Source organism: Rissa tridactyla, chromosome 7 (assembly GCF_028500815.1).
Source record: "Rissa tridactyla isolate bRisTri1 chromosome 7, bRisTri1.patW.cur.20221130, whole genome shotgun sequence".
In the NCBI taxonomy this organism is placed as follows: Eukaryota; Metazoa; Chordata; class Aves; order Charadriiformes; family Laridae; genus Rissa; species Rissa tridactyla.
The window spans coordinates 31,793,850-31,898,200 of record NC_071472.1 but is presented as its reverse complement, the minus strand read 5'-3'; the positions used below and the strand labels follow the sequence as shown (position 1 = coordinate 31,898,200).

At 44.0% G+C, this 104,351-nt stretch overlaps 1 protein-coding gene across 1 annotated transcript; it reads left to right on the top strand.

Annotated features, from left to right (window-relative positions):
- The first annotated feature begins 12,116 nt into the window (after positions 1-12,116).
- On the top strand, positions 12,117-103,965 carry PLEKHM3 (pleckstrin homology domain containing M3). The gene is made up of 8 exons (XM_054209312.1): positions 12,117-12,235; positions 22,112-22,973; positions 34,208-35,143; positions 49,790-49,935; positions 55,113-55,306; positions 67,111-67,174; positions 84,228-84,385; positions 97,414-103,965. The coding sequence occupies exons 2-8, from the start codon at positions 22,370-22,372 to the stop codon at positions 97,589-97,591; spliced, it is 2,280 nt and encodes a 759-aa protein (XP_054065287.1). The 5' UTR covers positions 12,117-12,235; positions 22,112-22,369; the 3' UTR covers positions 97,592-103,965.
- Positions 103,966-104,351: the final 386 nt, after the last annotated feature.

The following is a 104,351-nucleotide window of genomic DNA, read 5'->3' as shown; positions in this document are numbered from 1 at the left end:
TTTTGTCCTAATTAAATATTTAAATTTAAGAAAAGTTAATAAAATCAGTAACAGCTGTGGTCAATGACAGTCTTTCTTTTACTTCAGTGAATGTAAAGTCAGACTTCAGGAAAGGGTCTGAATGGTCTGTGAATCATTAGTGATACTGCTGCTTTCTCCAGCCAACATCAAAAAGACTTTTTCAGCTTGTATCAGCTGGTATCCAGGCATTGTATGTTTGCCTCGTAATTTTTAAGGTGCTGGCACTTAGCGGTGTGCACGCAACTAACTTAAAGGAGATTTTTTTTTTTTTGTCAAAAATGAAGAAAAGGGGCAGAATTTCCTCATCTGACTGATATTTCCTTACAACGTTTGCACTCTGTTCCTTTAGGATGGCAAAGGTACCAACTGCATTAATCCTTTTTGATACTAGAGGGAGCTCATGGCTTGGACAGTCAGAGTGAGACGTGGTATCTTGGACAATTCTTGAGGAAACACAGATGGGAAGTAAAGTGGCATTGATGACTATAATGTACCTTTTTCCAGCACTGGCAAAACTAGAAGGGCTGAATTTATCTGCTTAGGAAATTACACATGGCTTTCAGAGACACTCAGATAATGAAATGCTGCAGCTGCAATTTATTCTATGTCTGAGCACCTCTCTGTCATGGCTGGATTTATCTTCACAGCTTCCTCTGAGGAAATAAGCCCTCTCATATCCCTGTGAATACATGGGGGACTGTAACACAGGGTGCGCTCACGGTAGTGCAGCTTTCAGACTGTACCTGCCATAGCGACTTCGGTCAGGCATCAGTCTTGCACCTAGGCAGGAAAGCGGCATGTAAATGTTCTTGAGAAGTCCTGATGCGCTACATTTCTTTGCTCAGCCAGTTCCTTGAGGCACAAATGCAGACCTGTCACGATACCTTCTCGCCCACCATAGCAAGACTTCAGTTGGGAGAGACTGCTGGGATGGACAAAGCTAAGAGACATGCTTCTTAAGCCTCTCTGTCTTGCACCCTTTCCCCAGCTCTGGCTCAGCCAGCAGTCGTGGAGCTGGAGGGTGGCCCCTGTCTCAGGGTAGGGAGCAGCTGACAGCAGGCATCTCACGTGCATTCCCATGAGATACCATTCAGCAGACAACTGTTCAGTGGATTTGAGGCAGTGAAAGGCAAATACATCTTGGACTCATTAAGGTCTTCTGAGACAATGAAGGCTGTGCCAGCCTGGTGGACCTAAGGCATCCAAGAATTTCATCAAGAAGATGAACAGCCAGCAGTAGGCTGTAGAGAAGGCTGTTTCTCACTGGCCAGAGGTGAGGAACTGCACACCCAGGTGTGCACAGAGAGCATTAGCCAGAACAGAAGATTGGGAAAGGAAGCTGGCAGGATTTGTACCCTGGAAGAGCCCTGATATGGGAAGGAAGTGTAGAGAGAGAGCATAAGCAGCATGACAGTATTGCTGTGTGCAGGATTGGATGATCAGAGAAGAGAATGCGTGCACATGTGAACAGGTGTATGAATGCACTGTACATATACATATGCACAAAGAAGTATTCCAAGGGGAATTTTCCAAAGCACCCAGGAACAGATTTGAAAGCACAAGGTAACATCCTGAAGCGTGTTTGACTGACTCTTTTGCTGCCTCCCTGTGTTTCTGCACTGTAACAGGGCAGTTGCAAGCAGATTGGTCACCAGGTCTTTGGAGGCTGAAACGCAGCCGCACTTGAAATGGGCTAGCTTAAATATCTAAGTTAAGTTTGCATAATTAAAGCAAATTTAATTTACGTTACAGCCATTTAATCACTCAGAGTTCTTGACATGTGGACTTCTAATCCTAGTGACCACTGCCTCTATCCTGTTTAATTATATTTCAACAAATCCTTATTCCTTTAGAAGTAGCTCAGCTGTCAGTGTGATGCTCAGTGAGGTTGCTGAGAGTGTCAGGGCAACAGTAAGCGGACAATCATGTTCCTTCAATGCCTGAGGAAAAGCAAAATTAACTGCTCTGCTGAGTTTTGGCAGATCTGCCCGGGAGAGGGCAGTGATGCACAGACACACACTCTGGCAAGGGGTGCTGGTGGCTCGCATAAACACAGACTTTTAATAGCCATCTCCTGCACGTACAGCTGAACTGTTCTTCTTCTAACTTAGTTTATTCTAAATGTGAAGTGTTTAATGCAAGATAAACAAGTGCAATACCACTGGATGGAAGCGTGAGGCTTTTTTGACCCTTTCCAGTTCAGGGGTGCGAAGTGTTCAGTGTCATGATTTTTCTCTTCCGCATCAGCAAGGAGGGAGCAGTGTCCTCTGAGGGGCTTTCAGGTGCTGTCAGGCCAGCATAGACGTAACGGGGAGCCTTTAGCCTGCTCTTCACCATAATAGCCATGGTGGGGAAAGTACAATATATCAGATAGGAAGGACCATACAGACAGGTGGATATTAGATATTACAGCCAGAAACAATTGGATATTACAGCCAGAAACATGCTCTCCTGCTGGAATAGATGCTGTTCAAGAGGCTAAAGGGCTGAAGATGGGAAGGCATTACAGCAGGTTGACTTCAAAGATACCTGTGCTTAAGTACTACAGTTTTCCTAACATTAAGTGCTGATGATTGCTATGATTAATAGCTCAGTCTAGTTTGTGGAATAGAATACTAGGATATACCTGGGTGCAGAGGGCTGAAGTTTTTCTTCTCAGTATCTTGTAACACAATTGTATAAAGCTAGATTGCTTGGGCTTTACTCTTAAGGGATGCTGTAAGTACCAAAAGATGCTGTTACTTGCTGTCTTATAGGTGACACTGTAGAGAATCCTCTATCCTAGGCAGTCATGTTCCTTTATCACCTAAGCGGTTCATCTCCATGAACACCAATGACATCATTTTTATTTAGCTGGATTCCCTGTAAATTCTGTCAGCCTTTTTTTTTCTTCTTTCTATTTATACCCTAACAATAGACGTTGAAATGAAAAAGGCTCAGACTATTGTAGCACATATTATTTAGGTTTTACAAAGTGGTTGATCATATTCTTGGATGTACTCTGAACATGAGTACATTGATGGATACATGGAGTAAAGAGGATTTTAGCTCTCAGGACAGTATTTGTATAGGACCTGCAAGCTATGGGGAAAGTATATCTGTGGGTCACGTTTATGCCCTTCGTCCTCATAGTGTAGAGAAAAAGAGCCTTGAAGCTGCTCTAATTTGTGTCTAACTGCAGCTGCACCTGAATGGCTACAATATCAGCCAGAGATCTCAGGAATGCAGCAGCAATGCAATCTTGCTTCTTTCCTCCCTACGCTAATTGCTAATTAAATTAGCATTAAGATGAACAGTCACTGTAGAGGAGTGCAGAGGAAGACTCTGAAGGTCTGCCTGTAACTTCTGATCTGAGAAGAAAACGAGCAAATTTCTAGCAGCAACAACTAGCAATAGCCAGTTGTTAGAGACATTTTTTAAAATAGAGTTAGCAGATTGCATTTGTGAAAGCTCTGGTATCTCAGATGACTTCTAGATGGGATCAGTTTCAGATCTCTCTATCCAAACTTTTACAGGGGAGTTCAGGCTGGAAGTCATTGCTGTGTAACATCTGTTCACTGATCTCACTCCAGCCCTAGGATTTTCTTCCTACAGCATTTGCTGCCCAGCAAGGAGCTCGCATAGGCTGCATGTACGTTGCATGCAAGCAGTGCCTCGTGAGAGATCCCTGAATTGGCTAGGAAGCTGTAGGCTAGAGAGGGATTGGCCTAGGCTGTGGGTGCAGGATGGCTGTTAGCACAATGCCACAGGCAGGTGACTTAAGTGCTGCACTCAGGTGTCAGTATTAGTCCCAGTCCCAAAGCTGGCAGGATTGGCACTCGCTACGGGATCTCTGCACTGAGCTTCCTGTCATAGTATTGATATTCGTCTTGTCTGCTCTGTTAAAGGCTCCACAGGGAGAGTGAGCAGTGTCCTGGGACATGAATCAAGTCAATGCCTGCGACTGAGAAGCTGGAGAAACCATGGACTGTACCAAAACAGGCCACAAAAAGCTAAGAAATCGGGGTGGGACCAGGACAAGGAGAAAGATGGGCCTGGAGCAAAGGTAGGCAGGGAGAGCAGAGCAAAGACATCTCCGGAAATGACAGTACTGAACATTCAGCTGCATCCCTTAAGGCTGCCTATACCCTTATAACATGGGGAGGCTGAACACAGTGCCCTGATGATCCCAGTCCTTGGATTTTTTGGATACAGAAGCCACATCAGATGATTGGTCAGGAGATGAGTTCATGAACAACTTAATTTTTCAGTCCCTATCAGTGTAGAGTTTAAGTGTTCTCAAATGTATCCTCACAGCAGCATTCCCCTTTCTGAACAGGGAGATGGAGCTGTGGAGGCAAGCAGCTTGCCTGAACTCGCACAGGAAGCCCATGGCATGCCCAAGGAGTAAAGGCAGAAAGTCACCACACTAATCTGGCTTTCCTGCCTTTAAATCTTTCCAAGTAGGGCTGCATGGACAGGCAAAAATGTCACAGAATTGCTGCTGTCCTCCCAGTTCTTTTGGGGCCTTGGTCTACTTGGCTGTTAGTGAGTACTTCTCCCCTGCACCACTTTTGTTGGCCAGGAGAATGGCCAGCAGGAATGAAGAGCGGAGTGCAGCAAGTGCCAGTTGAGGGCATTAGAGGGAAAGGTTTTTGCTAAACTGGCAAAGCAAGACCTGTTTTGTAGAGAAAGAGCTGAAAGCATACCAAGACAAAGCAGGGAAGTTACATTGAACTAAACCGGGATGTGCCTGCAGAGATGAGTATCAGCTTCCTGTCCCACAGTTCAATGTGTCTTCTGCTTGCAGTAGTTTGCAAACATACACAAATGATTTTCTGGAAAGGCATCTTTTACTCCTTGTTACTCCTGTTCATTTTCCCCTGGGTTTGAAGGCACAGTTGCAATTGAAAAAGTGGCTCAAATCTACCTTAATGAGCTCAAACACGATTCAGGGCATAATCCAAACCTGCATAGGCCATGCAGACCTATTCATTGTTTAAGTGGGATTCCGATCAGATCTCGGTTAGATAGTTTAATTAAAGTGTGTCAGGATAACAGCAGTAGAGTGAAGTAGAGCAACCTGGTAGGAATCCACTTACACTCATTGTCTGTTAGCCTCAAATGGTAGAATTAATATGGGAAAAAAAAGGGAAAACTGAGGAGAAAATATCCCTGTACTAAACTATAGGTGTTAAAGAGCAAATCTAGATAGAACTGGCTTGACAAGGTCCAAAGTAGTCATTCCCTGCTCCCTGCAGGAACTATACCTGAAGAAGAATAAATTGGACAAAGACTAGACCACGAGATGATGACTCTCAGACTGAAGCTTTTGTTCCAAAACCTTACTCACTGTGTTCCCATCTCTTTCATACTAGTTGCCTCACCTTCAACTGTACTATTTTGGCTGAAGTTCCAGGAAATAAACCCACCAGCCTCTCATTGCCCATCCTCTCTCTGTCACTGCTGTGAGCTCTCCTCCCTTCTACCACAGGACCATCTCGCTTCAGCCTGCTATGCACAAGCTGCTCGCTGAGTTTTCCTTCACACAAGGTCTCAAACCTCCCCTTTCTCATGACAAATCTCTCTGTCTGTCTTGGCGTTCCCTCCTTTCCCAAGCTGCAGTTGCTTTTTCTGTGGTAAGAAAAGTCATCAACCAACTTCTTCGGGTTGTTTTGGTTTGTTTAGTTTTGGGTTTTTTTCACCTCTCCATTCACTTCCCCTTGTGGTGGATATCAAAAAGATCTCAGTTATTTCTTCTGAGTTGCTATTTTGTTTTTGTTCAAATATTGTCTTCATTTGCAACAAAGCTGACTGTATTATCTGCTAGTCTCAAAGAAGGATGACACTTGGACACTTATAAAGCAAAACCCACACCAATCAGAGGCCAGGTCGCATGCTCCTAGTAACCCATTGGTTTATGTATCAGTGTATTGGCTGCGTCATTTATATTGCAAAATCCATATGCAAAGGCCTGTATATGTTTAATGATTTTTCTTCTAAAAAGAAAAAGAGACTATGAACAGAAACTGTGATTAACATGAAGAATGAAATGCTGAAAATAGGACTGATTTTCTGTTTCAGAAGCATGATCCTCCAGACATTTCAAAAGAGGGAGAAGGAATACCACTGATCTCAGAACACTGCAGTAAGACTCTGGAGAAAGAACTGTATCCACTTCCTAGCTCTGCCATGGCAAGAATGACCTCAGGTATTGTTATTTAATTTCCCTGTGACTTAGCTCTCTATGTGTAAAGGGTGATGGCTCTCTTGACTTGCAAGATTGTTCTGAGATGATTTGATCCTACAGAGATGAGTCAGAGGAGCACCTATGAAAAATTTCTTTTGTTACAAGAGATGCAGTTACTGGTGAAATGTTGAAAGGAAAAGGCCAAAATAATGAAAACTTCAAAACTACGAAGCCCTCAAGAAATAAGGGTGAAATCCTCTGTGGTGTCTGTTTCTTCAAACCAGAGTCTTGTGGTTTAAGCAGTGAGGAGTTCCCACATAGCTTTCTTCCTCTGCTTGTGATAAACCTTTAGCACCAGGACATTTGCCCAAGTGGAGAGGGCTGGGTGGGTGTCTGTACAGATAAGTTTGTAATTCTACGCCTCAGCTGAATAAAACCATTTCTCATAACAAGAGAGGCAGCACTGACATCGTGTGGGTCCCAAGTGCAGTTCCTGAGACTGTTGACGTGCACACATACAGGTACGCAGGCACTGCTTTGTCTGCCTTGTCTCTGCAGTCCCCGGGACAGTTCTACAGTGCAACCATCCATTAGGAGTGCATCATTTGAAGGTGAGGTAGAATAGCATGATGTCCAGGGCTTCGCTTCAGTAAAAGACTGGCACAAAGTTGGGGGAATCATTTCCTTTTATTGTTCTTTAGTTTCCTCATTGGCTAAAAATTAATCTAGCAGTTCCCAACCTCGTAGGCAGAACACCTGGTTGAAACAGGCTATATTGTTCTTTATTCATATGTGTGTGTTTCATTACAGTTCACTGTTTGAATGCTGTCTTTTGCAGGGACCTCCTGAGACCTTTCATCCACATTTCAAATTTCAACTTGCATCTGGCCTTGTAATATTGCAAACTGCCTCAAAAGTTGGCTGCTTACAACTGGTGTTTGAAGATGAGGACAGTCTAGGAGCCTTCAGAAGCATTTTAGCTGCATGGTCCTGAGAGTGGCTCTGAAGGGTCTCGGGCTTTTGCCTCAGTCCATCTCTCCATCACCAGAAAAGTGCCCACAGACAGAAGGTAGGAGCCATTGGCCGTTGCTAGATCCCAGCCTGCCTTCTCCAGCAGCGTGGGGAGGGGAAGCTGCTCTGGTCCTGCCTTCCCAGCAGCATCTCCCAGTCACAGCTGCTGGATAATGGACAGCAGCCCCAGGTTTTGCTGCGAGAACTTAATCTGCACTGTCGTCCCTCATTACTGCCTCTCAGTGCCGTCGTGTCCAGCCATGAAGGGTCACAAGATGACATGAGAGAGGTCGGGCGGGGCGGGGGGGTGGTGGTGTATAAAAAGCCCTGGCAAGCACCGGGAAATATGGAAAGGCTAAAAAGAGAACAGCTACCCAAACGATGCTCCTAGCGGCTCGGTGGGGATGGGGCTGAAAGCGGCTGGGTTCACACTAAGTTTTCCCGAAGGTCACTCTGCAATATGCTCGGCTGTCAGCGCCCATAAAGGCAGCTCTCCTCACAGCGCGGGGGTGGGGAAGGGAAGGAGGTTTGTTTAGAAGCATTAGCGTGCCCCTCCCCCGGCCCCATTAGCGGCCCTTATTAAACCAACACAGACAAAGAGCAAAGATGCCCTCGTTAATGGAGAGTCTCCGATAATTACTCTGCTCTGCCGCTTCTTTTGGGGCCTGAATAGCCTTTGAATAATGTTTCTCTTGCTGTGGTTGCAGACAATACCCTCGCAGACTGCTTTAAGCGGTGCCAATCCCATTAGCAGAAGAATAGCGGAGCTTTCGGGCTGGGTGGGTGCGTGCGCGCGCGGGGAGGGCAGCGGGCTCCCAGTGGGAACCGGGCCGCGCTGCCCGCCGCTTCCCTCGCCTCTCCTGCCCTCCGCGGCCTGGGAAAGCAAAGCAAAGCAGGGAAGCGCCGGGCGAAACCGCGTGCCAGAAGCAATCTCCCTGTTCCAGCAGCGCCCGGGCCAGGCCACTTGCCAGAGTCGTGTTGCTCCTCGCTGCAGGAGCGAACGGACAGGCACGTCTGCTCACCAAAAGGGAAGGGAAGAGCTGGGGGGCAGAAGCCGGCAGGACCTACGAATAGGAGTGCCTCCAGCCTTTGCTCGTGTGCCCCAAGCACAGCTCTCCTCTCGCACAAGATACCAACGGGGACGGAGATCCAAAGAATCTCCGAAATCAGAATCACACTGTGCTGCTGCTTTACAGATGGAGAAAATGAGGTGACAGTCATCCCTCTGCATCCAGTTGATTGCAGAGCATGAAAATGGCTAGACCGCCCAATTTCGGGAGGGTTAATTTTGTGCTGCACACCCCAAGCAGGGAGCTAATTAGTGTGTTCAATAGGTAGCTATCAACCAAACTTGGAGGAGCTGGAACAACTCTACCTGAGCCTTTCTCTTTGATCTCCCCTTCTGCAAGATAAGTGAAAATAGTGTATAGCTGGGCTGGCTGCGGTGTTTAATTTAATCATCTGTTGATATTTATTTTCACAAATATGAACTCAAGGAACAATCATCAGAAAGGTTTCATCTTGTGCTGAACGTGCCAGTTAACGGCCTTTCTGTGAGGTAATAGCTTCTATGTAGGGAGTCAGTAATTAAAATGTGTGAAAAAAGGCCCCTTCTTCAGAGGCAGCGGGGAAAGACAGTGGGTTTCACGCTCAGCCGGTGTGAAGTGACAAGTCTGTCAGTGGCCACAATAAATGAGCACTGCTCCTTCCACATTATGCCAGCGAAGGATGTGGCCAAAGGGTTCTTGAGAGTTTCCCAGTTTGAGAAAGATGTTTGGATTCTTATCAACAGGAGTCAAGCTCAGGAATACATGGTACAATGATCTGGTCTTTAGAAGATGATTCTGCAGAACTCGTGGGATATGTTCAGATCTAAAGAAGAGCATTGGTCCTGCAAACTCTCCCACAAGGAAAGCAGCTAAGTTTCTAGTGTTAACAGATAGAGCCATGTTCTCCCTCTTTCGGTATGAACTCTCTAGACTTCTAGAACCTCAATCAAAAAGCTAAGGAAAAGCTGACATTCTGCTCCGAAGCAGAAGGGAGGTGAGTTCATTTACGTCTTCATTGCGTGGACATACAGGGCACAACTTGTTTCCTCGTACTGTTAGCCACCAGGTGGCTCTGTGCACTCTGTTCAGTTTGGGGCTGTCGTCGATGGTTGACGAGTAAGGGGGACACAGCTGGAAACCAAGCTGTGTGGAAGCTTTTGTTGGATAGGCACCACTATGTATATCCTGCTCATGGCTTCATGTTGGAGGATGGTGATGTGCTTAAATAATGAAAATTGCAGATTCTGGGACTTACATTCTTAACTAGATATAGCCATAACAAGAATTTTTTTTCCAAGGTTCATATTTCTTCAGAATTAGAATGTGTTTTCCTGCAGCTTTGAAGGAGAAGGTTGGTCATTTATTCTTTTCCATGGGTACACAGACTGTAGGAAGAGAAATTTCTACCAGACTGGAGGAAGAAAACATAGAGCCACCTGATCTCAGAAGGGTTCAATTGTTTTAAGCTGTGGTAGAGGCATATGTGATGGATCATAGATATAAAAATGTCATTTAGAAAGGGGATGGAATCTCTTCCTCCTGCCAATAAAATGGTGACAGTTGTTTATAAAGTGCTTCTTAGACAGAATGGAAAATTAAAAACTTCAACCCAAACGGTTCCTTAACATGTAAAGGTGCATGTTAATTGTATTTTGCCTAGAAAATGGAAAGTGTTACCCATCCAGTCCTTGCAAAGGGTTTACAGCAGATAAGAACTGAGTTAGGAATATCTGCGTCTGAAAAAAGTGCTCTTTAGAGGGCTAAGAAGAATGAAATTAAGGGACCGGTATCAGCCTTTTTTTATTATGTGTTCCCCTCCTTTCTTGGGGGAACATAGTGTTTCCTGCAGACCCCTGCAGAGCTGCAAGGATTTTGCAGGGGCCTGGGAAGTGTCTGGCAGAGCATGGAGCCCTGGCAGGAGGGGTCTTTCCCCATCTCCTGCACAGCTGGGGATTGCACAATGCCAACCAGTGCAATGCCTGGATGTATTTGGCAAATATCAAGTCCCAGGGAGCCCCGTGGGAGATGCTTGGGCTGTAGGAAAGAGAGGGAGGCAGCAATAGCGCCTGACTGCATGGAACACCTTGACTTGACTTGGCTGCTAAGAGGACTGGTGTTGGTTTGGGTTCATGGCACATGGTTACTGTCCTTCTGCATTTCTGTCTGACAAATCTATGCTCTTTTTTTGAATAGAAGGGTGATTCTTCTTGAACAAGGCCTCTACTGTCCTGCCCTAGAAATAAATTATGTCTATGCCCTTCTGCAGCCTGAAATCGCTTTTCTGCTACAGGTAGAAAATGGTATATGGGCCACTTCACAGCAAACCATCTGAGCACGAGTGTAATGTTGAACACAGGCAATTTCTTTTCGACGCAGCAGTGAAATCAGAAACAGAGGAGGGATGGTTTTATACACTTCTCCTTGAACTGCCTATCTGCTCTCCTCCACTGACATTCGTGTCCCCACAGGCGATGGACCAGTGTGCCCTGTGCCTCCCATGCAAGTATGCTGGCCCTGGAAGGGGAGCTCATAGTTCATAGTCAGCAGAGAAGCAAAGTCCTGAAGCAACGTCAGACCCAGGAGTCCTAGAGAGCCCAAGAGATAAATGACATGGCACCATTTGAGAAAAGGCTGGATGGCAATAAATAACATGGCAAGTGAGGATACTGCCTTGTCCTTTGGGGGATCACAGTGCATACAATTGAATTAGAATAAAAAGATCAATCTTTGACTGTTATGCAGTGAAGAAGCCATTCATCTTTAGGAGCAGGACTTGAAATGTATAGTGCTCTAGTAATATATTATTTGTAAAGGCCAAGATTAATTAATTTTCAGTCAGATAAACTGGTATTTTTTTTGTACCAAAGGTGCTCATTCATCCTTGCTGTCACTGAAATGAGATAACCAATACGAACGCAACTTTGTTAATTGCACCAGTCACATTTTGCAGTATATACTAAATGGTTGGGGTGTGAGGACAGCTACTGATGGAAGCTAACCTAACACCTGCCTTTTGTCGTGGATTGTGAATCCTCTTTATGGACTCAGTTCAGCACTGCATTTTCGTGCAGTGGCGCTTCAGCGCTGACCTCGTCTCTGCTGCTCATCGCGGCATCCCTGGGACCCAGCCAGCGGAGCAGCACAGCGCCCGTGATTTTAAATGTGTACATGCCGTGCTGCTCTGAATCGGTCTGCATCCACTGCACATCAAAATTCAGGTACACCCCTGATCCGTGCATGGCTATTTCTTGCCATGAAATGATTTTTACAGGGTGATTTTCACTTTGCTGGGGGGGGTGCCACGCCACATGCCAATGAAATAAGCCATTTGTGATTGTCCAGTAACTTTTTGTTTTCTTTGGGTAACAGGTTGTGCCAGAGGGCTTTTTGCTGCCCCGTGGCGGTATGAATTCAGGCAGGGTGCTGCTCCCTGCAGCCTTCGCGCCTCGGGAAGCGTGCTGGCACCTGGGGTTGTTGAAAACCCGTTTAGCATTTTGTGTTTCCCTTCTCTCCTGAAGTCAAGCAGCAGCTCCCTGAGAACCTCAGCAGCTTTACGCATGGAAAGGTGGTGCAACTTTCATGGAAAAACCTGAAGGTTTTCCTGTTGCTATTTTTTTTTCCTTAAGGGGAAAATGAGAAGCTGGCGGGTTCCTGGGACGCGGTGAGGGCCGAGCCGCTCTCCCGCCGTTACTCTCACCGGCGGCCGCCGCGCCGCCCGGGCGCCTCTGCCCGCGCCTCCCCGAGCCCCGGGGCTGCCGGCCGAGCGGGCGGGCGGCGGCGGCAGGAACCTTGGTGCCGCGGAGCCGTTTCCCGCGGCGGCCGGGAGGGCTTTGCGGCAGGACGCGGCCCCGCCGCCCGGCAGCGGCGAGGAGGGGCCGGGCCGGGCCGTGCCTGCGCGCCGGCGGCTCCGCTCCGCGCCGGGCCGGGCCGGGCCCTGGGGAGCCCCTCCTCGGAGCAGAGGCAGAGCGCGGGCTCCGGGCGGCAGGTAAATACTCCCTTTGGTCGGTGCGGGGGCTGCGAGGGTCCCTCAGGCGGGGCGGGTTTCCCGCAGCCTCGGCCGTGCCGCCCGCCCCGCGGGCGCGTACTGGGGCTGTGTGCGAGGGGCCGGGCGCGGCTGTGTGTGCTTTATAGCGCAGACACGTCTGGAGTCATGTGCCCATCTGGAAAGGCACGTTCCCGTGTGCCTGGAAAAGCCCTGTCCTTTAGTTTTCCCCACCCATCGCCGCTCACGGTCTCAGCAGGAATTCGGGCTGCTCCCCCTGGGTAGGGTGAAATTCCAGCGTGTGTAGGCACAGTGTGCCGGCATCGCCCTCTGTTTTAACAGCCCCGGGCACGACATAATGCCATGGTCGTCTTACATTGCAGTAAAATTGCTTCTTTGACGGAGCAAGCACCCAAACACAGCCGGTGGAGTTATACCTTCTGGGATCAAACAGGCCCAACAGGAGAGTATCTGTTCTGTGGGAATGTGTGCTAGCTGGGGTTATCAGCGTAAATGCCAGGATCACTGGCATGGCAACGTAAGAGAAGGGAAAAAGGTCGAGATTAGGCTTGTGTAAGGAATCATGACTTGCTCCTGAACTGTTTTCCGTTCTGCAAATATGCACTTATGGCCCTGATCCTGCAAAAATTTGCAGACAAATCTCATTTTAGGCACTGCATAATCCCACTAAGTGGCCACAAAAAGTTGCAGTAGATAAGAATAAAAAAGCATTGGAATCTTAGTAGGACCAGTGCCCATACACTTTAAGCAACAGTAGTTTTAATCTTGCCACTTCCAAGGCTTTTTTTTATCCAAAATTAGTGAATTAAATTTGGGATTAAAAAAAAAACCAACAGAAATCTAAAATGTGAAACAGGGCACTATATAGTCGAATGAGCAATCTCATCAGTCTACAGTGACTAGATAGATGATTCCTGTAGAACCTTATCAGACTGAAGTCACGTTATGCGTTAATATTTCAGGTTCATCAGATGTTTTGAGGTTTCTGTTGGGCTTCTGCTAAGATCCTCAGTAGTAAAGTTGTAGTTCCGTTTAGAAAATGGCAAGCGCTTGTGCTGAGTAGTCACACAAGTCTGTAGTGTTACATGTGGTTCCGACCAGCCTGCGGGGTTAGCTGTTGTGGCAGGACTGCCAGGACCTGAGGGTGTGGGTTGCTGTGGTGGTTCGCCGAACTTCAGCGTTATTTGGATCATTGCTTCCTTTCCTTCTCCTGCCCCTCTTCCCCGATAATTAATGTGCCAAGCCACTGTCGTCCTGGCTGTTTGAAAGGCAAGAGAGGAGGGCTTAGAGTCTGGTTTGAAATGAGTTTGTTGTTAAACACTGTATTTCCATCAGTGTCTGTGTTCAACCACTAATAATTATGGGAAATCCAGGTCTCACTGTACAAAGGCTTGTACTGTCCCAGCTGAACTCCCTGGGTACCACCGTTAGAGAGAGGAGTTGGCTACAGTTGCGGATCAGGGCTGCTCAGAAATCTGTATGCTGTACAGATTTGGATGTCAAGTATATTTTCTTACAGCGGTGGCGTGATTTCAGAGAAGAAATGTCTCCCATGTTCTTGTGGGACATGCTGTGTTTCTTATTCTCTTTCTGGCCTCTGTGGCGATGGCAGATGTTATTCCCAGCTGTGGGGTTATACTGGTCTGTGCTGGAGCTTGATCATTGCTTCCTAATTGGCGTGCCTCAAAGCAACTACCCTGCAGAGCAAAGTAAAAATTAGTTGTGTAGTCCGGCATAGATGGTAAAGGATTCAGTTATTATATCACTATTTATACTAGCTAGTGCTTCATCTAGAAAGGTCCCAAAGCATCTTACTGTCCCTGAGTCCTACTTATAAGGAGATAAATGTCTTCATCTGGCAACCCCCCTTCTGTATGTCCTTCCTTGCTCAAATGCAGCCTCCTCTGGGTGCAGCAGGAGATTGGTGCACACAACAGCTGAAAGCTCAGCAGCCTGATTTCCAGCAGTCTCTGTAAATGAGTCCTGGAGCAATATCCCCAAGAATGAAATGTGCCTCTTATTTCTGTTCAGAGCTCACAGATACAAACTGAAAATGTCATAATTTCTGATCTCTTAAAAAAACCCAAAAGTCAAGATTTTAAGGGACATCTTTTCCGTTCAGCATAATTCTAGAAACTGTGAAGTGGGGAGGTGCTTGTAAAATTTCAGTTTGCATCAACCGGAAATGTTTATTTAAAACAAAAAAAAAGTTTTATCTCACCTGGCATATACAAAGTTCTGGTACATCATGGCAGATACAGTTAGAAATATTAGACTGAGTCATGTTCTTTGTTGTTTCTTGAATGTCCAGTTCAATCATGCTTCCCCTTGTACTGGAGGAGGTTTGTATTGTCCTTCTTGGATACCCTGTTCTCTGACTGTCTCTCTTCGTGCTGAGCTCAGGAGCTCAGGCTGTTTTGTGGTGTCTGCCTGGCAGAACAGGCAGGAGTTCTAGTAGCCAACAGCAGCATGTAAAATTAGACAAACCTGTACATGCAAAGCAAATGAACCCAAGCATAGAAATCATCCACCCTCCCTTGGGTTGTTATTTGGGACTATGGGTGTGTTAAAGACCACACATCCGTGCCTCAGGCCAAATGACAGCACTGCTTCATTCTGTTTGTCCACATGGATTTTGTGCCTGTAGTGTGAGTTTTGAAGTGTTTGCATCCAGACAATCTACAGGGGCAGTGCCAGGACTCGGGAGAGCCTCTCTTCCCCTATGCCTGACGTCCTTCCCTGTGAGCTCAGCCAGCCAACAGGCAGCATGCACAGGAGGGTAGTCTGGATTTTAGTCTGATGTAAGCTGTGAAGTTGCTCACATGCTCATGAGATTTGGCTGGGCTGCAGCCTGGGCTGTGGGTCACCATCCCCTAACTCCCCTCCGGTCAGCCTGCTTTGGTTTCTGTTCCGTTCCTTCCCTTGACAAGGGTCCTTCACCCTTTCTGGAGTCCTAGTCCAGCTACTGAGATTTCAAGTGGTTACTCATCCACGGGAAGTGATACAGTCCCTCATTACTTGGTGGTGCTCCCCAGCTAGGAGGGATGTGTGTCAGATGGCTGGAAGGCAAAGGAGTCAGTGATAAAGATCTCGGGACAGCTGTACAGCAGTCAGTCTCCGGAAAAGAAGAGCTTACTGTGGTCCGTCTTCCTCCACTGCTGAGTCCTCCTCAGCCTCTGGACCCAATTTGTTATGGTGCAGCAGGCTGCTGTGTGCTTTTCAGCTTGGATTTTCTTATGTTTTAATTACTGTTTCCAAAGTGCAATTAAAATTAAAGATAATGTATACTATAAGCACTGTTTATTATTCATTACTGTGTGCTCATCCCTGGATGAGCTGTTCTGTAGCCGTGATGTGTTAGTTCCCCATGCAGGGAGGCTGCCTGGGGAGCTTCCTTCTTAAAGGCACTGGGTCAGATCAGCAGCTGGGGGATATCTGTGCTTTCACAGGGCAAGACTCACGTCTCCTTGCTAAGGGTCTGCTTCCCCTCACAGATGGTGGCCTTCTGCTTCCTCCCTGGTTTCACCACTTTCTTCATTTCATCTTTTCTCAGTTGTTTTTTGTTTTGTTACATTTTCTGTAGCGTGGAAGAGATCACTTCTGTCTTTTAGCTTGACTGAGATTAGGCACCAAGTTAATTCCAGCTGTTCTTGCTCTTTGCCTGTCCCTGGGTCTAGCAGGCAGGATGTGGGAGCTCTTCTTCACTGATAAATGTTGGCAGTCGATTTCATCCTTAAGGGCAATGAAACTATAGCAGACAGGTGGGTTTGCAACCTGGAAACGGTTAGCCTTACCTTCACAGTTATGCACTCTGGTGCCTTGCCCTACAGCCAAGCATTCCTGACCAGAAAGCCTCTTTCTCCAGTTTTTGTGAGTTTTTCCTGGTTATTGTCAGTGTTTTTTTGCAGGAATATCAGTCAGAAGGTGTTTATGTGAAACACTTCAAAATTGGGATTGACTGAAAATTTTAAGCAACTAATTTCTCAGTTATGTGTTGGGGAAAGAGGCTTTTGAAGAGGGGCTTTAAAAATGGGATCTAAAGACAATTATCCAGGCCACATTGAACCAACCATTGACTATCATATGGCAACCTCTTTGAAACTGTGATCCCCTGTTCCATATGAAAAGTTTCTTGTAGTTTTATCTTTTTTGTGAGGCACTGTAAATTTCATCCAGACTTTAACTCCACATAAATGATGACTTTAACAAGCTTCTGTGCTGTGTTGCTCACTTGGCATCCACAGCAGTAGGTCACCTGGGGTTTTGGAATCACTCAGGGAGAAGGCTTACCTTGTGCCGAGGGCCCAAAATACAGCCAGGATATAAGAAAATGTGACAGTTTGCACAGGGACAGTGTCCCAGCTAACAGTCATTCCCTGCAATCATCCCTTATGAAATTCCTAGTTATCAGTTGCCTCTCCAAATTGTGTATGAGAGGCAAACAGGAGTGCAGCTTTCAATTGCTGCTCGGAGAACTGGCCACTGTGTGCATGGGATTCGCAACTGCTAGGAGTGTAAGTGTTTTGAACCAGGACTGCTCTTTGGTTACATAGGGGTAGCACATAGTACAGTGGGTCTGACTGGGGTTGTTGTACGCCGAGGCTTCAAGCACAGCAGCTATAATGCTATGCTTCCTGTACAGCTAAAGGAGAGAGGGCTTCTGTCTGGGAGAGGGACCTAGATGCCATCATGCTTTGAAAGAAATTCTGGTCAGAACAAGTTGGTGAATGTTTACTGAGTGGGCCTTGCTATACTGTAAATAAATAAAGCATCATCTGCTGTCTAGTTACAGCAGGGGTGTGCTGGAAAGCACTCCACAATACCTTGTATTGTGCTGCCACTGTCAGTTCTTCAACTTTTTCTGCAAGCATTCTGTGCCAGTGATGTATAGAAGTGCATAGGCAATGGTAAAGACTTTGTGTGTGACAGTCAGCCATCTGTGCATCCTCGTTCTCTTGTGTACCCATTCGAGTGTGCCCACCTGACAAATACAGCTCAACTTCTTAACTAAGAGGTAGCATGTAAGTCTTTATAGCTTTTTTCAGGGATTCTGCACAGCAATGCCTAATTTTCAGGGACTGTCATTGACCTAAGTGCGTCCCATTTAGATTCTGGACGATACTTGGCTGATGGGACTAGTCATAAAGTCAGACTAGTCAGCTAGTCAGAAATCCTTGTAGCAGCAAAACACGTAGGCTGTGATTGCTTAAGGTGCCACTGAAAACAATCAGGTCACAGGCTGAGGTTGCTCAGACTTAGAGGCAGAAAAGTTGCTTCAGCCCCGGTGGATTGTATTAAAAGAGGCTGTACATCCATCTTTTCTTCAGATGAGCTGTTATTCAGACCAGGCTTGTCACAGCTCATAGACTGGACTGTAGTGGTCCAGGCCTGCAACATACCAGAAATAAAGGAACCTGAGGCCGCTTGAATTAGAATCTGCTACCAAATTGTTACCCAGTTGAAAGAACGTCTCTTTCTATTTTCCGTGTTGGCATTGGAGTTTCAGCCCACAGTTGCAATGCAGTGTGAGATAAGCAGAGCTGGTTCCCACAGCAGGTTCCAAGGTGCTGAGAAGGGGGTAGGGCAAGCTCTCCAGTGACTGAGGCACCCTTGCTCTCTGTTTGCATACAGGTAACTTGTAAAAATCCGCTTGTAATCCTGAGATAAAATTCTCAGAAACACCCAAGTCTTTGCCAGGAATTTGAGCCTAAGAGTCATTAGCAATCATTGAGACTTGGGGGACTTTTAGCATTATTACCTGCTTTTTGCTATCTTTTGCTGGCTTAGAGCTCCTCTCATTTATGCATTTCCTCCTGAACACATTGCTTGTGAACATCCATTGTTCCTTTATAATTCTCTCTCCAAATACAAAAGGAAAGGGGAAGTTCCTATTTATCCATTGTGTATCACTTGTTTTATACGTCTCTGCTACCTGTTCAGTGAAGAAGAGGTCCTGTGAGCACCAAAATCAACAAGACTGCTTATTGAGTTGTATGATGGCTCCTACTCCTCTTTCCTGCTTTCCCCTTCTGCTTCCTGGTGTTTTCAGATCCATGTGACACTAACCACTTGTGCTGTGGCTAATTTGGAGAGACCCAAGTGGTGACACTGGCTTTCTCGAAAGGATAAGGGATGGAGTTTTGCCTGCGCTCCCTTAGCAGGAGGGTGAGTTTGGGCCTGTTTCCTGTCCAGTGTTGAACAACAGTTCAAGAACTGCATCTTTAAGGACACTACTGCTCTGTCACACCTAGTAGAAGTTACCTGTGCAGTTCAAAAGAAAGGGAGAGAAGGAAAATAACTGGCAGCTAGGCAGGATGGTGGCACAAACCCTGTTTCCTTTGGAAAGCTGAATGGATTTCTTCAGTTACTGGTTCCTAAACGCATGCTGGCTCCAGCTTTCTCTCCTGCCTGAGCTAGAATGAACAGTCCTGAACATAATGTGTAAGCTGGGGGTACACAGCGAGTGCCTGTTGCAGTGGCCTGTACCCCCTGGAAGATTGCTTTCCACTCTTGCCTCTTCCATGCTTTTTAATTTTTGCCATGCGATGCCTGGGTATTTTCCCTGGCCTGTGGGGATCCAGAAAAGCAGATCAGGAAGTTAAATAATCTCTTCCAGCGTGTGGTCCTTGGCATTTACCGGCCATGATTTTTCTCTGCTGCCAGACTGTGCTGTCACCTAGGTTAAGTCCTTATGGCTTGTCTAAGGGAAGTAGTCTTGACTGAAGTGGACTTCTGTGTCTCACATGGCATGACCAGCAATCCTTCCTGTTTACCTCAGCCATATGAGTAATGTGGCCACTGTAAACTCATGACAGTAAAGACTTTACTCATGTTGTGAATGCACGTTAAACATCTGACTGCTGCATCTTCACGGATGAAAGCTGTATCTGTGCTAGACAGACATACAGAAAAGCATGTTTTTCAGCTGCTGTAATCCCTGTGTCCAGCAGTTTTTGCTAAGTATAATGCACTGTGTTCCTTCACCTTTTCTTTTTTTTTTTTTTTTTCAGTAAGACTAGTTCCCAGGGGCCTGTATGAGCTGTTAAGTTTCTGTTTCCCATAACAAATCCCTGCTTACAGTTGGCTGTAACTTTGGCAGTCTTTAATGGTTCGCAGTGATGCTTCTCACTTCCTGTGCTTTTCACTGCTTTGGTCTGAATGTCTTTGGAAAATTTCAGGTGTTTCCAAGGAACAGTACATAAGGCAATACATTTTACAGTCATTTAAAAAGAGTTCAGCCTATCCTATTGTTTGCCTTTTTATCCCCTTCATGTGAAGGAAGTGATTTCCACTGCTTTCCCTCCTGGAGGAAATTCTGATGGAGCTGTTTACTGCCATATCAAATTTTGCTTTCATTTGGCACCAAATCCATGCAGAAGTCTGAACTAAAATTTTGTTGAGTGCCACTGTCAGAAAATACCAGATTGTGTTTATGGAGGATATGTGATTGCAGAATCCCAGCACTAGTGGGAATTGCTGGTACAACTCTTTCTTTGATCTAAGGAGGTTCTTGGTGGTGTAGGGAAGGGATGAGCCTGCCACCATTGAGGTCGCCTTTCACATCTTTATTGAGCAGGGCAAACAGACTAGTTTGGAAGGTATGAGTGCTGCAATTTGTGAACCGTGTGATGCAGGGGCCTGTAATCTTCTCATGACCTTGTGATTCAGCATCTTGCTGGATATGAGGTCAGTTTGTAGTTCAGCGTCACCACGCTTGGCTGCATGACACTGGCTCCATTCTGAGAGGATCCAGAGAAACGTGCAGCCACATGAAGCCTCCAGCATTTAATAATGAACCTGTTAAACGTAAGTGCCAGTTTTTTCCCCTTGCTTTTCACCTTTCCTAATGATTTAAAACAAAGGAGAGAGCAACATTAGATCTGATAGCAGTGAAATGCTTTAGTGGCCTGTGCAAGCCTTTCTGGATTCACCCCTGTGAAATGGCATCTCTGCATGGGCCAGCCTGTAGCTTTCACAGTTGGGGTATGATTACGTTAGGGCTGGTTTTGCAACTTCAAAATATCATTCTTGCTTTAAAGACATGCCATAGGAGGATGTAGAATAAGTGGACAGGTCGCACCACATCATGTCCCTCAGCCTGTTCCTGGAGCTCCCAAGCTGTAAGGTGCCAAGGAGCAAACTCCGTTGTGGGGTTGCTGGCAGGAATGAGCTTCAAGAGTGAACTCCATGGTGCGATTGTCTATTGCTTTTGAAACTCATTTACTTGGAGCGTGTCTGCAGATATCATGGTCTGAACTGCTGATCTGTTAGGAGGGAGGGTGAGCTGCTGCTTTTGAACCCAACTGTGTGATGGCTGGCTGCAACTGAAGCAGGGATGGGAGGAAGCCAGCGGGTGATTGTGGAGGGAGTTGGTTTGTGCTACAGGATTCTGTGCCCCGTTCTTGGGGGGCTGCTGGGCTTCCTGTCTTACTATAGGAAAGGGTGCCTATTTAAACGATTCTACTGGTAGAAGTTAGACGAATAGACTGTTCTGGATTAAAAAAAGAACCTTAAATAGAAGTATTATCTGTGTTTGATGCTTTTTAATAGGTGTTTTTTCCTGGTAGGTGTAAATCTTCATGGGTCCTGGTAGCTCAGCAGCATTCAAAAGCTAATGAGCTGCTAATTATCAGCCCTGCCCAGGCTAATTAGTTCTGTTAAGAGTGTATTAATCTAGGCAGAGCTCTGAGCTAATGCAGCTTTGCTGCTCTAGGACTTTAGCTGATGTGGTCAAAACTGGGAGGTAGATCTCTGAGTTTGGTCTGCTCTGCATGTAGAGGCTCTAGGTACTGTGATTTCTCCTAGCAGCCATGAGAGCTTTCCTCCCGCTAGCACAAATGCCCAGTCTCCAGGTCCCAAGAACTTGCACGCATTTGACTGATCTCCCCAATTTAAACATACCTACTGTGCACTTCCCTCGAGCATGGCAGCACTGTGGAGGGAACTTCAAGAGGGGGAGGTCAGAAGGCAGTAGGCTTGGTGGAACAGAAATCGGCAATGAGACACCCCATGATTGCACTAGAGGTGATAGAAACTCCCCTTCCTTCCTCCTCACAGGCGTGAGCTCAGGTGCGTCAATACAGCTTTTCAATAGTTCTAGCCCTAAAGCCCTTTTCTATTCTTATGTTTTGTCCAGTGAGTCGGTTGCTTGGAAATAAAGATCTGCAGATTTGTGATGGTGCAGGATATGGTGTATTTTGTTTTGCTGGTAGGTTGCTTTGTCTTTCTGGGGCTTAGGTTGCCACGTGGTTTCACTTTGGTTCCCGGTTATATTCTAGAAAGAAACTCTATGTGCAGTACTCTCCAGCAGCCTAATAGCATTGATTTATTAGGCAAATATCATTGTTCTGTTTATGCAGACAAGTAGGCAAAGCAGCTGCTGTAAAACTCATGGTGATCTCCTAAAATTGGGAGTGCAAGCCATCTGGGAGAAAAAGGCAAACTATTTGAGGCTGGTTGGCCTATTCTAATAACCCTTCATTTCTCAACTTTTTCTTCCAGCCCCATGGGAACCTGTACTCAGCATTCCCTAGGTGGCTGTATTTGTGATGTTGGTCAGTACCGCCTCTCAGTGCAGCTTTCTAAAGCTTGGTTAATAAATGGGATCCCTTTGGTTCCCCTTTATCTGGTGCCCCATCCTGCTCTCTGCAGGTTCCAGTTCCAGAAGTGATAATACACAGAGTTCACAGACAGTGAACAACAGAAACCCCAAAGGGGTTCTTCATCACAATAATGTTGGTGCCAAATAAAGGAGAAGGTAAAATCAAGGGGACTGTGACTGTGAAAGGAGTGATGCGATGAAACACACTTGTCTGGGAAAAGGCCCTTACTGACATGATGTTTTGCTTTGCTTTACAGGTACTCTCCGTCACTATGAGCTTATTTTATAGAGGGACTGTAGCCCGCTTGATCAGTGAATGTTAAGTCTCCCATCTGAAGGCGGGTTGATTTGGTTCCTTTCTGCCACTAAGGATTGTGGTTGATGAATGTATTTGCCCCACCATCTCTAAGTTAATGGTGAGCCAAGGACAGACGTGAAGCAGCTCCTTCCCTGGATGTTCATGTGGTATCTTTTTAAAGCATTGCAACATCTCGGGCCCCCTGGTAGCACAGGATATGGAGGCTCTTGAAGTTGATGACATCAGCCCTGCCTTGGAAGTGACTGAAGACTTTTTCAATAGTTTTGATACTAAGCTTGAAAAGATTGTGCAGCCCTCTGAGGTGTACGGTGTACAGGAGGTCCCCGAACTGGTTGGGCACGAAGTATTTGATCAGATCACAGAGAGCAGGAATCTGAGGAACGTCGCCTCCTTAGCCAAAAGTAACCTCATCTGGGATCACTGCAAAAATGGCCTCTTGGAAACCAAAGCTCAGACAGCATTCCCTGCCAAAGACCAGCGCGTGGTGCAGAGGGGAACAGCTGCTGACAACCTTGCTTGGGCAGGGGAAGGGGAGACCGCAGCTTTTAACATCTTCAATATCTGCCAGCGGAGGAGAGACAGGCCTCGCTCAGTGAATGACATCCTGGTGCAGAATGAGGAAGCCTCTACGTTCAAGCCAGGACACAACAGGTCACGCTCCGATATCAGCCATGTAAACTGGGGAGTGGTCTTCACGGGCACCTCCCTGCAGCAGCCACCTGCACCTGGTCAGGACAATAACTGTGCTCTGCTCTCTTACCTGGCATTAACCAAGGGAGAGGACATCCAAGGAAACACAGGTTTGTGCTGATGCTTTATTGTTTCTGGTGATATGGGGACTTTCCTATTTGTTCTTAATATTTATCTTGAAAGAGGAGCTGCATGTTTAAAAAAAACAAACAAACCCCCCCAAAAAACAACTGTGAGGTAGCTCTTAAGATGATAGAAATCAGCATGGCTCTGTTATCTTTGATATAGCTCTGTCTGTTCGCCTGCCTAAGGATCAGTTTTTAAATGAATCTTGACTTCTGTTCCTTTCACTGTTTGATAAACTAAGCTTGGTTTACTTTTTGCTTCTATTTTGTTCAGTTTGACTCAGGAAAAAATAATTTATTAGTTGCGTATTTCTGATCATTTCCTTACCTGATTTTCCCAAACTAAAAAAACTTTGAATGCTAAAGCTATTGGGAGAATGGCAAATCCAAACAAAGGCAGTTTTCATAAAAGGTAAAGAGTGGCCATTAAAAAGAGGGCATACAAAGCTTTACTGTAAGGCCTGAGATCTCTGCTCTGTTTCCTTAAGAAATGCTGGCTATTCAGTCCATAAACAATTAACAAACTCAAGCATGCAGTTTGTGCTTGTCAATATTAAGGCATCTCTGCCAGCTTTGTATGGGGTACAGGAAGCCTTGTTATCAGATTGAGGCAGGCGTCTCCAGTGAGCCATATGAAGGGATATTTCGGCAAGTGATACTTTTTCCTTTTCCTTTCTCGAGCACTGCACTGGAAGAGGTTGTGCTCAGGGCTTCGGAAACATTGAACCAGTGTCTCCATCTCCATGATTTATTTTGTAGATGCCAGAAGTGGACTGGGCGCTTAGGGGGAAGAAAAGCAGTTAGTACCACAAAGGTTTTATAATCTAAATAAAGGCAGGACCTAACAAAGGAATTTAAAAATCAAAGGGTTGTGAAAGCATGCGTGTGTGTGTATGGTGGAATGGCTCCAGTTATGAATAGATAGCCTGTTTAGGGTTAAAACAAGCATTTTGGCTTAGGTTTTCCAGGTAAGTCAGCTGTTTTGGAGCATGAAAAGCAGGTGCCTAAATGGTTGTGTTTGTGGATGTGTGCGTATATAAATATATATAATATGTAGGTATTTATGTATGTATGTATATATACATACACAACCTGTAGGTTATTGTATTATATTGTGACATAGTTGCTGTATCCCAAAGAAGGGTGCTCCAGGTTTACAAAGGCAAGTATTCGTGCTGTTATTTCTGTTTAGGGAGATACACTGTTTTCTGCATAGTGGGGTCTCTCGTCTGTGTCCTTCCCGTGGAAGGGATGCAGAACAGGAGACAGAGCTCTCAGTTTCTGTTAGCTGTATTCTGGGCATCTCATGGGTTTAACTTAGCATGCAAAACTTTTAAAATCTAGCCATTAAATGTCAATACATGTCCCCGATAGTGTTTTAAGCTTAATCTTTTTGGCACAATTTCCCCATGGAGCCCTGAGAAAAAGAAAGGGGTTCTGTTACTTAGACTGTTTATAATAAGAAATACCTAAGCCATCCTGCATTTAAAGACTTGTTCATGTACTTATTCAGTGAGAGTGATTTCAAGCTGCCACTGGATCCCCAAGCCGCAAGAAGCGAGCTGCCAGTCCAGCTGGTGCTGAGCAGCATAGTCCGAGGCCAAACAGGTCCTCCCTTCTGTCAGTCCAGGGCTTAGGCAACTGCGGGAGCACATTGGGGCACACCCTGATGCATTGCACCTCTGTCTGGGGTGAAGCAAAATACATTTGCTCCTCCCTTACACACAAATGGAAGATGGTGTGATGCAGCTGTTCATAAATGGAAGCAAACTAGAAACAATGATGTAGGTTTTTCTTCACCTTCTGTCAAACAAAGAAATTTTATTGGGAAGTGCAGTGCTGGGACACTATTGCTTCCAAAGTCAGGGACCGCGTATTGCAGTGTCTCACCCCTCCTGGGTGAGAGTCGCCGCACTTTCAGAAGCTTCAGCCGTTCCAGTCCACTTTGCTTAGAGACAACGGACCCTGGGAGATGTGCCAACCCTCTGGAAACCCTAAAAGGACCTTGCTGTATCCAGAGTCGAGTCTATGCCGGGACTTCAAGACAGCGTCTAGAAGAGCTTGATAGAAAACCTTCTGTGTTATCACCATGAGAGGAAAAGACAAGAAACGCACTCTGTGTACAGCTGGATCTCACTGTGGGATTCCTGAAGCTAGGTTGTGTCCAGGATTCAGTCACCCTACCCAGGATTCAGCGTGTACCCAAGGCATGCAGCTTTAGTAGTAGCAGCGGAATTCAGCGGTACTCTTCCCAGCCCCTCAAAAGGCACATGTGCTGTTTAAATGCAGTTAATGCAGTGAAGTTTTTCTCCATACAGGAAAAGCGAACAAACTGTGTTAGTGTGATATACTCCTTATCGTTATGATTTCGTGTGAAACAGTTTGTAGTTGTGAGTTATAACTGTGAAGACCTCCCATCTACAAAGTAGTTTTGTGAAGTATAGCAATATTAGCACTCTTAAGAAAAACAGAAATTGACAGATTTCCATGAAGAAAACCCTTGTTTTTACATTGTCTGCAACGGTGTCAGGTATCTTATAGCCCATCCATTCCTCAATTTCTCTGTGGTACCATGAACAAGTCCCACTGCTGTGCTCAGTGCTGCCAGAAGTGTAGATCTCTTCAAAATGGCTTTTTACAGAAGAGACTCAGTATGGTCAAGTTCTGGGATTTCAAAGGTGAACCAAGCAAGGGAGGGAAATGGATTAGAATGAGTGGCTGAAGAACTTCTCCCAGTACTCACCTGAATCCCAGCAGCAGACAGTACGTCTAAGGTCCTCGGCCCATGCTTTTTCTGTTGCTTTTTGCAAAGGTGCAAGGTATTTGTCAGTGCTTGCTGTGTGCCCTCCAAGAGCCTTTCTGCATGGGATGTTTGAAGGCAGCGGTACCTTCTTTGAGGAAGGAGAACTTCCGTGCTCTGAAAATGCACTCTTTTCACCTGTTTCCTTAACCTGTTCTGTTCAGCTGCTGTGCAGGTTTTAGAAGGTAGCCGTGGTATTTCTTCCCTCTGTGTTCACAAGAGAGCCTGCCATAGAGTTTGCTGCCACTGTGAGCTGAAAAGAGAAAAGCAAAAGCAAGAAAGTAGATGTTGCAGGTACATGTTATCTGTGACTGGTAATTATTCTCCACAAGAGACTGAAAAATGTAATTTAAGGTTGGATAAAAGCTGCTGCAGTGGTTGAAGGAGTCATGGTGGCCACAGCCTGTGGAGACATCCCTTTCCAGGGCTTGAATACATGTTAAATGAATGCATATGAGATACTGGGAGCAACTTCAGCCACTCTTTTCAGTCCTCATTGCAGTAAAGGACTTCCCTCTGGAGCCTGCAGAGGTCTCCCAGTCCTCTGAGGCTGACCGAGTTGCTGCATAGATTAACTCTTCACAATTTTTTTTCCCCTTATCTTCATAGTATATTTATTACTATGAGCTTATCTGTTCCTGCTGCTTGCTTTTTTAGAATACAAATAAAATGAAACTGGATCCTTTCCATGTGCTGGGAAAGAAAAGGATCTGAAAAGAAGCTGTGCCTTTTGGGGCAGTATCTCCTTAGGCTTGCTGGCAAAACAGCTAGTGTACTAGAAGTGAGCACTGTCAGAGCAGTGTCAAGCCGTAAGCGGAGCTAGCAAAGACGGAAGTTGTAAGCAAATTCAGCACAGGCTTTTGTATTTCTGGGCATGTGGCCTGGCAAACAAAGGGAGAATGCTGCTTCTGTGGTATCCAGCAAGAGCTTGCTTAGATCAGTAAAACACAATGTGTGAGCAGTTATCTTTCTTTAATGGTCATGTGGATGTTTTCATTCAAACACAGGCACTCCCGAGAGTGTGGGTGCTACAGTACTTTTCCCGGGTAGCTGTTTTGTTTGCCTGCCATGCCTGTGAGCTTGGGGAACTCCAGAGCTGTCATTGCGCTGAGCACCTGCACGCTGATAAACTGTCCTGACTGCAGAAGGCTGATGCCTTGTGCCCCTCTCCAAAAAGCAGCGACGCAGGTACTCAGCCAGCCCCATTCGTTTTGGCAGTATGCTCTGTCAGTAAGCTGAGCCTACGGGGTGTTTGCAGCACTGTGGCATGGCAAAATACCAGAGAAAGGCAACTGCCTTAAAACTGGCCAATGGGCCCAAATTCTACTCTGTCTGATCAAGGCCAGGATTTCACCTCCTTCTTTCGGCAGACTGGTTTTAAAAAACACCTTTTCCCCCCCTCCCCACCCTCTTCACAACTTTTTATCTGGCTGGGAGCCTAGTAGTGATCATTTGGGCCGCTTTGAAGGTATGATTTTGTACTCAGTTGTGCAGGGGATATTTCAAGAGAGCTTTGAGCCCCTCTTCATATAGTTCTTGTACATATTACATACTTTTCTAGTGTGTTTTTGTGGAGGTGAGACATCTAAATACGTATTCATGAGCAACACACCACTGATTCACAGGCTGGGCATTGGAGGTGATCCTTGAGTTCTGAGGAGTCACTTTACAGTGCTGCTTTCTCTTATTCTGGTGACCACACAGACTTTATGTTAGGTTGTTTTTTTTGTTTGCCAGATGTCCTCACCTTCGGCATGAATAGTGGTGGCTGGTATTAGCTCTGTGCCTGTGACATTGGCTCATGCAGCATTTAGTGGTATATATCAGTGTGTTGAGCAGGTTTGTGGTGGTGGGTCACAGGAGCAGATGGCAGTGCCATCAATTGCTGCCGTTGTTCTGCTCGGGGAGGAGCTGCAAAGACAGCTGGCTGGAAAAGCTAGCAGGTAAGGGAGCTACTGCGGAGGTGGAGGTGGCCAGAGATCCTGAGAGGTGTGAAACACTGGAGGTGTGACATTGCAGCCTTCATGCTTCCCCTCCAGTGATGGCCAGGTAAAGCCTGGCTCCTGACCCATCTTCCAGAGAGGTTTCTGAAGCCCAATTGCCATTTGTGATTTTGCAAAAAGCACCCCTGTAGCACTGTCTTTTGTCTGTGGTGTGGAGAAGCTGCACAGCCAGGGCAGACCAATAGCCTGTTAATTGCCACTGGGATGGCAGGACATTATAGATCCGTGGTGTTGTGCAGAAGATAATGGTGCTGTCATCCAAGAGGCAGATGTGCGGAAACAACACTTCTGCACCTTCCTCTCTGGAGAGCAGGAAGCCTCAAACCACTTGGAAATAATCCCGGAGGTATCAAGCCAGTTGGAGAACTGATGCCCCCGCTGTGGCCCATTTATTTTCAACATTAAAAGGTAGTCAAGAAAAAAGTAGCCGTACTGCAGAGATTTGAGGCCTTTCAAGACTTAAGGAGGCAAAAATGTTATTTAAAATCCAACGTGACTTGGATGCCCTCCACTGCGGGGGTCCATAAGCGCCAGGGACTGTCTGTGCATCTGGCAAGAGATAGCCCCTTCTCCCGGGAGATCGTGGCTTAACTACACCACACAGTAAGGATAGGGAGGGTGAGCAGGGACAAACAGAGGTGAGGCGCTTTGCCCAAGATCAAATGGGAGTATAATTTGGATCACCTCACTTCAACTCATCTGCTGGATGATACTTCCCCTCTATCCCCCCTGTCTCATTTGGGGAGCGCTGCACTTGTTCCCTGCAGGCTCACTCCTGATTGCTCCTCAGGCTTGGGCACCCTCCAAGCTGGAAGGGCCATGGGGTCTGGCAGAGAGCAGCAGCAGCAGAAGGGGCTAGGTTAGGCAGCTGCCTCGGGTGGAGGGAAACGTGTCCTACTCCACTGCCTTGGCTGGGAGGCTGTGGGAGGGTGCAGAGTGATGGAGAGGGGAGTGCGGTGGGAGGCAATGGGAGGGGCTCATATACAGGGGATGAATTCACAGTGCAGCAGGATTACAGTTAGCAGCACTGATGAGTTTGGTTGTGAAGCTGTTCTGGTTGGGAGGGTTATTCTATATGGAGATTCTTGTTCTGGAGTTACAACACTCCATAAAGCTAATGAACAGAGTTTTCATCTCCTGGGGCAGTGCTGATTGCTTCCAGTGATGTTGTGGTGACTTTCATAACTGAATTTTCAGGTTAGTTGCTATTATTCCCTTAGTGGCGTCAGCTAACTCTGCTAATGTGAACTGACCCTGTTTTTGTAGCTTTGACAGTCACTTTATACCCTTTCTTCCTCCTTTTTAAAGCTGAATTGAGTGAATTTATTAAAGAAATCAGCAAATCCGTCTTCATTTGATAGTCTCACTTATTTTGCAAGTGCTGCTGTTTTATGCATCTCCTAGCATCTCTTTCAACTCATTATACTTCTGTCTCTTCCGGAGTTGAGTCCTGTTTTGGGTTGGTCTTGCCCTTTGACTGAATCCAGCCTTCTTCTCCACTGCCCCCTTGGCACAGGCACTGTGTCAGCACGCACAGGGTGCCCGTGGTCTGCTCAGCAAACACTATGCAAGTGTTCGACTTGCTGCAGAGGAGCAAAAACAATTGGATGGAGTGACTGGGCAGCCAGGATCCTGCAGAGTTTCTCGTATGTTTCTTGTGCATTGCCATACCTGAAAGGAAACACATAAAGAGTAATTTGTTCAGGTTCTTTATCCATTGGTTTCGGCAGTTCATTCAGTGAGGAGCTTATTTTTGGTAAACAGCTAAGCCAGCCTCACTAGCGATGCATAAGTCTAAAATTAAGAGTTTGCAAGTTCAACATTTTCAAAGCAGGTTTTGCTTTCCCTAAGCCTAAGGAAGGTGAAAAAGAGCGAATGCCCTTCTGGTGGGGAGAGATGCTGTTTCTTTATATAAATTAATGCAAACTGCTACCTAGTTAAAAGTAGTGGTCTCTTGAAAAGAGTTGGCATTGAGAGAAGAGGCCAGATTTGGCTCCAGGACAGCCATCTGCTTGGAATTTGTGGCTAAATATCAATGCTATTATTTCAGCTCCAAGTGGAATCAGATATACTCGCCTGAAAGAGATACACCTGCAGAGTCAGATGGGAAAACAGGTGGGAAGAAAAGGTTGTATGTTTAAGTAGGAAGGAAGTGGACATTGTGGGTCTGACTCACACTGGCTGAGGCACTGTTTGTCCCTGATCCAGCAAGCCCCACCAAGCAGGTGACTAGCCCAACCCAATTTCAGAGCATTTTAGGGCCTAAAGGTGTCTGCTGAGTTCTATGGAAATCAGAGAGGAGGACTATTGACAAAAACTCTGTAACCTAATGCTCATCTCTTACTAAGCATTAGGGAACCCAGAGAGGAGTGCCACCCCTAGGAAACTAGGCGTTTCTGCTTCTGCCCTTTTCCAGATTACTTGGTATTACTGTCATCCAAAACGTTTCAGTGGTGGAAAACAGCAGGTTTTTCTGCCATACCAACAGGGACGCAAGTACAGTCGGTTGTTCAGGAGCATATATCTTCTGGACATGCTGAGGTGACGTTTGGGCTCCCTCTCCTATGGTGCTGATTGCACCAGTTGCCCCCAAGTGTGGAGAGGGGTAGGTGTCTGCTTGGTGCAGGGTTCCTGTCTGGGACAAGTAGGCAATTCCCAGAGGAGAGGAGAGACGCTGAGGAAGATATTGCCCTGCCCCAGCTGCTGAGTCTCTCTTTGTTTCTCTCTACCTCCTTCTCCCTCTTCCCTTGAAATTATAACTCCAAATGGCTCAGGCGTGGGCCATTTACTGTGATTATTTCCTTTTTTTTTTTACTCTTCCTCAATTTACTCTCCCTGTCTCTGTAGGGAGAAAAAGAGATGCAGTTTCTGTTTGGAAGGTGGATGGATAGATGGTAGCATTTGCTCTCTGAGTGGAAGGTATTATCTGGCACACCGCACGTCGAGGAGATAAAGGAGCAGAGGGTTGTAAAGTGTGTGTGTATGTGTAGCATATGGATTCAACCTGTCTCTGCCAGCATCTATTGCCTGGACCTAAACAATACAAGGCATTTGAATTTTAATCAACTTGGCTACTGGTTCTGTCCCAGTTAGAGTGAGAGTCAGTGGAGCCGATTCACGGGAGCTTGAAGGGAGGGAGTGGGGTGAAGGAGGGAGGGGGGGTGCCTCTGAAAGGCAGGGAGAGATAGCCTTTCTCTAACTTAACAAAAGACAAGCAAACCTGTGTGCAGATGAAGGGGGAGGTGGCTGGGGGAAGGTTATGAGTTGTCTTATTATGGAGAAGCTTGAACTGTCATCTGTACTTGATGGAAGCGAGAGAGATTGCCGTTGGAGCTGCAGAAGCGCTGCCTCCCTGATTGGATTAATAGAAAGGGAAGATGACTCTAGAATGGCTGCCCATTATCTGCACTACAAAGGGATTAGTGTGGGTTTCAGAGAAATTAATGGCTTTTGAGTTAGCGCAGAAATACTAATGAATGTCAGGGCCAGAGATGTACGGTGGACAAAATTGGTTCTCTTTTAGTGTGTGTGTGTGTGTATGTGTGCATGCATGTATCTATCCATTTGGGATATGAAAGTGTGCTTTTTCTCTACCATTTTGAGTTTTAGATTAGGCTTTCAGTTTTCATATTTAGCTGAACTACTCTCGAGTAGCTTATTTGTTGGCAAAGTATAGTTATATTGATTTCTTTTCCACCTTTTCAGACCTAGTGCCAAAGGAGCAATTTTTAATTGTTGTTTTGGTTTTAGTCATATATGCAGGAAATCTTCGTAGGTAAAGTATAGATTACTTTGAAGATGGTGTTAAATGCAGGCTCCATTCTGAGTAAGTGGTCTATGTGGGGAAGCTGAGGCTGAGCTGGCAAGGCAAAACTGAAGTGCGTCCTTTTTGTTAGTGCAGATGGGAGGTAGCATCCTTCCCCCATTTTTTAACCCCCATGAGGTTTGCATACTCACATTAAGTATATCAAACAGTTAATTCTCATGTATGTTCAATGTGAAAGTTTAATTGAAACTTGTCTACTTAATCCTTATAAATCCTTAAAGTTGGTCTTCACTGAAGAGCTAGCCAAAGCTTTTACACTGTTGCTGAATTCTTCACCTGCCCACACATGAAACTCTCACAACCAACTACAGCAATGTTTTCAGCCAAGGACGGGAGCATCTCCTCAGACTGTAGGTTACAGCCCAAGTTCTCCTTTCTCACCAGCTGGTATCAGAAGCCCCTTCGACAGTAACTAAATCCCTCAAATACTCATAGTCCCTGACCCTCCTTGGGCCCCTGGGAGGACAGACAGACTCACCCATTAGCCAGCAGTGGAGAGAGCAGCTTGGTCAGCAATCCTGGCCATATTAGCTGGGAAGCCTGGTACAGATGGGCATGCAGTAACTTCCATACAGGCTCATCTTTGGCTCTTTGTTTCCGAGCTTCATCAAGCCCAGATGCTTCTGTTCTCTTAGCTCTGCTTTGAAGACATCTTAGGTGCACTCAGAGCTGATCATGTCTAAAACTTGTTAGACCGTGGCCTGTTAATGTGAGTGGTAACTGATTAAGCTGAGATGCTGAAAGTATTTTGTGCCTCCAGCTGTTTACCGTATCCTTCTTTCAAAGGTTGTCAGCCTGAGGGCAGAAACCACGAGTGAAACAACTCCCCACAACTCCCGTATTTCTGCTGTTTGTAACAATACGTGTTAAAGATCAATTGATGCTGATTTTGTTTTGACCTAATTGTGCCAGGCAGTGGATGAGGAGCTGTTCCCAGGTGGCTGCCTTCTTCCTGAGTTGGGAATAGCAGTCTCCAAGGGAGATGGACAACTGCAGGCAGAAACCTTTTCACTTGTGTCTGTTAATTTTGCCACCATTTGTAAATCAAGACCTATCGCAGGTACCCTTACTGGAAAGGTGAAGTAGAAGTCAAAGGGGAGCAAGAGTTTGTTCCTCAGGGCTGGGTTGTTTTGGGGTGCCAACTATAAAAGTCAGTGTTAGAGCATAACAGTGAATGCCACTGAATTTATACAGGTACCAACAAAAATCCCAAGGAGCCACATGTCCAGCCCAAGGTGAAGATACAACATTTGCATGTATCTGGCTGAAGTGGTGCAAATCAGACTGGAACAAATTTTGAACAGAAACCTTACTTAAAACTCAGAAGTGCTTTAGATAATTCCTTTTAAATTTGTATCACTTTTGTGCCTGGAGTGACTCATGTATGGCTGGTTTTGTAGGGATGAAGAAATGCCCCTCGGCTTTGCTTTGGGCCAAGGTTTATGAAGGGGTCTGCTTTGCAGCACTTGAAGTGCTAAGGTGCTTAGATAGACGTGTTCAAGTCTGGGCAGCCTCTTTCTTTTCATTTTTGGTCATGTCTGCTGGTCCTCAGTCCCATTCTTATAAATCAGCAAAGCTCCTCTCTAGTAAATGGAGCTGTGCAAGGTATTTTGGTCCCAGGTCGTACTGAAATGTGGTAAGAAACTGCTGTTGCTGGGCACAATTCTCCATTCCCCATGTCCTGGGTAAGTCCAGGTGCCAGATGCGGTGCCCGGCTGCTGGCAGCGGGGCTGTTCGGGCCAGATCCCATGCTGTGCCCCTCAGCCACAGGTGGGACCTCTCCAGCAGAGTGCGTTTCAGAAGGGGCAAAGCACGCTATGACGGTGTGAGGAGTGAGGAAGAGGGTGTGAGGAGCAGCCCAGGGTCAGCGGAGGAGAAGGCACTGGAGACCCTGGGGAGATCATGATTGAGCAGGTATCTCCCATGTGGAACCTCATGCTGGAGAAAGTGGAGATTTCCTGAAGGAACTGTGGCCATGGAGAGCTCACGCACGAGCAGGTTTATCCTGAAGGACTACAGCCCCTGGAGAGGACCCACACTGGAGCAGGAGAAAAGTGTGAGGAGGAAGGAGCATCAGAGAGGAACAGACCACGACCCCCTGTTCCTCATCCCCCTGTGCTGCTTGGGACTGGGGCGAGGTAGAGGGGTTGGCTGTGAAAGCATGAAGTTGAGCCTGGGGAAGAGGAGGGCAGGAGGGAAAGGTGGAGTTCTGATTTGTATTTGTTTCTCTCTGTCAAAATCTATTTTAACTGGCAGTAGATTACTTGATAATATTGTACCCTTCTCGACTAGGCTCTAGGAGACTTGTGGTATTCTGTTGCTGTGTCACTATTCTCCTGAATAATCTCAGGAAAATTGCTTTGTTTCTCTGTCCCGCTGTTTCCCCGTCCCCTTTTTGTAAAGTGTTTTGGTACCTCTGGGTGAAAAAGTGCAGTAATTATACCCTTTGGTGTGAAGGCTATTTCTGTGATCCCATCCTCCAGATACATCATGTGTGGGCAGGAGAGATATATAAGCCAGAATGACATAGCAATTTGAGATGATTATTTAAAAATAATTAATGGTAACTTTCTCATTTTGTTTCCTCCAGAACACAAGCCAATGTTCCCAAATATTCTGAAGAAGGGATACGTAGAAATTAGAAGAGACAATGACAGCTACTGGCAAACCTGTTACGCTGAGCTCTCCCCATACAAACTGTACCTGTATTGCTTGGACAGCAGTGGCAACCAGACTCTTCCCACCGTGTATCCCCTCATGCATTTTCAAAGGGTCACTGTTAGTGGTTGCATTGAAACCAAGGTGGTGGACGCTGTCTTGTCAGACAACTCGCAGCTACAGCTGAAGGCGGAGTCCTCATGGGAGGCTTTGGACTGGGGACACAAACTCTGGGAGGCAGTGCGTGCTTCTGTGCCTGCTTTCACAAGACAGCAGGAGAAACTGGAGAATGTGCCAAAGCCTGAAAATAACAGTGACCTTTCTCAAACCAATGGATTGTTAGAAAAGCCCGTGGAGCTCTTGCTATCCATGAATTTGACTGAAAACACTAAAGAGTACCAAAATATTCTCAAATCAGGGACTCTTTATAGGTTAACTGTCCAGAATAACTGGAAGGCATTTACTTTTGTCTTGAACAGGTCTTATCTCATGGCATTCCAACCGGGTAGGCTTGATGAAGATCCTCTGCTGAGCTACAATGTCGATGTGTGCTTGTCGGTGCAGACAGATACTCAGGATGGCTGTGACTCTTGCTTTCAGGTCATTTTTCCTCAAGATGTCCTCCGCCTGCGTGCAGAAACCCGTCAGAGGGCCCAGGAGTGGATGGAGGCACTGAGAGCAGCAGCCAATGCTACTAGAAGTTTAACTCAGAACCCACAGGTCACACTTAGGAACAAGCCTGGAGATCGGCTCTTTGGAAATGATCTTAGAAAGAGCAAGCGCCAGTCTGTGACCACCAGCTTCCTGAGCATCCTGACCACGCTGTCTCTAGAGAGAGGGCTCACGGTTCAGAGTTTCAAGTGTGCAGGTAAGCAACCAGGCTGCGGCATCTTTACCCACTCCCCTTCCACAGGAAAAAAAAAAAATCACTTGGAAGAGCATGTATGTGTTTTGGCAGCACACAGCCGTTCCCTGCTTCACACTATGGCCATAGACACTTCCGTGTGTTAGCCTTTTTTTGCTCTCTGTAAAATGTGGAGAAAAGCCTTTGTGATATTTAGGGATTCACCTGCATTTCATAAGCAATGCTGAAACATTAGATCCTGCGCATGTAACATATGGCACTACATGGGCCAGGGCTGCCTTAACAAGGTGGCTGAGCTGTTTTCTTGCTTCAGGACACTGGAAAGGTGGTCCAGAATCAAAGGGATTTGAGTTCTGAATATGATGCAACTTTCTGACTTCTATCGATTTTGTTTCCTTTTATTACCATGTCTCCTCCAAGTTCTTTTTGGAGCTCAGTTTCACCTCTGGGTCATCTGGGGAGACTCCTCAAAAACATATATGCTTCCCTGAAACACTGTTGTTTAGCGACATGTGTTCCATGACTGAAGTTCAGGCATGAGCTTATCTGCTTGGTTCTTAAGGCGGGGGTGAAAACATGACCTTAAGCCTCTGCATCTAATTGTAAATCTTGCTTCATTTGAATGCTGACTCTATTCTGAGGCAAAAGCATGATTTTATCCAGCTTGGGAATGAAGTGAAAATAGAGAGGACCCGTATGAATGCAGTTCTTTGTCCTTTTACTTCAGCGGGGGCCGTCTTTGTGGAGCAAATTTGGGAGCTTTGTGCCTAAATTGTACTCTGTGGCTGGCTTTAGTTGTATCCGCTTAGAAATAGTCAGCTGTATCAGAAGCGGCGTTTCTGGAGGGTTTTCTTGTTATGGGAGCTATGAGGGTCCTGCCTCCTCCCCACTCTGCTCTGGGGTAGAGGAGCTGTCTGATGTGGGTGTCTCCTCTTGCTCTGGAACCACACATGGCTCTGGGGGGGGCTCTGTGTGGGCCCAGGACCTGCTGGCTGGCCTGAATCCCTTCCAAGGGAGACCTGAGCCCCAGAAGTACTGGGTTGCTGTCCGAACTGGCTGTGGGTGCAGCTGGGTTCGTCCTGCTCTGGTGGTCACCTGCAGGTGGTGTTCCTGCTCACCTCTCCACCATGCGTTGCACCCACCTGGCAGCTGGAGCATCTTGAAGGTTGGCCTCACTGCAGTTAATGATTTGGTCACACTGGGGCTTCTGCGTGAATTCAGTTCTGTTCTTGGCCACAAACTTTGTGTGACTTCACGTCCATTTTTTCTGGGAGTAATTATGTGCCAAGCTACTGCTGAAACTGAAGGTGCCTGGGTCCTGTGATAACTGATTAGCTGAACACTATTGGGCAATGGTCATGTCTTACCTCTAAGGGTAGTTGTGAGAGTGAAAGCTGCAGGGAGACTCTGGGAACGGCTCAAATAAGTACCCCAAGATGGATCCAGCCCAGTGTGTTACCCAGCAGACAGACTTGTGAAACTCAAGAAGACAGCAGAACTGACAGCCTCATTCTAAGATAGTGTCCCAGATGAGGTTAAAACTTTATTCCTTTCTTCTCGTTTCTTTTAATTCAAAGCTCAGTAGAGGAAAATTTTGTAATCTTGCCTCATTCTCTGACTGAGGTCCCAGAGAGTTTCAAGTGAGCGTTTCCAATTACCTCCTCAAAAATAGGATCAGGCCCTAGGATGGCAACAAAATGAATGTCTCTACTGTGACACAGGTTTTAGTCTTGCATTATATAGTATGGGAGCAGACTTTTCTGTGTGAAAGGGTGGATTTCCTCTTCCAAACGTGGGATGATTTGTCTGTACTCACTTATGTGTTCCCAACAGAAATAAGGTGCTCTGACCGTGTCAGCGTTACGTGGAGTCTTTTCCTAATATACAGGCGTTCCCAGTGCTCCTGTGATCTCTTTTTAGTCTGCAAAACTGAGCAAACACTCTTGTGCAGAGAAATGTGAGTTGCGGAGAGTCTGTGAGAAGCCGGCCACTGGGATTCCCCGTCCCTGAGGATGGGGATGCACGGGCGCTTATGGTAGGAGCAGACCCTTTGCCATCCTTGAGAGTCAGCTGGAACTTGTAGCTGTTACCATGGTGCATAGACGTGAATAACTGTAATTATAACTGGGAGAAACTGGGGAAACTTGTGTGGCTCAGAAAAGTTTGTGCTGAGGAGGCTTTGGAGGCACACCAGCCAGCTGAGGTTCACTCCGTGTACCTTGCTCCCCGCGGTCAGTTTGCGCCGTTCCCGGCGTGGGCTGCTGTTTAACCCAAGGGGCCTGCTGTTGGTAATTACAGCTTGCAGGCATTGAGAGCGGGTTTTCCCCAGGGCTGCTGGGAGGGGTAAGCTTGGAAAAGGATGAGGAGGGGGGAGGAAGAAAAGTTTTGCTGTGAATTCTTCAGCCATTTAGTGCAAATTCCTGTAATTACCGTCTTTGTGTCCTGTCCCAATGGCACATAATACAGCAGAAGCCTTTCCTAATTGAGACCTTACAGGAGGTACAAATCCCTCCTTTGTTCGGCCTGACAAATTAGTGCCAGAAAGTGGCAAGGTCCGAGTGGGAATCAAAGGCAAGCAACACAAAGATGGAACTTAAGGCTACAGTAATAACCCTCTCTAGTCCTGCAGGGGTGGGAGGGAAGGAAAAGTAATGACCAATGAAAAATGAAGGGGTTTTTTGTTATAAATTCCCTTGACATGACAGCACCTCAGGGCTGCTTTATTTATTTAGGAAAAGTGATTAAATAGTAATACAACAGGACAGACCATTGTCTCTCAAGCTACCCCCCTTCCTACAGACCCCTGCTGTCTTGGCTAATTGATTGACAATGAATCTCTGATAAAGAAGGTTGTTGGGAGGACCTTATGTGGGGACACGTTTTGGTTTTTTTTTTTTATTTTCTCTTTGCAGTCTTTGTGGGGTTTCCCTCCTCGGTTTTTTTTCTGTTTGAAATGCCCTCTGCATCCCCCTTTCCTCTTCTGCCTCAGCAAAAGCTTTTCAAGGGACTGCTTCCAGACAAACAGCTGACACTCACAAGCAGGTAGGGAAGAATATGAATGTCGGTGCCTCGCTATTGACAGGTTTATCTTGGAGTCTGACTAGCACTTTTCAACGCCTGATAGAAGCCAGGGCGGTAGTGTCAGATGTAGTCATGGGGCAGGGGGGACAAACTGTTGATACACTGGAGTCAGAAGGGCAGTCTGAAAAAAAGTTTTCTTTTGCTTGGTGAGCAGATACAAAAGCTTTTCCCCACATTTCTAACCCTTTGTCTTACTGCGGAGGGCAGGGCATTATTTCTCATAATTTCCAAAAATTAATGAATAGGCCACTGATTAACAGTGGAGAGGCATGTTTTTTATAAACACTTTTACCTTTGCTGCCAATATTATATTTTTGGCTTGGAACAGCAATACATTTTGGAACGTGGGGTTAACTAGAAACTGCTGGCACTGGAATGGCAGCCTTCTCTGTCCTTTGCACATTCATATAATACAGGCTTGGTCTTGCCCTGTTGCTGGGGTACAGCAAGGTTCCCGTGGGAAGTGTTTGGGGCTCTGAGCAAGAGTGGCATTTGTGAGCATCGATCTGCTCAGGTGAGATTTTGGAGGGACTTATCCCTTGTCTTTAAATTGGTATGAAGTGAAAGTTGGTTGCAGGTCCAAGCAGGTAAATACCAGGTTTTATGATTTGTTTTTTAATAAGTGGGAAATGAGAGACATGCATCATGTTAGGATGATATCTTGGGGGGGGGGGGAGAGATGTTATTATCTTTTATGTCTTTATTTCACCTGGATTCAAGAGAAATCCCCAAACTGTTCATGTTACAAAGTTGGGATGAGGTGGCTTTCATCAAAACATGTGTTTGGCAAGTGCAGCATCTTGCAGACAGCGGTAGATGGATGTAAGTACTCCAGTGGCTGTCCTGTCTCCCTCTTGGGCCATCTGTGGACTCCTGGGGAAGGGCAGGCGTTTCTCCTGGAGGAACTCTACTGGAGGTCTGTAAGGAGCAAACGTCCTTGGCTGCCCTTTACTATTGCAGTTCCCTTGGCGTGTGCCTTCACGTTTCCATAGATGGGGAAGACAAACAGCTTCTGCCCTTGCCTCCAGTTTTTGCGTTGCTTCTGTTCTTTTGATGTCTCTCTTCCTTTTCACCTTTTATTTTTTCCCTCCCTGTCCTTTATTAAAGCAAGCATTTTTCCAGAGAAGTCAGTTGTGTCTGCCAGGAGCTCTCGTTGCTTAGACAGCAAGTCCTAATGGATGTGGGAATTTCTGCCTTCTGCAAAATGTGCTCTACACCCTTTTATTTGACTGTGTGGCTTTTCCGTGCTCCTCTTCTGGGGTGCCTTCTGTCTTTCCCTCCCTGCTTTCTCCATGTCCTGCCAAAGGGATAAATACTGCTATTAGGGCTCCGCTGGTTTGGCTGGCTGAGCTGAACACTGGGTGCAGAGAAGCCAAGATTAGTAAATGGGCTATTTCCTGAGCTTGCAGCCCTGTCAAATTGAGCAGCAGGTGGAAAGCTGGTTGGCTTTCAAATAGTCATCCTGCTTCTAGTGCCGTGATCAACATGGGGGACAGTCCGCTGCAACATGACCAGCTCATGCAGCCTATGCTCTAGCTCACCACACTGGTCTGAAACTAGCCCCTACTGAGGTAAAAGTAAAGTTCCTTCCCCTCCCCCCCACCTCCAATGAAAAGAAAGTATTTTCCTAGTAGCTTGCAAGCCAGTAAGTGTGATTTTAAAAAAAAAAAAAAAAAAAAAGGAAAAAAGCATTAGCCAGGTTCGATGTTGACTTTGTTCAACTTCTCAAAAAGCCATATAGTTGAAACTTCTCAAATCCAGATAGTTGAAAAGTGTGGGTGCCTCTTCCTTGAATTTAGCAAATACTTTGTGAACAGTCGTCACACCCAGCACCTATTTGTAGCATGTCACTGAAATAAAAATACTAGGGGACAAATCTTGGCAAACATAGCACAATAATAAAATACCAGAAGGTCCTTTGGAAGCTTGTCAGAGCTCTTGTCACATTTTTAGTCTGAAATAACAATTGTTCTCACCTGTCCAGGGCTTTTAGGATTGTGCTTTCTAAGTGCTGTGTCTATTTTGTGCTTGGTTTCATTTCAATTGATCTCTTTGTTCCAAGACTTCAGCAGCTTTTTGCCTTCCCTGTATATGAGAATCTGTAAAATCCCTTGAGAATGTGTTTTGCACTGTAAAGGTTTTATTGTTTAAGTATCTTCACTTTAGACCAGAGTCTTCCAGTCTTGTATGTGACTTTCAGGCTCTGCTTCTATTCATTCAAAAGTAAAACTTCCACTGCTACCAGTGGTATTTCTAAACTCTTACTCTTTGCTATCCAAAACCAGATGAGCAGAAAAAACATCATCCGTGTCTAAAATAGTATTTGGAAAATACACCATGTCTAAACAAGGCCACTGACTTGTTGGGAGGAGGAGGGGAAGGTTTCCAGACAAGGGTGACTTGAATTTGTGTAGGAGGGAGTACTTAATTTGCAGTGGACCTGCATGTTTCAAAACACAAGGTTGTTGGTCCACAGTGCCTTGCCATGTGATAGCTTTTGTTCGGGGAAGGATCAGAAGATACTGTATGGTATCTCATTTACTTGCTTGTGTTGATTAAACCTGTTATCAGTGATCAGTTATGATCTCAGAAGTCCTTTAATCTTCAGCGGTAGGGTGAGTGAGCTCTTCAATCCAATTCTAAAATGGCTTGACTAGGAGGAATGGCAGCTTTGTCTAAGCTGGTAGAAGGTTAGGTCCTTCATCTTCCTAGATTTGGCTGGCACCTTTGCAGAGTGGGATTTTCACCTTCATAGGATTTGGTTTGGGCTTGGCCTGCTGCTGACCAGAAGAGCAGTTTAGATGAGTACTTGGCCAGTTTGGTGCCTGTCCTGTGCTCTGATGTGCACTTTGCAGTCTTCAGATGGTGTTTTACTGATTTCTTTGCCTCAGCCCTGCAGGCAGAACAGCTGATACGAATATCTTAGCTGATGAATCTACGTATTCCTCCTGGCAGGCTTATTCCACCTGTGCTGCCCGTATGGGGATAGGTGACCCCATCGCTCTAATCTGGCTCTGTGAACAACTCTGCAGGTTTTCACCATGTTGGGGGTTTTCTTTTTTTTTTTTCCTTCCCCCATTACACACAAAATATTTGTGCTTATTTATTTTACTGTTGTGAGCTCGGTTCTGCTGTGTATGAGCATGTTCCCTACTTTCAGTGTAGGCTCTGTGTTTGTCCTTGGCTGTGCCTTGCTTCTTCCTGGCTTGTGGGTGCTAGGTATTAGTTCCACTATGTACCATAATACCTAGGTATTATGTTCCACCATAATACCTAGGTGTTAGTTCCACTGCCCCCAAAGAACTCTTGGTTGCTTGGGGATTTTTTGGTTCCATTTATTGTGTGAAGCCAGTCTTGATGAATCTTTTGGCATAAAGTTACAAACACACACACACACTCTCTCTCTCTCACTCTCACACACTCTTATTCTGTAGAGAAACCAGAGGTTCCTCATGAATTGTGTTACAAGAGACAGCTTTATCTGTTGGGCTAGCATCTTTTAAATCAGTCAAGCCAGCTTTTGCTAATAAAGGCCTTGCCTTCACAGAAAGGCATAGGCAGGGTATACCGGCACAACACTTTTTCTGCAGTTGCAGTTTATATGAGGTCCCTGAGCTGGTTTGTGACATGATGGTTAATTTAGTTTCCTAAGAAGACAAAGCTTGTGCTATAATGCTGACCCCTGCCCCATAAGATTTGAATCTGCCTGACTGTTTTAACCAAATTTGACAGAGGAGAAGAGGTGGCAAAGATGTGGGAATCTTAGAGGTTTTGCAGAAGCTGGCATCATAGGGAACCCCTCTTAATGCTGCTCTGGAAAAAAAGCTGCAATGTGCACTGTGCATTTGCTCATCATCAGAGCATCCTCACAGCTGTGCACCTTGAGGGACAAATACAGAAGGCAAATGGCTGCTTTAGGTCCACCACCGTAAAACTAGCGTGTTCGCATGTGTGTGTGTGTTAGCAGGGCTCCCCTCAGGTTCTGTCACATGCCAAAGCAGTGTATTATCAGCAAAACTATTACATGTGAATCAGATCAGGGGGAATGTACAACAAGTTACAGAACAAACCACAGGCCAACTGGTGAGAAGTTTCAGGTTCTGAGTCTGGCCTTCTGCAGCCTCAATAGACTCTGGTACATACCCGTGCTCCGTAAATCTGAACAGTGCATATGCCCAAAATAGTGCTGTGGTAGTGATGTGCGACAAGGAAAAAATTCAGCCAAATAGCATTGGCAAAAATATATAACCACACTTACTGCATAGTAGTTCCTCATGTTAACAGGAGGTACAAAACCAGCTGTGTGTTCAAACAGAAACAGAGATGATTATTTCTAGGTATGTTAATAGCTGCTGTATCAAATAAATGAAACTTAGCAAACCAGGTAGCCTTCAGTGTCAGTAAATGAGTGAGCCGGCCAGGGGTAAGTGATGTTCAAACTGACTGCGGAGCAGAAATGGAAACTGAGTTAAGTAGAGACCCTTTTTGCTAAATGACCTGGCCACAGATGAGGACACTGGCACCAGCATTTGCTCTGATCACACAAACAGCTGGCCTGCTCTTTGCGCTGTTCTCTTGTCACCTTCTCAGTATATAAAACTAAGCATGAGTGTAATCAACTGTAGGAATGGGAATATCATTGTTAACTATGCTCAAATTATCAACTTACTCCTAGCTGGCAGGCTTCAAGAGCTGGCCCAGAACATGTGTTCAGTTCCCATCCCTGACTAAAGAGCTGGTGAATTACTGAATCCTGCCAATAAGTCGTTCCACAGGAGCTCCCATTCCCTTCTGTCAGACAGCACTTCAGAGTCTCAGCAAAGTGCCAGATACTGCATGGAATAATCCTATAATAGCAAATCAACTTGAAATATTTGGTATTCTTCCTCAGCACTGTTGTCCTGGGAATGGGGAGAAAGCAGTTGCAAGGATGCACTAGGTGAATGCAAACTGGCCGTGCATTTAAGGATTCACAACCTATAACAGTGTGTGAAGCGTGTCTCCGTAGCTGTTTGTAATTCCCATGGAGCAAGTTCTCTGGGAAGAATGGTGTCTCGGCCCCTCCCAGCATTTGACGCTAAAGGTAAAAGAACCTATATTCAGGTGAAATTCAAGCGGGGAAATCCAAGCAAATAAAAAGCAAGTGTAGATCCACATCCAAAAGTGTAGATCCACACCTACACACATCCAAAAGTGTAGATTTGTTGCAGCCATTTGACACACGGTTAGTATTTTTTGGTCCTGATTTTTGACGAAATGTTGTTCTTGACATATATGCAAAATGCAAGCTTACGCTTTGACATTTATGTTTTTCCAGTGTTACATTTGCAGGCTTAATTACTATTAGTTTATTGGGAAGGCAGAATTTAGCTGTGTAACCTGCATCAGGTTTGTATGCTCTCTTCCACAAAAGATAAATATAATGCAAATATGCAGAATGTTGCGTATGCACGTATATGTGCTATCGCCTGGCTTGTTTCCACCAGTGATTTTTTTTTCTTGATTGTTCATCTTCTTGCAGAAGGTCACAGCTCTGTATGATCAGCACGACTGACACTAAAGGGTGTTGTTTAGTTTGCCTACCCCTCACAGTCTAAATATTGGGTGTCTACGCTAATCCAGTCTTCCCTGATTGGGAGAAAGCCTGTGTGCCTAGGGGGTGATTCATCTCATCTGCCTTGGAGAGATGCTCTGCGGCAGTGTGCCTGTGAGACGTCACTGGTACCATGGGGTGGGTCACCCTCTGGAGTGGCCTGTCTCCCCAGCCCAGGTAGAGCCTGTAGCCAGCAAGCCTAGACTGGGCAGGCTAAATCAGCTGAGCGGGATTGTGCAAGACAGGAAAGACAGGGCTATGCATTGTACCTTCAAATGGAACTAACGAAGATGGGGAGGGTGTTAATTTAGGGCTTAGTCCTGAGCTCCAGCTATTAGTCAAGGTTTCCATTGATTCAGAATGGTTGCTCCATCCTTTGGAGTCTATTTAAAAAGAAAAATGAGTCTGGGAGTCAGGGACTAGTGAACCCTTCCTTATTTCTGGAGAAGCTGATCTAGATTATAATTAAAGTAGGATTTGTATGTTGCTGACATAAATAATGTGAGATTTATATGTTGCTTAGATAATTATAGCTGGATAGGGGTAAGCCCACATGGCTTCAACAGGGAAAATTTTCTGCCATTAATCTGTTAAGGTTTTGCTGTGGGTTTTTTTTGAAGTCCATAAGAAGCTCACAAAAAAGTAGGCAAGGTAAGTAACCTGTCAGACTTTGCTTGGAGGTTTATGAGTTTTTTATTATTTCTTTAGAAAGAGAATTGCTTTGGAAAAAAAGTAACGCTGGGAAAAGGACAAAGTGTAATGCAAATTCGAACCTGGGTAGACGTGAGGGAGAACTGAGCTGGACTGTTAGCGTGTCTTCCTTGTGAGTTTGAGTTTTCCCATGGTGGAGTGAATTGGAATAGATGCATAGAAACACAAGGCGAGTAACTGAAGTAATTCTCACCTTCTCTTTCTGTTTGTGCTGAGCAGCTACAGCAATGTTGTATGTCTGATCTAACACTGAAAATTTGTTGCTGTGCTCCTTCTGCTTAGTCTGCTTTATGGCTTTATCAAGCTGAAAGCTTTTTGAAGTCTGTGGGTCATTTTCTTTTCTTGATATTGTATGTTGTTTCTAAATGAATTAGCTTCTAAGCTAATCTGTCACAGATTTAATTATGGTACATAATCACAAGGGAGTTGCTTTTTCCTGATACTGAGCAAGGAACTTTATTGAATAATGAAAACAGTTGTGTACTTAATTCTAGTTCCACTTTCTTTGTCTCACTGTTGAGCTACTCCAGTCTTTTCTTGCTACAAGATTAGAGAAAAAGGTATCTGGATAAAAATAATAGTTGTGTGCATCTTCCTTGACCGTAAGAGCATGCAACATCCTGAAAGCGGCAGAAACTGTGTTTTCCACACTTTGCAGAAGAGGGATTGTATTCGAGTGTCTTGGATTCCTCCTCCATACTATCCTTACCACTGCCTTAAGTTGAGAGACTTGTTATAACTTTTTAACCTCATCTTCCTGTAGTTTTTTCTTCCCGAAGTCTTAGCACTTGGACATGAGCCTTCTTGGTATTGATACTCCTGTTCTGCTCACCAACATGTTGTTGAGAAAGGTTCATCTGTGCCCAGCAGCACTTTCTTGCTGCTATTTTTTCTAACCCCTATTTTCTTTGCTTGATTCCAAGGCTGTTTCGTTATATTTTCTGTGATGAAAGGTTTGGGATTACTCCTTCCCTCACTTTGCTAACAGTATAGCTACAGCTACACTTCTTCCCTCTGTAGCTTGCTCTGTAACATCCTTTAGGTAGGGATGATTCGGGGTAACAGTAAATACCGCGCTATTCTCCTTGCTCTAGGCTCAGGGTTTGCCAGACCTTTGTACAGATGCTGTGTGGATAATATTCTGTATGAGCATTAGGAATAGGTGAGAGGGGCTTGGTGAAAGTTGTGCTGCTTTTTCCCCCCATCCTGTGGAAGGTGCTTTCTCTAGCTATGGGCAAGTAAATGTTTTCTCTGCAAACATGAAATGATTCCTTCCCCCACCCCAAACTATTTGTTGAGTTGTGTTGCCGATCTCTGAGGTGGTCAGCTACATCTGACTATCTTGCTGGGAGGGATGTTCAAGAGTTTAAAGCCAGGAATCAGTACTAGCTTTGCTTCTGGTAAACGTGATGGCAAGTTTATATACATGAACGTCCAGGTGTGGGCCAAAGGCATTAAGCCACAAGCTATTTCTTCCTCCTCTTCTTTCTTTCTCATTCTCGCTCTATTTTTTCCATCTTAAAAAACCAAAGTAGCATAAGTGGTCTATACCACAGAAATATGTTTGTCACACTACATCATTTTGAACTGCATAACATCAAAGAAAATCAGGGCTTTGATAACGTGATTTGAAAGGATTGTAGAAATAGCCATCATTATGATTCACAACAGATAGGAATGGAAAAGATGGTGATTTTCAAACAGCAAAGCTTGTAAGGTAAGGGAAAATGTAAGGTAGGTGCCAGTGCCAGATTCTCATCTAAAATACCCCAACCTTACAACTGTTATGTAGCTTTGCAGAATGCGATTTACTTGATATGAAGAGGAGTGGGAAATACACTGTGTAAAAATGTGTTTCTGAGGAACAAGGAAACAAACGTGGCCTCAGAGAAGGGCCGGAATAAGGGAGAGAGCAATGCATGCTGCTTGGATAGGAACTTCTTCCACTTTCTCTACTTTATAAAACCACCCTTTCTGAAGGGAAGGGCATCCAAGGTTGCTTGCTGAGACCCTCTTCACCCCGGAGACCTTCAGTGCTTACGGGCTGGACACAGGGAGGAGAAGTGAAGCCCTCCCGGCACTTCTGTGCTTTGTCATTCCTCTCCTGAGGAAACTCTCTCAGTGGACTGGAGTGAGTTTCTGGCTCTAGGAGGTTGCAAGAAATTAGGCCCTAAAATGTTGACTTCTCAGCTGCAAACATTTTAGCTTAGGATGATGGCAATTCAAATTGGAGTTCAGCTTATTCTTGCCTTCAGTCTAACAGATAGGAGTTAGGGCACTAAGACAAACTAGCAGCCTGTGGAGTAGCAGGGAGCACACAGTGGCCGGTTCAGTGAAATCAGTGTGTCCAGTCCCATCCCCATCCTCATCCCCCACATGAGTAAGTGTTGGCTAGTGGGAAATATTTATACAGGTTTCAGTGGCATTGAGTTTGGAGACTTCAGTCTCATTCGGACACAGCTTTACCACTAGTACTTCATCAGGTGGTCCAAACACATTGAGCTAGAAGATGCTACGTGTCATTTAGCAGTCTCTGTTTCATTGAGCGTGAAGTGGTGGCTGTGTAATGAATGCTAAAGTTGGAGCCAGTTGGGGTGTAAAGACAGATGCTTCAGTGCTTTTCAGTGATGGGAAATTCGGAGGCAACTACTGAGGAGAAAGATTCAGACCCTTCACTTCTTCTAGCAAGGCTGGAACAGAAGAACGTGCTGTACTGAGGTATTACTAACACAAACATCCTCTCTGAGGGCTTGTTCCCATTTAGCTTGGGAAAGAGGAATGCTCTCTTTCCTAGATTCCTTCAGCTTGCTCCATGAGGAGAGCAGTGGGCATACTTTCTGTTTTCTTTACAGAGGGACAAGATTTACCTATGTTGTGCTTTTAAAAACATGGGCTCCATAGCAACAGTGTGAGTACCTCTGCAAGCATCTTCCAGGGCTACTAGTCAGACGAATGTCATGTCACGTGAATAGGACTGGTATTTCATGCCTTGTCAGCTGTTCAAAACCTTCACCTTTATGTATGAATGCATTTTAAAAAATGGAAAGAATAGTTTGGTGTGTATTACAGAGCACTGATACTGAGCTTGCTACCAGGCATGCCTGCTGACTTCATCTGTAACAGCATAGTGGAGCAGGACTGCATGGAAACTCTTTTAACTGACTAGTCAGGAAACTGCTTTTTTAAAAAAAGAAAAGAACAGGAAAGGAAAGATGGGAAAATGTGTGCTTTGCACTGAGAGAAATATGAAGTTTTTGGCTTCTAAGTTCTGATTCTAAGCCACAGTCATAGGTCATCTTTTTTTGTAACACACTGCTGAATTACTTGAATTGACTTTACCCTTATAAAAGGCATACCTGCATTCTTTCTGCCCTAAAAATACTGCTTTGCAAAAAGTCCTGCCAGTATTTACCATATGAAAATTATTTCTACAAAGATAATAGTTTACAGTCATAATGTTTGGGTTTTCTGTGTGATTGTTAACATGAGATCATATTTTTGCATTATGTATGTGGAGTTATACCATTGGAGATACATGTTTATACTTGTGCTCTGATCTTATGAATGGTAAAGGAGGAGATATTAACATAAGTATCTCTTTCATTAACTGACCTGTTTATATATTTGCTTTTTTCAAGAAACTGCATATCCTCACTTCAATTAAAAAAAGGGGGAAGGAGGAGAAAGAGATGGAGACAGGACATGTCCCACACGGATTCGCTTGATAGCGTGTGTTGCAGAGAATCAATGGCCAAATGGCTCTGGTGTGTGGAACAGGAGGAAGTGAACTAATTGTGTTGGTCAGGTTATTCTTATTATTTTGATTAGAGCAGAGGGGACATGGCACCATCAGCTAATGGGGAGAAGGACTTCGATTTATGCCTAGAGTAGTTGAGCTGCAGTCTCTCCTCAAATCAGAGTAACTTCTACTAGGGAAAAAAAGATGCCTTCAGTGGGAGAGTTTACATAATTACATTAAACAAAATCAGTTATACTGACAAAAGCAGTCAGTTATTTGACTTCTGCCTGAAAAATTCTGTTTTACCAATATTTTTCCCATAAAAGTGATGTACAAGGATTCTGCCAATCAGCATGACTAACCAGCTCCAGCAGGGACTGTCTGAGCGTACAGCACATGCTGGAGTGGGGCTCTGGTGCTAATTGTGTCTGTAGCTGTAAATGTCATACAGGGACACTAGCATTTGAAGGAAAAGCAGAAATGCCGTCATGTGTACTGTGTCAAAGAGGTGATAATAACAACCACAGACATCTCATTGTATGTTATCCAAACATTTTTAGCCTCGCTTCCTGAACAGGTTGTTTAATGACACTGTCAACCCTCCACTCTAATATTGTTTGACCCTGTTGGCTTGCTTTAGCTACAGTTGAGGGAAAGGCAGAGGTATTAAATACATTGAGTTTCTATGTGTTTTCTGAAAGCAAGTGCTCAGGTGAAGGAGAGTTCTGCATTAGTTCTTTCTGACTAAAGCAGCAGCTTCTCAATACATTATTTTACCCCAGGGACTCCACGCAAGAGGGCATGGGAAGAGGCAAGGGATCCAGCTGTGAAAGACGTATCAGGCAGACCTCAGACCTTGTAAGACACAGGGTAATCCAATCATAAGGGAAAAAAGCACCTGCAGGAAACTGAGCTATGTCACTACTGCTAATCAAAGACTACTCCTTCTCAGTATGACTGCTGCTCACAGTTATTATTCATGGGCTGACTGTGGTTTGCCTTGGCTGTGCTAATTCTGTGACCAAATCCTACCTGCCAAGTCAGCATCCCTTCTGGCTGTCAGCAGGAGCTGGCTTGCGCTCCTCCAGGCAGCCAGTGCTGGCCTGCTCTGTTGTGGGGAAAATGGGAGCTCTGTGGAGCAAGTGCGCAGTACTTCTGTGGTCTGGTGTTTTCTGTCTAAGCTTCAGGTCATGGGTTTCAGATGGCCATGGCTTTTAAATGCCCCGTGTCTCAAAGTTGGTCTTCTGACTTTGTTTCGTGAGAAGTACTGAGTATCCTTTGACAGCTCTCTAAACTCTTTGTCATAGATGCCCAAGTTAGTGTATGCTTGTTCAGCACTAATCCAAGAATACTGATATTTCTCTCTTTATTTTTAGGGAATAAGAAATGGCTTATCGGTAAAATAAATAAATACAATTTAAAAAGGGTTTCGGATCGGGGAATAATTACTTTTCTTACTGCATCCTGAGTTTGTACCTCTGGCATGATGTACAGACCCAGACTTTTTCCTCTCTCTCTTCTCCAGGCTGTCAGCGCTCCATAGGCTTGTCCAATGGGAAAGCCAAGGTTTGCAGCTACAGCGGATGGTATTACTGCAGCACCTGCCACGTGGATGACAGCTTCCTCATCCCTGCACGGCTGGTTCATAACTGGGACACTTCCAAATACAAGGTAATGTTTCCTGCAGGTTGGCTTGCTAGCAAGTGACCTGAGTTGCTCTTTAGATAGAAACACAGACATTGCAACAGGTTGAAGGTTACAGGCATTGACTGCTAATACTGTTGTCTTTGTCCCTCTTGCCAGAATGAGCCATGCTCTCTCAAGAAGGCAGACGTTTTCATCACAATTTCCTTAGCCAGGCCTAAGGCATTCCTCCACAGGAGCAGCCATGCTCCTCTTTCTTGGTGGCATCTTTTCTGTGATTGTTTATCTTCAAGAGCTCAGGGAGCATGTGCTGAAACAATAACAACCTCATAAGGAATCTGGACCATGCTAGAGCTTCAGACCTAGCAGCCCCTCTCAGGGAGAGAGGCTGTTTGATGTTTTGTGTCAGCGAATATTATTATTATGCGCTATTTGAAAAGGAAAAAAATAACCAGTAAATGCCCTATTAGAGGAAAAGCAGCTCTCTTGAAGAAGAAAATTTGTCAGACGGTGATATTATTAAAAGGTAGCCAGAGCCTGCCATCAGGAAAATGATAGTCTTGCGCCATGAAATGCAGGTTTCTTCGGAGTTACAAAGCTCCTATATGTGGAGACAAACACCCCTCCCTTTCCTAGAAGCCAGGAATAAATATTTAAGAGTTCTTTCGATGTTTTTACCGAGGACTACACTTGCTAGCCTGCGGTAGTATAGGTAGTCCTGATATGGGGCAAGCGGATGGTAAGGCAAAGACCTCATATCAAGCCACCGGTAATACTGCCAAGAAAAGAAACTGTTTTGTTTTCTAAACCTGCAGGGTAAAAACTATGCTCTGTTTCCTGTGGTTTTGGTATAGGCAACTGAGGCACAAAAGGAAATGGGACTTTCAAGCATAAGTGTTCATTGAAAACTTAATCTACTGTGATGACACTGTAATAGTGAGAAGTTACCAATTAGCGCTTTTTGTAGACAGGCAGAAAAGCTATGAGGTGGCTTGGGAGCACAAGCAAATTCTGTGCAGATACTTTACTCGACTCTGTGCCAAAGGCTCAGAGAGGTGTATTTAAGAAAGGAACAGCATCCCTTAGGTAGGAAAACACTACAGCATCCCCAACAATTAGAGCGGAAACTAAGGCAGGGAGGGAAGGTGAAGGGGATATCATGTGCCACAGTGGCAGTGTGACAGCTGAGCTGAGAACACTGGTTGGATCTCCTCAACTCTGTCCCATCCACGTACAGCATAAAAATAACAAGTAGTTCTTGTTACTTTTGCGAAATCGTTGGGGTTTTCCCCTTTCTGTTCAGTTCTGCATACAAGTGCTTTTATTTCTGCCCCTGCCATGCCTCCATGGGAACTAAGCAGTATTTTCCTGAGGTAGAGCACATATTGCCTACACTTTTATATCCACGTTTCCTTTCTCCATTCAGAGATAAAGTCTGATGTTTATTTCCTCTGTATGATCTGAAGGGCAATTTAGCACTGGCTGCTGCACTTAATAGTTACAATGAAACTGCATGATTCCTCAGTAGTGTCTTGATTAAATGCGCTGATTTGGCAAAGACAGATACCATGTCCCACTTCCTTGAGGTGATCTTGGTAGTAATAGTTTTCTTTGAGCTCATTTTTAAAGGAAGATCACTTAATTTGTCAGCGTTTCACCTCCCGTCGTTGGCCAGCGTGCCCGCACAAAGCTGTGCAGCAACACCCCAAAATGAAGCTAAGCAACAGAGCTTCTCCTAAATGCACAGCCCTGCCCCACACAGGTCGCACAGCAGTGCCTTAAAGCGGAGCTTCTGAGGTGGGTGGCTCGCTCCTGGCTGGAGTGACCACATAACCCAGAGAGGTCCTGGAGAAAAATGAGCACATACCACGTTTGATGGTCAGAACTGACACAGGGCTTCAGTCTTCAAAAGCTTCCGTGTTTCACGGAGTCTGAAATGTGCCCGTCAGTCCACCAAATGGAAGCAAAGTGAATGAAGAGTTTGAAAACCTGCACTCCTTCCCACTGCCGCTTTTTCCCCACCTCTGCGGCTGTCTCTGGGGGTCTGTCCCATCTGTGTCCGGCAAAGCGAGCACCCGTAGGTATTCTAGGACCTGAGCTTTTATGATGGTACAGTGTAATTGGGCATGGTTCTCTTTTAGGTTTCATGGACTCCCAACACATCTAAGCAGCAGCTGTGAACTGTTGCATCAGTTAAGTAGCTTTTGCAAATGGAGAGGTTCTTGTCTGCTTTTGGCAAGACGGGTCATGAAAAAATGGAAGTGGTAGAAATCTGTAGACTTGTGTCTTGCCATACCCAGGATCTTGAAAAACAACAATGTGCTAAACACCTGAAAGTACATGGATAGGAAAAGAAAAATCCCCTTGACTGCAATAAAAGCTCTTTGAAAGGACTTGGCAGTGAGGCGTGTTTCTCCTGTCATAACCAAAGCAGCACATCGGTCCCCGGGCTCACTTTTTTCCCCTCTCTCCCTACTGTTTTCATATTTGTGTTTTTCACGTGTTTTGCGTGAAGGGAAAAGAAAAGAGGCGATCTTGTGCATGTCCTTTCTTCCTTCTACTTAGGCCAACTGTTTTCCCCATTTGCACGCAAAAACCAGTAAGTATTGCAGTTTCGTTCAGGTGGCTTCCAGCCTGCGCAAAGTGCCAGACAAACACAGCAGGAAATGAGCTCCCAGTGCCAGAAGGCTTCAAGGGAGGCTGACTTCTGGTAAATTGAATTCTGAACTGTAAGTTTGCAGCCTCTAGAAAAGGAAGGTCTGTAAATGTTAGCATCCATCCTTGTTTGACATGTAAAGCTAAAACCCTGTTGCACTTTGCATCTTCTCGCTCCGTCTGGCTTATTTAACGGGATTGTCTAGTCTGCCCAGTAAAATTGGGGGACTGTGAGTATGTTATTACACGTACTAGAATATTGGCTGGTAGCAAGCTGAATTACTATGACTGCCTGCCCCTTCTCACTATAAGACTGCATTTCAGCTTCTTGTAACTTTGCTATGGTTGGCAACGTGAGTTAATGTTTTACATGACCTGTGTGCCTGTGTCAGGCATGCAGAGTGAACCAACACCTGCACATCAGCCAGAGATGCTGGGCAAAGCTACTTTTCCTGCAATCAACACTCTGCCGGTACATTGAATTGGCAAGGAGAGAGAAAGGTTTGCATTGCTCCTCTCCCCTCAAAGGCTGCATTCAGACCATGCAGCACCAGAGCCGCACAGTAACACTTTGTCATCGAAGTGCACGTGTATTGTAGAGTCACTCAGGTGGCCTCAGTTCTGGCATTTTTTTTGTTTCTGTACACTTAACATTGCAGGTTGCCCCATACAGAGCACAAGTGTGCGCAGGTGTGGATGTAGTAGAGTAATCGCCCTCTGGCTCCCCAGATATCAGGGCAGGTGGATGAGGAGCCCATCGCTTCAGCAGGGTCTTTAAAGCAAGGAAGTAAGACTACAAAGATGTCACTGAGCATCAGGTCCTGCTGCTGGGAGGTGCTAGTCACTGTACCAAGCCTTCATGTGCCTTCTAGGGAATCACTAAATATGTGGCTTAATTTGCCCATTGGTGGGAGACGAATAATATTTCCTGTAGATACAGCAGTTGTCAGGGGATTGCTGAGATATTACAGCCAAATAGTTTAATGATTGTAAAAGCAGGTTGTTTAACTGCGGTCTTTTTTGTGCACTGCAGTTAGCATGTTTAATAAAACATCAACGCTGATAGTGTTAGAAAACTTGACATATTTGGGGTTTGTAGAGTTTTGTTCTGCAAAATGCAAGTTGCCTGTCTTGCTTCTTACACGGCATGTTACCTGTGCTTCCATTCAGACAGCACAATTCCTTGTACGTGCATTATTTAAAAAAAAAAAAAAGGAAAGAAAAAAAAAAGGGTGGGATGTTTAATACAAGTAAGTGAGATATTTAATACAGCTTCAGGGCCTGGGAAACCTGTAGAGTTATGGTCTGCTGTGTTTACAATTACGCATTGTATTATCTGTGTAGTTATTGGCGGGAAGGCCGGCTTTGGTATTATTTCTTATATTTTTATTATTCATTGTGAAATGGTTACATTTGGGGCTAGCTTTCCCTGTAAGTAGCTATTGACTCCTGTAGCTAGTAACTTATGCTGGTTTTGGAAGTGGTGCTATTTATAAGAATGTATATTGCTTTTCCCTACTTCCTACCTTACAGCCTTACGGCACCAGAAGGGACATAACATCCTAAATCTCAAGAGTGTTGTGCCCTTTCTCCGTTTGTTAGCCTAATTCATCCCTCCTGAGACTCGATGTAAACATTGATTTAAAGGTCTAGGAGGACTAATTGAATTGTAGAGCGGATAGTATTTCTGTAGCACAGTTTCAAGTGATTTGCAGCTCATTTCAGATAATTCCATCTTTTCCAGCTGTGATAAAATGCAGAAATAAGGAATGAGAGGGAATTTGGCCTTCTCACCTGAGAAACAGCTGTATCTTTTCTAGTGGGAACAAACGTCTCATTAATTTGTCAAGATTACAGTAGCTTTTTGCAGATGGAGATAGAACAGAGTACTATCATGAAAAAGGCATAAGAAAAAAATCCTTGCAGATGAAACATGGGGAGTGAGTAATACCAGTAAAATTCAACTTCATTTATCTGTAATTTAAAAAGCACAACAACTTGATAGATGTGCTTCTGGTTATTTTCTTTTTACATAATTTTAACCATACTGTCTGAGCATGAAACAAATGGGAGTACTACTTTACACTGGAATCTGGGGTAATACAATGTGATTGGATTTGCAGCGTGTATGTTTCCTTTTCTAATGTTGTGCTTTGGTGCTTACCAAAGCACTTGCTTCTTGCCAAAAAGAAAACAGCGAACAAACAGAAAAATATTAACAGGGAAGAAACTTGGTAATCGGTTTTTAGACTTGAAAAACATCTAGTAAGCTATGTTACCCTACAGTGAAAACACGTGTGGCTGCAGATATCACTGTACATTGGGTAAGTAAGCAGTTATCTGATACACTCAACTCTGATGGGCTTGATGAAGTTTGACTTGGCTGTAAGCAGATACAGTTGGATCTCTCTCAGCTCTGTCTTCATCTGTAATTGGTAACAGAACAGAGTAAGTTTTCAGATGCAGAGAATAGCAGACAGATCACAGAGGGGAAATGCTGTGTAAAAAGAGTTGGGAGGAAAGCCTAGCTGAACTGCTTTATTTTTCAGGTATCAAAGCAAGCCAAAGAGTTCCTGGAATATGTTTATGAGGAGCCATTGATTGATATCCAGCAGGAAAATCCCATGTTGTACAAGCATGTTGAACCTCTGGCAACTGTCGTCCGCCTGAGACAGCAGCTAAAATCTCTCCGAGCCTATTTGTTCAGCTGCAGAGCAGCAGTGGCTGAAGATCTGCGTAGAAGGTAAGAACTACAACACACAGCACAAGGATGTAGTTTCCTTGTCATGTTGCTTTTGTCCTTTTCCTCCTCCCCCACCCCTCACAATCTAGTTCTGAATATGTCACCTGTTTAGAAGGCCATGCTTGTATCTGACTTCCCTGGGCAGCTGAGTTATCTGCTGGCAAAGAAAATGGTTTTATAGGGTCTGAATATCTGAAGTTGTTCTTGATAACTGTTATCCCAGGGGTCACACATTATCATGAGCATCTTTTACTCCTCCTCAGGCTTCCTGGCTGCGCGTGAGTATTTTCAGTCAGGTGTGACTCCTCATGCTCCCTGCCACAGCATCGCAGTGTGGTAGCCACTGTTGCGACCTTTGAAACACCTCACAGTATGGCAAAGTGTGAGAGAGGCCAGGCTCAACCTCCTGTCCAGCACTTCTGCCCTCCTCTGCGATATCATCTCGCACAGAGGCAGAGGCCAGATGTGGTCCCCTGGCACGTGACCCAGCGTATGATTTATGTGACACCAGAGCAGTTGTGCTCCTGCTCAGCCACTATCTTTTCCATCCATGTGTTTTGGATGTGCTAAGTGTTTTGTTTGTTGCAAAACACATGGTCACAGCACAGCAGAAAGTGTTTTGTGTTGAGTTTTCTGTGGTGGAAACAGTAGTTTTCTGAAAAGTGAACTTAATTTTAGAAATGCTGTATCTTAGTCCATTCAGCTGCTGCTGCATTTTTCTAACAAGCTAAAAATGAACGGTTGTCTTAAAACCATCAAGCCACAGTTGTGACCTTAAAAAATTCAAGTTACTTTTGTTGTGGATCTCCAAAAGAGATGGGAACATGTCTCTGTACATGCCATACTGTGAGCTGAGTAGCTCCAGGCCCATGTGGCTGACCTGACGGTAAATGCGTCTGTAAGCATTTGTATAACCCCAAGTTTGTAAGTAAGGCAAGACTGCAAATAGGAAAGCCACTGCTTTGAAATTATGAGCTGCCAAAGGGCAAGAAAGCAGGTGACATCAGTGACTGTATTTTGAGCACGGTGTTTTAGGAATGAGGGACCTGAATTCTCTGGGAGGGAGAGGAGGCTGCATTAGTGCCTTTATCCCAGGTAAGGAGTGAGGCGGTCTGCTATTTGTGACATAACTGGTGTCATTGTTATGATGAACCACCTAGAACAACTAAGAGAAAGATATAGCAACAGGTTTCTGGAGAGCACTGCCGAGTTCTTATGTCAGACCCACTGTGTGTTAATAATGTCAGACCCACTGTGTGTTAATATGTTTGTGTCTGACTGCTCAATTCCTATTATTTGATGGGGCAGCTTACAGCATTTTAAAAACTAAGAGGAGTTTTGTTTTATTATAGAGGATGGTAGTATCTTGCAGAGCTGTTTTGCTATTCAGCTATAATAACTTTGCTATGCCATCCTCTTCAATTGCAATAAAACTAAAAGGAGAATAGGATTTGTGAAGGCTGCGGTTCAGAAATAGTGACAGAAAAGAAATTATGCTTTCTGACTAATGTTGAAGAAAAGAATGCCTTGATTAAAATAGACAGGAGGAGGCATGAGACTGAATGGACTTGGGTGAGAGTGAAAGAAGAGAGATCAAAGGAGGCCTAAGAAGAGAAATCAATGGACTAGAGACAAAGGGATGAGGGAAAGCCAGGAGAAACAGGCAATTCCAAGAGGGAAGGGATCTCAGGAAACTAAGCATCAATGAAGAAAGCAGGACAAAGGGGGAGCCCCAAAACCTACCTCCAAAAAGGAGAGATGACAAGTGCTGAGGAAATGGAGAGAAGAGGGAATGGACAAAAGTTAGCACAGAAGAGTATGCATGGTCTTTTCTTGGGGCTGGGAGGAGACAGAAAAGACTCTCTGTATCAAAATGAAACACCCAGAATGGCAGGAGGGGAAACTGGGAAACACTCCAAATGCTTCCTTTTGTTATCTAAGAGTTCCTTGACATTGTCTTCAGTTAAAGTTCTCTGTGGTGGAAAGGAGGACCCCAGCCCAAGAAGGGTTTGCTTTTGTACTAGGGAAGCATCTCCAGTTTGTTAGGACTTGACAAGTGCTGTAAAAGCCACTGAAAGAATGTACAAAACATGCCTTAGAGTCCAGCTCCTCCTTGTTTGTGGATCCTGTGTCGGGGTGAGTTTGGTGCTCAGTTGGTCTCTCAGATCTCCCCTAAGAGGTTCGCAGAGGTGGAAAGGAAGAAGGGTTCTTTTCACAGAAGAAGTTGTTCCTTGCTCAAAACGATCCCGGTGGCTTTTCTTTCTGCACTAGTATTCCAGCGTGCAGACATCCACTATCAATGTGATGGCTTTATAGAGCACAGTTGAAAAGTAAACACAGAAAATAAGTGATTTAAATTTCCATTTGGTCATCACATGGGCAAGTTGCAAGAAAAGGAGGAGTTTAAACAATATGGTGAGACAGCATTCCTAAATTTAGTACTGTTTCCTAGTTAGAAATGAAAGACTGGGGGAGAGAATCCAGTTATCTGTCCTGTGCTAAAAACATTCTTTTTCTGCATGGTCTTCACCTTAGTATGTGAATGGCTATTAATCACACGAAAGTGAACACAGCATCTTGAAGACCTGTCAGACCCATATAAACAGACTGAAACAAACTGTTAATATTGCTGTCTCGGGAGAACTAAAAACAGACTGATTAATTGTATTGGCACCTTGCTGCCTTTGGGACACTGATAGAACCTGCCTTATTAGGGAAAAAGCAGATCACTCTGGGCTTTCTTTTATTAATACTATTTGCATTATCATCTTCTTTAAATCTATACCTTGGTCTTGAACCCAGATCACAAAATGAAGATGGCAATGAAGTTGGAAACTCTTGGTGTCCTCTGAGAAGACAAAACTGTTTACAGTGCTTACAAGTCACTTTTTCTGAAGAATTCCAGATGGCTATAAACCAGTTTAGCTCAGGATCCAGTTGGCTTAAATGTAGAAATGTTATTTATAATGCTTGGTGTGCATAGATAGGTACTTTGGGAACTTTGAAACTTGGCATCTAGCAGAGAACTCAGGGCTGAACCACATTGTAAACTTTGAAGGAGCAAGTAACTAAGTAGAAAGAAAGGAAGAAAAAAAGGAAGGAAGAAATGAAAAGAACCAGAAGAAATCCTAAAAGTAGCTAGAAGGCTCACAGTAAAAGTGGTCTTCATCAGTTATAATGATTTATCCTCACCTATTGCTCCACTGGATTCTAAGCTCTTTGTATTTGCAAGGGGAAAAAAATAAGGAACTTGGACTTGGCTGGGAGGAGAAATAAGGCCCTCCACCGGCGCATATCAGCAGCGTTCCTCTAAGATTAGCCGGCTGAGACTCCAAGCCTGTTGCTGAGCTCCCTGTTTTACAAGGGACGTTGTTATGCCTAGTTTGCTGTGGCTGTCACCTCAGTATTGCAACAGACATAAGTTGCCTCAAATGTCTTTACAAAACAAGTTCTTGCTTGTTTTGTTTGCCTTGCTTGTGTGGATGCTGTTCAGGCAGAAACATACAAGACCGAAACCTAGAGCCAACACGGCATTAGTACAAGTGGAGCTGTACAGATCCCACCACCACCTGCAGATTGTGGGATAATGAATGAATGGCACAGGCAAACAGGATGGAGTCAGTAAAACTGATAGCTGGGAAAGAACGAGAATCTCTGAGTCCATTAAATAATGAGGTTATTCTGTGAAGCCATGCTGAATGATGCAAGTTTTATTCTGGTTTTGATTTCTTCCTTTTATCTCTAGACATAAGACACACTAACAGTGTGTCCAATTGCCATAGCCTCTTTTCCTCTGTTCTTGTCATGGTTGAAGGCTCTTCAGGTCAAGGAACTGTCAGAATGATTTTTTGAGAAGTCTTCAGGCACCTCCACGTCTACTGTAGGGTAGGCTAACCCAGGTCAACCTTGGAGCTCTCTCTGGGCTTTCTGCTCTCTCAGCTATACACCTAAACTTGCAGTTCAGGCGTTGCTAGACCAGATAGTTTAGACAGGTGGCAGTGACACAAGGTAAATGTTCTCCAGCACATTCCCCTATACATTAGTGCTTGTTGCAGTGCCCTCACTCTGTAAGTAAATCTTCTCAGGAGTGGTGAGAAACTGTATGGAAAAATTTCTCTCTTGTTACTCATCTCTGATACCATTTGCCTATCAGCTCCAGAACAGCAATGTATCAGGGTTACCCTAGCAAAACTCCGGTGCTGGATACATTACTTAGCATCTTACAGGAAGACCAAATTAGAGCTTGCTGCTGCAGCAGGAGGTTAAAGGTACACCTCCAGTGCTGCAGACGTGTGGTCCTGGCTGAGCCTGCCGGTCTGTCAGCACGATGCGAAACAAGCCCAAATTCAGTTATGCTGAACAATAGAGTCCTGTCACTTCCTACAGTGAGGCCTTAGACATATCACTTCTGACACAGGAGTAGATTACTTTCAAAATATTTGTGTGGCAATTGGGGAACCTGTCTAAACACATCACAGGAATCCTGATTGATGTTATGCAATCACTATACCACCAAATACCTCACGTATGTGAAGCTGGGGCTATGGCATCTTTCAGACCAAGGACAACAGAAGGTCATTAAGTCATGTCCAGACTGTCAAAGGAGACTGTTTTCTACATTTTCTTTGCAATGGGTAGGCCATTTGAGGAGTGTGGAGTCCCAAAGCAGGAAAACAAAGAGACAACTTGTGAAAGCAATAGACTGCAAAAAGAAAGTTTGAGCAGGAAAGGAACAGAAGGATGTGGTTTTGGTAGCACTTAGGGCTCTGAGTTAATGGCAAGATCAACAGAAGAAGAAAATTTGTTGCACAGGTGACAGGAAAGAGGGTGAGAGAGCAACTCATTCAAAGAAGATATCTGGATATCCTGAAAGGATCCAGTGTTAAGATCAAACAACACCCCAAAGTGAGGAAAGGTGAACAAATAAATGCAGAGAAGTATGCATGAGCCATTTGTTGTTTTATATAGAGCCTGCATGCGTGTAGTCATTGCAGTAGCTGAAATAAAGCATGCCTGTTGATGGAGCTCTTACAAACAGACCACCTCTTTGCTTCAACTCTCATGTCTTTTTGAAGAAGTAATTGTGCATGCAGGGTCCTTGCAAGTTAAGATCTTAAAAAGCATTTGGCTAAAACCGTAAGGGGTGGAGTTAAGGCGGACTTGGGCCTTTTGTTTCAACTAGGGGTAACAAACAGGGCTGGAGCAACAAGATGTGTGCCAGGGCAGCCAGGGTGGAGGCAGTACTGCTGTCTGTTCGAGCCAAGGGAGGGTTAAAACCACAAGCCAGTGCTCTACCACGGTAAGCATCCAGCTGAGGAGCATGCTGGGGTATATAAGTTTTCCAGAGGGCAGGTGGGTCTTTCAGTTCATGTTAGCATTTTCTGCTCTATGGGCACGCCTGCGTCTCCTTGTCAAATAGATCAGTAATATTAGACATCTTTCAAAATGGTAGTTCCCATTCACCTTTTGAAACTACATTGCTTTAAAAAAACCATAATGATTTAAAAAAGAAATTCCAATTAGATATGGACACCATGTTAAATATGACTTGTGCCATTTTTGTCTCTGTGTTTTTATATCAGAACTTCCATCAGCAAACTGCAAGGGTTCAGAAGTGCCTGACAAAACCAGCATTTTCTTATTCTTCGTTTCAAGTTAATTGGGGGACCTAAGGTGTTTTGATTCCAAAATGAAACTGTGTGCTTCTAATTCACTGCATCTTGCTTCTAGTAACAGCGGTACTTGATTCCTGAGTTTGATCTGGAGTAATGCTTGTCTTTCGCAATGTTACCGTAACCTTGCTCAAGTAACCACAGAGGAGTGAGAGTTAGTGTACTGCATTTTAGTTGAAAGTTTATATACTGGTTCAGGATTACTGATGGATGAGAAGAGTAACTGTTTTAACATGGGGGTGCTCATGGGGAATTTCATAACAACATGAAACAATCCCTTAGCTGGACATGCTAATAAATCTAGCACTTAGTGTGGGCTGAAGATACCTAGGAATGGCTGCTCTCAGAACACAACTAGAAGAGTGTTCATACCTTATGAATGTGAGATGGTTCACAAATGCTTTTTTAGCCAAACCCGTAGAATTAGAAAAAAAAAATCATTAGTCTGATGTAATACCACAAGAATTAAATAAATAAGTAGTGTATTGCTTTGTTTTAAATTCATTCATGTATTATTACCTTTTGACTTTCAAATCAGTGGGTTTCCCAGGGCCTCACTTCCCTGAGTAACTTTTTTTGGCTGGGAAGTTGGGGTTCTCCTCTCCCAACATACTTCTGGGACCTGAGGTTTACAAGGAAATACAAAATCAAAAGCCTGAACAAAACTATAAGAATTAGCAACACTGAGAAAAAAATCCTACCTTCTCCCCTCCCCTCTGATGGTGTTCTCTACCTTAAATTCACAGATTCCATGTCAAATGAATTGCAAGAGAAAACCTAGCAAGAAATGCTGTTTAACCTGCCACACATATTTGGGTTAACTGGCAATTCCCTGATATCCCTCTGTACTTTTGAAATCAAATAGTAACTCTGAAAAACTTGAGTTCTTGTCAATGAGATTGGAGTACCCATGTGTGCTACGCAGATGGCCGCAGCTGTTAGTGATGCAGGCCGCAGGGACATCAGAGGTCCTCTTGCCCCTGGTCTAGGGGACAAAAAAAAGATGGGAAAAAAAAAAAAAAATCAGTGTATGCTCGCCTGTCAGCTGCTTTAGTTTGCAGCGTGGTGCAATAGCTTAAAAGTAACTTGGCGGTGGTGCAGGCTGCAGTGCCCGGGCATGAACTGTGCTGGCTGAGGAAGTGGACTTGGTCCCTGGGTGCTGTGCCAGCTGTGGGCGCAGCAGCTGCCTGCAGAGGGGTGGAGAGGAGGTCTGAGCCGGGCTGCCTGCTGGGCTGGTGCATCTGCGTCTCCCGTGAGTCACAGCTCACTCATACCCTCCTCAACCTGGTCAAACAAGACACTCCTTGGCGCGTGAAATCGAGTGCCAGCTTTCCCTCCCTTTCCCCCCTCCCCTCCTCGGCCTCAGCGGGATTTTTGGTACAAAAGCGACTTGGTTGTGCCCACCTGCCAGCTAACTTGATTTCTTTTGATTGCGCTGTAAAAAGAAGAGTTCGCTCTGCTTATCACGTTTGTACTTTGGTTGTAGTGTCAGGCTTGGGCAGATTAATTGGTTGTAGCTTTAGCAGAGCTGTCAGGGTATTTAACCCATTGGAGAAAAATTACCTAAGCTGATGATAAACAGGCTTTAAATGCAGAGCAATTACTTAGTGCTAACAAAGCACCGTGACTACACACTTTGTCCAAATGCAAAAAGCAAAGTCTTATCAGTGGTTCTGTTTGCAGGAGGACACTAAAAGATAACCTTTGTTTGTGCAAATACTTACCTGATAAGATCGTCCTAAAGGGAACGGATGAAATTTCTGGTTCTATCTTGCCTGAAGGTTATGCTTCGCATTACAAAGTGTTGAACAAAAAAAGAATAATAATCACTAACTGAGAATGCTCAGTTCTCTCTCTTAGTTGGGCTGAAAGTCTCCGATGGTGGGTTTCTTTCCTGCTGCATTGATTGCTTTTGTTTCTAGCACATAACAATAAAGCAATTTAGAGACCTTTAACCGAAGGACTTTGGATTTCATTGTTCACAGGAAGTGGCAAAGCTAGAGAGCTGGTTAGCATTGAACTTGGTTTGTTCACCACAGGCTTAACCCTGACTGGTAGCCAGGGTTTACAGCACAGCAATCCTGTGACTCACAACTGTTCTGGTTTGCATCGATGGTGAAACTGGTCCGGGAGTTTCCAACCTGTGAAGACCTTAGGAGGTGCTTTTAGTGGGACGTGCACTCGATACCATTTGCCTCTCAGGGGTCACAGGTCACATTCTGAAGCAGCAGACATTTGAGTTTTTATTGTGATGAGTCTTAACATCTTGCGTTTGACCTCTGTCTGGCTCACTCCATTTTTTTTTCTGTGTTAAGACTGGACTGAAAGGATGCTGTTTATTTAATGCTTTTAATTGACCAGCTTTAAAAAAAAAATCCAGTTCGTTATAGCGCATCAATCAAAGATTTACAAAACTGACATCTTTTATTTTGCTTTCCAGTAATTTACCAGAGATTTCCTGTGTGGTGTTAGTAAAAGACCTTTATATCCAGGGAAAAATAAAATGCAAGCACATGTTTTGGTCTTTTTGGATCAAGGCCTTATATTAACCCAGGCGCGCTCAAAGCTCCATCTCATGCAGAAAGTTCATATGTATTTTCTCTTGAAATGTTTCTAAGTGCAGTCATCTTAGCCTGCTCTGTGTCAGATTTTTAGACGTGAATGTGATTTTAGGTTGATTTGGATGCCATGTAGTGCTTTGTCTGGGCGCTAATGCAATGGCATGGTGTTTGTGTGAGCCCCATCTCGCCTGCTGCACTCTACTGACTTTGGCTTCCTTTGTCCAGTCCCAGTTGCAGAGGGATGGAGATGGCGAGGGCATTGGGTAGTTACATAGGAGGAAGTGTCTGGGTCGAGATGCTGGAGGCTCTGAATTAGTCCTGTGTGTCCCCTACTGAAAACGACTTCATATAAGCCATGACCTCAGAGAAGCAAGTTGTTGGAAACCAGCCGTCATTCATTTTCTTACCTACTGGACTACTTGATCGGTGTGGATTTCTTACCCCGACTGATTTTCTTGCATTTTTTGATGAGGTTTTTTGAAAACATGCTTCAGTTTGATATTCTGATGCTCCTTACACTCTTGTTCCCCACCCACTAGAGGCTGACAAACTGGCAATAAACAGACGCATTTTTGCGTACACAAGTTATGTTCAGGTAGCTGTTGAGTTTCGTTTTTTCTTTCCAAATGGGACTAACAGAAGTTTTCTGGAGGAGATTTTAATTGCAGATGTGGAGCACAGCAGGATGTGTTTTGAAACAGCCGCTCAGCTCACCACAGGTGTGGTGAGGGCATGTCATTTATATTTTAAACGATCAGGGACTGACTTGCCTGCTTTTAGGTGATTTCAGTGGTTTCACGCTCATGGAGCTGTGTGCTCTCCACCTTTGGTGGTGTGGGCAGGTGTTGAGGGAGTGTTTTGCACCTTCACATGAGTTGGGAGCCACCACAGGAACTGGTCCAGTTGCTTCATAAGAAATTTTGTAAATGCTGTTGTACATGCGAGCTCTGGCTGCTCAGGTGTTTTTCTGTGGCCCACCACAAGCAAATCACAATTTTTCGAGTCAATAGAAGGACTGCAAATCTGAAGCTGGACCAGCCTTTACTTACTGAGGGTTTTTTAATGCCTCAGTTTCCATAGCAATGGAAATAAGCACTCCTCTCACTTGAGTGCCGGGTGTGTGCGTGCGTATGTGTCTTGCATAAGACTGGGAGGGCAAAGCCTACTTCTTTTCCTGGAAATAGGTTTGGAAGGGAGGAGTGTTGGATGCTGGCTCTGCAGGGCTGCTGCTGCAAACTAACATATCTCAGGGAGGGAGACAGATACAGGGAGAGGGTGACTGTCACCAGTGCCTGCGCTGGCTGAGACCCCCCTGACAACGGGAGTCCCTCGATCTTTTCATCTGCACACTTTTTATTAGGAGTTAGAACTTGCAGGAAATAAAATTCAGTCCTTGAAGGCAGGGGAACGTGATGTTAGTCATCGATATTAGTCATTAACAGTTTCTGCCTTATGGGCTATTCAGGCTATTTCCTGAAAAAGGAAATCTTTCATTAGCTAATTATTTTCCTCAGCAGTGCTGTAAGGGCATCAGCAAATAATACAGTTCCTGGCAAAGCTGCTGTGCTGTTTAGTGTCTGCCTGTGTGATCAGGGGAGAATGATGGGAAAATTTTAATGAAAGAAATTCTATCAGAGTTGAAAAATAGTAACGGCTTCAAAATGCTTTTCAGAGTTGACTCCTTAGCAATCAATTTTAATAAATCTTCTATGTGCAAATGAGGAATCACAATGTCATATATTGCCTGATATCTGGATTTTGACTGTTTTCTAGTGGTCTTTGACATTGTGCCAAATATGTTATGAAGGTGTGGTGCAGCAGAGCCACTGAAACACGTTCACTTCTAATAGGAGCGATGGTATAGGCTACAGAACTGAAAGGGGAAAGTGCAGTATCCCAGTGAGACTGCAGCTGAGGATTAGGTAGGTAGAGGTGACATGCTTGGTGAGTCAGAAGGAGCGAGGGCACAGTCCTGCTCCAGAAGAGTTCTGTAAGATAGGCAGTGCCCAGTTGTCACTGCCTTGCTTGCAGAACTCAAAGCTTACCTTTTTTTCAAAAGCACAAAAGGAGTATAAGACGTCATGCCACTCAACAGCAGTGAAAAGTCCTGGTCCTTCCAAGACAGCTTTGAAAGCATGGGTTAAGATAGCTGTTTAAGATAACAAATGGAATACAATAAATTGAGGTGCTTCCATTATTTCTTAGAGTCAGTGTTCTGTCAAAGATTGCAAATGGTAGTGGTTATCCCTGCTGATCTGCATTTTAGCCACTTACGTTGTTGCAGCTTCTGAAATCTCTTCTCTGAGTTCCTGTCTACTTTCTCATTAGTCTCATTATCATGATCACGTAAGTTCATATCGGCCTTTTGGTATGTTTGGTTTTTTTGAACATGCACAGTGGTCTTTCTGTTCTCTGCCATTTCAGTTCTACCATTACAAACCAATCTTTGCCAGAGCTTTGTTCATGCATTTAATAATATTGAGAATTTTGTTTCTGTATTGCCTTAAAACTACACGATTGTAACATAGGAACTGAGTTGAGTTCACAATTTCTTCTCTAAGGAACATGTAGTGTAAAATAGTTGCATCTCTTGAGATATTTGGTTGCCTTTTTTGCAAGAGTGGTGTGATTCTCCATTCCCCATGATACCTTAGCATGGTGTTATATTTGTTCTGCGTGGGTGGAAAATAAAGCTGGTTGGCTGGTTGTTTCTCTGTGTGTGCACACAAAGATAGACATTTTAATTAGATGCACTTTTTCTCTTCCTGACATCTTTATGGCAGATACATAGGTTTTCATAAACTTTTCTTGCTAATATCCACTTACCTTTACAAGGTCCATTTTTCTCTGTAATGTTACTTTAACCCAGTTTTTCATTTTACTGCAAGTCTCTCTAATTAGGACATCTCTTCTCAGTTCAGGTTTTGGTAATTTAGCTTTACTGAACAGGTCTGTGAGTGGATAATCAATGGTCTTGCCTGAAACCTTGGTTTATGTAAGGAAAATATGCCTTTCTCAAATAAGTCATTATAAAGTCTATACCAATACATATATTTCTGTATGCAAAAGGGAGTTTCTATCAATCAGCTTGATGTTGGCAGAACAGTATCTGCTTGACATTTTTCCCAATAGAGTTATTTCAGTTACAAAACCATAAATCACATCAGAAATTAACTGTTACAGCTTTCTAGCAGACCAGGAATCTTGTACTAAAACCCATTAGAAATACTTTTAATGTGCAGTTTGAGTTATTTGTTTTTATTACTGGGTTAATTGTTTAAAGAAACACCTTTTGTGCTCAGGATGAGCTTTCAGTGGTTGTAAATGTCATGGTACATGCTTACCTGACAGTTGGAGTATGACACTGGCAAAGCATTCATTCTTACTGCGGAATTGTTGTGCCCATGAGGAATGCTGTAAAAGCAGCTGATGCTTACAGGGCGACATAGTTCCAGTTTCTGACAAGCTTGCTCTCTAGCATCATTATTCTGCAGTCTTTTGTTGGGGAGAGGAAATCTTTGAGTTTCCCAGTCAAAAAGGCATGACATGCATCCATTTTTCTCTTTTCCAGGATCTTTCCCAGAGAGTATCTTCTTCAGCAAATCCATCTTTATTCTCTCGCAGACCTTCAGCAGGTAAATTTCTTCAATTAATTCTACCTGTTATACATCAAGCTTCTTCTCATCTTCAATGCTAATTGTATATTCCCCCTTGTAGCTAATCGTAGCATAAATAGCTTTACTTCCAAGCCATCTCTGTGGCTGATAGTTTAATATAAAAATGGGTTAACAGGGGCATTGGTTAGGGATGAGGGAGAGAAAGCCTAGAACCTCAGTGTTGAAATGGGGATGGAAAGAGGCTGCAAAAGAAAACTGTAGTCTGCAAAGAGAACTTTGCTGTGAGAAATTTTTCATCTGATCGATGAAGGCTCATCTAAGACTCAGCCTACAGATGACAAGTAGTATTTATTTCTTTGCTTGAAAGAATCATTATTCAGGAATTTATGACTTTGTACAGTCCCTAGTGCAACATGCTTATTTACAAAGTCTGCTAGGCATTACCACAAGAGGGGAAAAAATACAAAAAAAACCCCATCACACCACAAAAAGCTTAGCAAGCCTGCTACACAAAGTTAAGCCATGCAGTGTTACTATGACAGATGTGACCGCACAATAGGTAATGTGCCAGCAAAATGTGTCTTTGCATTGATACTGATTGAACTAAGCAAGCACCTTGCAGTACATCTGCCTGAACAGCGGAATTTTATTATGTACCAGATTAAACAAGCAGAATTTGGCAAAAAGAGCTGAAAGGAGAGGATAGGGAATCTAAGGTGAATGTGCTGCAGTGCTCAGATGCACAATGGAGGAAGCAATGAGGTAAGATGTGCTGGCTGACCTGGGCACATCTGTGTTCACTCTCTAGTGCCATTGCCAGTGATATGTAGAAGACATTATTTTAAGCTTCTTCCAGCGATGTTGCCCATGTCTAGTGGTGCCTTTTCTGCGGGATGGTGGGTAGCGTAGTCAGTTCTGGATGTTCAGTTGACACATTTAAGTTGAGGTGGTTCAGATGCCCCTCAGAGCTGGAGACTACAGAACTGCAGGAAACATGGATTTTGTTGGCTGGTGAAGTCACAGGGTAGAAATGATTCCATAAAATAAAAAGGCCAGTCACCTGAGCTCTAAAACTGTTTCCGCATCCTTTCAGCATGTTCTGCTATCTCATCTTTAATAATCAAGCCATGAAAAAGCAAGCTACTTAACTCCAGAGCTGCAGTCTCCCTGGTGGGCCTGTCTATTAGCCCCCAGTGCTTTGTAAGCTGCTTAATCAGTTCCTAACATTGGTAGTAGATGTTTTAGAAGCAATCAGCAGCTTATCAAGCATCCTGTGGGAGGGAGGGGAGGGTAGAAGTCACAATTTATCCGTTGATTTAGCAGTTCCCTTTAGCATGTTTCTTTGTGTTTGTGTTTGCAAGACACCTTCTCTTCCCCTGCGGGCCTCAGCCCCAAACTTATCATATTTAGAGGCAATGTAATTTGATTACCATTTCTGCTGGGGTGGGTTAAATTGCATTTGCCTTTTAATCTAGCTATATCCTTGTTGTCAGCCTGGAGAGGGTTTTCCACATTTCAGAGACTCCCCAGGTTTGAAATCGGATTGCCTGTTTTTGTCAAAGTAGAACCAGAGTGGAAAGGGGAGGAGGGCCCCAATTGAGAAAATGAATCCAGCAGCCGGAGAAACACTAACGCCTTTACAGTCCCTGCCTCCTCTCTGGTTTGCCCCTTACCACTGCTTTCTCACGATTGCTCGTCATTTTCTACTAACCTGCAGTTTGGGTGTTTTTTTTAATCCTAAAAGTTTCCTCTCCTTTTGATTCCTCTACTGCCTGTTTCCTTGTATCCGTGGGCTGCTTTTGCACTGTATCCTGCTGTCATGTAGATTGCGTATGTTTGGGGAATTAACTAAAAGGTTTATTAAAGATTAATGGAAAGATAAGGCATGGTGAGTGAATTAGAAAAGCAGAGAGGGGTAATCTGCAGATATAAGCAACCTTTACCCTGGTTAGTCCCAGCTCAATTCTGATTTGTTTCCTAGGCCAGTTCTCTCTAAAGATCCTAGAAAACATGGGTTGTTCCCTACCAAGCAGCTGACTTTCAAAAATGTGGTATAAGGGTCTGTTCTTAGGTGCAAAAAAGTTGAAATGCCTGTTTGCCAGTAGATGAAGCAGCACATAATACTATTCTAAAATGAAATCCAATTTAAATCTCTTTCCAAGCTTAACAGAGCTCAATGCCTAGATTTTATGGATGTGGCAGAGTACACACTTGAGCTATCTGATGGTCTGAGGATGGTTGTCACTTGGACAGGGCTCTACTGGGGAAGACCTAAATTGTGAGGTTAAAAGCGGAGTGGAAAAAATTGAAACAAAATATCATTAATTTTGGAAACTCACCAAATCCTAGTGAGTTATTGGTTTTGCTAGTACTTGTTAACAAATGCTCATAGTGCAGATGTGAGGAGGCCTGGCCTTTAACCAAAGAGGCAGCAAGTGATAGTCTTTATTTGTATGTGCATGTATATTTAAAATAAACACAAACGCACACATGCACCCCAGCAAGGTTTCAGTGCAGACCAGAGCCCCAGGGACTATACAAGGTTTACAGCAAGTCCATCTGTGGGCATTCCCGTGAGGTACATATTCTTAGAATCTTCTTGTCATTGTTGTCGTTGGAAGTGTTAGCAGATGAGATAACTAATTAGGTGCATTCAGATTTAAGGAGCAGAAACACAAAGTGTGACAGCTTGCCTATTCTGCCCCATTGGCTACACTTGCTTTCCTTTCCAGCCCTCCCTGGCGTCATCTGCCCAAAGAGTAATCTGCCCTGCGTCACCCCTAACACCGCTGCGTCTCCGTTAGCCAATTTATCCAGGGCTATTCCAATCGATTAAAGCTTTAAAGAGGCAGACCTCCAGTTGTTAGGAAGCAAGTATTCACTCCCGAAATTGCTGGTTTTGGCGGACATAGTACGCCAGAAAAATGGATTACTCTTATTTGTGTGCAGTATAGTCTCTGATGGTGCAGTCACAGTCCAGGATGGCTTCACCCTAAACCTACTGGAGGTGTGAACTCTGTTCTATGCTGACAGTAGTCGTTTGGTGGACGTGTGGACACAGTTCATGCAAGCTGGAGTTAAAACCATCCATTCATTTTGTGTGACTATGGCGCTGCTTTTGGTGAGGCTAACAGTTTTTACACTCTTAAAGATTGATTTGGACAGAAGCTGACTCAGACAAGACTCTTAGATTTCTTAGGAAAGGTAATTCTTGCTACTTACACTAGATTCTATATTAACTGGAGCTTTTAAAGTAAAAGAGTTGAAGTGGCTGTTGTGACGAGTTCAAAATTCAGGTGCTTAATCCACACAGAGAGTTAACTGATGTCTTGCCTATTTTTTATGATAAATAGCAAGATATACAAGTGTACAGAACTTACTGCAGTGATGGTCTTTACTGGAGAAACACTCTTAATCATGGCAATTACACTATCCCCAAAAGATATGGTAAAGTAAAAAGGATCCACATAACGGCAAAAATGTATAGACGTCAAGGATGGAAACTGTGAGACAGGAGATTTGAAAAGATGATGATTTGAAGACTTGTTTACACAGGAACACTTGGGGAAAAAAACCAAAGTGACAAAAAATGGGAATTTAAAACAATGAGTTGAATTACATTGAATCACTGTGTAAATACTGTTATTCAAAATATGAGTGGCTTTCATTTGGTTTATCTCCATTTACTTTGGAAGCAAAGTGAGCTAAATTGTATTAAGGCCAATTTTCATTCTGAATGTGTATGTCCATACAGGGATTTAATGTAGTATAATTTATCCATTTTAACATTGTAGATAAACTAATCCGTTAAAATTTAATTAAAACATCCATTTACTTCAGATCAACTTTCCTGACTATCTACCTGTAGATGAACCTATAAACAATGTGAAGAACAGTGGAGAGAAAGGATGAACAGGAGACCCCTCTTCTCACAATAATATAGCGCAGGTCATACAGTGAATATGAGATACGCATAAAAATCCTTAATAGAAATACTTCTTTGCAGAACACACAGCGAGGATGAGGAACTTAATGCCACAGTAATATTACTGAGGCCAGAAGTTTATCATCTTTGAGAGGATTAAGTATCCGTAATGAGAATGTCCACAGTTACACTACGTAAAATAAAGAGATTATAAGGTTTCAGAATAGACATATTATTTACTGAGGGGATTAGGAAGATGTCTTCCCTATTGACAGACGGATCAATGATTTCGTCTTCCTCTGACGTATATAGTACTGATTACAGCGTGGGATAGGGTTTTGGACTAGGTGAACAGTTGGTCTAACAGAAGCATTCCCAATATGGAAATCTTAATGTTTCTATTCACAATTTTGTGCATATAAGGTTCTCTAGCAAAAATATGGGGAATAAAAATGAACTTCAACGAAACATAAGTTCCACCTAATTTGAGCCTAGTATATTTTTAGATCAGGATTAGGAAGCCTTAGAAGAACAAAGAAAATCTTAGGTCTTCTTTGCTTTTCCAGGCATTTAACCCATGCGGTATTTTCATCACATCTCCTTTTCCAATGTCAAATTTGTGTCCTTCCTGTATTTTCCTTGACCGAGATGGAGGAGGATTTTGGGGATGCTCTTTCTAGCATTTTTGCATGTGCAAAACTTTAGGTTGATTTAGACAAGTTGTTTTATGAGTCCCAACAATAGCAAAGACTGCAAGGAGATGTGGACTCTTTTTGCTCTTGACTTGCCAGTTTTTTCGGAGGTAAAACTCCTTTTCAGATCACTCAGTCCTCATACAATAATTGAGAAATGCTGGGCTTAGATTTGTAATGTACAGCCCGGCAACTTCCAAGCCCATCGGTGGTGTTGTCCTTGCCCAGTTTCTTTTTATTCACACACAAGAAGCATGGGAAGTAGCATCTAACCCACATGCCTGTGCTGGTGAAAGCTAGTAGTGTGCATGTGGCTATATTGATTGACAGAAATGGGGTTTGGCTAACATACGTTGGGCTTTCTCTAGTTTTAGAGGTGTTACTGGAATAGGGACATGAGAAATACCCCCCACCCCACCCCCTGCTCTTAACAGATACAGCTATACCTGTAAAAGCGTTAGTGCAAACTCAGTTATATCAATGAGAGAGTCTTTTGCTGTCATTTGTTTCATTGAGTGATTCAGTATAAACTGTATCAGCTTAAACTTTATTTACCAGAGAGGTTTACCCATGTAGCTGTACCAGCAGATCCTTTTAAGTTTAGGCAAGCCCTTTTTTGTGCTTGAGGGGCAGGAGGTAGCAAATGAGGAGAAGAATGAGGTGTTTGGCAGGCCTGGCTATGCTGAGATTGCTAAGGTTTGTCTGTCGCAGTTATTTGCAGGAGTTCATGTGCTCAGCAAGGGCAGCAAAATGCCAAGCACATCCGTGCTGTAGCTGCCACAGTTCAAATTTCAGCACTGTAGTGAAAACTTTAATTTACATCCCCATCCTCCTAAGCAAGGGTTGACACAGCAAGTGTGACAGAGATGCAAGTCCTGCAGCACGTTACTACCGGTATTCAACTGGCCACAGGTTGGAAGATGTTGCTCAGAGCAGAGCTGGTTTAAAACACTGGTGGGTTTTAACTTGCATGTCAGGTACAGCCTCTGTTCTTAAATATTTGGTAGGAGGTAGACAGAAACAGATGGTCGTGTGGGGAGGTGAGAGGTGTACACATTGTTAATTTGTACAGTGGTGCAGTTCTCATCCTGACGCACGAGAGGTCTGGACTCTCTTCCCAGCTCTGCTACCAGCTTTCTCTGACACCAGAACAAGTCATTTCTAATGGAATGAAGGTGAAATGAGTCCCACTTTACTAGGTGTATGTTTAAAATAGACACCCTAAGCACAATTAAGTTCAAAAGAGGGAAACCAGCACTTTGGAGGGGTAGTCCTTCTGACCTGTTTTAAATATGTTATGTGATTTAAATACATTAGGATTTTGAGGCACATAGATAATTCTGTACTTGAACTATGTAAACATGCAGCTTGGACCATAACGACATAATGCTAACAGCCATCTTTACGTCCTTCCTTTGCAACCTGTGCCTGTATGACTATGGTAACTGTATTAGCAGAAGAATATGAAAATAGTCCTAGGATGGGAAAAAATACACAATATACATTTCCATAAATATTAAAAGGTCTGCCAGCGTAACACCAATTAAACAGCTTGTATACTTTCCTGTGGCTATGACTCCTTTATCACTCATTTCTGTCACTCCCTGGAGTTTGCTAGCACTGAGTTGCCTTTCAGCAGAACAGGAAGCTTCAGGTTAGCTGATATTCCAGGTGTGTGTATAATTCCCCAAAGCGCTGACAGCTCTGCCTACAATTAGTGGTAATGGCAATGATCTTACTGGCGTTTCCTTTTTACCACAGCTCTGCTGGGGCAGGGAGTTGCTGTCATTCAGAATGGCTCGTGGTCAGGCGGAGAGCATGGCAGAACCGGCCAGGCTCGTGGGGGAAGATCTGGTCAGGAGCGTTTTGGCAAGTGGCAGCCAGGAAGACAAGTTAATCTGAGTTAGGTGTGTTAAAGTCTTGGAGGCAAAGCGTGGAGATACAGCAAGATTGTTAATAGGTATTTTTAATAGCACAACTGGTTTTTGCACTGCTTGAAACCAGAGTTTTCAACAGGGCTTATTAAATACATGTGGTGCTTTTCCACGTGAATATGTAATCTAGGCCACTTGGGGTAAGTGTGGCTTTTTAGAAAGAAACTCTGTTTAAAACAACCCAGCAGTGGTGCCAGTGGCTCGCAGGAGCTTCTGAGTTGAGATCTCCAGAGATATTTTAATTTTTTCAGCCCCTAGAAGAGGCAGTAGCAATATAAGCTACCACTTTTCTAGTGCTTTGTGATAACCAGGTTTCTTCCATTCTTTTTTTGCTGTGCAGAATGAAAGGCCCAGCACTGATCAGGGTTAGCGGTGTGAAAGATTGGGCTCTAATCTCATTGCTGTACTTCACATAAAATGTCTATTCAGGAGAGGCAGCTGGATGTATCTCAAGGAATAACATCCCAAGAAGCCAGATTTCCCAAGGAAACAAAAATACTGTCTCAGGGCCACCTGCTTGGATGAGAGAAGAAAATTTTTTATATAAAATTTTTTTAAATATACTTTGTGCTCACAGAGTTTTTTTTCAGAGTAGCCCTGTTTTCTTGGTATGTTGCTTTCTTGTTCTAAAATCCTTCAGAGGACTCCTACTTAAAATGCCCTGATCCAGTCCTGTGCAAGGCAGGAGAGTTTCTAATTTTGTGATATCACTCATGAAATAACATCTTACTCAGTGGGCATGTACAGTCAGTTAATATCTCTGCATGCAATTGCCTGCTTAATCTTAAAAAAAAAAAAAAAGGCACATGTATACTCTCTGCCTGAATGCGTATTTGCTTGTGTGTGTATTTAGAGTCACATATGTTTTTGAACTAAGGAAAGTGTTTTCTATTCTCCACCAGCCAAATTCCTGGTACTCTTTCAACCTTGTTTGATTAAAACACCCTTTAACCTTTGCTTGAATACCTGTTTCTTAAAACAACCTATAATTCATCCCTGCAACAAGATTAGGAGAACTTGGGGTGTGACAAAATTGACATGTAGCTGCCTGGAAACCTTGGGGGAAGGAGAAGGAAAGACAGTTGAAACACAGTGGGCGCAAAGGCAGAGGCTGCAGGGCTGGAGTCTCGTTGCCGGGCTGGCTGGGGAGCTGGCAGGAGCGATTTCCAGGCGTGTTGTTTATACTGAGGCAATTCCGTCTCTTTCTCACTTGTGTCAGCTTGCACGGGGACCTGCAGAAATTTCAGGCTTTTCTTCCCTTCCATGAGAGGAGTTGGGGAGGACTTGGAGGGACCTTGTCATCCTCTGTGCCTCCTGCTGTAAATTCACTTGGACTGTCACCGCTTTGTTCCTCTCCCCCAACCAATGTAAAACTCCCGTTTTCACCTTGCTCCCTGCCTCTATCTGCTTGTCACAGATTAGCAGCATTTGCTCTTGACCTTGTTTTGTTTTTCGTCCTCTTCCCAGGGCCTATTATAGCTAGTGGCTAATTTGTGGAATATAACTTTAATAACAAATTAAAGTGCAACGTATCGAGTGATCTGGTTTGGAAGGACCATGAACAGCAAATGGCTCTGCCATCAGTGTGGACTGCCTGGTGCAAAGAAGTCAAAGGGAGCTCGTGATTTCTGTTTATTCAAATTCTCACTTGTTTCTCCTTTAGTTTGATTTATTTGGTAGTTGGTTTTGTGGCAGTTTTTTTTTTTTTTTGTTCTTTGCAGTGTTTACTGCCAGGTTTCCTTTCGGGATGTTCTCTGCCCGGTGTGGGTGATGAGTTAGCACGGCACAGCGTGTGGCTGCATGATGTCGCTTTGTCTGTGTCAAGGCCGGCGATGGCAAAATGGCGTCATGTGCGTCAGACTTGTGCTGGTGTCAGCAGTGGATGAACGGAGACCCTGGCCTCACTTATTCCCGTCCACCTGAACAGGCTCTTGGGACAGCCAGGGACCTGCAATGGGAAGAGGAGCGCGAGGATGGGGTGGTGTCACCCACCATAACTGTCAGGAGCAGGGGTTGTGGCCCATAGCATGGCTGTAGCAACAAAAGATGGGGCTCTCCTGAAGTTATTGCTGTGGGTTTTTTTTGTTTGTTTTACAGCAATGCATGGTGACTGATTCTAATGTGTGTGCACACAAATATTAAGAAATCATTTTTCCCTTAAGTCACTTACAATTTAAATAAACAAGGCAGGCAATCTGAAAGAGATGACTGGGAGTCAAAATGGAGCAAGGAAAGCTGACCAGACCAGTATATTGCACAAAAGATGGGGCAGAGCCGAGATCTGATATCTGCCTCCCTCGGGCTTTTTTACCTCATGATCATCCTTCCTCCTTCCATTTCCCTTTCCTCTGAACTAAAGATTAATTGTGCATTGAAATCGTAACAAGAATTCGCAGTGTTAAGGATCTGGCAAACGGAAGGGAAAAAATCCTCAAGGAAATTAGCAGTCCGCGACCATTGTCTGTTCGCCAGATATAAATGACTAGGAACTTCCCAGCCAGGGAATGTGTTTTCCCTTTCTTTCCTCTGCAGCCTGCATTATCCTTAGCTAAGCATATTATGGCGTGCTTGTCTCCAAGTCTGTGTTTTCATCGCAGAAATCCCAACCCTGCGGAAACCTGGTGTGGGGCAGAGATTCTGTTTTACCCTCTGTGCTGTAATGCCCAATCTCCATGCTTAACAAATGCTCAAAATACGTGCCTGTTCTGCAGCTGGCAGAGATAAGGCAACCACTGTAGCTTTCCTGCACCCCAGTCTGCTCTTGCTTGCAACAGGGGTCACCTGTGACAGAGAAGAGAATGCGTTCAGAAAATGCTTTCTGAAACAGATTGAGCAATGTAGGGCTAGGAGGTAGAGTGTGGAACAAAGACTGCAGCAAAAGGCATCTGAGGCAAGCATCAGGAAAAACTTCCCAGCTGCTTTGAGCACTGGAGAGCTGTGGAATCTTCTGTGGTGAGAAGTTTTTAAGCAAGTCAGTCATCTGTCAGTTGGTTGTGCCGCAGGGTGAGGAATAACCTGGAGGTTTTAGAGGTGTTTTTTCTAGCCCTGTTTTCTTATTTCATTGGTAGTTCTTTCAAAAGCATATTTCTTGTCTGTCCTGGAAGTGAAGAAAGATTACTGGGTGTTTAGTCCTCCTCCACAAAGCTTCCACTGGTGGAATTTGGAGAGTAGTGGGCACAGTGATGAACTAACCAATCTGTTCAGAAGGAGATTCTATTTTCCCTTTAATTCAGTCCAGGAAGCACGTTCTCTGTGGTACCCTGAAGTCTAGGCAAAGCTGGAGTTTACCTCTGAGCTTGTTAGCAAAAGATATTTGATTCAGACTAGCTGTTTCTGTAGAGGTAGAAAGAAAACAACCAGGAGGAGGCAGAAACCTTGACTTTGGAGGATGGTGGAAAGCTGTGCATGATTGTTGACTGCTCCTTCAGATAGCTTCCTTCTGCCAGGCATGCTTGTGACACTAATCCCAATAATTAAAGGACTTTCTGTCCCTTCAATGTATATAATTGGGAATGGTGAATGAGCTTCATGTCTACCACCCCTTCTATTTTCTCGGTGCCTCTTGGCCTTTTCATGTCTCTTCTGCATTGCGTCAATGCCTCCTGGCACATTCTGTCTGTGTCTGTCTCTCAGATAGAGCCAAGTGTGTGTCTGGCCTTGAGAAATAATCATAAATTTTGTTCCGTCAGGAGGAGAGGCCGGGACAATCCAGTTGAGATTTGAACCTGTAGTTCAAGGTGTTTTAGGGATTTCATATCACTTAACCCGTCCCCTCCAGGCATCACTTGTGTCTGACATGTAAATCAGACTGGAGGAAGAAGTGGAACAGATCGCTCGGTGCTCCAGAAGAAGGTTATGAGGCAAGCCTGTGTCTTTAAAGAGAGTGCCTTCTAATAAATGTTATCTGCAGAGAAATACACCAGCCCCTACATAAGTAGTTAATGTTACTGCTTCAGTGTTGGCTTATAAAACAACTTTATCACCCCTATGACGATAATGATTAACAAGCTGATTTAAAGGGTGGGGTCACAAAACCATTTGGCAAATTCAGCTTGTCTCTCAGTGGCAGTGATAGTGTACCTGAGTTTTATAGTATTTTCACCGCTTTACCTAGGATATGAAACCCTTGTGGTGGGGCTTTTAAGCAGAGCAGTAGCAGCAGGTACTCCTCTATGAGGATAATAACCAGGGTTTTCTCCTGTGCTTCCCATACATGAGGAAATTATAGGTCCAGGTCTGAGAATTCGGGAGAGTGGGGGACATTTCTGTCTCCCTTCTCAGTGTTTATTCACTGATCACTTAGCCACAGTGAAGTTACGGTGTTCCTAGACAGGCTGGTACATGATGCCTGTGGTCATTGGCTGTCCCGTATGTCAGACTGGCAGAATATACGTATGTGGGTAGATTTCTCTTCCTTCTCTTAGATTCTGGATAGTTTGTGTTAAAGTATCCTTTATCTGTGGATTCTCCATTAACTACTACTGATTTTGCTTTTATTATCATATGTTGGAAATTACTCAGACTAGAAAATTCAATCTAACAATTATTTTAATCCAGAAACCCTTGATGTGGTTTAACATACCATGACACTTTTCAGAATTTGGACTTTTTAACCTTGGCAGTTCCTCACATCGAGCAGAACAGTGCGTCTGAAAGCTCGGCAAGCTGTATCCCCTTTACTGCCTGTCTTGACAATCCTCATGTAGGTGATCAAAGGTATTTATCATCTCCATGCTATGTAAACATCTATTGCACTTTTAGAAGTTGGAAAAAATGCACAGACAGGGTAGGATATTTGATGACCCTCACTCCAGTTCACAATGTGGACTCCTGCAGGGATGGAGGTATTACTCCTTACTTTTTACTTCTTAGCTAGCATTGCTGACAGGAGCCTTGCCCTCAAAACAAACACTCACTGCCCTGAGAAATGTCTGAAAACTGTACTAATTTTTCTCTCCTGTCCAGAAAGCTCATCATGCCTGATAGATTTCAGTGTTGATTTATGTCGCATGGTGCAAAGGTTGGGTATTTCTGTGGACCTGGTCTAATTCGTGGATGGAAGGCTATGGAGGCATTACTTGAAGCAATAGTGGATTACACCTGACTCATTTTCCTTCTGTTTCCACACACGCCCCCTCTAGTTCCCCCTAAAAGCCCTTGTAATATTACCTCTTTGGGAGTGACACAGTCTGAGTTTGGAGAGGACTTCCATGCTTACCTTGTCTAATCAATATTTGATTGCTTTTCAGTGCATTTTAATTTTTCTATTATGTCTTTTCTAATTTGAAAACTCTCAGGGACTAGAACAAACTCTGATTTTGTATTAGGTTTTTTTCGTACTTTTTTTTGGGTCGTGTTCTGTTTTCCAATCAGAAAGTTATTACAAGCCAGGAGTTTAGGTTACCGTATCTCTGGGTTAGAACTCTCAACAGGGAAGTTCTGCCACTGTTACCTTGGCCACTTTTCTAGTTTGGTTTTTAATATGAAAACATATATATTGCAACACTGTGCTCACTACATTGCGCTCCCGTGGGACTAGTTTGTGCAACCCTCCTTCATGCTGGTAAGTATGTTCTCATACAAGGAGTCTTTGTTGACTGAGAAGGGGAGGCAAAGTGACTTGGCTTCTCTCTGCTGCGTGTAATGGGCTGGAGGTTTGGACCCCCTGTACTGTGCTGCATGGGAGGAGGAAGTTTAGGCGCAAGCTGGGGAGTGGGGGCCTTCAGAGGTGGACTTCTGCCAGCATAGTGCTTGGCCCGAAGAGCTTGGATGAGGTATGGGGTCAGGACAGAGCTGTATGAAGCTCAGTGTGTGTCAGGGGTGAGGAGACTGCCTCTCCTCTGGTGCATCGCGGGCTCAGAAATGTGTCGTGGAGGTCGGGCACAGGGATACCAGCAGGAGTCCCCTGGGCAATACATGCTGCTCCTGGAAGTTGTCTGTGGGCAGCAGCACTGTAGTGCGCATAGCAGGCCACTGAATAGTATTTCTCTGCCTGTGAATGATGCTGTGGTCTATGGCCTTCCCAGTTCTTATTCTCTGGAGATAGTTGGCTGCCCACTCGTTTCTGACCACATCACCTTGATAGATCGAGGGAACCATGAGTAACTTCCAGTCTTTGGATAGAAGGATCAGGAAACCTCTGGGGGCCAGCAGCCCTCCTGACAATGAGTTAAACTTTGACTGATCACACATAGCCCTCATGATCATATTAATGTGATGCGTCCAAAGGGATTTCAACTTGTGCCGTAGCCCCTGCTGCCTTTCATCTTCTCTGTCTTCCTGCTGAACCAGGAAAAACTTAACCCAGTGCACGTGCATCGTGTCTTCCCACTGCCCAGGGCTCTCACAGCCGCTGCCAGCATTGGCTTGTCTGCTGGTATTCGGCAGTCCCTGTTTTTCCCCCCACCTGACTCATACAGAGCGTTATTGTTTCTTTGGATTTATACTGCTGCCCCAGCAGCCGCGGCACCTGCAGCCCTTGCTCTCACCAAGGGGATGCTCGTTACAGTGTGTGCAGGGAGGCTCCTCCAAAACACAGTTTGTCCCATTTAGGGTGGGAGATACGTGGCAGTTAGTGTAAAAAGCTGTGTTTGTTTTGTTGGCTTAAATTGTAAGTGCTTTGAGGGCAGGGCCTGTCTTTTATGTGTGTACATGTGGGTGTGTATTTTTTATACAGTTCCTAATGTGAGACACGCAGTTAGGAGCTGCAGTATGTAAAACAACAGCTTTCTGTCCTGTGGTAGCTTAGAGAAGTGTTTTTCCAGATCCACAGAGGTGGACAGTGATTCTCATCTGGGGCTATTCAGAGATGACTTGCTTTGGGCCTTCGAACACACGTATTTTCCTCCCGTTGTCACCAAGCAGCGTAACCCAATATATTCCAGGCGCAGCAGCGGTAGGTAAGCTAACTATAAGAGCATGGCCCCATATCCAGAATCATTTTGGGATGGGTTCCTTGACCGGTTTAGGAAGAGAAAGCCGCATTGCTCCCTCCATCAGTTGATGACCAGGATGCCCTCATCAGTCACCTTTCACTCTTAATTTTGGACAACGAAACAATTGCTTGCACTACAAAGAATTTGGATTAGAAAACAGACCTTGCTCTCCATGTATGCTGTAGGTAGAAGAGAATCTGAACTCAGCAAAATTTTAATTTGTTTTAAGCTTGATGCTATTTTTTAAATTTTTTTTTTAAGATGCAGGAATATATTTTTAAGTCTTTGCAGGTGCATGTTGCGTCTGTATTATGTTACAGGGATAAGCCAATGGTGAAATTTTTGTTTTCTGTTCCTCTGTCATACTCTTAACTTAGTTTTGTGCTAAATTTCCACGTTTCTTATGAAATGTGGTGGACTGTTCTGCAGCTTGTAGTGTGTGATTTCACAGTTTCTCTATTTTGTAAACTTATTTTGTAAGCTTATTTTGTAAACTGAAATGTCATTAGGAAAGGTTCGGGTCAAAGCTCAGGAGTGACTCCAGCAGTGAGAACAGACGTGTGCTGGGTTACACTGCACTGGGGGCTGTGGAGTCTCCGTCTCTGAAATGCTTATCTTTAGTAACAGATATAGCTGTAAAGAATGACATAGATGTTACTGCCTTTGCCAAGACGGCCTCTTGAGGTTTTCTTCCCCCATCCCTCTGCCTCCCCATTTTCCTGATACCTGGATAATGCATTACATTTGTTTAACACACTTTTATTGTTTAATCGCTTGTGTTTTCCTTGAAACTCAAGATCAGATTCCAGCATCAACTGGGAGAACATCCTGGGAGTCTGCCATTGTGGTTCTGGGTTGTCTAAACTGACCGACCCTGGGCCTCCAGCTGTCACAAGAGAGTGCTCAGTTGCAGGAGAAGTTTTGACACCTTTGATTACATGTCCTACGCTCCTTTTCCCAAGCCACAAAACAGTCACTAGGGAAGTCTTACCATGGAACTCCTCTTGGGCACAGCAAGTAGAAATCTTTCTTTTTGCTTGTCAGGGTAAATGGAGATGAGGATTTTATTCTTATTAGCTACAAACGCGAATGACAGAAGGCTGCACGGAAAGGTCATATCCTGTGCACAGCCTTGGGGTCTCTGATGAAACAAAATGACACAAAATTTACAGATGCTAAAAACAGCGATAACATCAGTTTGATGTTGCATTTTGTCTTCCTCCCATAATACAGTAAAATGACCTGTAATTCACATTGCAAAATTGGCATGCATGGTGCTTTGAAGATATCACCTTCATTGTATCTCTCCAGTGGCCAGAGTTACAAGCCAACCCACTACAGTGCTACAACGAGCTGTACAAATAAATAAATAAACAGGGACAAATAACCCCAGCTCCTCGGGGGCAGCTGCCCATTCTCAATCTATCTTGCTTAGGTTGCGAGCTCTTCAGCATAGGAAACCTTTTGTGCCTTCTATAGACTTAAATTCACCCCTGGTGCTTAGGAAGGTAATAGATTGTGTTAATTTTGTTTATGACATTATATAAAATGTGATTTTTAATTCAGAGATTTAAGCCCTGGCTGACAGTGACATTAGTACAGCCTTAGAGAGTTTGTTTGCAGCTCTGTCTTCAGCCTGGTATTTTAAGCTGAGCTCTTGTGACCTGAGAGAGGTGGTTGCTGTAGCATGAAAATGCTTTGGAAAATATGTATGTGTTGTGGTTTATTGTCTTTGTAGGCCCATTAGTGATGATGGCTTTTGGAGGGTGATTGTAGCCATGTCACTCACTAGCTGGGTGGCTTCACTGTTTCTCCCCTCCTGTGTGTTGAACACTATCAGCTTCCCTGTCTTTCCTCTACTTCCTACCTTTTTGGCTTTTAGACCCTCTGTAGCTCTGGAGTCTGCAAGCAAAAAAATTCTTCCTTTAAAATGAAAAACAAAACCCAGCCTAGGGGAGCTAAGCTAACTTCTGACCATCTGTTACAAGGTTAGTAATGTCAGTACCTTGAACTATGGCTTCATTTTTGTATTTCATGCAGCAGCTTCTCTGCATTGTTTATATTCTGGTTGAAGGGGATCTTCCTATACCAGGATGCAATAGGAACGTCATTTTTCCTCTAACATGAGCAGATGTCCTATCTGCAGTACTAGCAATAACATTGCTGCTTCCTGTTGTTGCAGATGTTGTTAGCAGGCGAGAGCTGAAAGCGAAGAGGGGGCACATCTCAGCCCCTATCATTCAATGCCATCAACATCAGTGCTACCTGTGCACTGTCTTTTCCACGTGTACTCTTTAATAGTGGCTATCTTGGCTAGCGGGCAGGAAGTTGCCCTGGAACACAAATTTTTTTCCTTTCTACTTTTCTCCTTTCTACTTTAGGGAAGGTATGTTTCCAAAGTCTCTGTTGTTCTTCTCTGCCTTGACCATCGCTTTCTCTAGATTCATTTACACTAAACCCAAATTACAAGTGGTGTGTTACCATATTTAGGGAATGGGTGCCTGAACTGAATCTGGCACACATTTAAGTGTAAATCTCCCCACTTTTAGGTTTCAGGACACAGCCCTGTGCAAGCCTTCAGTCAGCAATTATTGCATTCTTTTTCCTTTTTATAGGAGTTCACTATCAAAACCCGTGACACATTTCTATCGCTAATCTGGCAGGCTGCCATTCAGACCACAGGAAGCCCAGGAGAGAAGAATATACACTTAGGGCCTTATTCCATCTTCATTATTGCCTACACCAGCAGAATTCCTTAAAGTCTCTGGAAGTTTGATCTGAATGGAAAGTATTTTGCCTGAGTAGCACCCCTTATTGAGGCATTGTCACTGAGTCACAAATTTAGATGAGTGTTGTGGCTAGCAGTTTAATCTATACTGCATGGCCCTTTTTTCACACCAACACAGGGAGTGCTAATCACTTCTAATGGTCTAGCAGGATTGTCTGGCAGTGAGGGACTTCTTGATTTGAGAGCTGGACACTGAAGGAAAAAAACACAGTTCCTATTCAAGAGTTTATCTGAGAATTTATTCATTTTGGCAATGAGGGGAGTATTGTATTTTAATGGTTTTCAATGGAAAACTCAACCTTACTAAAGAAGGAAAGCCAGGGTTCTGTTCACAAAAATATGCAAAAAAAAATTGTGCTTTGGAGGAAGAGGAACAAAGACAAAACTGCAATTTGTACATAAAAATTGCAAGAAACTAAAATCATAAATGTAAGGCAGTATCTGTAGCTGTCAGTTAGATGATAACATGGAAGCCTTAAACTCTTTTCCTATCTACTTTTTTGTGCCTTAGTATATGAATTGTTGTACTTAAAATGGCTGTTAATCTTGTGTTACTGCCATATAGACTTACAGAGAGATAGTAACTTCGGTTTTACTTTTGGATCATTGCTAGTTCATTGGCTACTGTTGTCACTGGTGATTTCATGGAGCTATAATTGTTGGGAAGTAGCTTTCCTGTTGTTTTAACCAGCAGCACTTACCTGCATTTCTGTATTAATAAATATTGTCTCAGTCCTTCAGGTAGTTCTGGTCATTTTTGGGGGCGTTCCTTCAATATTGTCTTCTCCTCATTTCAGGTTATTGAAGGAAAGCTGGCTCCTTTCTTGGGGAAGGTGATCAAGTTTGCCACCTCTCATGTGTACAGCTGCAGCCTTTGCAGTCAGAAGGGTTTCATCTGTGAGATTTGCAACAACGGAGAAATCCTTTACCCCTTTGAGGACATTTCTACAAGCAGGTACTGTAATGTCAGTCATACATTTGACTCGTGTATCGTATCCTTGAAAATTCTCAGCCTTGTGACCTCTTATTTAAATAACTAGGGACTGGATCCCACTAATGCACATTTCTGGGCATCTACACTAGATTACTGGTCCAGGGAGGCCACCATGAGTAGACTTGGAAATAGACGGGAAGAGCTACTTTCCAAAGCCCTGTAAGTCTCAGAACAGCTGTTCAAAAAGGGAAGAGTCCCCCGTAGCACCACACAGTGTGATTTATCCACAGCTCTTCTAAGTTTGCAAAATGTCCTGAAAAGCCAAGTGGGTTCTCTGGAGTGATGACAGGCATCTCTCTGGTATCTGATGTCACTGGGCCCATGATGTACTGGGATTGTCCATCATAAAACCATAACCATCTATTTTGAAGTGTTATTCCCATTAAATGTTATAGCTAATTCTCTGCTTTCTGTGTGCATGCTCCTCCGTGTCTACGTATGCGAGACTTTTTTTTTTTAATGACATTGCTATTCTCAGGTGGTTACAAAATAAATATAAGCGTATGCCAGTCCTAAGCCAAACAAAAGAACCTTTATTTCACATTATATGGAGTACTGGATGCCAGATCAGGGACAGGAGTTGCGTGGAAAACCTAGAAGCAGAATGGAGGAAACCAGAGTAGACTTGGCAACGCAGCAGTGTTACTACTCTTTTTCAAAAATGTCTTGGATTTTCAAGAAAGGAGATTTTTATTTTTTTTTTAAACTCAACAGGAAGACAGTATATCTGACAGCACAGCATTCCTCCATAGATAAGTACTTTTCTGGCTGTTTTAAATACAGTCATTTTAATTTGTTCTCCAAAGTGTTTCACTGAAGGGAAAAAGAAAAAAAAATTGAAGAGCCACCTTTGGAAACAACCAGCCTGTTAAAAGGGCTTCATTATGAATCTGGTTCCCCTGTGTGCACAAAGATGTTAAATTACAAGTAACCAAGAACTACTCTTCGGGGATTTTCAGCCTGACCTGAGTTTCAAAGACTGTTTGCACATTCTTTTTCTAGACTCTTATTCTAAAAAATGCATTGACAAAGCAGTGGATGTAAGCTAAATAAGGGGTGCAGCTGAGCTCTGTAAACGGTTTTCAAGAAAGAATGTATCTAGGGTGCACGGTGGGATAGGCTGAGTTAAAAAGAGAGAGCCTAAGAGGACATAAACCATAAGATGTCTATTGGAACTGTATAAAAGGCGATTGAAGATATTCACGAAAGATTGATGAGAACGTGTAAGAACATCTGGGAAGACAGATTTACTTGAAATGTCTGTGCATTTGATTTGTCTGGGGGATTTTTGGTCACAAAAAAAATAGTTGAGTGTATATTTTTCCCCCGCCCTTTAGCTGAGATCAGACGTACCTTGCAATTACAGAGTTTAAAACCTTCTGGAATCAAATAGTATTTGTCAGCAGTTCAGTGAAAGCCAAAAGAAGCTGCTCTAGCTCCCATTTTTATGTGAATTAGAAGCCAGAAAGGACTTTTGTTCATGTTTCACAAGTGGGAAGTTGTGGTTGATGTCATGCCAAAGACAGCGGTCTTTGTTAATGATTTTAATTAAAACACAATCAGCATGAAAGGTTCTCCGATATTTCTCTTTCTTATTTTGTCAGAGGTCATTCTGCTTACTCCTTTTGTACTCCTTATCACTAAACCTTGCTTTTATCCCCAGCATTTTCTATTTCCCTTCCTAGTTAGTTTTCTCATTACTGCTCATGTGTGCACATGCACCTCTGTGAAACTAACCAGATGATTATTGCAGTTCCGTTTTTTTGCTCTTTTCCACCTTCAGGCTGGAGGCAAAGTCATGCCAACAGAGGATCTTGCGTGTTTACTGTGCAGCTCCATCAGCTGCAAAGCAGTGAGGGAGAAGGCCAGGCAGAGGGGTTTCGTGTTTGCTTCCATCTCTTACAGATGAGAGAGATTTCTGAGGCAGGTGTGCTGACCACTGCAATGACAGGCGTAAAGTGAGGAGAATAGTTAGAAATAGGTAAATGTAGAGAGTAACCTGCAAGTCACAAAAGGTTCATGTGAAGACTTGCAATTATACCTGACATTTCTGATGACACGTGTGCAGCTTTCCGTTAGTTAAGTGTCATACAGAGCTCTGAGTAAACAGTTAGCTCAGATTTGTGATTTAGTTGTACTATTCTGAGTCTGCAGTGTGCAATGAGAATTGACTACGATTCCCTTTCTCCATCCTGGCTTTCTGGAATTGCTGTCTACAGTGTAGTGTTCACATTTTGCAGTCAATGCTAGACTGCCAAGTACCCTGGCTGTAGCTGCCGAGTTAAGGAGGGAAGTGCAGCTGAGCTCTGAAAACCATATTTTTCCTTCTTGCTTTTAGATGTTGCTCATTCACTTCTGAGCACGCTACTAATTCTACCAGCAAACTGGGCTGTTGGGTTAGAAATATTTGAAGGTGGGTGCACGGCAGCTTTTGCAAACTTCACCTCTCTGTTGAATGCGTGAAAAATGAAGTCTGTTTGTGTGTGTGTGGTGTGTCTGTGGGTGTGTTGGGATGGCATTCGTTTTTCTGGCTACCTCCCTGACCTTTCTTACTCTTTGGAGAGAAGAGTGACAGCTGTCAGAGAAGCCGTTACAATTTCATGGTCGTTCTCAGCTGGCTGTTACCTTTCCGTCTTTGTGGTCTCTTAGGTCAGCTTTGAGGTGGAGAGGTTCTTTCTCTCCAAAATATTCTCAGCAGTTTCTGGAGCAGTCTTCAGTAGGAATTTATGAAAGATGGGTCGTCTTTAGATAGATAGAGCTGAGAGAAAAGGAGGGCCCCTCTTGAGGGCTGGAGTTTCTCTTTGGTCAGGTTATTTGCTTGAGAGTCATTTTTGTCAGTCCTTGGGCAAACAGAGTGAATACCTGGGTTATGCACTCCTCAGGGTTTGAATACACATATATTACATACCCTTCTCTCACTAATCAGCATGACACATTCCTTTGTTGGCAAACGGTTCCAAAACAAACACAATCAGTTCAGTTAATTAGCGGGTCTGTGGGCTGTGCTTGGCAGGCTCTTTACATCCTGCTCAACAATACAGCGCAACAGTTTGCTGCCTTGAATGCGAGGGTGGGCTCACAAAGTCATAAGCTTTCTAATGATACTTCCTTTCTGTGGCTTTTCTTGGGAGGTGGCCATTCTGCACAGAGCTTAATGAAAGCCGTGATTCAGTAGTTAAACAATTTCTTAAAAATTGTCCCATCCTTTTGGATGCCTCTTCCAGTCAGTTTCATTCCTCTGTCCCTCATTTTCCTTTTTTCTGTCTTACCCATATTTAGGTAACAGTTCATCAGGGTTCTTTCTAAATTTCACAATTTCGGCATCTTTTTGAAGGCCTATAAATCATGAGAACTATATTTAAAGCCTCCTGAGTTAATTGCACGTTTCATGGAGCAAATTGCCAGCTAATGTAAACTCTCACAGCTCTGCTTTTGCTGGAGCTGTGGCAATTTAAACAACCTGAGCATCTACCTCCTGTTTTATTTCTTGGACTAAATTTGCCCCGGGCTTAAATTTAGCGAATAAACATATAAAATTGTCCTACTATATCGCTAATATTTTTTTTTACAAGTGTTGTGAAATGAGTTTAAAGATCCCTGGTTATAAATTGGCTTGTTAGAGCTATCCTTGTCCATTTTCCATTTGTTAGCAGCCAGGCACTGCCCTTCAATTTGTTCTGATATTGCTTGCTCTTTGTTAATGTGGTGAAAAGTTTCTGTTTCTTTCTCCAAAAAAAAAAAAAAAAAAGCAGAAGTGAAAAGAAGATGCCTGTGTAGTGGTACTGTTGTCTATAATATGCGTCTGTATTTGTTTTATAACCTAGAACAATTTTTAACAAGTTTAAATCTTAAGGAATACTGAGGAAAATACCATTGGAATGAGAATAGAATTATTCATTAAAACGGGTTTTCTGTCCAATTAGATAATTAAGTAATTATAGTTATGGTTAAGATTATTATATGCTACCCAGTTAATAAAGTTTTGGTCTTGCTTGTGTGTTGGCATCCTACTGTCTACTCTCACAGGCAATTTGTTGTGTTTTGCTAGTAAAGCTACTTGCTTGGTTAAGAACTATTTAGTCAATTCCATGCCTTTTATGTGGTGTCTACAGATGTACGTGAACCATGGAGAGTTGCTCTTTTGTGTTCATATTCATTTATCAAGGCTAAACTGTTTTCACTTTGCGAAGTTAATTTGTTCTGCAGATCAGTTAAGACATGTAGAGACCTTTTAAGATACAAACCAGAAGACCCAAGCTTAAAATAGACGTGCCACAGAACAGGCTTGACTGTATCAGCCAGCTTGGATGCCTCTATAATCTTTGGCCACCATCCTGATAAGACCTATGAATGTACTTAACTTTACACATACTGAGAAGTCTTACTAAATGCTCTGAGGCTGTGCTTAGGTTTTTGTGCACGTCAAAGTCTTTGCAAGGTTACAGATGTGTTATGGATGCTGTGTCACTGGACAAAAACGTCTTGAAGCGTTTGGGAGAATGTTATGAGTTGGAGAGTCTGGTAAACGTAGTGTAGAGCATTTCCAGGAAATACCTTGGCACAGGTCAAAGGCATCACTCAAAGTACATAATTTTCCCTCTTGCTTTGATTAGTTTGTTTTATGCTAGACAGCCTTTCCCCACGCCCAGTTCTCCTGAGCTGCGTTAGTAGTTTAGAACCTAATTTTTGAAAGAGCTTAGCTTATTGGATGTTGATAGTTGGTTCAAAGCACTCTGAAGTGCTTTAAAGAAAGCTCAGCACTTTCTTTAAAGAAACTTAGGCATCTAAGTAGATGCTAAGTTCTCTTGATAATTTAATTTCACCTGAATCTGTCAAAACTGGTCAAAATCTTCTGGCCCACATCTTCTGGGTTTTGTCTGTGCAGACTCATGCAGTAAGGTTGTCTAGAATACATAAAAAGAAAGAGATAAAATATACTGGTTTTTTCATCAAGCACTGTATTTTGGAACTGAGTTAGCTTCAGAGGTCAGTTTTACCTGCCTGATGTCAGAGTGGTGTTAACTAGAACATTCAGCATAAAGGCAGATATTTATTTCAAGCAGGAAGGTCTCTGCAGTGCTGCCTTTGCTCTTCCCCGCTGCCTGAACACAGCAGCCATTTTGCTTCCACTTTCTATTTTGCAGCTTCCCTGCCGTGCCGTCTTCCTCACTCTAGATACTTCCAACTTGCCAGTCAAGACCTTTTAATTCTTCCTCCTCCTTCCTCATGCAAATTCCCCTTTTAAGATAGACTTCTTCATCTCCCAGATATGATTTCGTGTAGACAAGAGCTTTTCAATTGCTTTTTAGCCCATGAAAGCCAACACTGCCAGCTCTTAAGTGCTCAGAAATTCTAAGATTACCTTAATAATCTTGCTGTTTATACACTTACTTTATTTATTTTTAATTTTAAGTTCCTTTTTCCCATCTTGTGTCCAGGTAGTCATGTCTTCAGCACTATGGCAGAGCTACGAAGTCCAGGTGCCTTTGCCTTTCTCTTTTATTGAAAGCATAAATCCTGGCTTAATCACAGGATTTCCAGACTTGAGACTTAGAGAAAATGCAAAATAGTAGAATCATGCAGTCAAATTATAACAGTTGAGGGCAGTATGTTAATATTACTGTTAATAGTATTGCCCTGACTCTTTGCTTCTAGGTCTTCAACCACCACCTTGTGAGTAGAGTTCATTAATAATAGGAGGGGCAGAGGGACGAAGTGCCATTCATGGCGTGGCAGCCAGCAGAGGCAGAGGATATATATGTGAGCGATGTAAACACTTGAATCTCTGTGGCATCTCAGCCTCTCCAGTGGTTTGCAGGTAGTGGATCTACCATGTGTAGGGCTTTTCCTGTTTCCAAAGTAACTTGGCTCCACTGACTAAAATGTAATCACAGGAATTTCAGATTAAATGTTTTAATATTGATTTTAGTGTCCCTTTACTGATTTCTTGCAAACTGCTGTGTACAGGCCACATTACTTGGCTTGGGATCTCTGAACTTAGACAACTTGCAAAGTGCAGCACTGAGGTCAACAGTCAGTCCTTAGTTCTCCTGTTGGATGCAAGTATGGAAATATATGTAGGTAAGTGTAGGATAAATCCCTGCAGCCACAGCTTAGGGGGAACTGAGGACACGATTCCCTCCTTAATCATGAGCTTCAGAGCTCTGGGAAGAGGGGTCTGGGAGCTGCAGGATCCCTTTGCTCCTGCTTGACCCTGCTGCCACGCTCTGGTGCGGTAACTCAGCCTGTGAACACAGCTGTCACAGGAGGATAGCAGGTAGTTAAATCAAGCAGTGCCTCTTGTTCAGCCCCAGCCTATAACAAGTTGTTCTGTGAGCACCAAAAACAAAGGCCTGTTTTGCGATTTATCTGGGTCCGGCAATGGAGGAATTGATGCTGAGGCTCCTTTTCCCTCCAGCGAGCTGCCCACTTTTCCCCTCATTTGTGAGGCTTTAATATCTCTGAGCACTTTGCACACCTGTTGGATGCTGTTGACCTTGGCAGTGGGTGCTGGCATGACAGGACAAGGGGCAAGAGACAGCACAGATGAGGAGTCTCCCGATGGCAAGCCCTGGGCGGCCGAGCCAGGACAGGGGCTTATTCATTCATCTTACTCCCCTGCCTGAGGTGCTTCTCCAGCATCTCAGTGTAACCCATGCTGGCTAAAAGGGAGCAGACCCTGGTCTGGCAGTTTTCATGCAGGGACGCTGCGTAGCGTGTCATTCGGCCACCCTGGGGTGACATTACTGGAGCAGCAGTGGTGGTCTTGGTCACGGACGCTGCATCAGGCTGTGTTTGGGCTGGTCCCCGCAGCTGTTTCAGAGGTACGAATCACGGGCGCTTTCCTTGGTGAGTCCCATCAGTGGTCACTGTACACCCTTTCTTAGCTGCTGCCTGTAACCAGCTCACCCCTGGCATCGGTTCCCCTGGTGGTTGGCAGTTACAGCTATTTCCCCTGTTCCTGTACCCTCCGGCGCCAGCCCAGGGCCCAGCCATGCCATTATAAATGAGGAGTGTCTTCAAGCTCTGCTCCATATCAAGGGTAACCCCCGTCTGATGAGCAGGTCTATGGAAAGGAAAACTATGATTACTCTTATGAATCACCGCTGGCTCCCTGAACGCTGAATTCATCATTTAGGTGAATTTTCAGACGCGTAACGATTTGAGGGGCTGGGTAGTGGGTTCTGCTCTATTTTTGTTTAGCCTTTTTTTTTTTTTCTTCTTGAGAGGCAAATTTTTCAAAAGCAAATCTGAGGTAGTAACAGTTTTTTAAAAAAAAACCTGTATCTAGTAAAGACCATAAGTGTGTCATACAAGGCGTTATCCTAACAAGCTCCTTGCGGGGACAAATCAATGTAATATTAGTGCCAACTTTCTTCCATTCATTTACTACATGGGCGTCCCTCCCTCGGCAGGCTCCTTGCGTTGGTTCCTAGGCAACTGTAATAATATTGCTGCACGTGTGTGTCAGGCATTGATTGCCTTTGGGGCTTTTTTTGTGTTGTCAGTGAACACAGGCCAGTCCGTTTTCTTTCTCTTTGTGCTCTGCTAAAGTCTCGGAGTTTTGAAGGGTGCGTCTCTGATACTCGCAGCTGAGCAACTCAGAAATACTTGCAGACAGGCACATGTGCATAGCCTGGGACGGTGGTCACGCTGGAATCCCTAGGCAAGGCTTACTTCAGCTACTGTGGTTTGCTCTCTGGGGTTTTTTAATAGACAAGTTACAGGTGGCTTAGTATTTTGGATGCTTGATGAATGTATAGCATCGTCTAAAGAAAACATAATGAACAACGCTGTTTTATCTTGTTTTTACTCTGCATGGAGGGAGAGAAAAAAACCTGAAGAGTTCTAGTCAATGAAAGGTTCAGCCATAAATCAAGTTCTTACTGAAATTCCTTTCAAGGGATTACTCACGTGAGCAAATGTGTGCAAAGTCTGGCACAGAGGAAGTGGGGTTTTTAAATGAAAAAATGAAAGTTAATGTATAAAATTACAAGAGAAAGGATGGTGGGTGAATATGGCACTGCAATGAGACAGGGGAGCTCTTTGCCCTTCTCATCTCTTGCAGGAGCTCCTGGCTGACCTTGAGCAGGTCAGTTCACCCCTTGTTTCCTGGGTGAGAGGTGGGAATGGTGGTATGTCTGTCATCCACTGTTTGTTCATTTTAGGGATGAACAGCATAACCGTGAGCTGCTTTGATTCCCCACGTGGTGTTTGGAAGCCAGACAGGTACAGCCCATGTGCATGGTACCGATGCTGTCCTAATAAACCTTGCTAGTCCCAGCAGCTTCATCCCAACACAGTCATGCTGGACAGTCTGTCAACCTCTAAGGTTCCTAGGAGACAAATAAAACTGTCTTTCGGATGACATCCTGGGCCACCGGTTGATCATCCCTGGTTCGTTTTGTCTGCTCACAGTGGAAGGTCTTTGAGGCCTCTTTGTGTTGCACCACCACCTTTGGGTATCTGATCTTACCCATGGGCACCTAAATGGTGGTGAAGTGCGGAGGGGAAATATGAGTACAATCAATTGATTGTGCCGAATCTAGAATTACTTGAGCCGTGAGCCTGAGAGATACATGTGGGAAGCATGAAAACAACTTGCCGGAGTTTACAATTTACCGAATATTGATATGTAGATGTTTCAAATGGCCAGACTTAGTGGGAGATACTAACATTATAGTTTCCTCAGCATACAAGGAATGATTTTATGCTTTTAATGTAGAAAGGCTTTTATTTTGTAACTAGTAATGATAATAATAAGAGCATTATAATGCATGTCTGGCAGTGGAGAGCTTTGCCCTTTCTCTCTTACACTTTTCAGTGCAATAGAAATTATTTACAGGATTGAATAATTCTCTGCATTTTTTTTTACTCTGGTATTCAAACAAGTAAAATGTCCTTAAAACATAAAACACCCCCTATAGTCTCAATAGAAATCGAGTTGGTCAGGAAGGAGAAAACACTGAAATAGAGAGGAAGCTGTTTCAAATGCGTTCTTCATACAGACTTCTGAAAGTCTGTATGAAAACAACATGCAATGTTCACCGATTCTTTAAATAATGTTTGAAAAATAGCAAGAGGCCGTCAGTGTGCAGTATTGCAATATCATTCATTAAAGAAGGAAACATGAAAGGCCTGAATGGCTTTGCAGGCTCATCGGTGTATTATCCATGGTGTATAGAAGTCTCACAAAAGATGCAGGGACTTTCTGGCCTCTAGCCAAAGAAGTAGTCAGGATTCAGAAATAGTACGTGAACTGTGAATTACCGATGACAACAACAAGGGTTAAGGAAAAGGTAACTAAGTGTAGCAAACTATTACATGAGTCTTTTATAGACTACAAAAATGTATTTTTTTTCTCCAGCAAAATAAAAGCATTTTGTAATAAGGAGGCTTGAAAACAACAGTAAAGAAAAACTGTGAAACTCACATGTGGAGACAAAACTAGATGTCAGAATTAAATAAGAAGCAATCTGTTTGTAATATTCTAAGAAGGAATAAAATTTTGGTGGGGTTTTTGGTCTCACTGGAAAATTTCTCACAGTTAGATTAGGAATGGTCCACCAGTTGACATTTGCAGGGTCGGATAAGACTGACTGTGTTTGATACGCTGAAAAGCAAAGCTGTAGATGGCTTGGGGTAGCACAGCTCCATCACTTTAAAGGGAGTAACTTACCATTTGCCCAAAGGCAGAACACGATCAGCATTGCCCCCCTGCCCCGGTGGCTGAGTTTCTTTACCAATGAGAGGACACAAGCATGCAGTGAAGCTTGACCCGGGTATCCTCTCTGCCTGCAGAGAGCAAGAGCCAGCTTTGTTCTTCAACTCAGAGCACCATTCATCCAGGCTGCTGTTTTGTTGTCATCTGCACCCCACAGTTGGGGCTGGGAGTACATCAGCCTTCACTGGAGAAAGCAGAAAATAGGTCTTCAGAGAAGCAGTCAGGGGTGGACCAATGGTGGTCACCATCCAAATGGACTGATGGTGGTCACGATGGCTGCTGGTGCAGTGGATTCTGAGATGCAGGACTGGATCTGGTTAGTGCCTGAGAGTGTGGGATCCTACTCAGAGCTTCAGCTATTGCACCAGCTCTAATAAGTAACAGTGCAGGTATTTCATCTCTCTCTTTTGGTTCTGAGCAACATGAGAAAAGTTTGTTAATTTTTTCCAGTTATTTCTGAAAAATCAATTCGTATTAATTTAAACCCCATCAATCTTTGTTCTCTCTGCTGTTGGCCTTTGATTGGGGAGAGCAGATGTGCTGGCTCCTCTCTCATCCCGCTCCATCCAAATCAGCAGCAATTTTTTATAAGTTTTGTCACCTCCATGCATACTGTGGAGACATATTGAGCGAGTATAGGGAGTGGCAATGTGAGAGTGCAAAATTACACTCCTCATCAATCATTACCCTCTAGCAACTTCCAGGGCACTGTAAATTGCTGACTAACAAAGGAGAATTACCTTGATAAAATCACCATTAGTGTCAGTTGAGAATGATGTAAAGTTTTAAAGACACTGCTGTCTTCTCTGTCTCTCCCTCATCCATTAGCTTGTCTGTTCGTGGAGATCCCAATCCAGCAAAGCACGTAAGCACATGCTTAATTGTAGGCAGATCAGTAATCCCAAGGAAATCACTGGGATATGAGTCCTAAGCATGTGTTTATGTGCTTCACTGGATCTGGGCCATAACACACACTCTCTGAGCACAGAAATTATAAATATCTCTGTGTGAGCCAGTTTCTTGATTTAAAACCAGATTTAGACTTAGTAGTTGGATTTAGAAATATGACAGTCAAGTTTTACTGCAAGAGAGCATAGTAGTTAGTAGATATACAACATTATACTTAGCTTCTTTAACTTCCCTTTTCTTACTTGTTATTTGAGTTTTATCAGTTTACGTTAGCTAGAAATGTGCCTCTCTAAACCTCTGCATAGTCTTCTCAAAGCTTTACAATTACTAAAATTTAGGCCGTGCTTGAACCCATGCATAAAACTTAAAGTGCAGCCAGATCAGGAACAGTGTTTTAAAACTTACAGGTGAGATGCAGATGCAGCTAATATAGCTAACATATAGCTTATGGACTTCTCTCAGTATTGACAGACTGCATGCCAAATACTACAATTTGCCTTTTGGCTTCTCAGTGTTTGGCATTTATTTCTTCATGTTTTCAATTTTTCTTCACAGTCTTGAAGACAAGAACCTTATTTCTAACAAAAACAACACAACAAAAACAGCTCAAAGCAAACAAACAAAAAACCCACTAAAGATGTAACAATGGACACTTGGATATCATATAGTCATTTGACTACAATAGCTGTGAGAAAGGAAAAGTGTGAGGCATTTCAAGACTTCCCACAGAATCACTGGGGTGACCAGCGCCCCTCATTTGTATTTCAAAATTGCTCTCAAGTTTGGTGTTCTGTTGCTTTCATTATTTGATTATCCAACTGGGATCTAAGACTTTGTACCCCTGACACTGTCATCCTTTTATTTTGTCATTTGGTTACGAAGCTGTAGTGACTTACCACTACAGATAGTTATTTGCATTGAAAAGGCTGACAATGTCCAACTGTTCAGTTGTAGCCCATTCCGTGATCACCACATGTTTCATTGCTCCACAGCCATCTGGAACTGGGGCTTGATCTGCTGTGAGGTTGTATCCATTGCCTCTAGAGTGCCCCAAAAGTAATCAGTCATCTCGTTTGAGCAGCTTGTTTGTTTGAAGTCATATTATCACCTTTAAGAACCGAATAGCACAGCTTTGAATCCCAGAAGCGATAATTGTGTTGATCTAGTCCGATCTTCCATAGGACATAGGACAGAAAATGTCGCCTACCTCTGTTCCATTTTTAACTTTGTGGAATGACTTCTCCTGCTGTTGAAGTGGGCTGTACTTTACTCTTTCCATAACAGCTGACCACTGGAACTGCGATGAGGAACATGTCATATCTCGACTGCTGCAAATGCTGATATATATCTTAATGGAAATGAATGTTGTTACTCTTCCTTTACAAACCAAAGCAGCAAACTTGTCTTTCATAAAGCAAAATTAATGTCTATTCTGTGCTAGCTCTGAATGTTAGTTAATAAGAAGATAAGTATTAATCCTTCTAAAAATTTCTCTCTGTGAAGCAGAAGTGCTGGGACAGATTCTCAGCAACTGCAAGTGAACGCAAATCAACTTACTTTAGTGGTCCTGAGTAGCTTGACACCAGCAGAGGTGTGGGCAAGCCAGTGTCTTTTACAGCTCCACCCTTTTGAAACACAGTGCTCTCTGAGCTACCAGAACTTGTATCAGGAATAGTGTGGCCAGCAGGAGCAGGGAAGTGATCGTGCCTCTGTACTGGTGAGGCCTCACCTCAAATACTGTGTTCAGTTCTGGGCCCCTCTGTACAAGAGGGACATTGAAGTGCTGGAGCGTGTCCAGAGGAGAGCTACCAGGCTGGTGAGGGGTCTGGAGACCAGGTCACATGAGGAGAGGCTTCAGGAGCTGGGCATGTTTAGCTTGGAGAAGAGGACGCTGAGGGGAGACCTCATGGCCCTCTACAACTACCTGAAAGGAGGGTGTAGAGAGGTGGGGGTTGGCCTCTTCTCCCAGGTGAATAATGACAGGACCAGAGGAAATGGTCTGAAGTTGCGTCAGGGGAGGTTTAGATTAGGTATTAGGAAGAATTACTTTACTGAAAGAGTGGTCAGGCACTGGAACAGCCTGCCCAGGGAGGTGGTTGAGTCACCATCCCTAGAGGTATTTAAGAAATGTCTAGATTTGGCACTTCAGGGCATGCTCTAGTGGCAGAAATTATAGGGGGTTTTTTTTGTGTGTGTGTGGTTGGACTCGATGATCTCAATGGTCCTTTCCAACCATGAAGATTCTATGATCTATGACTGTTTGAAGGAATATGTACTGCCCACAGTCCATATGAAGTCCATTGCATGCTCTGGTCCTATTTTGTCATTCAATTTTGATGCTAATTTGTGTTTGCAGGTGTGAAAGCTGTGGTGCTGTCTTCCACTCGGAGTGCAAAGAGAAGGCTGTACCGTGCCCCAGGTGTGTGCGTAAAGAATTGCAGAAGAAGCAGAAATCCTTCTGGAGGCGACTGAATATGGACGAAAACTTCGAAGAGTCTTGCAACATGTTTGAGTTGTCCTATCAGAACACATGAGTTCCTTAAGGCAGTGGCCAGCCTAAAGAGAATCCCTTTCCCAGTTGCCAGCTCAAGCAACTTCTCAGCTTAGCCAGGCAGAAGTCGTCTTTCAAAATAGTATCTGACCTTCTTCATCTGTGAATAGCAGCTGCCAAAGTGGCTATAAAGCCTTGTTGGCTTTGAAATACCAATGGCTAAACTGCATTTTGCGTTGAAGTCCAGCCGCTAGCTCTCATACAAAATGTGGTTTACTTGAAATGCTTTAGGTCTAGCTAAATAAGCACCCAGTTTTCTTTTCCACCTCTGGAGAAGACTTTTCCTCAAGGCAGAAAATATTTGCTGCCATGACCACATTATTTTTTATGTTGTTCGTTTAGAATTGATGAATTATGTACTTATTTATGTGTATCATTTATTTATTATTAGCCTTGGCAGAGGTTCTGGTGAGGTGTTTCACAGAACCCAACAGGACAGGAATGATTTTAAACCCACCTGCTCCTTCTGATGTGGACACCTGGTTCCATTTCCTCATGTTTCCAGAGCGCTATTTTTAAAGGATCAGTGCATTTACATGTCACTCCTTCCTGAGGAAAGAAAAGTATATGCCGTCAAACCTTATTGAGGGTGCTTGCAAACATAATACGCAGAATAATTCCTTCAGCTATGTTTATATATTTATAACCACCCCAGTGAACTATTCCATACGTAGATAAGCAGGGGACTTGCTACTGTTTTTGTTCCAGCTGGTTATGTCCATCAAGCTCTGTCACTGAAGTACATTGAATTTTACCTTGGTTATTCTTGATCTATGCGACGCCACGTCCTCATCTCCAGTAACATGATGTTGGTTCTGACCTTCTGCTAGTCTTACGTTTTAAGACATTTTAAGTGTCCACGTTGGTTTGGGTTTTATGTCGTGAAGTTTACTCTAAATGTTTCTCTAACCTGTTAGACTGATAGTCAGGAAAGTGGTCTTGCCTGCGTTAGTTAGAAAATACCTCCAAAACTGTGAAGCGGTAGTTTGCTGTGCTCACGTGCAGTTTGTGTCCTGTGTTCTCTGTGAGCTCTAAGGGATTTTATACTTCTGTGGTGACTTCTGTGGTGGAGAGCGAAGTTCCTCAAGGTACGGTTCTGCTCCACAGACCTGGAACACAGGGAAGTATTAAACCCAGTAAATTACATATATTATGAAAGGGGAGTACACGGTGGATTTAACTGGGGAGATGTGTGTCATCACTGGCGGTGTGTTTAATTCGTTGTGGCTTCACCTCCAGTGAGCACTTCGAGATCCTCCTCCCTCCAGTCCACATCCTTAACTCTTTCTCCAGACCCTGCAGTAATGTGTGTATTACATACATACGAAAGCATTCACATATATATACACATACATTTATATACAGAAAGCAAATACAGTTTCACGAGAAAAAAGCCAGTCATGTGCATGTGTATTTTTCCTCTCTTCTCGCATAGGTTTGTGAAAATGCAGAATATACTGATCTTTGCTTCCTATATAATCTGCAGGCTGTTGTATTCAAGGCAGAAAGCAGTCTTGATCATTGAAGCACCTTGAAGTATTTTAAATAAAAGAACAGGGTACATCATGCCTACATAAAAAGGTAGAACGCTACATTGAATTGCCTTATACTGGAGTATAAGTGGTTACCTTTTCCAGCCTCCACTTAAAGAAAGTAGCTGAATCTGCGCTTTCTCAAATTTGAGTGCAACTACTATATATATATAGAAGCATGTTTATATCTGTATACATTAGACAACCAGTGCCTTTCTTATCCAGAAGTCCTTCTCTCAGTGGGATTCTTTGGAAGGAAGTGAGGGTTTTTCCATGTTCTTGGCAAAGTAGTATAGGGATTCCCATAGTTAATAAACCTGGTGAATCACGTACCATTGCCACTAAAATTAATACTTCCCTTACACAGGGATGTCTCTGTCTCAGCTCACTGTTCCTCCTGTGAAATGAGTTGCTTTTGGCTATCATCCTTAAAGATATAATGTTCCTTGCAAGTCCATTCCCACGTGAAGAATTCCCTGCATGTTCACAAATGCAAACACTGGGGAAGTATTGTGGAATTAGTCATGCAAACAGGAACTGCAGTGGTACTGGCTGAATAAACAGTACGCTCCCATGTTTTTCAGCATGTGTCACCACAACTAGTCCTGTGGCAAAGCCAGTAGCTCTGAAACTGTCAGAATCTGGCAGGTACGCTTTTGAATTAGCTCTAGACATAATGGTGAGTCATTAAAGAAAAGAAAAAAGGTGGTGTTTTTCATGTTGTCGTGCTCTGGTATTTAAGATACCTTACAGCACTGGTTCGTGTCCAGCTTGGTTTAGGGAAGGCTGCTTGTGTGGACTGTTAAAAACCCTATGGAGTCAAGGAATCAAGGTTCAGACATTGCAAACTACTAGTTACTTTGACAGATGTCCGGATCTCCAAAGTACCAGTCATGTGCGAGGTTAGATATTCTAGTTGAATTCTGGAATAACAATGTAGACAGCATTAGAGTTACTCTGGGTTTGTATAAGTATTACAGAACGGTTTCTTTGCTAACTGAGATTTACAGGAAAAAAAAATTGTATGATGTCAGCGAAACTGCTGGCATTAGTCATGGATCCGGAACTACTGCCATTACTAACGGCAAAGGGCAAAAAGCATGTTGTTACAATATACTGGCAGCGCCCAAAGCTTTATGTAAAAGGATACTGTAGAGTACAGATCAGATTCATTTCTTGAAAATCCAGTGTTGTTGTAAACAAGCCAGTTCCTAAAATGGATACACATTCATTTCTACCTTGGAAAAGTAATATAGCTTCTTGCAGTAGCTATAGGAGCAGGACGTAGAACATCATGTGGAAGATGCTTTCCTCTCAGGGATGCCTAGCTCCTATTCAAAAAAAGTTATTCCATATGAACAGGTAAGATAAAGTCTTCTGTCACTGCCTTTCGTAAGCATGATGAAAGGCTTGATCCTGCCCTCAGAAGGTGCCGATGCAGTAGGAACAAGCCCTATCCATTTTCCAGGGCTGCAAGGCAAAAGAATAAACTGAAACTACCACTCACATTACTAACTCTCAAAAGACCCAACTCTAAAAGGACGGTTTTCCTGCAAGAGCCATTTGCTAGTAGGAGACTCAGCCTGGGGTTCTGCGGGTGGTTTGGGTGTCAGACACCGCTGCACCCCTTGCATGGTTGTCTCTGCTGGACTAACGGTGCCGCTGCTGCGCTTCCCGTTCTGTAGCCCCCAGCCTCCCCACGGCTCTGCTCTGCAGGCTTCTGGGGGGGCATCAGCTGGAAAAGCACCTGGGGTCTTTCCAGATGGCACAACTGTCTTCCCACACACACACACACAGGTGAAATTACGTATTGGTACTTCTAGTCTTGTCCCGCCCCCGCATGAAATAAATTTGAACAATAGCATTTCATTGTGAGTCAAGAATAAAATGTGCTGTTTGTCCCTTTCACAGAGAAGGTGCTTTCATAGCTGGTGGAGGAGGAATTGGACTGTGCATCCAGTTACTGCTTTTGCTTGTACAGAACTTGTAATCAGTGTAGAAATAGGGTGCTTCCCTCCAATGGACTATAGCCTGGCCCTCTATAGCTACTTAGAAACTTCTCATCTCAGTTTAGTTAGTCTGAGATTATTTTAACTAAGACACTGTAGAGATCCTTACTTAAGTCTCTTTTCCTGTGAACCCTGACCCTCTAGCTTTTCTTTAATGTGGAGAAGGACCTACCTAGGGGATGCAAACCACGGCTTCTTTGTATATTATCGACCTGTAAAAAGAGAAATTTGGATCTTTTGTGTAGAAATCTTTCTCTTGCTTTTCTTTGTCTGTTTTAGGTGATGAAAAATGATGGTTTTGTGATGTGACACAATATCCTGGCTGGCACATACCAATATGAGCTCATTGCTGGGATGGTAGAAATTGGCAGTTGTGCGGGTTTCCCAGATAAGAGAGAAGGTACTTGTTGGTGAGGAGCTTGAATTTTCCACAGTACTCCATGGACTCTGATGGCCCTGTTGGGAGTGAGGCATCAATGTACCTCTAGAGCTCCTCTTGTCAAGGTTTCTCTTAGTATCAGGATACTGTGTGTATTATAATGGATTGATGATAATGTTCTGAAAGACTTAAAAAAAAAAAAAAAGCCGAGGATGACTGTTTACAATGAAATAGGGAAGCTGCACTGTTGTATTTTGCTTTTTCCCTGCAGCAACAGAAGCCACCGAGTTTCCCAGGCTTCCCAAGCTCACAGCCTGGATTGCAGCCGACTGTTAATCTGCATAAAAGAAATGTAATCGAATAATCATCATAATCTTCTCTCCTTTTTTTTCTGCTGCTCAGCTGCAAGCCAGTCCCCTCTCTCTCTCTTTCTCTCACTGTCCCTGCCTTTGCCCACAGCGCTGAGCCTACAGCCAGACTTTGAGCTTCATAGCTCGTCGTGTTGCTCTTGAACTAGTCGTGTCTGATCATTCTCTCCTTCGTAATTTGCCTTCCAATTTTCCCTTCCCGGTAGGAGTGCCTTACAGTACTGTATATTAGTGTCTATCTTCCTGTTTTGGATTTCCTGATTGAATCTGCTGTTCAATTAACTTGGAGGCTTAAACTGAAACTCTCCCGCGGCTGCACACGCTCTTTCGCAGGGGCAGCTGAGTAAATGAGTTTGCTTGTTCTGCCCTCGTGAAGCGAGCTTTACAGGCTGCACATACCAGCTCTGAAAACACCAAGCTGCATAGAAGCCCCTCACTTTTGCTCAATTTGGTGCCTTAAATTTTCAAAAGTGAAGAATGTTGTCAGGAACGCGCTGCCATGACGCAGCGTGTTTGGTATTGGAGCTTGAAACCCTTGCTCATGGCAGTTTCCATCTTGCTAGGAGTGGTGACCATAAAATTTGTTTACTATCTGTGATTTGAGAGGGAAATATGAGAAAGGACGGCATGGAGATGGCGTTGGTTTTTATTACCTATATTTTGGAGACTAGCTGGGCTTCTCTTCAGCCAGAAATGCAGTTGTGCTTATGCGAGACCTTCAGGAGCTGTACATATATAATAATGGCAAGCACTGGGCATTAAAACAGGATCAGGTCACGTGCAATTTTGCTCCTCCTGGAACCACGGCCAGCCCGTGCCACGTGGCGAGGGACTCCCGTGCTGCACTCCCTGCGTGGCACGGCCGGGTCCAGGGCTGTGGCAGCGAAGGCATTTCCTCAAAGCTTAATTTTATCGCAGCCTGGTTCCCTGAAGGCTAACCCAGTGAGGGTTTGGTCAGCATTACCTTAGAGAGAGGGTTAACCTGCTTAAATTTTAGCATTATTTGCTAAAGTATGTGGCTAACTCTTCCAGCAGGTGTTAGCCCTGGGCACGTGTCCACACTGACTGTCATCTTCTAAGCCCACGTTTGACAACAGCAGTGCTGTCGCTGCATTTTAGCAGCGCAGTGAGGAGGCAGCCCGGCTGATAATGTGGAAAGTCCTTCTTTACTTGAAAACCCTGGTGTGCACACACTGGCTTGGGTTGTATCTTAAAATGCCAATTTTGTCCAAATTCCTTAGGGTGGCCACTAATCCAGATCACAAAGATGCCACTTGCGGGCACAGGTGTCAGTGGCGCAGTTACTTATTTATTCACGTCTAATCCACGCGTTAAACCAATATAAATCCTTGAGTACACAGTTTTGTTGTGGTGGAAAAAAGGATTTGTTTCAGTTTTGCTTATGCACTTGTCTACAAAGTCAATCTTGCTTAAGCTAAAGTGTGTTTTCAGGCTGATATTTAATGGCATTGAGGCCGTGATACCGGGTTAGCTTATACCTGTCGCTTCTATACTTGAGCTAAGCAAAAGTAAGAATTCATGAGCAAAGCGTGCGTTTGAAGGGGTTTAAGTGATAAAGGCAGCTTCCGAATCTGTTTTAGTTCAGTCAAGGCAGTTGGAGGCTGGGGGAAGCAGGATGCAGTGGCTGGTGCCGTCCCTGGCAGCCTATCTTCCCATGCTTCCCATCCCGACGGAGCACCAGCTCACCCGCAGCACTTGCAATGGATTTTAACACCACCGGCAGCGCACCCTGAGTTTTTGGAAAACCATTACCTATGTGTGCTACTCTCTTAACTTATTGGCAACATCATTACGTGTGTTTCATTGTTCTTGCGTTTATTTTGTGGGGGTTTTTTTTACTTTTGACAAGGATTTTTTTTAAATTATCTGCAACTACTAGGCAATAGTCTTAATTTATTATTGATATGTAATAACGTTATAATTTAAATTCAGTGAGTTGAATTGCTTGTTGACACTTGAGCAGGGTTTATTTGGGTTCACTTGTGACAGCATCAGAGCACCAGTCCCTCGTGTATAAAGGCAATTCTCAATAAACACTAAAAAAAAATAAATTACTTGTCATTTTGCATTCGCCTTCTGGTCGGTACCGCACTGTGGGTAGGACAAGTTTTGACAGAGTACTGGTTTCCTTAAAAATGCTCATCTGGTGAATGATCTTCCAAAAGAAAGAAAATCTTCTGGTGAAAATCTTCCAAACGTAAGCAAATTCTGATATTTACTGTTCTGGGTCTGAGCCAGGAGGTCTCTGGAAATGCTGTCAGTGACTGCGTCAGGCTTTGTGGGTTTGGATTCCCAGTAAAATCTCTTAAGTGTTTTTGGAAAGCCACAGATGCCTGGATTTATAATGGTGCTGACCCGCAATGGCTCCCAGGAGGGCTTATTGGGAGTTGTTGTTGGGCACTTTCGGGTACGGAGCTCTTGGGGGGCACAGGGA

What these genes read in the sequence shown, in the direction of transcription:
- PLEKHM3 (XM_054209312.1), top strand. Translation starts at nt 22,370, where the DNA reads ATGGAGGCTCTTGAAGTTGATGACATCAGCCCTGCCTTGGAAGTGACT. An exon ending in TCAGAGTTTCAAGTGTGCAG is followed by an intron (nt 35,144 to 49,789) that starts GTAAGCAACCAG and finishes TCTCTTCTCCAG; the next exon opens with GCTGTCAGCGCTCCATAGGC. An exon ending in CTCTCGCAGACCTTCAGCAG is followed by an intron (nt 67,175 to 84,227) that starts GTAAATTTCTTC and finishes TCCTCATTTCAG; the next exon opens with GTTATTGAAGGAAAGCTGGC.